At 46.7% G+C, this 143,705-nt stretch overlaps 4 protein-coding genes and 1 long non-coding RNA gene across 11 annotated transcripts; 2 read left to right on the top strand and 3 right to left on the bottom strand.

Moving 5' to 3' along the window:
- Window positions 1–38,474: 38,474 nt before the first annotated feature.
- LOC142498989 (uncharacterized) lies at window positions 38,475–50,532 on the bottom strand. Its single transcript, XR_012802598.1, has 3 exons — window positions 50,453–50,532; window positions 40,360–40,500; window positions 38,475–39,624 (listed from the first exon to the last, which is right to left on the bottom strand). It is a non-coding gene; the product is annotated as an uncharacterized LOC142498989 (long non-coding RNA).
- A 23-nt stretch (window positions 50,533–50,555) lies between these two features.
- Window positions 50,556–60,912, top strand: GPATCH4 (G-patch domain containing 4). Of its 2 annotated transcripts, none has more exons than XM_075607710.1 (8): window positions 50,556–50,709; window positions 50,989–51,120; window positions 55,496–55,569; window positions 56,083–56,175; window positions 57,552–57,659; window positions 58,919–59,031; window positions 59,621–59,671; window positions 60,202–60,912. In XM_075607710.1, the coding sequence occupies exons 2-8, from the start codon at window positions 51,042–51,044 to the stop codon at window positions 60,689–60,691; spliced, it is 1,008 nt and encodes a 335-aa protein (XP_075463825.1). In that variant the 5' UTR covers window positions 50,556–50,709; window positions 50,989–51,041; the 3' UTR covers window positions 60,692–60,912. The 2 variants fall into 2 exon arrangements, with proteins under 2 accessions (XP_075463825.1, XP_075463826.1); XM_075607711.1 differs by lacking the exon at window positions 50,556–50,709 and adding an exon at window positions 50,811–50,832.
- Window positions 60,913–64,312: 3,400 nt separating this feature from the next.
- Window positions 64,313–69,986, bottom strand: NAXE (NAD(P)HX epimerase). Of its 2 annotated transcripts, none has more exons than XM_075607709.1 (6): window positions 69,595–69,986; window positions 67,453–67,561; window positions 66,990–67,100; window positions 66,171–66,284; window positions 65,242–65,389; window positions 64,313–64,888 (listed from the first exon to the last, which is right to left on the bottom strand). In XM_075607709.1, exons 1-6 carry the CDS (start codon window positions 69,687–69,689, stop codon window positions 64,686–64,688), a joined length of 780 nt encoding a protein of 259 aa, XP_075463824.1. In that variant the 5' UTR covers window positions 69,690–69,986; the 3' UTR covers window positions 64,313–64,685. The 2 variants fall into 2 exon arrangements, with proteins under 2 accessions (XP_075463824.1, XP_075463823.1); XM_075607708.1 differs by lacking the exon at window positions 69,595–69,986 and adding an exon at window positions 67,873–68,105.
- A 1,222-nt stretch (window positions 69,987–71,208) lies between these two features.
- On the bottom strand, window positions 71,209–86,848 carry TTC24 (tetratricopeptide repeat domain 24). 4 transcript variants are annotated; one of them, XM_075607707.1, is made up of 12 exons: window positions 86,717–86,848; window positions 84,757–85,547; window positions 83,679–83,894; window positions 81,152–81,280; window positions 80,245–80,366; window positions 79,312–79,431; window positions 77,168–77,274; window positions 75,571–75,707; window positions 74,966–75,086; window positions 74,805–74,887; window positions 74,329–74,377; window positions 71,209–73,861 (listed from the first exon to the last, which is right to left on the bottom strand). In XM_075607707.1, the coding sequence occupies exons 2-12, from the start codon at window positions 85,514–85,516 to the stop codon at window positions 73,759–73,761; spliced, it is 1,947 nt and encodes a 648-aa protein (XP_075463822.1). In that variant the 5' UTR covers window positions 85,517–85,547; window positions 86,717–86,848; the 3' UTR covers window positions 71,209–73,758. The 4 variants fall into 4 exon arrangements, with proteins under 4 accessions (XP_075463822.1, XP_075463819.1, XP_075463820.1 ...); XM_075607704.1 differs by lacking the exon at window positions 86,717–86,848 and adding an exon at window positions 85,887–86,006; XM_075607705.1 differs by lacking the exon at window positions 86,717–86,848 and adding an exon at window positions 85,887–86,006 and having other exon boundaries at window positions 71,209–73,858.
- Window positions 86,849–88,735: 1,887 nt separating this feature from the next.
- On the top strand, window positions 88,736–121,234 carry IQGAP3 (IQ motif containing GTPase activating protein 3). 2 transcript variants are annotated; one of them, XM_075607701.1, is made up of 38 exons: window positions 88,738–88,928; window positions 90,019–90,106; window positions 90,670–90,826; window positions 90,986–91,063; window positions 92,048–92,124; window positions 93,165–93,232; window positions 93,739–93,852; window positions 94,243–94,421; window positions 95,016–95,103; window positions 96,384–96,547; window positions 96,996–97,083; window positions 97,453–97,616; window positions 98,065–98,225; window positions 99,254–99,378; window positions 100,441–100,604; window positions 101,364–101,454; window positions 104,258–104,428; window positions 104,774–104,916; window positions 105,076–105,246; window positions 105,974–106,057; window positions 106,926–106,997; window positions 107,459–107,528; window positions 108,198–108,406; window positions 108,674–108,826; window positions 109,860–110,023; window positions 110,129–110,353; window positions 111,459–111,599; window positions 112,044–112,128; window positions 112,265–112,491; window positions 113,112–113,244; window positions 113,457–113,559; window positions 114,345–114,492; window positions 115,095–115,182; window positions 116,103–116,315; window positions 116,895–117,061; window positions 117,441–117,542; window positions 117,708–117,816; window positions 118,389–121,234. In XM_075607701.1, exons 1-38 carry the CDS (start codon window positions 88,889–88,891, stop codon window positions 118,500–118,502), a joined length of 4,938 nt encoding a protein of 1,645 aa, XP_075463816.1. In that variant the 5' UTR covers window positions 88,738–88,888; the 3' UTR covers window positions 118,503–121,234. The 2 variants fall into 2 exon arrangements, with proteins under 2 accessions (XP_075463817.1, XP_075463816.1); XM_075607702.1 differs by lacking the exons at window positions 117,441–117,542; window positions 117,708–117,816; window positions 118,389–121,234 and having other exon boundaries at window positions 88,736–88,928; window positions 116,819–116,899.
- The last annotated feature ends 22,471 nt before the right edge of the window (window positions 121,235–143,705 follow it).

Genomic DNA, 143,705 nt, shown 5'->3' with positions numbered 1-143,705 from the left:
AAAGTAGTGGTACTTAGCATTTGACAATCATAACGGTCGTGACATGACATGCCCTGTAGCTACAGTAGTATCATCACATTTCCAACTCAGTTTGCGGCTCCAGGTGAGGCTATAGTGCGGCAGATTGGTTGGTTAAAGTTAAAAAAAAAACTTAATTAAGCAATTATTATTCCCACTCACCCACCTGTTGATGCAGAGTTCTAATAAATAGACAGGGAAACCCTTAGAGGGGAGGGGATGTACAGGGCTCAGTGAGTAAAGACACTGACTGATAAGCAACGACACTGAGTTTGCATCTGGGGGAACCTGGTTCAATTCCCGGTGTCGGCTCCTTGTGACTTTGGGCGAGTCACTTTATCTCCCTGTGCCTCAGGCCCCCAAAAACTGTGCCTGTAACATTCCTATGTGCTGCATACCGCACGCTATACTGTAATTGTGAGGCGCTGAGTCCCATTGGGAGAAAAGCACTATTTCTGAAATAAAGTTATTATTATAACTAATTAATTATTGACAGTGTTACTGTAAAATGATACACTTGTGGGACAGCTGAATATATAGATGGCTTTTTCTGGTGACTGAGTTTAGTAACAGGTGGCAATAGTGAAGCAGCTTGCATGGTCTCTAAGTAAAGACTTTGCAGAGGGGTCCATTGTCTTAACAGAAGCCCCCATATAATTTAAAAAGTGACTCCTGTGGTTAACACGAAAGTAGACATGGGGTATCTCTCATAGGTCAGTGAGATCGCGCCTGCAAAATCTGACATCTAACCCCCAGATCCATCAATCTCCGTCACCGGTTAATGCAGCCGAACAGGCGTCAACTGACATTGCCGTGACCGGGAGAGCGTACACCCGGTAACGGAGCTTGACGGATAACCCCCCGGGGCGAGTGAACAGGTGGAGAGCTGGTTACGTTGTACAGACTCCCGTGTGAGTGGGACGTTTAAAAGGTCCACCCCGGGAAACGCGCATCGAATCTGGCGTATCGAGTTTTTGTTACAGATTGTGCCACGAAGTAGCTGATGCCGGAATCCCACGCGGAAAAATGGCTGTACGGTACTCCGAAAAGAATCTGTCTTTTTATGATATGAAATGGCACGTGCCTTAACCCCATCAGTGCCAAAAGCAAGCATGTCAAAACCTTGGGAATGCTTAACAACCGCCCAAACGCACTCACCCTGTCTTATCAAGTCCCTGCTACATTCGCTCCTTCTGTTCTTATCTATTGCCATCAACTTAGATAGTCAGTTCTTTGGGTTATATGTCCTTCTGCATTTCACAAAGGCCTGTTGATGTGTTCTGTAGATCCCTATGTGTGAGGCATTTTATTAAACTATTAGCCCCTGTATTCCTTATCTAGAAACTAAAGTACATTATTGCATAGAATCAGCATAGTTCCTAAAAACAAAATGCAGCCAATAATTAGCTACTGTGCTTTTATTTTTGCAGTCCTTCCGTCTTCACAATATTTGGGGGTGTTTTTTAACACGTAACCCCCCCCCCCCCTCCTTTCCCTCACACACACAAAAGCAATACAAATGCAAAAAAAAGCACTTTAAACAAATATCACTATGCATTTCTTTCAGCCTGTATCCCTCCTTATTTTACAGTGCCTGCTTATTTATACGGTAAAGAACGGATTGCGAAAATCGGTCCGATAAAATAATAAGATAAAACAAAATATGTAAACGCGCTTCAAATAAGTCGATTTTTTCTGATCAGTCCCCCCTCCCCCTGTTTTTTCAGCTTCTGTTTAGGTTACATCAGCTCGATGTGTAAATGCCAAGAAACGATAAATCCATCTGCAAAAAAACACAGTGTGTAATGAACCCCGGAGACTCACCTTCTGCTTTTAAGAAGGGTAATATAATGCCCCCTCTCTGCGTCCTGCCTCTGCTCGTCGGGATGGAGCAAGCTGGAATATTCCGTCTGACTCGGAAAAACCCGTGCACCACCTACAATGCAGAAACACAGCGTCGCTCACCCCCCGCTTCTTTCTTGCCAACACCCTGCTACAGTGCAGTGCTTAGAGCTACAGAAGTGTGTATATGTATATATATATATATATATGTGTGTGTGTGTGTGTGTGTGTGCGTGAGCCACACACACGGGGGAATGTTACACCAAGGCTACAGTGATAATATGCTGGCCTTGGTGACAATTTGATTGGCAGCTTTGCAGAAGAGAGTGGTCTTAATCAGCAACGCACACATACAGGCTCCTGTCACACACGTGTGTGTGTGTGTGTGTGTGTGTGTGTGTGTGTGTGTGTGTCTGCGCTACTGATGTCATCTTTAGAAAAGGGATGGTGATTCCAGAATAAAAGTCGCTATGGTTTCCCTGGTTTTTAAGAGGAGGAGGGTGCAGGAGAAAGGGGGGAAGGGGGGTGTTTAACCTGTTAAATGCCGGAGTGGCTAGGCATGCATTGGGCTGCAATGGTTTTATATATTAGGGTTTATGTTCTATGGCAGGAGTGCCGAACTCTAGTCCTCAAGACCCCCCCCACCCCCCTAACAGGTCAGGTTTTCGGAATATCCGTGCTTCAGCACAGGTGGTCCAATCAGTGGCTCAGTCGAAGAAGCAGGGATATCCCGAAAACAAGACCAGTTGGGGGGGGGGCCTTGAGGAGTAGAGTTGAGTCTGAGCCACTGATTGTACCATCTGTGCTGAAGCAGGGATATCCTGAAAACCTGACCTGTTGGGGGTGTCTTTAGGACTGGAGTTGAGCCCCCCTGTTCTATGGCAATCTCAGCCATATAAAGTGAATGGGAAACCGTAGAGATTCATTGCAGGTGGGGATACCTTTACGAGTTTACGGGGATGTGTTTTATAGGGGAAATGGTGCTATGTCTACAATAACATAATACAGTAATTCAGCTTTAAAGAAAGAAATATGGCAGATCAAAGCATGGATTCACCCTACTCAGTATCTGGCCCCATTCCTAATCACTTCGTTAACACTATATGGAGTTTATTATAGATCAGTTTCCCATAGTCCTGGATAAAGTCCTAGTGTTTCAGCCCATTCTGTAGCTTCTGTCAGACAGACCGAGATCGTCCATTAGGGGAACTTTTACCAGGTGGAAAGTAGAGATACAGTAGCTAGGGAAGGAGGAGGGAGCCGTATCCGCTGAATAAGAATGGTTGGCTAAATGTGAAATCTTCTAATATTTAAAATTCTGCACGTTACACAGTGTGAATGTATATTGAAAGGAGCATATTAATACTAATACACACTGTGTAAGTACATTACGTGTATGTGCATTTTTATTTCCGATAGTTAGATACTTACACACATTATACATATATATTCATACATACAGTATATATATATATATATATATATATATATATATATATATATATACATACACACCCACACACACATGTATACACACAAATTTATACATGTATACACACAAATTTGCGCCGTTGTTTCCCCCCTTTCCCCATATACATATACATATACATATACATATATATATATATATATATTTATATATATATATATTTATATATATATATATATATATGTATATGTATATGGGGAAAGGGGGGAAACAACGGCGCAAATGACTGTTAACTGTATAATAAATTTGAGCATAATATATATATATATATATATATATATATATATATATATATATATGTGAAAGAGAAAAAAGAGAGCGCACGCCCCATAACGTAAAAAAGTACATTTAATTGAAAGGGAAGGGGGGAAACAGCTACACTCATAAAGGTAGATAAAAAGCAGGCTATTGGTGAAATAATATCACCGCCAACCAGGCACATCCGCGCCTGTAATCCACAATCACAATCCCACTCCGTGAGAGGGACAGCGCTCCGCTGGAAGACGGGAAAACGCAGAAGAAAGGTCTGCAGAGAACTCCGTATAGAGCCTCAGTGAAGCCTCCGGTAATTTCTGGCCTCAGAACTGCTCCGTGCGCGATCCGGCCTGATCATGCACCTGCATGATGGCTTCGTGTCATTGCGTAATGATGTACCCTGACGCGTTTCATCGCACACAGGCGACTTTTTCAAAGGGGATGATCCAGAGTTCTCGGGCAGTGTATTTAAGCCCTGAATATTGCCTAGCTACCCGTTACTGCTGCTATCATTGGCTAAATGGATCCCATAACTTGTCTTCATTTGGTACAGGACCCAAAACCAGGCACCTGGAATACAGGAGGTGAGCCCTGCGGTTAGATATCACATGCACATATCCTTCGAGGATACATATACATATACAGTATATGGGACAGGCAATCCGTTACAAAAGGTGAAGCCTTTTTATTCTCGACGTTTCAGGTCCCAATGAATGCTTGCTGTTGAGAATAAATCTTCCCCTTTTATAACTTGGAGTGCCTGTCCTGTTTTCTTCTCTCTGATGTGCTGCTTCTGCTGACACTCGGACCTTCTGCACCCTTGATCAACCTTTAAACGAGTTAAACGTGAGTGCCTTGTCTCTGGACTTTATATATGCACCAGGGAGAGCAAATACCTGTATACACACACATGCCCAGAGAGGTAATACCGGTATACACACACGCCCAGAGAGGTAATACCGGTATATACATAAACGCCCAGAGAGATAATACCGGTTTACACATACACGCCCAGAGAGGTAACACCGGTATACACATACACGCCCAGAGAGGTAATACCGCTATACACACACACGCCCAGAGAGGTAATACCGGTACACACATACATATACAGAGAGGTAATACCGGTATACACACACACACGCCCAGAGAGGTAATACCGGTATATACATAAACGGCCAGAGAGATAATACCGGTATACACATACACGCCCAGAGAGGTAATACCGGTATACACATACACGCCCAGAGAGGTAATACCGGTATACACATACACGCCCAGAGAGGTAATACCGGTATACACATACACGCCCAGAGAGGTAATACCGGTATACACATACACGCCCAGAGAGGTAATACCGCTATACACACACGCCCAGAGAGGTAATACCGGTATACACATACACGCCCAGAGAGGTAATACCGGTATATACATAAACGGCCAGAGAGATAATACCGGTATACACATACACGCCCAGAGAGGTAATACCGGTATACACATACACGCCCAGAGAGGTAATACCGGTATACACATACACGCCCAGAGAGTTAATACCGGTATACACATACACGCCCAGAGAGGTAATACCGGTATACACATACACGCCCAGAGAGGTAATACCGCTATACACACACGCCCAGAGAGGTAATACCGGTACACACATACATATACAGAGAGGTAATACCGGTATACACACACACACGCCCAGAGAGGTAATACCGGTATATACATAAACAGCCAGAGAGATAATACCGGTATACACATACACGCCCAGAGAGGTAATACCGGTATACACATACACGCCCAGAGAGGTAATACCGGTATACACATACACGCCCAGAGAGGTAATACCGGTATACACATACACGCCCAGAGAGGTAATACCGGTACACACACACACGCCCAGAGAGGTAATACAGGTATACACATACATGCCCAGAGAGTTAATACCATTATACACATACACGCCCAGAGAGGTAACACCGGTATACACATACACGCCCAGAAGTAATACTGGTATATACACATACATGTCCAGGGAGGTAATACCGGTATACACATACACGCCCAGAGAGGTAATACCGGTATACACATATACGCCCAGAGAGGTAATACCGGTATATACACATACACGTCCAGAGAGGTAATACCGGTATATACACATACACGTCCAGAGAGGTAATACCGGTATATACACATACACGCCCAGAGAGGTAATACCGGTATACACATACACGCCCAGAAGTAATACTGGTATATACACATACATGTCCAGGGAGGTAATACCGGTATACACATACACGCCCAGAGAGGTAATACCGGTATACACATACACGCCCAGAGAGGTAATACCGGTATACACATACACGCCCAGAGAGGTAATACCGGTATATACACATACACGTCCAGAGAGGTAATACCGGTATACACATACACGCCCAGAGAGGTAATACCGGTATACACATACACGCCCAGAGAGGTAATACCGGTATACACATACACGCCCAGAGAGGTAATACCGGTATACACATACACGCCCAGAGAGGTAATACCGGTATACACATACACGCCCAGAGAGGTAATACCGGTATACACATACACACCCAGAGAGGTAATACCGGTATACACATACACGCCCAGAGAGGTAATACCGGTATACACATACACACCCAGAGAGATAATACCAGTATACACATACACGCCCAGAGAGGTAATACCGGTATACACATACACGTCCAGAGAGGTAATACCGGTATACACATACACGCCCAGAGAGGTAATACCGGTATACACATACACGCCCAGAGAGGTAATACCGGTATCCACATACACGCCCAGAGAGGTAATACCGCTATACACACACACGCCCAGAGAGGTAATACCGGTACACACATACATATACAGAGAGGTAATACCGGTATACACACACACACGCCCAGAGAGGTAATACCGGTATATACATAAACGGCCAGAGAGATAATACCGGTATACACATACACGCCCAGAGAGGTAATACCGGTATACACATACACGCCCAGAGAGGTAATACCGGTATACACATACACGCCCAGAGAGGTAATACCGGTATACACATACACGCCCAGAGAGGTAATACCGGTATACACATACACGCCCAGAGAGGTAATACCGCTATACACACACGCCCAGAGAGGTAATACCGGTACACACATACATATACAGAGAGGTAATACCGGTATACACACACACACGCCCAGAGAGGTAATACCGGTATATACATAAACGGCCAGAGAGATAATACCGGTATACACATACACGCCCAGAGAGGTAATACCGGTATACACATACACGCCCAGAGAGGTAATACCGGTATACACATACACGCCCAGAGAGGTAATACCGGTATACACATACACGCCCAGAGAGGTAATACCGGTATACACACACACGCCCAGAGAGGTAATACAGGTATACACATACATGCCCAGAGAGTTAATACCATTATACACATACACGCCCAGAGAGGTAACACCGGTATACACATACACGCCCAGAAGTAATACTGGTATATACACATACATGTCCAGGGAGGTAATACCGGTATACACATACACGCCCAGAGAGGTAATACCGGTATACACATATACGCCCAGAGAGGTAATACCGGTATATACACATACACGTCCAGAGAGGTAATACCGGTATATACACATACACGTCCAGAGAGGTAATACCGGTATATACACATACACGCCCAGAGAGGTAATACCGGTATACACATACACGCCCAGAAGTAATACTGGTATATACACATACATGTCCAGGGAGGTAATACCGGTATACACATACACGCCCAGAGAGGTAATACCGTTATACACATACACGCCCAGAGAGGTAACACCGGTATATACACATACACGCCCAGAGAGGTAACACCGGTATATACACATACATGTCCAGTATTACCTTTAATTTTTTACTGGACAGTGTCCAAATAGCTGTCAGTCCAGTTCAATACTGGACACCTGGCAGCCCTACGTTGTAACAGACTCGTGTTCTGTATGACTGTATAATCAAAGGATGTGAAAAGCAAACTCGGACTGATTATCTTTACCAGACAACAAAAATCCAGCCCTTTGACTAACCTTCCACCGCGAACACTCCTGGTCCTGCATATTATGCGATCATTACTCGCTCAGGTTCACGGACTCTGTCTCCATGACACCAGGAGCAGTTACAACACTTGGCTCATAAGTGAAAAAATAAAAAAAATAAAAAAAAGCCCTAAAAATAATAATAATAATGATGATAATGAGCTGGCCTTATCTGGGAGCGTGCTGTCTGATTAAAGCTAAGAGGTCTCGTTTCCTGCTCGTAATGATGAAGATAAGGTTTCATGTGGAGAGAGATAATGGTCTGCAAAGCAGGTGAAGGGGGGCGGGGGGTGGGGGATAAAGATGCTGGACTTATTAGTGTGGAATTCTAATAAAAGAGCGGTACCAAGGACTCTTACAGTAACAATGTTATTGATGGCACATAAGGACCAATTAGTTCTCGTGTTCTGTAGGGCAAAGGTTGGCCAACTCCAGTCCTCAAGGGCCACCAAAAGGTCAGCTTTTAAGGATATCCCTGCTTCAGCACAGGATGATCGATCAATAAGCCACTGATTAGCTGATCTTTTTCAAGATCCCCACACCCCTAGAGATAGACACTGAAAGGGCCCTTTTTTTTATTTTTTGAAGTGATACAGCACACATGTAGAAGAGACCTGTAAGGTTTTGAAAGCTCAGTACATAATTTGAGGCAGGCGACTCTTGCTCAGCTTTGAATGCTCAGAATGGTGCAAACAGGAATTTACACATCACAATAAAGAAGAGAGAAGATCACTGTATGGTATTAATTATAGTCTTTAAATATGAAGTAAGTCAAAGCTCCGGATGAATATCTGCTACGGGTGAGAGAGCGTTCTGTGAGCCGTGGCACCCCACGGAACAGCCTCTCCTTCTGGTGGTCACAGGGTCAGCGTCGCTGGTTGAGTGATGTCAGCGAAGAGACCGGCGTGCATTTCGCAGCCTGTTCGGATCAGCGGCCGTTCCACTCTCCCCCCCCTCCTCCTGTCCACTATGTGTGTGTGTATGGGAGAGAGTGTCTGCGTGTGTGTGTGCGTGTGTCTGTGTGTATGGGAGAGAGTGTGTCTGTGTGTCTGTGTGTCTGTGTGTGTGTGTGTGTGTCTGTGTGTATGGGAGAGAGAGTGTGTCTGTGCGTGTCACTGTAGGGGGTGGACCGGAGCTGCACAGGGGGGGGGGGGGAGAACGGAGAAAGAGGGGGGGAGCGAATAAACAGACAGGGGGAGTGGAGAGAGAGGAGGGAGCGGGAAATTGTACTCCCGGGCAACGCCGGGTCTCTCAGCTAGTATATATATAGATGTAGCCAGGGTCCCCCTTCTGTTGTTGACCCCCCCCCCTTGGGCTCACAGCCGCCGCTCGCGAGGAGGTGAGGGGGCATGTGCGCGAGTAGCGCGCTACCTTAGGGATGCGTCCGGTTGCCTGGGACGCGCGCGGGCCGTTGATAAGGCCGCGGTCGCGTTGCGAGGGTCCCGGCGGCTCGCGGAGAAGGAAGCCGCCATTACGGGTAGCGTTGCACATGCGCAGGGGACAAGAGTACTGGGAGGCCCACAGACAGGTCGCGCATGCGCAGTGATAAGCGCGCGAACCCTATCCTACCAGGGAAGGCTCTTGGAAGGGACTACAAGTCCCATGAGCCTCAGCAGTGCCCCACGTGACGCCAGGGAGCCAATAGGGCTGGAGTATCTCCCTGCACAGAGGGGAAAAGATACATTTCGCGCGCTGAGAATGGCAGTTGGAGCTGGGAGCAAGAAGGGGGAGGAAGGGTGCAGTGAGCAAGTGGCTCCTGCACCAGGTAAGGTCCCCCAGGTCCCAGACAGGTCCCAACTCCCCACCAGATTAGTGGGTAAGTGATAAGGGACGGCCCCTAGGTTAGGGACTCTGCCCTTAGGTTCGTGGGTGCATTCTTGTCAGGTCACAGCGGTCAGTGCTGTGAGGGCTGACAAGAGAGCATCGTGTGAGGCTGCAGTGCGTTGCTGCAGCGATTGGAAGTGTTAGGTAGGAGTGAGTCAGAAGGGGACTCGGGTGGTACGGGAAAGGTAGTGTGGGTGCAGGGGGTCCGGGACCCACCTGCATAGGACAGGCTACCCCGTAGGCCCCTAGGAGTTTTCCCCTGAAGCCATTCAAGGTTGCTGTGCTGTAGGGACGGCCTATAGTACAGTGAGCATCACCGTAGTTCATAGAGTCAGTTAGGGACTCAGCAGACGCTGCGCAGCCGTTCAGAAGGTTGGGCGCAGATCTTCGTTTTGGCTGCAGAGGCCATCGTGGTGGGATCGCCCCGGACGGTGGATCCTGGATGTCGTGCAGGAACTCGTCTGATCCTTTGTGAAGCAGTTGCAGGCCCGAGCACTGGAGTGCTTGGCAGGTAACCCCGTATCAACAAGTGCACCAACGATCCTATTAGCTTCACTAGTGACTGCGCAGTCACACATATCCTCTCTCTGAAAGAGTGCGGGACATTGTGCGGGACATTGTGTGGGGATTATTGGACACGGGGTGGGATCACCCGGTGTAGGTGGGAGAGGCATACGAGTCACGTTATTTAGTGTCTCCTATTAGAGGGACACCTGTTATTCTGTGAATGTTATATGGATTATATGCTCCCGAGTAAAGGTATTGGTTATTATACATACGGTGTGCTGAGTATTTGTATGTGTCCTGTGAGGAACAATTCCCGCTTTGCTGGGAACCATTGCAGGTGGAGGCGCTGCACCGAGTACAGGGTTACTCATAATACACGTACCCCAGGTTCCCCGTGGCGGAAGCTCAGCTCTCCTGGTTGCCAAACAGGTACCGCACCACACAGAGGAGTAGTCAGAAACACCTACCCACCCCAATCCCACTTAGGGGGGGGAAGAGGGCTACATATATATATATATATATATATATATATAGCAAATGGAAATATTACTGTATGCTCATTTACATGTCTTAGATAGGTCTGCAACCCTGCCTTTCCCCATTATCACCCAGCACACAGTCCTTCCACTGCAGCAAGGGATTCTGGGAAATGACATGCAAATGAGCACGCAGTGCCACCTTTTGCTTCAAAACCATTTAACCTGGCCCCCTATAAGCTTAAGCTTGCTGCATTTCACAGCTTTTATATATAAAACACAATATCATCCATGACCCGTTTGTACTCTTATTCCTGTGCCCATATCTGCCGTGACCCACTTGGGATAATGGGCAAGATTAATTAGCCCACTCTGCATGGGGGGGAATCAATGTATTCCGTTTATCCTCTATCCCAGGTCTGCTCTTAGCTTATTAAAGGCAGTGTTTTCTGCCCTCCCCCATATTACCCCTCGAAGGTCTTCCAGAATACCCATCAAGCACCCCATGAATATAATTAACAAGATCAGAGCAGGTCTTGGCACTGCAGGGCTATATATATATATATATATATATATATATATATATATATATATATATATATATATATATATATTTGTGAAAGTGTCCTATGTGTCCGTGTCTGTATGTGTCTCCCTGTGTCCCTAGCGGCAATCTCATTGGACCTTGGGCCAGGCCAATGAGATTGCTCCCTTGGGCTACCCGCCTCCGCACACCTCTCATTGGCCTGAGGCGGAGTGACGGGCCAACACACACACACACACACACACACACACACACACACACACACACACACACACACACACACACCTCCCCGATGCTCCACTCTCCTCTCCCCCCCGATGCTCCACTCACCTCCCCCCCCCGATGCTCCACTCACCTCCCCCCCCGATGCACCACTCCCCCCCCCGATGCTCCACTCACCTCCCCCCCGATGCTCCACTCCCCTCCCCCCGATGCTCCACTCACCTCCCCCCCGATGCTCCACTCACCTCCCCCCCGATGCTCCACTCACCTCCCCCCCGATGCTCCACTCACCCCCCCCCGATGCTCCACTCACCTCCCCCCCGATGCTCCACTCACCTCCCCCCTGATGCTCCACTCACCTCCCCCCCGATGCTCCACTCACCTCCCCCCCGATGCTCCACTCACCTCCCCCCCCGATGCTCCACTCACGCCCCCCCCCGATGCTCCACTCACCTCCCCCCCAATGCTCCACTCACCTCCCCCCCCCGATGCTCCACTCACCTCCCCCCCCGATGCTCCACTCACCTCCCCCCCGATGCTCCACTCACCTCCCCCCCGATGCTCCACTCACCTCCCCCCCGATGCTCCACTCACCTCCCCCCCCGATGCTCCACTCACCTCCCCCCCCGATGCTCCACTCACCCCCCCCGATGCTGCACTCACCTCCCCCCCGATGCTCCACTCACCTCCCCCCCCGATGCTCCACTCACCACCCCCCCGATGCTCAACTCACCTCCACCCCCCCGATGCTCCACTCACCTCCCCACCTCCCCCCCTCCCCGGCGGGGGGACAGGCAGCTGACACGCGGCACCAAAGATGGCGGCGGCTGGAAGGACCCCCTTCCTCCCTCGCGGGTGTGACACTGTGTGTGTGTGTGTGTGTGACACTGTGTGTGTGTGTGTGTGGGACACTGTGTGTGTGTGTGTGTGTGTGTGTGTGTGTGTGTGTGTGTGTGTGTGTGTGTGTGTGTGTGTGTGTGTGTGTGTGTGTGTGTGTGTGTGTGTGTGTGTGTGTGTGTGTGTGTGTGTGACACTGTGTGTGTGTGACACTGTGTGGGACACTGTGTGTGTGTCAGACACTGTAGGGTGGGGACCGGAGCTACGGGGGGGGTCAGGAGCGTACAGAGAGGGGGGAGCCGAGAAACATACAGGGGGAGTGGAGAGGAGGGACCCGGAAATTTTAAGCAACCCACCCCCCATCCTGTCCACTGCCCCCCTCCTGTCGACTGTCCCCCCCCCCTCCTGTCCACTGTCCCCCCCCCCTCCTGTCCACTGTCACCCCCCCTCCTGTCCACTTTCACCCCCCCTCCTGTCCACTGTCCCCTCCCCTCCTGTCCACTGTCACCCCCCCTCCTGTCCACTGTCACCCCCCCCTCCTGTCCACTGTCCACTCCCCCTCCTGTCCACTGTCCCCCCTCCTGTCCACTGTCCCCCCCTCCTGTCCACTGTCACCCCCCCTCCTGTCCACTGTCCACCCCCTCCCGTCCACTGTCACCCCCCTCCTGTCCACTGTCACCCCCCCCTCCTGTCCACTGTCACCCCCCTCCTGTCCACTGTCACCCCCCCTCCTGTCCAATGTCACCACCCCTCCTGTCCACTGTCCCGTCCCCCCTCCTGTCCACTGTCCCGTCCCCCTCCTGTCCCGTCCCCCTCCTGTCCACTGTCGTCCCGTCCCCTCCTGTCCACTGTCGTCCCGTCCCCTCCTGTCCACTATCCACTCCTGTCCACTGTCGTCCCGTCCACTCCTGTCCACTGTCCTGTCCACTCCTGTCCACTGTCCCGTCCCCCTCCTGTCCACTGTCGTCCCGTCCCCTCCTGTCCATTGTCGTCCCCTCCCCCTCCTGTCCACTGTCGTCCCGTCCCCTCCTGTCCACTGTCCCGTCCCCCTCCTGTCCACTGTCCAGTCCCCCTCCTGTCCACTGTCCCGTCCCCCTCCTGTCCACTGTCCCGTCCCCCTCCTGTCCACTGTCCCGTCCCCCTCCTGTCCACTGTCCCGTCCCCCTCCTGTCCACTGTCCCATCCTCCTCCTGTCCACTGTCGTCTCGTCTCCCTCCTGTCCACTGTCATCCCGTCCCCCTCCTGTCCACGGTCGTCCCGTCCCCTCCTGTCCACTGTACCCGTCCCCTCCTGTCCACTGTCCCCGTCCCCTCCTGTCCACTGCCCCCCCTGCTGTCCCCTGTCCCCCCCTCCTGTCCACTGTCCCCCCTCCTGTCCACTGTCGTCCCCCTCCTGTCCACTGTCCCGTCCCCCTCCTGTCCACTGTCCCGTCCCCCTCCTGTCCACCTGTCCCGTCCCCCACCTGTCCACTGTCCCGTCCCCCACCTGTCCACTGTCCCATCCCCTCCTGTCCACTGTCCCGTCCCCCTCCTCTCCACTGTCCCATCCCCTCCTCTCCACTGTCCCGTCCCCCTCCTCTCCACTGTCCCGTCCCCTCCTGTCCACTGTCCGTCCCCTCCTGTCCACTGTCCCCGTCCCCTCCTGTCCACTGTCCCCGTCCCCTCCTGTCCATCGTCGTCCGTCCCCGCCTGTCCACTGTCCCGTCCCCTCCCGTCACTGTCCCCTCCTGTCCACTGTCTCCCCCCCCTCCTGTCCACTGTCTCTTCCCCCTCACCCCCCTCCCTGTCCACTGTCTCCCCCCCCCTCCTGTCCACTGTCTCCCCCCCCTCCTGTCCACTGTCCCCCCCCCCCTCCCCACCCCTCCCCCTCCTGTCCACTGTCCCCCCCCTACCCCCCCTCTCCCCCCCCCCTTTCCTAGCGGGAAATTTAACTCACGAGCAACGCCGGGTCTCTCAGCTAGTATATATATACAGTGGTCGACAAATCACCAAAAAATCTACTCGGCGAACATAAAATCTACTCGCCACCTAGTACCACACGTGTGCTGCCTGGGCCAATAGGAGCTCGCCATGATGTTAAATCCACTCGCCCGGGGCGTGCAAAATGTATAGGTTTGTCGAACACTACTTCATATATATATATATATACTATATATATATATACATATAAAAATAAACAGATGGCACACACATATGTGGTAAAAAGGTGCTTGTCCCATACAGGTAATGTATAGATAGGTTCCTTACCGAGTAGATCCAGGATCCCAAGATCACGAGGCAAGAAGGAGACAACACACTCAAAGGTACAAAAAGCAGCGTGTATTCAGTAGAAAAACCGGCACATAAACCGACGTTTCGGTCCTTGACACTCCTTGAGAAAGGTCCTGTGTCAAGGACCGAAACGTCGGGTTTATGTGCCGGTTTTTTCTACTGAATACACGCTGCTTTTTGTACCTTTGAGTGTGCTGTCTCCTTCTTGCCTCGTGATCTTGGGATCCTGGATCTACTCGGTAAGGAACCTACCTACCTATCTATCTATATCTATATATATCTATATAATACTATATATATATATATCTTATACTATATTAGTGAAAGCACTGTATGTTTGCCTGCCTGCCTGCATGCATGCCTGCCTGCTGGATGTCCGGTGTCCCTAGGGGAAATCTCATTGGTCCCTTGGGCCGCCCCCGCACACCTCTCATTGGCCTGAGGCGGAGTGACGGCCCAAAGGACACAGGGACACACACACACACACACAGGGACACACACACACACACACACGGACACACGGACACACGGACACACACACACACGGACACGGACACACGGACACACGGACACACACACACACGGACACACACACACACACACACACACAGGGACACACACACACAGTATGGGGGGGTGTGTACATTAGCAGCATGTATAACCCGGGGGGGGGGGGGGGCCTCACATACCCGCCGGAGCCTCCGCCTCTTCCTCCCCGAAATCAGCCTCCTCCTCTCCCCGTGTCTCCCGCGCTTTCAACCCCCCCCCCCGGCGCCGCTACAGTCAGCGAGCAGCGAGTGCCCGGGACACAGCGGGGGAGCGGCCACAACAAGCTGCCTCCCGCCTCAGTTCCACGTGGGAGCGGCCGGACGGGTGAGGGAGCTGCCGGACGGGTGAGGGAGCTGCCGGACGGGTGAGGGAGCTGCCGGACGGGTGAGTGAGCGCTTTCACCCACCCCCTCACCCCCCTTCAAATCACCTCCCCTCCACCCCCCCCCCCCCCCCGGCGCCGCTACAGTCAGCGGAGCGAGCGAGCGCCCGGGACACAGCGGGGGAGCGGCCACAACAAGCTGCCTCCCGCCTCAGACCACGTGGGACCTTCCGGACGGGTGAGTGAGCGGCCTTCACCTCCCGTTCACTCCCCCCTTCACCTCCCCCTCCACCCCCTGGCGCCGCTACAGTCAGCGGGGGAGCGAGCGCCCGGGACACAGCGGGGGAGCGGCCACAACAAGCTGCCTCCCGCCTCAGACCACGTGGGAGCGGCCGGACGGGTGAGGGAGCGGCTCGGACGGGTGAGGGAGCTGCCGGACGGGTGAGGGAGCGCCCTTCACCTCCCCTCACCCCCCTTCACCTCACCTCCCCTCACCCCCCCTTCACCTCACCTCCCCTCACCCACCCCTCACCTCCCCTCACTCCACTTCCCTTCCCTTCCACCTCCCTCCACCCCCCCCTTCCACCTCCCCTCCACCCCCCCTTCACCTCCCCTCCACCCCTCCCCCTCCACCCCCCCCTTCACCTCCCCTCCACCCCCCCCCCCCTTCCCCTCCCCTCCACCCCCACCTTCACCTCCCCTCCACCCCACCTTCACCCCCCCCTTCACCTTCCCTTCACTCCCCCCTTACAACCTCCCACCCACCTCCTCACCACCTCCACCCCCCAAAGCCAACCCCACCCCCCTTCCCAACTCCCCACCACCTCCCCCCCCTTCCCACCACCTCCCCCCCCACCCCCCCCCTTCCCACCACCTCCCCCCCCACCCCCCCCTTCCCACCACCTCCCCCCCACCCCCCCCTTCCCACCACCTCCCCCCCCACCCCCCCTTCCCACCACCTCCCCCCCACCTCCCCTTCCCCCCCCCTCCTTCCCACCACCTCCCCCCCACCCCCCCCCTTCCCTGAGGCGGAGTCACGGGCCAAAGGACACACAGGGACACAAACACACACAGGACACACACACACACACACGTAGACACACACACACCACACACACAGACGTAGACACACACACACACGTATACACACACACACGTATACACAAACACACACACGTAGACACAAACACACACAGTATACACAAACACACACACGTAGACACACACACACATAGGACACACACGTAGACACACACGTACACACGTACACACACGCACGTAGACACACACACACGTACACGTAGACACACACACACATGTACACGTAGACACGTACACACACACACACACATGTACACATACACACACACACACACACATGTACACGTAGACACGTACACACACACACATGTACACATATACTCACACACATGTACACGTACACACACACATGGACATACACACACACACATGGAGACATACACACACACACACATGGAGACATACACACACACACACACATGTACACATACACACACACGTATACACTCACACACGTATACACACAGGTATACATACACATAATGTATACACACACACACACACATGTATACACACACATGTATACACACACACACATGTATACACACACACACACACGTGTATACACACACACACACGTGTATACACACACACGTGTATACACACACACATGTGTATACACACACACACATGTGTATACACACACACACATGTGTGTACACACACACACATGTGTGTACACACACACACATGTGTACACACACACATGTATACACACACACACATGTGTATACACACACACATGTATACACACATACACATGTATACACACATACACATGTATACACACACACACACACACACATGTGTATACACACACAAACATGTGTACACACACACAAATGTACACACACATACACACACACTTATACACACACACACACACATACAATGTATACACACAAACATGTATACACACACACAAACATGTATACACATGTATACACAAATGTGTATACACACACACGTGTATACACACACACACGTGTATACACACACACGTGTATACACACACACGTGTATACACACACACGTGTATACACACATGTGTATACACACACATACGTGTATACACACACACACGTGTATACACATACACACACACGTACACATACACACACACACATGTATACACACACACACATACAATGTATACACACAAACATGTATACACACACACACCCCAGCACCACCACATCAGCACACCGGTATCCCATGCCCCCCCAGCACACTGGCATTCTCGGCTCCCCACCATTCCCAGCCCCCATCAACACCATCAGCACCCACACATCGCCACCTTTGCACCTCCCCCATCGGCACACCCACATCCGCACCCCCACATCAGCACCAAACCCTCCCAAATCAGCACACCAATACAATCACCATCAGTACAGCCACAGCAGCACTACCACCGCACATGGGCCGCGTGGACCACTCCCCACCCAAATGCCACACCCACACCACAAACATCCCGGGCAACGCCGGGGCTCTCAGCTAGTATATATATATATATATATATATATATATATACATATACTGTATATATACACACACAGGCGGGAGTCCACGTGGGGAAAGCAGAGCACAGCTGATCCAGAAATGAATGATCCGGGGCTAGGCAGGTACAATTGTAACTGCTTAGCCCCGGATCATTCATTTCTGGACCGGCTGTGCTCCGCTTTCCCCACGTGGACTCCCGCCTGCATTTACATTTCAGCTGGACGCACGCCTCTGAGACACTCTCCAGCAGCGCTCATGTGAGTAACTAACTTTATTGCTATACTATCAGAGGATCAAGTTATGCTCTAGGGTTGCTGCCAGTCACATTGGGACACGCTGAATTCACTGATGCTCACCTACACCGGTCGGCTCAGGCAGGGTTCCTTTTGATATACATCTGGCAGCAGGTAACCTCTCAATGAGCTCTACAATCAAGACTGTTTCAGCTGTTTGTTACCACTTACTCACTGCAGTGTCTGTTTTAAGATTTGTTATTCATCATTTGCTCAAGATCCCACACTCAGATGCACTGAAACGGGAGGACATTCCTCCATATCTCCTATATATACACACACACACACACACACACACACACACATATGCATATTTTATTAATCCCCTCAGTGCCAGAAGTGCCGGCGATGCATCGCAAAGCTTATGTCGGGAAGTATAAATGGCTGCCAGTAATATCATGTCAATGAATGGGCAGTGTTTCCACCATGTGCAGTGTTACCCCTCGTTGATTGGCTGGCACCATGTGTTTAAGGTAAGGACGGCCCTACTTACAGAGACCCCCTGCCCACCTTGTTCAGGCAAGTCTAAGCCCCCCATTGTTCTGGGGTTTGGGGCACTCTCCTCGATTTCTAAAAATCATACTCGGTACGCCGACAGTTCACCCTCTCCACGGATCCAAGTAGTGGAAACAAAAACAATCTAAGTTTTAGCACTCCTATTCTGTAGAAAATTCTTAAAACATCCCTTCTTCTTTCTAGAAGCATAATTAAAAGATGAAAAACATTATCAGCGTTCACAGCAAAAAAGTTACAACTCACAGATCCAGTGATAATATAGGGCAGTGTTTTTCAACAGTTGTTCCTAGGAAAGCTAGGGGTCTGTGAGCATCTGATCTCAGACTCGCTATTAGAGAGGGTTGGGGTTCCTTACAATGCATCTGATCTCAGATGCGCTATTAGAGAGGGTTGGGGTTCCTTACAATGCATCTGATCTCAGACGCGCTATTAGAGAGGGTTGGGGTTCCTTACAATGCATCTGATCACAGACACACTATTAGAGAGGGTTGGGGTTCCTTACAATGCATCTGATAGACGCACTATTAGAGAGGGTTGGGGTTCCTTACAATGCATCTGATCTCAGACGCGCTATTAGAGAGGGTTGGGGTTCCTTACAATGCATCTGATCTCAGACGCGCTATTAGAGAGGGTTGGGGTTCCTTACAATGCATCTGATCTCAGACGCGCTATTAGAGAGGGTTTGGGGTTCTTTACAATGCATCTGCTCTTCAAGAAGCATCAAAATAGAAAATGGACACGGAGTTGTCCCAATGGAATAAAGAAGGAAATTGACTCCATCCTAGCACAGTTTTGACAATAGGAGTGTTTCGTCAATTGGTTCACTGCAAACTACATCTAAATGCAAAGATGTACAAAAGAAAAATGATTAAATAAAAAGAATACAATCGACATAAAGAACCTTAAGAATGAGAGAGTTTCAACTAGAGTTGAGAAATCGCTTCAGCGTGCCTGAAATGCTTTGGGACACATAAAGGACACCTTCAACTATTATGAAGAAGAACTAATGACGATTGTTGTTGAAAGTGCAGAGAGAAACTGGAGGCGTTAGTAGCACAGAACAGGATAAGAAAATATCTGAGCGATGCAATATAAGTGTTACGCCGGTGTTGCCCGCAGACCAGACCCGTCCCCGGAGCTGAAGGGGGAAGTGGTAATACACGCACCCGCAGCAACGGGAGCGTGTCCGGAGTGTGGTATGAAGCGTTGCCAGGCCAGGTGTAGTAAGGTAGACAATACTTGCCGGTACCGGTTGTAGAGATAGAGTGAATGATGCCTCGCCGAGGTCAGGGAGTGGAGAGCGGAGATAGGTCCTAGTCCAAGCCGTGTTCAAGGGGTTACCAGAGTGAGCGTTGTCCAAGGAGTGCCGAGATCGAGAGCCAGAGGGGGTAGTCGTACAAGCCGCGTCAGAACCTGTGAAAACACTGAGAGAATCCAGAAGTACTTCCATACAGAGACTATGTCGAGCAAAGACTGAGAGCAGAGAGGAGCTAGATAAAGCAGGAAGGTCCAATTAGGAACGGAGGCGGGACAGGAAGAGCTACAGGGAGACACTGCAGATTGGTGCAGGCATAACAGGCCAGGTGAGTCTTGTTGGTAACCTGAGTATGCCCGTGCAGTGTGCGGGGGCGGAGCCTGAGGTCCGGGGGACGGGAAGAAGAGTGTGCAGAATGAGCGTGCTCCGTAACGCGTGTACGCGCGTGAACCGAGCTAGTGGATGGTGCAGGTGTGCGCGCGGGAGGGCGTGGGCGTGCCCGGCGCTGAGCAGAGGAATGGCCGAGGGGAGTGATCCCGCGACGGCGGCAGGGGCGGGGAGCCTCAGAGGTCGGTAAGGCAGGATTGTTTTGTGTGTCCAGGGACTCCGTGAGGGGAGAGAGTGCTCTGTGTGGGGAGCGCGGAGGACGCCGATTCCTGACAATAAGATACTGCATAGGGCCTATTGTGCTTTTAATAACAATTACAAGGTGATAGAGAAATCTAAAAATAAGTGCAGATTTAAAACACTGTTTGTGGAATTGTCTGGTTATTTCTGATTTTTGGGATAAAGTTCTGCAGTGTATACAAGAAGTTATTGGGGTAACTACAATAAAAGAGCCCTGAGCCTGGCTGTTTGGAAATATGGAAAGTTGGGAAGAGGTCAATGTAAGGAACAATGTCCCAAGGCTAGCAGAGAGTGTCTTGCTTGCAGCAAGGAAGACAGTGATGGTGAAATGGATAAAGCCTGAACCCCCCACTTTAGATATTTTAATCGATTATTTGAACAAATTGATGATGATGGACAAATCAGAAGAATTAAGAACCGGGAATTTAAAAAAAAAAAATGGTTAAAGTTTATTGATACTAAGGGGTCTAGGCACTAAGTGGCGAAAAAATGCATTAGCCAGTTTTGCAATTAGCCATGTTTTTGGCGTGTTAAACTCGCTGTATGCTGTAAGGGCCGAATCCCTGGCGAATAAATCCGCCACCACCATTTGATATAATGGCGAGTAACCGGTGGCGAGACGGCTGCCTGGCGAGAAGCTGCCGAGAAGCCGTCCCCTGCCGAGATGTGTTTGCAGCAGAGAGAGATCCGTTGCTCTATCGGCGCAAACATCTGCATATTACAAATTATTTTATATACAATTTTATTCATAGTGTACATGTGCAGGGGGTCTCCGGAACTGAACCGCATTGGTTTCAGGTCCGCCCCTGCTTCCCGAGATACAGACCCCTTTATGAGGTGCCGATATCCCTCTGCATTTAAAGGTCCCGATCACATGACCGTGGAATGTAAACAAAGCAGAGGGATACCGGCACCCCATAAAGGGGCCTGTATCTCGGGAAGCAGGGGGTCCCCGGACCTAAAACCAAAGCGGTTCAGCTCCGGAGACCCTCTGCACATCTACACTATGAATAAAACACCCATATCAATACACAATCATTCCTTACCTTTGCGGCTATCTGCTATGGTAACGAAGCAGCATGAATATATTTTTAATAATACTGTACAGTGAGCATGGGGTTCCCTGAGCTGAACCGTATTGCTTTGTGGACCAGGGACCCCCTGCTTCCCGAGTTACAGGCCCCGGTATGTGTGATCAGGTGGGCAGTGTCGCCGCCATGTTTATAGCGTCCCATACGCTACGTGCCCGCAATAAAGATGGCGTCGACACTGTAACCGATCCCCCAAACCGGGGCCTGTAACTCGGGAAGCAGGGGGTTTCTGAGACAGAAATCAATGCGGTTCAGCTGAGGGGACCCCCTGCTCCCGTACAATATTATTAAAATACATTAATGCTGCTTCATTACCATAGCGGATAGCCGCTTAGGCAATGAAGGGGTTAACGCATAATAGCATGTTTATTGGGGAAAATTGCCCCCAATAAACATTGGCCTCACATGGTACGGTAGCCAATCAGAGCGTGGGAACTCCATCCCAACTCTGATTGGCTCTAGTAGACCATGTGACAGAGGTTTGGAGGAGAATGGATATGACGTCACTGAAAGCCTGTCACATGGTATTAGAGCCAATCAGAGTAGGGATAGACTTCCCACGCTCTGATTGGCTACCGTACCATGTGAGGCCGGCCATGTTTCTTTTCATGACGTCATCTTAAAGGCAATTGAAGCAAAGCCATTCTGATTGGCTCTGCTTTCATTGCCTTTAAGTGACGTCATCATTTTTTTTTGTATCGGCCAAAACACATGGTTTTCAAGGCCCAATCAGGGCCGTGGAAACCATGACGAAAATGTGACGTCATAGGCCTTTAAAAGCCTATGTCGTCTCATTTTGAAGCCAGACGCCGAGGAGGAGGGACCTCCCGAAGAAGAAGAAGACTAGGGCGTGGCAGCAGATGGGAAGAAGACCCCGAAAGAGAGCCGCAGCTGAAAAAAAGAAGAATACAGATGAAGATGGATTACAAGTAGAAGACCCCTGGATTGTTTTGTTTTATTATTTTAATGTTTATTATTTTATGGGTTCCTGTTCGTGGATTGGTTCGTGAGTAAGCTGTTCAACGGGAGTCGGTGAGTGGGTCAAGTAATGGTAAGTGAACTAAAGAAATGTATTTTATGTTACTTTTTTTTTTGCTTTTTACATGTGTTTTTTTTATTGTACATCATTTCTTGCCACTGTATGTATTTATTTATGTATGTATGTCTAGAGAGATATATACATACAGGGTAAGAAATGATAGTGTTTGAAAAGCTTGCTTTGCACTATGTTAAATGATTTTGGCTATGCTGCTAAGCATAGATGTGTGTTCAATGTATTTTATAATTAGATAGATGTAATTTTTGGGCTTCTATGCTGTACTTTAGATCATGGTGAGGATAGCTTTTGTATATTTAAATTTTTGGTGTCCTATTTTGTATGATGGTACCTTGTTCTCTTTAACGGTTGCTATAGTTAATTGTGTAATTGGTATGGATGCTATTTTAATTGTTTTGGGATGTAATTAATGTATGCAAATTGATTGATGGTGAATTTAGTGGATTACATTGTATACTTCTTTTGATGTAATGGTATTTTCTTTGGAATATTGTATTGTTAACATTGATTTGCAGGGTCTACATGTTGCTTACATTTTATGCTGCATGTATACAATGTAAATGCAATGTTTTAAGTGGCATTTGAGGCTTTGGATTGGAATTTGATGCTTTAGATTGGATGATTACATTTGATTTGTTTAGGAAATAGCATTGTATTTCATTGAGGATGTTATGGATAAGTGGTATTTATATTGGAGCATGTTTTTGTTAACCCTGAGACATTTATTTGTATATTGGTTCATCATGTGTTGTCCTGAACTAGATTCCATATTCCTCTGTCTTCCCCTTCAGTTTATGGGATTCATTTCTCCCTTGTTCAGTTGCCTGTCATTTTCCCTTGTCCCAGCAGCTTGCTGTATCAGAAATGCAACATTATTGCTACATGTTGTGGTTTCCTTAGACATTTCAGTGAGTTGCTATAGCAACCCCAGCCTTTCTCCCAAATGGGCTTTCTCCCAAATGGGCTAATGGTCTGCTTTCTCCCCCTCTGCTCTGCCCACAGATGGTCTGTCCCCAGGCTATCTTCCTACCCAGCATACATTGGGACTTCCTTTCAACCATCATCACTGGCTGAGTGAGTACCCTCTGTAACTGCTCTAGTGGCAGGATTACCCTTTTCACCTGTCCTTAACTACAAACCAACCACAGAGAGACATTATCTAAACACCAACATCTCTTCACAAGTGCCTGTCTTTTATGCTGCTTTACCCAAATAAAGTGAAGAAAAGATACAGGACTTGTTGTGCTTTGAAAAGAGGGCCGAGTTGAACCTATCTGGGCTAATCATCCTACACATGACCCTGGCCTCCAGAATAGTGTGTATGTATATATATATATATTATTTTTTATTTTATTGTAATTTTTTATTTCATGATGAAACCACTGTACAAAGGAATGCGTGAAGGGTGGGTATGTGGCCATGATGGCTTAACCCCTTAATTACCTTTGCGGTTAGTATCCGATAAGGTGATTAAGGGGTTCATTGATATGTGAATGTCATTGCAAGGTATTGGCTATGTATTATTTTGGCAACGGACCACAAGGATGATGCTGGCGACGGGGCCTTCTTATTGATGAGGTCAATAGAATTTTCTTTATTTTACTATGCTAGTTAATGTGTTTAATAATGGCCAAATAATGTATTATCCCTATCTGGATAATAGTTGTTTGGCATATTATTGTACTGTATGTGTTGGGGTGGGGGGAGGGGGTATTGCCCCCAAGGGTATGTGGGTAGGCCTCCCTTGTGGGTAGTGGGTGAGGGTGGTTAGGCCTCACGGGGTGGGGGGGGGGGGGGTAGTGGGGTAGGGTATGTGGGTGATGGTGGGTTAACCCCTTAATGACTGTAGCGGTTAATAACCGCTACGGTGATTAAGGGGTTAGGGGACATTACATTGGATGTTTTTATTCTTGTTTCTGTTTTGCAGAAGTGGATGGGGCATTAGCAGGAAGAAGATGAGGATGGCCTTCATCGTGACAGCCGGACATGGGTGAGTGCTATATGTATTTAATGTATTTATTGTTCTTTATGTATTTTAAATGGGCACATTCACTATTATCCATTTGTGGATAATAGTAATTGTGCCCATTACTATACTGTATGTTATGGGGGTATAGGTGTTGTTGGTGTAATATATATATATATATATATATATATATATATATATATATATATATATATATATATATATATATATATATATATATATATATAAATATAATATATATATATTTATTTAGTTAGTGTGGGGCTGTTTTGTGTGTTTTATTTTTATTGTGGGTAGCAGGGGTGGGTGAAGGGGGTATTAGCCCCAACGGTGGTTTGTTTACGGCTTGCGGGTGGGTAGCGGGAGGGTTTAACCCCTTCATGACCGTAGCGGTATTAACCGCTACGGTCGTGAAGGGGTTAAGCACACCCGCAACCCCCCCGCAAGCCCTAAACAAACAACAAGGGCAAAATACCCCCTTCACCCACCCCCCGCTACCCACAATAAAGCTGGCACGGCGGCTTAACCCCTTCATTGCCTTAGCGGTTAGCCGCTAAGGTAATGAAGTGGCCTTTAAATGCATTTTGCCTGCCTCGGATGCATGCCGGGGGGGTCCGGTGCTGGTATTAATGGTATCAGCTCAGGAGACCCCCGGCATCAATTCCAGCCAGGGAAAACGCCAGATTTTTTTCTAAATGCCGATCCGCCGCTCATCAGTAGCCTCTCACCATCAAGTAGCCAACTTTTTTTGCCGTGGCTGATTCGGCATAAAAACACAATTCTAGAGTGGCGAATAGCGGCGCAAAGCTACTCGCCACTACTAGAATACAGGGTGGCGGAAAACATGTCTATTTTAGGCGAAAAGTGCCTTCTCGCCTCGCCAATGGCGGAAAAAAAAAAAACGCCACTAAAACTGGTGTTTTTTTTTATTCTGGCCACTTTCTCGCCCCTTACTGAATAGGGGTAGGCATTTTTGGCGGGAAACGGGCGAGAAGTGCCTTTTCGACACTTACTGCATGATGCCCTATGTCACAACAAGATAGGGATTCAATCATACAGACCTTTGCGCACACCTCTTGGGGTCTCCTCAGACTGATTGCGATGGGTTACAGATAATTTCGCCCTTGTGGAAATATGATAGTGCAGGGGTGGTGGGGGGGATAGTAAATGGGGAATTTAGGCCAGATTCGGTTAGGAGGCGGTGTGGTGATAGCTTTGATGTTAATCTTTGAAAATGCTATTATCTGTTTTTTCTTTTTATTATTTGTGTTAATGTGTTGAATTTTGAAATTACAAGTATGATGAGCAATACTACAAATAATTTTGTGTAAAAGTATGTTTTTCTGTGTTTCTTGCTGTTTTTTTCTCTGTATTGTAATGTTGTTGTTTAATGCTTGTAAACCCCATACAAAGAAAAAGAAAAAAAATAATTAAATATCAGATGAGACAAAATGGTTACCGAGGACACGACAAGAAATAAAGCCATCGTAAGACACAAGAAGAATTATTTAACATGTAGAACTGTGCTAGACGAGCTGCACAAATGTATAAATGAAGATGTAAGGCAGGGGTGCACAAACTGGGGTGCTAGATTTTCCGGGGGGGGGGGGGGGCGCGGCAGTTATAGAAGTCCCGTGCTCTCCCCCCAGGCATTTAAATTAAATGCCGGGGGCCGCGCAAGGCCTCTATAACACACTTCCCACCCAGCGACGCGTCGTCATGGTAACCTGGCGTCAAATGACGCTGCGGGGTCACGTGGTGTCACGTTACCATGGCAACGTGACATCACATGACCCCGCGTGTCGTTTGACGCTGGGGACGAACAGGGGGGGGTGAGTGGCACCAAGGAGAGCAGGCAGGGGTGCGCACGGGGAAAAGTTTGCGTCCCCCTGATGTAAGGAAACGTAACTGATTTGGGGAAGAAGACCATCGAAAAGAAAAAATAGTTCAAAGAAGATGAAGCAGCGACTTAGTATTGGGAAGAAACCAACTTCTCTGCATTGCAGCTCCCTCCGTCAGCAAAGCAATTGCCATATTGAAACAAGTGGGCACACTCAATACATTTCTTTCATTGCGTCTCTCTTCTCTCCAGCTTTAATAACCCTATTGAAAGGAAAGAGAAATGTGTCGTCTTTGTAGCCATCCTGGAAACGCTTCATTTCTCAAATGCACCACTGAAGGGAATGTCCCTGGCAGAAAGATATTATTAACCCCTTGAATTCCAGCAGTAGTGACCTTTCTGATAGGATCATTCTTTCCCATCTTTGGCCAATACCGTGAGTCCCATGTTAAGACCTCTAGTCCCTGCTCTTAAGATGCTGTGTGATCGGCAGGTTTTGTTGAACAGGAATGTCACAAAACAGAAGAAAAGATTGATCATTTAAACCAGGCGCGGCCAACTCCAGTCCTCAAGGGCCACCAACAGGTCAGGTTTTCAGTATATCCCAGCTTCAGCACAGGTGGCTCAATCAGTGGCTCAGTCGAGTGGCTGTGTTAGAAGGGGGGGATAAATGTGCAGTGTGTGTTGAGTAACAGGTGCGTATGTGTGAGGGTATAAGAAGACGGTGAGTGTGTGTGTGGGGAAGGAGGGGGAGAGGGATTGTGTGTTTGTGAAGAGCAGGATCAATGGGTTACGTAAGTGAGGGGGGGGGGGGGGGTGAGTTAGGCTCCGCTTATAGTGCCGGCGACGTCAGGCTACGGTTGCGGGAAAAATCAAATAGAGATGACTTCCAGCGATCGCGACCAATCCATCGCACCGCGCTTACTATAAGCGCACGCGAGGCCGGCACTATAAGCGCAGCCTTAGGTCTGAAGAGCAGGGGTGTCCCGTGATTTGAAAAATCCTTCCTGCGTGCCCTTGCTCAAAAAAGGTTGAGAACCCCTACTATAGCGTATATCGGACTAGCACCTCTGGCCTAGCCAGTTGGAAGGATCGTCTGCACTGGTCCGATAAAAAGTGTATTATCGATGGATCTGTGCGGTGTAACTTTTTTTGCTGGGAACTCTGAGACTGTTTTTGATTTGATTTTAACAATTTATCAATTTATAAGTGTGATAAAAAGAAAGATGCAATTTCCTGGAAAGAAACTATTTCACTTTATTGAAATCGTTATGTTTTCCTTTTGTCCGGGTCTGCTGCATTCCGTTCTGTTATTACGATGCAAACAATGGACAACACAAAAGCAACAATTTACGTGGATCATTAAAAGACATAGTCATGGCGACGGTCTCTTTCCTGTGCCTCCTGGAACCCCTCCCCAGGCGGCTCACTGGCGCAAACGCAGCAAAATTGATGCAAAACAACTCATTGGTAGAGAGTCAAATCATAACATTTGCACCATTTTCTGAGCAATGATCTGCTTTGAAAAACAATGGCAATATAAATTTGTTTTTTAATGCTTAGTGTTTAAGTCCTGTATTAGTATTTATGTCCTGTATTAGAATTTATGTCCTGTTTTAGTATGTAAGTCCTGGGTTAGTTTTTCAGTCATGTATTAGTATTTATGCCCTGGGTTATTCTTTAAGTCCTGTATTAGTATGTAAGTCCTGTATTAGTATTTATGCCCTGGGTTATTCTTCAAGTCCTGTATTAGTATGTAAGTCCTGTATTAGTATGTAAGTCCTGTATTAGTATTTAAGTCCTGTATTGGTATGTAAGTCCTGTATTAGTATTTCAGTTCTGCATTAATATTTAGGTTCTGGGTTAGTATTTCATTCCTGTATTAGTATTTATGTCCTGTATTAGTATGTAAGTCCTGTATTAGTATGTAAGTCCTGTATTAGTATGTAATTCCTGTATTAGTATTTAAGTCCTATATTAGTATGTAAGTCCTGTATTAGTATTTCAGTTCTGCATTAATATTTAGGTTCTGGGTTAGTATTTAATTCCTGTATTAGTATTTATGTCCTTTATTATTATACTAGCTGAGAGCCCCGGCGTTGCCCGGGATGTTTGTGGTGTGGGTGTGGCATTTGGGTGGGGAGTGGTCACGCGGCCCATGTGCGGTGGTAGTGCTGCTGTGGCTGTACTGATGGTGATTGTATTGGTGTGCTGATTTGGGAGGGTTTGGTGCTGATGTGGGGGTGCGGATGTGGGTGTGCCGATGGGGGAGGTGCAAAGGTGGCGATGTGTGGGTGCTGATGGTGTTGATGGGGGCTGGGAATGGTGGGGAGCCGAGAATGCCAGTGTGCTGGGGGGGCATGGGATACCGGTGTGCTGATGTGGTGGTGCCGGGGTGTGTGTGTGTATACATGTTTGTGTGTATACATTGTATGTGTGTGTGTGTATACATGTGTGTGTGTGTATGTGTACGTGTGTGTGTATGTGTATACACGTGTGTGTGTGTATACACGTATGTGTGTGTATACACATGTGTGTATACACGTGTGTGTATACACGTGTGTGTGTATACACGTGTGTGTGTATACACGTGTGTGTGTATACACGTGTGTGTGTGTATACACGTGTGTGTGTATACACATTTGTGTATACACGTGTATACATGTTTGTGTGTGTGTATACATGTTTGTGTGTATACATTGTATGTGTGTGTGTGTGTGTGTATAAGTGTGTGTGTGTGTGTGTGTACATTTGTGTGTGTGTACACATGTTTGTGTGTGTATACACATGTGTGTGTGTGTGTGTGTATACATGTGTATGTGTGTATACATGTGTATGTGTGTATACATGTGTGTGTGTATACACATGTGTGTGTGTGTATACATGTGTGTGTGTACACATGTGTGTGTGTACACATGTGTGTGTGTGTACACACATGTGTGTGTGTGTACACACATGTGTGTGTGTGTATACACGTGTGTGTGTGTATACACATGTGTGTGTGTATACACGTGTGTGTGTATACACGTGTGTGTGTGTATATACACGTGTGTGTGTGTGTGTATACATGTGTGTGTGTGTATACATGTGTGTGTATACATGTGTGTGTGTGTGTGTGTATACATTATGTGTATGTATACCTGTGTGTATACGTGTGTGAGTGTATACGTGTGTGTGTATGTGTACATGTGTGTGTGTGTGTATGTCTCCATGTGTGTGTGTGTATGTCTCCATGTGTGTGTGTGTATGTCTCCATGTGTGTGTGTACGTGTACATGTGTGTGAGTATATGTGTACATGTGTGTGTGTGTGTACGTGTCTACGTGTACATGTGTGTGTGTGTGTGTGTATGTGTACATGTGTGTGTGTGTGTGTGTACGTGTCTACGTGTACATGTGTGTGTGTGTCTACGTGTACGTGTGTGTGTGTCTACGTGCGTGTGTGTACGTGTGTACGTGTGTGTCTACGTGTGTGTCTATGTGTGTGTGTGTCTACGTGTGTGTGTTTGTGTATACGTGTGTGTGTTTGTGTCTACGTGTGTGTGTTTGTGTATACGTGTGTGTGTATACGTGTGTGTGTGTCTACGTCTGTGTGTGTGTGTGTGTGTCCCTGTGTGTGTTTGTGTCCCTGTGTGTCCTTTGGCCCGTGACTCCGCCTCAGGGAAGGGGGGGGTGGGGGGGAGGTGGTGGGAAGGAGGGGGGGGAAGGGGAGGTGGGGGGGAGGTGGTGGGAAGGGGGGGTGGGGGGGAGGTGGTGGGAAGGGGGGGTGGGGGGGAGGTGGTGGGAAGGGGGGGGGTGGGGGGGAGGTGGTGGGAAGGGGGGGGGGTGGGGGGGAGGTGGTGGGAAGGGGGGGGAGGTGGTGGGGAGTTGGGAAGGGGGGTGGGGTTGGCTTTGGGGGGTGGAGGTGGTGAGGAGGTGGTGGGAGGTTGTAAGGGGGGAGTGAAGGGAAGGTGAAGGGGGGGTGAAGGTGGGGGTGGAGGGGAGGTGAAGGTGGGGGTGGAGGGGAGGTGAAGGGGGGGGGGTGGAGGGGAGGTGAAGGGGGGGTGGAGGGGAGGGGGTGGAGGGGAGGTGAAGGGGGGTGGAGGGGAGGTGAAGGGGGGTGGAGGGGAGGTGAAGGGGGGGGTGGAGGGGAGGTGAAGGGGGGGGTGGAGGGAGGTGGAAGGGAAGGGAAGTGGAGTGAGGGGAGGTGAGGGGTGGGTGAGGGGAGGTGAGGTGAAGGGGGGTGAGGGGAGGTGAGGTGAAGGGGGGTGAGGGGAGGTGAAGGGCGCTCCCTCACCCGTCCGGCAGCTCCCTCACCCGTCCGGCCGCTCCCTCACCCGTCCGGCCGCTCCCACGTGGTCTGAGGCGGGTGGCAGCTTGTTGTGGCCGCTCCCCCGCTGTGTCCCGGGCGCTCACTCCCCCGCTGACTGTAGCGGCGCCAGGGGGTGGAGGGGAGGTGAAGGGGGGTGAACGGGAGGTGAAGGCCGCTCACTCACCCGTCCGGAAGGTCCCACGTGGTCTGAGGCGGGAGGCAGCTTGTTGTGGCCGCTCCCCCGCTGTGTCCCGGGCGCTCGCTCGCTCCGCTGACTGTAGCGGCGCCGGGGGGGGGGGGGGGGGTGGAGGGGAGGTGATTTGAAGGGGGGTGAGGGGTGGGTGAAAGCCGCTCACTCACCCGTCCGGCAGCTCCCTCACCCGTCCGGCAGCTCCCTCACCCGTCCGGCCGCTCCCACGTGGAACTGAGGCGGGAGGCAGCTTGTTGTGGCCGCTCCCCCGCTGTGTCCCGGGCACTCGCTGCTCTGCTGACTGTAGCGGCGCCGGGGGGGGGGGGGGGGTTGAAAGCGCGGGAGACACGGGGAGAGGAGGAGGCTGATTTCGGGGAGGAAGAGGCGGAGGCGGGTATGTGAGGCCCCCCCCCCCCGGGTTATACATGCTGCTAATGTACACACCCCCCCTACTGTGTGTGTGTGTCCCAGTGTGTGTGTGTGTGTGTGTGTCCGTGTGTGTGTGTGTCCGTGTGTCCGTGTGTCCGTGTCCGTGTGTGTGTGTGTCCGTGTGTCCGTGTGTCCGTGTGTGTGTGTGTGTGTCCCTGTGTGTTTGTGTGTGTGTCCCTGTGTGTCCTTTGGGCCGTCACTCCGCCTCAGGCCAATGAGAGGTGTGCGGGGGCGGCCCAAGGGACCAATGAGATTTCCCCTAGGGACACCGGACATCCAGCAGGCAGGCATGCATGCAGGCAGGCAGGCAAACATACAGTGCTTTCACTAATATAGTATAAGAAGATATGCCCTTGGTTATATTTTACGTCCTGTATTAATATTTATGTTCTGGGTTAGTATTTCAGTCCTGTATTAATATTTAGGTTCTGGGTTAGTATTTAAGTCCTGTATTAGTATTTATGTCCTGTATTAGTATTTAAGTCCTGTATTAGTATATATGCCCTGGGTTATTCTTTAAGTCCTGTATTAATATTTATGTTCTGGGTTAGTATTTAGTCCTGTATTCGTATTTCAGTCCTGTATTAATATTTATGTTTTGGGTTAGTTTTTAATTCCTGTATTAGTATTTAATTCCTGTATTAGTATTTAATTCCTGTATTAGTATGTAATTCCTGTATTAGTATGTAAGTTCTGTATTAGTATGTAATTCTGTATTAGTATATAAGTCCTGTATTAGTATGTAATTCCTGTATTCGTATGTAAGTCCTGTATTAGTATGTAAGTCCTGTGTTAGTATGTAAGTCCTGTGTTAGTATGTAAGTCCTGTATTAGTATGTAATTCCAGTATAAGTACAGTATGTAAGTCCTGTATTAGTATGTAAGTCCTGTATTAGTATTTCGGTCCTGTATTCGTATGCAAGTCCTGTATTAGTATGTAAGTCCTGTATTAGTATGTATTCCAGTATTAGTATTTAAGTCCTGTATTCGTATGTAATTCCTGTATTAGTATGTAAGTCCTGTATTAGTATGTAAGTCCTGTATTAGTGTGTAAGTCCTGTATTCGTGTGTAAGTCCTGTATTAGTATTTAAGTCCTGTATTAGTATTTAATTCCTGTATTAGTATGTAATTCCAGTATTAGTCCTGTATTCGTATGTAATTCCTGTATTAGTATTTAAGTCCTGTATTCGTATGTAATTCTGTATTAGTATGTAAGTCCTGTATTAGTGTGTAAGTCCTGTATTAGTGTGTAAGTCCCTGTATTAGTATTTAAGTCCTGTATTAGTATTTAAGTCCTGTATTAGTGTGTAAGTCCTGTATTAGTATGTAATTCCTGTATTAGTATGTAATTCCTGTATTAGTATGTAAGTCCTGGTATTCGTATGTAAGTCCTGTATTCGTATGTTAGTCCTGTATTAGTATGTAAGTCCTGTATTAGTATGTAATTCCTGTATTAGTATGTAATTCCTGTATTAGTATGTAAGTCCTGCATTAGTATGTAAGTCCTGTATTAGTATGTAATTCCTGTAGTAGTATGTAAGTCCTGTATTAGTATGTAAGTCCTGTATTAGTATGTAATTCCAGTATTAGTATGTAAGTCCTGTATTAGTATGTAAGTCCTGTATTAGTATTTAAGTCCTGTATTAGTATGTAATTCCTGTATTAGTATGTAATTCCTGTATTAGTATTTAAGTCCTGTATTAGTATGTAATTCCTGTATTAGTATTTAAGTCCTGTATTAGTGTGTAAGTCCTGTATTAGTGTGTAAGTCCTGTATTAGTGTGTAAGTCCTGTATTAGTATTTAAGTCCTGTATTACTATGCAAGTCCTGTATTCGTATGTAAGTCCTGTGTTAGTATGTAATTCCTGTATTAGTATGTAAGTCCTGTATTAGTATGTAAGTCCTGTATTAGTATGTAAGTCCTGTATTAGTATGTAAGTCCTGTATTAGTATGTAAGTCCTGTATTAGTATTTAAGTCCTGTATTAGTGTGTAAGTCCTGTATTAGTGTGTAAGTCCTGTATTAGTGTGTAAGTCCTGTATTAGTATTTAAGTCCTGTATTACTATGCAAGTCCTGTATTCGTATGTAAGTCCTGTGTTAGTATGTAATTCCAGTATTAGTATGTAAGTCCTGTATTAGTATGTAAGTCCTGTATTAGTATGTAAGTCCTGTATTAGTATTTCGGTCCTGTATTAGTATGTAAGTCCTGTATTAGTATGTAATTCCAGTATTAGTATGTAATTCCTGTATTAGTATGTAAGTCCTGTATTAGTATGTAAGTCCTGTATTCGTATGTAATTCCTGTATTAGTATTTAAGTCCTGTTTTAGTATGTAAGTCCTGTATTTGTATGTAAGTCCTGTATTAGTATGTAAGTCCTGTATTAGTATTTCGGTTCTGTATTAGTATGTAAGTCCTGTATTAGTATGTAAGTTCTGTATTCGTATGTAAGTCCTGTATTCGTATGTAAGTCCTGTATTAGTATGTAATTCCTGTATTAGTATGTAAGTTCTGTATTAGTATGTAAGTCCTGTATTAGTATGTAATTCCTGTAGTATTATGTAAGTCCTGTATTAGTATGTAAGTCCTGTATTAGTATGTAATTCCTGTATTAGTATGTAAGTCCTGTATTAGTATGTAAGTCCTGTATTAGTATTTAAGTCCTGTATTAGTATGTAATTCCTGTATTAGTATGTAATTCCTGTATTAGTATTTAAGTCCTGTATTCGTATTTAAGTCCTGTATTAGTATGTAATTCCTCTATTAGTATGTAATTCTTAGTATGTAAGTCCTGTATTAGTATGTAAGTCCTGTATTAGTATTTAAGTCCTGTATTAGTATTTAAGTCCTGTATTAGTATGTAATTCCTGTATTAGTATGTAATTCCTGTATTAGTATTTAAGTCTTGTATTAGTATTTAAGTCCTGTATTAGTATGTAATTCCTGTATTAGTATGTAATTCCTGTATTAGTATGTAATTCCTGTATTAGTATTTAATTCCTGTATTACTATGTAAGTCCTGTATTAGTATGTAATTCCTGTATTACTATGTAAGTCCTGTATTAGTATGTAATTCCTGTATTAGTATGTAATTCCTGTATTAGTATGTAATTCCTGTATTAGTATTTAAGTCCTGTATTAGTATGTAATTCCTGTATTAGTATGTAAGTCCTGTATTAGTATGTAAGTCTTGTATTAGTATGTTAGTCCTGTATTAGTATGTAAGTCCTGTATTAGTATGTAAGTCCTGGGTTAGTATGTAAGTCCTGGGTTAGTATGTAAGTCCTGGGTTAGTATGTAAGTCCTGGGTCTGTCAGTGTGCTGTGTGTGATTCAGTGTCTGTCAGTGTGCTGTATGTGCCTCAGTGTCTGTCAGTGTGCTGTGTGTGCTTCAGTTTGTGTCAGTGTGCTGTGTGTGCCTCAGTGTCTGTTAGTGTGCTCTGTGTGCCTCAGTGTCTGACAGTGTGCTGTATGTGCCTCAGTGTCTGTCAGTGTGCTGTGTGTGCTTCAGTTTGTGTCAGTGTGCTGTGTGTGCCCCAGTGTCTGTCAGTGTGCTGTGTGTGCCTCAGTGTCTGTTAGTGTGCTCTGTGTGCCTCAGTGTCTGACAGTGTGCTGTGTGTGCCTCAGTGTCTGTCAGTGTGCTGTGTGTGCTTCAGTTTGTGTCAGTGTGCTGTGTGTGCCCCAGTGTCTGTCAGTGTGCTGTATGTGCCTCAGTGTCTGTCAGTGTGCTGTGTGTGCTTCAGTTTGTGTCAGTGTGCTGTGTGTGCCCCAGTGTCTGTCAGTGTGCTGTGTGTGCCTCAGTGTCTGTTAGTGTGCTCTGTGTGCCTCAGTGTCTGACAGTGTGCTGTGTGTGCTTCAGTGTGTGTCAGTGTGCTGTATGTGCCTCAGTGTCTGTCAGTGTGCTGTGTGTGCCTCAGTGTCTGTTAGTGTGCTCTGTGTGCTTCAGTGTCTGACAGTGTGCTGTGTGTGCCTCAGTGTCTGTCAGTGTGCTGCTTGTGCCTCAGTGTCTGTTAGTGTGCTGCTTGTGCCTCGGTGTCTGTTAGTGTGCTCTGTGTGCCTCAGTGTCTGTTAGTGTGCTCTGTGTGCCTCAGTGTCTGACAGTGTGCTGTGTGTGCCTCAGTGTGTGTCAGTGTGCTGTGTGTGCCTCAGTGTCTGTCAGTGTGCTGTGTGTGCCTCAGTGTCTGTTAGTGTGCTGTGTGTGCTTCACTGTGTGTCAGTGTGCTGTGTGTGCTTCAGGGTCTGTCAGTGTGCTCTGTGTGCCTCGGTGTCTGTCAGTGTGCTGTGTGTGCCTCAGTGTCTGTCAGTGTGCTGTGTGTGCTTCAGTGTGTGTCAGTGTGCTGTGTGTGCCCCAGTGTCTGTCAGTGTGCTGTGTGCGCCTCAGTGTCTGTTAGTGTGCTCTGTGTGCCTCAGTGTCTGTTAGTGTGCTCTGTGTGCCTCAGTGTCTGACAGTGTGCTGTGTGTGCCTCAGTGTCTGTCAGTGTGCTGTGTGTGCCTCAGTGTCTGTCAGTGTGCTGTGTGTGATTCAGTGTGTGTCAGTGTGCTGTGTGTGCCTCAGTGTCTGTCAGTGTGCTGTGTGTGCCTCAGTGTCTGTCAGTGTGCTGTATGTGCCTCAGTGTCTGTCAGTGTGCTGTGTGTGCCTCAGTGTCTGTCAGTGTGCTGCTTGTGCCTCAGTGTCTGTTAGTGTGCTGCTTGTGCCTCGGTGTCTGTTAGTGTGCTCTGTGTGCCTCAGTGTCTGTTAGTGTGCTCTGTGTGCCTCAGTGTCTGACAGTGTGCTGTGTGTGCCTCAGTGTGTGTCAGTGTGCTGTGTGTGCCTCAGTGTCTGTCAGTGTGCTGTGTGTGCCTCAGTGTCTGTTAGTGTGCTGTGTGTGCTTCACTGTGTGTCAGTGTGCTGTGTGTGCTTCAGGGTCTGTCAGTGTGCTCTGTGTGCCTCGGTGTCTGTCAGTGTGCTGTGTGTGCCTCAGTGTCTGTCAGTGTGCTGTGTGTGCTTCAGTGTGTGTCAGTGTGCTGTGTGTGCCCCAGTGTCTGTCAGTGTGCTGTGTGCGCCTCAGTGTCTGTTAGTGTGCTCTGTGTGCCTCAGTGTCTGTTAGTGTGCTCTGTGTGCCTCAGTGTCTGACAGTGTGCTGTGTGTGCCTCAGTGTCTGTCAGTGTGCTGTGTGTGCCTCAGTGTGTGTCAGTGTGCTGTGTGTGCTTCAATGTGTGTCAGTGTGCTGTGTGTGCCCCAGTGTCTGTCAGTGTGCTGTGCGCTCCTCTGTGTGTTAGTGTGCTCTGTGTGCCTCAGTGTCTGTTAGTGTGCTCTGTGTGCCTCAGTGTCTGTCAGTGTGCTGTGTGTGCCTCAGTGTCTGTCAGTGTGCTGTGTGTGCTTCAGTGTGTGTCAGTGTGCTGTGTGTGCCCCAGTGTCTGTTAGTGTGCTCTGTGTGCCTCAGTGTCTGTTAGTGTGCTCTGTGTGCCTCAGTGTCTGTCAGTGTGCTGTGTGTGCCTCAGTGTCGGTCAGTGTGCTGTGTGTGCCTCAGTGTCTGTCAGTGTGCTGTGTGTGTCAGTGTGCTGTGTGCGCCTCAGTGTCTGTTAGTGTGCTCTGTGTGCCTCAGGGTCTGTCAGTGTGCTCTGTGTGCCTCAGTGTCTGTCAGTGTGCTGTGTGTGCCTCAGTGTGTGTCAGTGTGCTGTGTGTGCCCCAGTGTCTGTTAGTGTGCTCTGTGTGCCTCAGTGTCTGTTAGTGTGCTGTGTGTGCCTCAGTGTCTGTCAGTGTGCTGTGTGTGCCTCAGTGTCTGTCAGTGTGCTGTATGTGCCTCAGTGTCTGTCAGTGTGCTGTGTGTGCCTCAGTGTCTGTCAGTGTGCTGTGTGGGCTTCAGTGTGTGTCAGTGTGCTGTGTGTGCCCAGTGTCTGTTAGTGTGCTGTGTGCGCCTCAGTGTCTGTTAGTGTGCTCTGTGTGCCTCAGTGTCTCTTAGTGTGCTCTGTGTGCCTCAGTGTCTGTTAGTGTGCTCTGTGTGCCTCAGTGTCTGTCAGTGTGCTGTGTGTGCCTCAGTGTGTGTCAGTGTGCTGTGTGTGCTTCAGTATGTGTCAGTGTGCTGTGTGTGCCTCAGTGTCTGTCAGTGTGCTGTATGTGCCTCAGTGTCTGTTAGTGTGCTCTGTGTGCCTCAGTGTCTGTTAGTGTGCTCTGTGTGCCTCAGTGTCTGTTAGTGTGGCTCTGAGTGTGCTGTGTTTTTTTTTTATTGTTTTTTTTTATTTTTTTTTTTTTTTTTTGTTTTTTTTCTGTGTCTCAGTCTGTCAGTGTTCTGTGTGTGCCTCAGTGTGTGTCAGTGTGCTGTGTGTGCTTCAGTATGTGTCAGTGTGCTGTGTGTGCCTCAGTGTCTGTCAGTGTGCTGTATGTGCCTCAGTGTCTGTTAGTGTGCTCTGTGTGCCTCAGTGTCTGTTAGTGTGCTCTGTGTGCCTCAGTGTCTGTTAGTGTGCTCTGTGTGCCTCGGTGTCTGACAGTGTGCTGTGTGTGCTTCAGTGTCTGTCAGTGTGCTGTGTGTGATTCAGTGTGTGTTAGTGTGCTGTGTGTGCCTCGGTGTCTGTCAGTGTGTTCCTTGTGCCTCAGTGTCTGTTAGTGTGCTGCTTGTGCCTCAGTGTCTGTTAGTGTGCTGTGTGTGCTTCAGTGTGTGTCAGTGTGCTGTGTGTGCCCCAGGGTCTGTCAGTGTGCTGTGTGTGCCTCAGTGTCTGTTAGTATGCTGTGTGCACCTCAGTGTCTGTTAGTGTGCTCTGTGTGCCTCAGTGTCTGTTAGTGTGCTCTGTGTGCCTCAGTGTCTGTTAGTGTGCTCTGTGTGCCTCAGTGTCTGTCAGTGTGCCTCAGTGTGTGTCAGTGTGCTGTGTGTGCTTCAGTATGTGTCAGTGTGCTGTGTGTGCCTCAGTGTCTGTCAGTGTGCTGTATGTGCCTCAGTGTCTGTTAGTGTGCTCTGTGTGCCTCAGTGTCTGTTAGTGTGCTCTGTGTGCCTCAGTGTCTGTTAGTGTGCTCCTTGTGCCTCAGTGTCTGTTAGTGTGCTGCTTGTGACTCAGTGTCTGTTAGTGTGCTGTGTGTGCTTCAGTGTGTGTCAGTGTGCTGTGTGTGCCCCAGGGTCTGTCAGTGTGCTGTGTGTGCCTCAGTGTCTGTTAGTATGCTGTGTGTGCCTCAGTGTCTGTCAGTGTGCTGTGTGTGCTTATTGTCTGGTGGACTGAACTTGTGTACGTGCCTAAATGGTTAACTGAATGAAGAAACTGCTATTAGTGATTCAGTGCAGTTACAACTGACAGAAGCCACAAACAATAAAACATATTATGCTTTTAGTGTAGGTTAGTAGGTTACCTGCTACAGTGGAGTTTACCTTGTGGGGTTAGCAGGCTTAAATAATTGTTTACTCAAAAGATGCAACTAAATGATTCCTTTTACTAATGAATTGCCAGGCCGTTTGGAAGACGCGCTGCTTTAGTGAGATGCGGCCTGGTTTGCCGCAGTGGATTTCCAGACTCATATAAAGTCATTTCCGCTCTGAAGATCAACCGGCTTCTTTTTCATGTGAGCTGTTTGTAGTTTGCTGCCTGCGAGAGCTGGGCAGATCAAATACCCTTGAGATATTAGCGGACGTGAGCAGAACAAGTGGGTTCCGTGAGTTGCAGTCACAACACGACAGAGGGGAGCGATATCTTCACATGTTCGGAATGGAAAATCCAGGCTCATTTAAAAACGCTTTGTGCAATCCCAACGAAAATGAACTGTGAGCCACCCGATAAAGAAGAGCAGCTAATTACAGGCGTGACCCGAACTGGTATCCAAGAATCTACTGACTTCTAAACGATTTTAGATGGAAGGATTGCCACTGTGGTTAAGATTCCCTCCCCCAGAATAACCTGCCTGTCCCGCCCTCCATGTTTAATGGTTCTTTAGTCTGAGTGAGGGCAGTGACATCATCGGACTACAATGAACGCTTCATCTGATGCTATGTACCATGTTCTTCGATCCCCGCAGGCAGCAGGGATTGTCAGAGGCACGTTCTCGTACCTGAGACAGACCCAGGAAGGTTTAGGAGGGGGCCTGCACACTGAATGGGACATTTTGTTGTAGCTGTTTTGCCGCGACCAAATAACCGCTGGCGTTCTGCCGCACACATACCCTCCACCACAGCCGATCCACCGCTGGAACCGTCACCTGCTTCTAAGGTAAATTTTAGGTTAGGGTAAGGACTTAGGGTAGGGTGTTAGGTTAGGACCTAGGGTAAGGGCTTAGGGTAGGGGGTTAGGGTAGGACTTAGGGTAGGGGGTTAAGGTAAGGGCTTAGGGTAGAGGTTAGGGTAGGACTTAGGGTAGGGGGTTAAGGTAAGGGCTTAGGGTAGAGGTTAGGGTAGGACTTAGGGTAGGGGGTAAGGGCTTAGGGTAGGGGGTTTGGGTAGGACTTAGGATAAGGGGTTTAAGGTAAGGGCTTAGGGTAGGGGGTTTAGGGTAAAGGGTTAGGGTAGGGAGTTTAGGGTAAAGGGTTAGGGTAGGGTGTTGAGGGAACGGGCTTAGGGTAGGGGGTTTAGGGAAGGGCTTAGGGTAAGGAGTTTTAGGGTAAGGGGTTAGAGTAGGGGGCTTTAGGGTAAAAGCTTATGGTAGGGGGTATTAGGGTAAGGGCTTAGGGTAGGGGGTTAGGGTAGAGTGTTAGGGTAAGGCTTAGGGTAGGGGGTATTAGGGTAAGGGCTTAGGGTAGGGGGTATTAGGGTAAAGGATTAGGATAGGGGGTATTAGGGTAAAGGCTTAGGGTAGGGGGTATTAGGGTAAAGGCTTAGGGTAGGGGGTATTAGGGTAGGGGGTTAGGGTAAGCACCTAGGGTAGGGGGTTAGGCTTAGGGTAAGGGATTAGGGTAGGAGGTTTTAGGGTAAGCGCTTGGGGTAGGGCGTTTTTACCCACTTACCTTGGCGGTGAAGCAGCTGGCAGCGACAGGTACCGGCAACGGGATGAGTCGTGGCAAAGCGTCGGCGGCCATTTGTTTGCAGCGAAACGACCGTGACCAAATGTCACCGACCGGCCTCCAGATACCGCCCGTGCGAAGATCCTGTTACAGAACAGAGGGGGGGGGGTACACATTTCAAATAAGGGGCAGTTAAGGAGTCACCGCCCCGGGGCGTTAGAAACCTCAGCGTAAAGCTCAACACATAGGCAATGAAAACCATACAGAAAAGATAACGCTGGCACCGCGCGACGTGAAACACGCAGGTTTGGGGTCGTGCGGGGCTCCTATCTCTATGGAGACAGAAAGCCTTCTCTCTGGCTCTCCAGGAGATGTGCTCAGGCTTATCGTACACACAAAAACAACATGTTTTGTCTTTGTGATAATGGGGAGATCACATGGGAGCCCGAGAGACATGTTTTGCCTTTTAATTGGTAGACGTGGGATGCTGCCGTCCGTCCGCTCCCACTGTTACTTTTATACAACAGCATTAGAAGTATCTTCTAAGGCAGAGGAGGCAACTCCAGTCCTCTAAGGCCACCAACAGGGTTTCAGGTTATCCCTGCTTCAGCACAAGTGGCTCAATCAGTGGCTCAGTCGAAGACGTTCTGACGTCACATTGCCATGGCAACGCGTCTCCAGAAACTGTGTGAGCCAAGGTAAGTGAAGTTACAGAGGCCTTCGCTGCTCCCCTGGTATTTCATTTAAATGCCTTCGGGAAGCGCGCGGGGGGGGGGGGGGGGCTGTAACCCCCTGCGCCCCCCGCAGAGAACCTCGCTCCCCCCCCTGCTCTAAGGGAAAGTGGCTACAATGCAAACAGATATGCTACATTGTGTAATGATACCCGGTCGAAGACTGAGCCACTGATTGAGCCACCTGTGCTGAAGCAGGGATATCCTGAAAACCTGACCTGTTGGTGGCCCTGGAGAACTGAAGTTGCCCACCCATGCTCTAAGGCAGGGGTGCGTAATCTTTTCCCCCTGCGCCCCCTGCCTTCTCTCCCCCCCCACCCTTACCTTGGCTCCGGCATTCTGACATCACGACGTCACATTGCCATGGCAACGCGTCTCCAGAAGCCGCCTGAGCCAAGGTAAGTGAAGTTACAGAGGCCTTCACCGCTCCCCCGGTATTTAATTTAAATGCCTTCGGGAAGCGCGCGGGGGGGGGGGCCTGTAACCCCCGCGCCCCCCGCAGAGAACCTCGCTCCCCCCCCCTGCTCTAAGGGAAAGTGGCTACAATGCAAACAGATATGCTGCATTGTATAATGATACCCGGTATCTCTGCACATGTCCAGCTCCCTAAATATCCTTCTAATGAAGAAAATGACAATGCCGGGAGCGGTCCCACTTAGCAAATGCTCTTGGAGTTGCAAGGGAGGGAAATAACTCCCCCATGTAACGTCTTCTCTGTCACTTTTGGGGGGGCCGGGCGGGGGGGGGGGGATTGTGACAATACAGCAAATAAGAATCAAAGCGTTGACTCGGAACATATGACCAAATATACTAAGGGGGAACCCGGACAAGACAAAAAACCAATACACCAAAAATATGGGTAAAAAGAGGGACTTCCCTGTCATTTGTAATAGTGATTTTTGTTTTATTTCGGACTAATCTATTTATTATTAAGACTATTTGATCGGTTTAAAAATAAAAAAAAATAACTTCACTCCGTTCATCATTTCCCAATAACACTACTAATAATCATGATGGCGATGTGCTCTGCCCTACTGTTCCAACGGGACTGCTTGGTGGGGCTGTTCCGTCCAGCACTCAACGGGGTTAAATAAAGAAACGCAGAAATCAATAAGCAGAGAGATAACTGGGTCACGCTCAGGCACTAGATACTAATAAAAGCAATTGCGATGATTATTATAATTAAAATGACCCTTTTTTTATACAGCGGCATAGATTCGGCCTAATGAAGTGTGCTATTAAGTAACCGGCAGAACGCGCATTTTGATGGCGCTTTTAAAATCCCTTCGGAGTGTGACAGCTCGTCCTATTGATTAGGTGCATTTAAACAGTTTATCATGACAAAGGCTCGGGCAGAAAATGATAATGTTGATGCAGAAGTGATGTGTGAAGGTGCTTTCTCGTGTGGGACTGATGGCAGTGACATGTTCAATGGGGGATATGGTTATTGGCTGAAATAATAATGCAAGGTCTATGGTGTAAACCGCTCACACAACGCTGGTTTAGACCCCTTATTGTAATGTGTCCATGTGTCTGTTACCTTCTCCTGTAACCATTCGTATGCCCTAGATCAGCAGGTGGCACCCACATGGAAAAGCAGGGGAATTATCTCAATATACATCGGGCTAGGACATTTGGCCACGGCCGTTTTGCCACTACTCACCTCGCCGCCGAGTCATCTCTCCGCCAGGTGTTTTGCCGCCAAAGTTAGCCCCTCGCCGTACCCTAAAAATCTCCTAATCTTAACCCCTTATACTAACGCTACACTAAAAACCTTATGCCCTTAACCTAATTCCCTACCCTAAAAAAACGTATCCCCTTACCCTAATTCTCTATCCTAAAAACCTTGTCCCCTTACCCTAAGTCCTTTTCCAAAAACCTTATCCCCTTATCCTAATTTCCTACCCTAAAAACCTTGTCCCCTTACCCTAATTCCCTACCCTAAAAACCTTATCCCCTTACCCTAATTTCCTACCCTAAAAAACGTATCCCCTTATCCTAATTCCCTACCCTAAAAACCTTATCCCCTTACCCTAATTCCCTACCCTAAAAACCTTATCCCCTTCCCTAATTCCCTACCCTAAAAACCTTATCCCCTTACCCTAATTCCCTACCCTAAAAACCTTATCCCCTTACCCTAAGTCCTTATCCTAAAAACCTTGTCCCCTTACCCTAATTCCCTACCCCCTTACCCTAATTCCCTACCCTAAAAACCCTATCCCCTTACCCTAAGTCCCTACCCTAAAAACCTTATCCCCTTCCCTAATTCCCTACCTGAAAAACCTGATCCCCATACCCTAAAACCCCTATCCTTAACCCCCTAACCTAACCGCTAAATTAACTAACCTTATTGGCGAAATCGGCAGAGGTGACTGGTCCCTGGCACCAACTTGGTCGGCGAAAAACGTCCGATTCCAATACACGTGCCCGTCGTGAAGCTAATTCCCCGTGCTGGAGAACAGAAGCACTCCCCTCCGATACATGGGGCCAGAGTCTTGTTTAGGATTCCCAGCAAAATGATTGAGGGTTTCGGAAGATTAGAGACGTACAATATGTTTCTGGAAGCAACATTTCCACGTTAACAGGATCCATCACGTCCCTTTGCAAATATAAGACTTTCGAAATATAAATTCTAATAATCAAAAACAGAAAGGCCCAGCGCCTACACCTCAGTGCTAATCTGCTCATGAGTTAGGGTCATTTAGTTAAACCCTTTGGCCAAAGCGTTATAAGCCTGCAGCCACGTCACGGCATGACCAGTATGCAGCCACGTCACGGCATGACCAGTATGCAGCCACGTCACGGCATGACCAGTATGCAGCCACGTCACGGCATGACCAGTATGCAGCCACGTCACGGCATGACCAGTATGCAGCCACGTCACGGCATGACCAGTATGCAGCCACGTCACGGCATGACCAGTATGCAGCCACGTCACGGCATGACCAGTATGCAGCCACGTCACGGCATGACCGGTATGCAGCCACGTCACGGCATGACCAGTATGCAGCCACGTCGCGGCATGACCGGTATGCAGCCACGTCACGGCATGACCAGTATGCAGCCACGTCACGGCATGACCAGTATGCAGCCACGTCACGGCATGACCAGTATGCAGCCACGTCACGGCATGACCAGTATGCAGCCACGTCACGGCATGACCAGTATGCAGCCACGTCACGGCATGACCAGTATGCAGTTCCTAACACTACCTGGTACAATTCTCATGCACCTCTCTTTTTTGCTGGAGGGAGTAAGACCGTACTGGGTCTGTGATACACAGGAACATGATAAAAATTCAAATAACATACTGTAAATACTTTTAAATGTAAAAAAAAATGGGGGGAGGGGGTGTGTAAGTACCAAAAATGAATATTAAATGAAGGGGGCCCCCTCTTTTTGAGTGTGTGTTCCCTTATTTTATGTTTTGGTCATATATATGAAGGGATTTAGGGGTCTCTTTGGGTCTCCTGCTATTTATATTATGCGTGCTGATCCCCACCACTGTATAAATAATTAGTGCTGTTTGGAAAAACTATTGCAATTGTGAACAACAACCCTATTAGTCTTTACTCATGCGTTTCCAAACTGACTGGGAACATGGTATATGATATGGTCGACATAGCTGTCTGTGGGTGGGTTTACTGGCTATGCATCTTAACCCAGGCTGTGCTGAAAAGCTGTGCAATGCAGCAAGCATAAGCTTATAGGGGTCCATGTCAAAATGGATTTCAAGCAAAAGGTGGCACTGTGTGCTCATTTGCATGTAATTTCCCAGAATCCCTTGCTGCAGTTAAGTACTGTGTGCTGGGTGATAATGGTGAGTGAAAGGCGGGGCTGCAAACCTGTCACACAGTAATATTTCCATTTGCTATGTATATATATATATATATATATATATATATATATATATATATATATATATACAGCTCAACCCCCTTATAACGCTGTGCTTGGGGTCCAAAGAATAACATCGCGCTATAAGCGAATCGCGTTAGGCATAATGTACAATTGTATGCATTGTACAATAAAGTATTTAAGATACCAATAATCGTGTTGTAAAGTATTCATAAATACGAAAATCGGGAGGCACGCTTGCATCGCGTTATAGGCGGATTCGCGTTGTAACGGATCGCGTTATAACGGGGTTGAGCTGTATATATATATATATATATATATATATATATATACATACATGATACGAACCAATCCAAAGACCAGTAAAGAGACAGCAGACCGCTCGGGGTTAATCCAAAAGTCTATATTCACAACATGAAATACACGTAAGCCAACGTTTCGGTCCCACAGAGAGACCTTCCTCAGGGCCCTGAGGAAGGTCTCTCTGTGGGACCGAAACGTTGGCTTACGTGTATTTCATGTTGTGAATATAGACTTTTGGATTAACCCCGAGCGGTCTGCTGTCTCTTTACTGGTCTTTGGATTGGTTCGTATCATATTTACTCTCTATGGGACTAGCATCTGCTATTACTACATCTTCAATTACAGTGTGCTGACTGAATTTCATGTGTATATATACATACATATATATAAAACGTATGGGACGTGCTGTAAGGGGAGAGCGTTCCCTGACTCGCTGACATTACTGCTCTGTGCTTGGAATCTATCACCATGGTAATGATTTCACTGGTGTGTGTTGTCGTTTAGATCACGTCTCCTTCCTGCTGTGACGCCGCAGTTTGGCCACTGTCCTCAGAGTACCTAATTATCTCATTAAGATCAAATGCTGCTATTTATTGAAAGGGCGACTTAATTAGATCACGTAGGTGGCCTGCTAAATATTTGTTATTCATTTCAATTAAAACTATACATCGTAACCCCTTCTCTGCCAGGGGGGACTGCAAAGTCCTGCATTTCTGCCCTCGGTGGTTAACCGAATATAATAAAACAGTGTTACAATAAAAAAATGTAGGGAGGTTGAAGTAATAACTTGTAGGTATTGGTGCTTTGTATTATGCTGTAACAGTATAAAAATTACAGTGTTTACGTATCATGTCAACGCAAAGTAAGATATACAGCAGTGAGGCCAACTCCAGTCCTCAAGGGCCAGCAACAGGTCAGGTTTTCAGAATTTCTCTGCTTCAGCACGGGTGGCTCAATCAGTTTCTGCTTCAGCACTGGTGGCTCAAACAATGGCTCAGACAAAAGACTGCACCTACTGTGCTGAAGCAGGGATGTCCTGAAAACCTGACCTGTTGGTGGCCCTTGAGGACTGAAGTTGCCCCCATCCCTGCAATATATATATATATCATCGCAATCGGACTGGAGAGAGGTGCCTTGCAAATCCGTGCAGCTGCAGCCGGCTGAATCCCTCGCTACTGGGGCTCTACTACACACACAAGAAGTGCCAGTGAAGCACTGAGAGGAGCTGGGGCGCTTGAGGCATTAGCTGTATGCTGCATCCATTTGATGTCCAGGTGCAATACCCCCACTGTAGATCTCTCCGTCCATGCCGTTTGACTCCCACAGAGATTTCTCTCCCACACATGTGTTTTTAAAGGATCCTGTAAGTGCATTTCCTTGGGATCATTGTTTTAATAAATTTGACATATTTTTTATACAGTTACACGCTGTGGAGTTTGCGCTTCTTTTTGTTATATATATATGTGTGTATGTATGTAACTATGTATATATGTATATATATATATATATATATATATATATATATATATGTATGTATATATATATATATATATATATATATATATATATATATATGGCACAGGCAGAGAAGATGTTGCACCGGTAGGTAGAAGCGTCAGTCAATTGCTTAATGCCGGCGCTCTGGTGAACACTGTCCCACTCCTCTTCTTACAAATGGAACTAGTGATTAGCGCAGGAGAGGTGCAGCATTTATCAGCACACTGTCATTAAGCAGCTGAGGGGGTGGGAAGAAGCTACAATTTGGGGCAAGAGAGGGAGAGCCGGCTACTAGCGCTATCTGTTGCTCACCAAGGGGTTAAACTAGGGATGCCAGGTGGCTTCTCCATGGTGTTTCCTCCTCTCCTTGGCCCCACCCCCAGGCTCCTGACACCTCCTCCTGATTGGCTGCATTGCCCAGCAGCAGCCAATCAGGAGGGAGGAAGCTGCCCGGCCCCATAGCAACAGCCCTGCTCGGGGAAATCCCACGGCCCCAAAGCCGGTCAGATCACTATGTCCAGAGAGGTAATACCAGTATACACATACACGCCCAGAGAGGTAATACCGGTATACACATACACGCCCAGAGAGGTAATACCGGTATACACATACACGCCCAGAGAGGTAATACCGGTATATACATACACGCCCAGAGAGGTAATACCGGTATATACATACACACCCAGAGAGGTAATACCGGTATATACATACACACCCAGAGAGGTAATACCGGTATACACATACACGCCCAGAGATGTAATACCGGTATATACATACACACCCAGAGAGGTAATACCGGTATATACATACACACCCAGAGAGGTAATACCGGTATATACATACACACCCAGAGAGGTAATACCAGTATTTACATACATGCCCAGAGAGGTAATACAGGTATACACATACACGCCCAGAGAGGTAATACAGGTATACACATACACGCCCAGAGAGGTAATACCGGTATACACATACACGCCCAGAGAGGTAATACCGGTATACACATACACGCCCAGAGAGGTAATACCGGTATACACATACACGCCCAGAGAGGTAATACCGGTATACACATACACGCCCAGAGAGGTAATACCGGTATACACATACACGCCCAGAGAGGTAATACCGGTATATACATACACGCCCAGAGAGGTAATACCGGTATACACGTACACGCCCAGAGAGGTAATACCGGTATACACATACACGCCCAGAGAGGTAATACCGGTATATACATACACGCCCAGAGAGGTAATACCGGTATACACATACACACCCAGAGAGGTAATACTGGTATACACATACACGCCAAGAGAAGTAATACCGGTATACACATACACACCCAGAGAGGTAATACCGGTATACACACACACACCCAGAGAGGTAACACCGGTATACACATACACGCCCAGAGAGGTAATACCGGTATACACATACACGCCCAGAGAGGTAATACCGGTATACACAGACACGCCCAGAGAGGTAATACCGGTATACACAGACACGCCCAGAGAGGTAATACCAGTATTTACATACATGCCCAGAGAGGTAATACCGGTATACACATACACGCCCAGAGAGGTAATACCGGTATACACATACACGCCCAGAGAGGTAATACCGGTATACACATACACGCCCAGAGAGGTAATACCGGTATATACATACACGCCCAGAGAGGTAATACCGGTATATACATACACGCCCAGAGAGGTAATACCGGTATACACATACACGCCCAGAGAGGTAATACCGGTATACACATACACGCCCAGAGAGGTAATACCGGTATATACATACACGCCCCGAGAGGTAATACCGGTATACACATACACGCCCAGAGAGGTAATACCGGTATACACATACACGCCCAGAGAGGTAATACCGGTATACACATACACGCCCAGAGAGGTAATACCGGTATACACATACACGCCCAGAGAGGTAATACCGGTATACACATACATGCCCAGAGAGGTAATACCGGTATACACATACACGCCCAGAGAGGTAATACCGGTATACACACACACACCCAGAGAGGTAACACCGGTATACACATACACGCCCAGAGAGGTAATACCGGTATACACATACACGCCCAGAGAGGTAATACCGGTATACACAGACACGCCCAGAGAGGTAATACCGGTATACACAGACACGCCCAGAGAGGTAATACCAGTATTTACATACATGCCCAGAGAGGTAATACCGGTATACACATACACGCCCAGAGAGGTAATACCGGTATACACATACACGCCCAGAGAGGTAATACCGGTATATACATACACGCCCAGAGAGGTAATACCGGTATACACATACACGCCCAGAGAGGTAATACCGGTATACACATACACGCCCAGAGAGGTAATACCGGTATACACATACACGCCCAGAGAGGTAATACCGGTATATACATACACGCCCCGAGAGGTAATACCGGTATACACATACACGCCCAGAGAGGTAATACCGGTATACACATACACGCCCAGAGAGGTAATACCGCTATACACACACGCCCAGAGAGGTAATACCGGTATACACATACACGCCCCGAGAGGTAATACCGGTATACACATACACGCCCAGAGAGGTAATACCGGTATACACATACACGCCCAGAGAGGTAATACCGGTATACACATACACGCCCAGAGAGGTAATACCGGTATACACATACACGCTCAGAGAGGTAATACCGGTATACACATACACGCCCAGAGAGGTAATACCGGTATACACATACACGCCCAGAGAGGTAATACCGGTATACACACACATGTCCAGTATTAGCTCTAAGATTTTACTGGACAGAGTGTCCAAATACAGGACAGTCTAGTTCAATACTTGGCACCCCTAGATCAGGGGTGGACAATTCCAGTCCTCAAGAAACACTACAAGGTGAGGTTTTCAGGATATGCCTGCTTCAACACAGGTGGCTCAGTCGAAGACTGATTGAGCCACCTGTGCTGAAGCAGAAATATCCTGAAAATCTCACCTGTTGCTGGCCTTTGCAGATTGCCACCACCCCCTCCCCCCAAGGGTTAAACAGAATTTTAGCTCACTGTGAGATGCCAACATTTGTCTGTTTTCAAATAAAAACTGCATTCCCCTTCCTAATTTTCAGTGCCAGGGAGGTTGGAAATCATTACCCGCGATTCAAATGAATCACATCGCCATTAAAGTGTAGCAATGATACCACCAAACTGTGAGATGCAGAATGCACGAGGGACCTGGAATCCATACACTGTCCCACCCAGTGGAAGCGGTAATACTCTGTACTGCCATTGCACGGTGCATGTATGCCTATTTGTATAACGCCCAGCAGATGCACAGCGCTTTGCTATTTTTTCGCAAACATTGCAATAGAATTACAGACCCGCCTACATTTTGTGAATATACAGTAGGTACCACTGTTGATGCTCTAGTTGTGCTGGACTGAGGTACTGCAAAGCAACCCCTATGGCAGGAGTCCTCAAGACCCCCCAATAGGTCCGGTTTCAGGATATCCCTGCTTCAGCACAGGTGGCTCAATCAGTTGCTCAGTCTTCGATATCCTAAAATCCTGACCTGTTGGTAGCCCTTGAGGACTGGTCTTCGTCTGAGCCACCTGTGCTGAAGCAGGGACATCCTGAAAACCTGACCTGTTGGGGGGCCATGAGGACTGGAGTTGAGAACCCCCCGCCCTATGGAAATACCTTAATCGATGCAGCATATCACACATAAAACTGTGTGTAATTATTCTGTTGTAAACTACTGATACATTGTAACACCTCCTGCTACCACAGAGAGGCTGCTCCAGTCTATCTAGAGTGTCTCGCCCCAACTTCCCCTTTTACTTTATGGTAGCAATAGTTTGACTTTGCTTCTGGTAAGATGGCGCTGCCCATGGAGCTGTGCATGCTTTGGGTTATCAGCTGCTGATCAAAGGATTATTCCGATTTTGAATAACAAGGTGATGACATGAATCTATATTATTTAATGCCCAGGAGTAACATATTTCATAATTGTGCTTTCAAAGACTTACTACATTCATTGCATGATATAATTAATACTGTACCTTACATTGCTAACTATGGTTTGTACTTTTTTGATTACATATGTATATATTTTTTTATTTATATATTTTATAGTATATATATATATATATATATATATATACATATATATATATATTTATTTTTGCATATGTGCATGTAATGTGTGTGCTTTTTTTATTTTGGTTGCCTTTCAGGAAGGATTGGGTCATCAAGATAAAACACTGCGTAAAGTACACAAGGCTCTATCATGAGTGATTCGCCCCAGACGAAGAATCGAGGAATGACTTTTGCAGAAGAGCACCTGCAGAAACATGGCTGGACAGAAGGTGAGCCCTGTGTTGCAGAGCCCTCTCTGGCAGTGAAGTAGTTAATTCTGTCTGATAGAATAATAACAGAATACAGTTCAGGAGACATCTCTGCTGCCTTATTGGAATAATTCTTTGCATAGGAATCTTTCCCGGCCTGGGTTAGTTTTTAAGTCGAGTTAGTATTAAGTCATTAACAAAACCTTTGGGACTTGTCATTAGATCGTGTGAGGTTACTAGATTGCTTTGCAGTCAAACCCAAATGTGTTAATAAAGCCCATTTCCCCTACCTTCAAATGTAACATGTATGTAGTTTACCCACATGTACGTTCTTAGATATAATAATACTTTGTTCTTATATAGCAGAAGGCCGTGTATGTGGTGCTGTACATAGAATGTTTGAAGGCAAAATAAGTGTCTGACCTGAAGAGATCACAATATTGTTGGTGCCTGAGGTACTGGAAGATGAAGTTACTTTCTTATAAAAGAGCTGACACAGGGATTTAAACTGGATTAAACCACTTCAAAGACAGCTTTATTAACACATGGCTTAATGCATATTCTAGGAGTTGCCTATACATAGAGCAGGCCTGCACAACTCGTAACGTGAGAAGGGCCGAACTGCTCCAAGGAAAAAAAAATTGGGCCGCACGGGTAAAATCATCATCATCTCTCCTCCAGCATCTCATCATCAGCATCTCTCCTCCAGCACCTCATCATCAGCATCCTCATATCTCCCCCAGCACCCCTCATCATTATCCTCATATCTCCCCCAGCACCCCTCATCATTATCCTCATATCTCCCCCAGCACCCCTCATCATCATCCCCATATCTCCCCCAGCACCCTTCATCATCATCCTCATATCTCCCCCAGAACCCCTCACTATCAACCTTTGAGATACTCCCTATCTCTCGTACCCCCATCTCTCCCCCTCACCCACACACATAATACTCCCCCTCCACATCAAACACACAATACCCCCGTGCATACCACACACATCCCACCCCCCCTGCACCTCACATCCCACCCCCCTGCACCTCACATCCCACCCCCCTGCACCTCACATCCCACCCCCCTGCACCTCACATCCCACCCCCCTGCACCTCACATCCCACCCCCCTGCACCTCACATCCCACCCCCTGCACCTCACATCCCACCCCCCTGCACCTCACATCCCACCCCCCTGCACCTCACATCCCACCCCCCTGCACCTCACATCCCACCCCCCTGCACCTCACATCCCACCCCCCCTGCACCTCACATCCCACCCCCCCTGCACCTCACATCCCACCCCCCCTGCACCTCACATCCCACCCCCCCTGCACCTCCCATCATTCTGCCCCCTGCACCTCCCATCACTCTCCCCCCTGCACCGCCCATCACTCTCTCCCCTGCACCGCCCATCACTCTCCCCCCTGCACCGCCCATCACTCTCCCCCCTGCACCGCCCATCACTCTCCCCCCTGCACCGCCCATCACTCTCCCCCCTGCACCGCCCATCACTCTCCCCCCTGCACCGCCCATCACTCTCCCCCCTGCACCGCCCATCACTCTCCCCCCTGCACCGCCCATCACTCTCCCCCCTGCACCTCCCATCACTCTCCCCCCTGCACCTCCCATCACTCTCCCCCCCTGCACCTCCCATCACTCTCCCCCCCTGCACCTCCCATCACTCTCCCCCCCTGCACCTCCCATCACTCTCCCCCCCTGCACCTCCCATCACTCTCCCCCCCTGCACCTCCCATCACTCTCCCCCCCTGCACCTCCCATCACTCTCCCCCCCTGCACCTCCCATCACTCTCCCCCCCTGCACCGCCCATCACTCTCCCCCCCTGCACCGCCCATCACTCTCCCCCCCTGCACCGCCCATCACTCTCCCCCCCTGCACCGCCCATCACTCTCCCCCCCTGCACCGCCCATCACTCTCCCCCCCTGCACCGCCCATCACTCTCCCCCCCTGCACCGCCCATCACTCTCCCCCCCTGCACCGCCCATCACTCTCCCCCCCTGCACCGCCCATCACTCTCCCCCCCTGCACCGCCCATCACTCTCCCCCCCTGCACCGCCCATCACTCTCCCCCCCTGCACCGCCCATCACTCTCCCCCCCTGCACCGCCCATCACTCTCCCCCCCTGCACCGCCCATCACTCTCCCCCCCTGCACCGCCCATCACTCTCCCCCCCTGCACCGCCCATCACTCTCCCCCCCTGCACCGCCCATCACTCTCCCCCCCTGCACCGCCCATCACTCTCCCCCCCTGCACCGCCCATCACTCTCCCCCCCTGCACCGCCCATCACTCTCCCCCCCTGCACCGCCCATCACTCTCCCCCCCTGCACCGCCCATCACTCTCCCCCCCTGCACCGCCCATCACTCTCCCCCCCTGCACCGCCCATCACTCTCCCCCCCTGCACCGCCCATCACTCTCCCCCCCTGCACCGCCCATCACTCTCCCCCCCTGCACCGCCCATCACTCTCCCCCCCTGCACCTCCCATCACTCTCCCCCCCTGCACCTCCCATCACTCTCCCCCCCTGCACCTCCCATCACTCTCCCTCCCTGCTCCTCCCAGCCCTCTCCCCCCCTGCACCTCCCAGCCCTCTCCCCCCCTGCACTTCCCAGCCCTCTCCCCCCCTGCACTTCCCAGCCCTCTCCCCCCCTGCACTTCCCAGCCCTCTCCCCCCCTGCACCTCTCAGCCCTCTCCCCCCTGCACCTCCCAGCCCTCTCCCCCCCCTGCACCTCCCAGCCCTCTCCCCCCCCTGCACCTCCCAGCCCTCTCCCCCCCTGCACCTCCCAGCCCTCTCCCCCCCCTGCACCTCTCAGCCCTCTCCCCCCCTGCACCTCTCAGCCCTCTCCCCCCTGCACCTCTCAGCCCTCTCCCCCCTGCACCTCTCAGCCCTCTCCCCCCCTGCACCTCCCAGCCCTCTCCCCCCCTGCACCTCCCAGCCCTCTCCCCCCCTGCACCTCCCAGCCCTCTCCCCCCCTGCACCTCACAGCCCTCTCCCCCCCTGCACCTCACAGCCCTCTCCCCCCCTGCACCTCACAGCCCTCTCCCCCCCTGCACCTCACAGCCCTCTCCCCCCCTGCACCTCACAGCCCTCTCCCCCCCTGCACCTCACAGCCCTCTCCCCCCCTGCACCTCACAGCCCTCTCCCCCCCTGCACCTCCCAGCCCTCTTCCCCCCCCTGCACCTCCCAGCCCTCTCCCCCCCCTGCACCTCCCAGCCCTCTCCCCCCCCTGCACCTCACAGCCCTCTCCCCCCCCCTGCACCTCCCAGCCCTCTCCCCCCCCTGCACCTCCCAGCCCTCTCCCCCCCCCCTGCACCTCCCAGCCCTCTCCCCCCCCTGCACCTCACAGCCCTCTCCCCCCCCTGCACCTCCCAGCCCTCTCCCCCCCCTGCACCTCCCAGCCCTCTCCCCCCCCTGCACCTCCCAGCCCTCTCCCCCCCTGCACTTCAAATCGGCCCCCCCATGACCCCTCCCCCCTTCCCTACCCTACCTTGGTTTGCGGTGGAGGAGGCGGCGGCAGAGCAGGCAGGACTGCATGCACGCTCTTGCAAGCAGCAGGCAGGAAGTGCCTCAATGCTAGAGCGTGCTGCTACCCTGCGAGGGGGAGAGCGGGCTCGCGGGGGATGGTGACAGCGGGCTCGCGGGGGATGGTGACAGCGGGCTCGCGGGGGATGGTGACAGCGGGCTCGCGGGGGATGGTGACAGCGGGCTCGCGGGGGATGGTGACAGCGGGCTCGCGGGGGATGGTGACAGCGGGCTCGCGGGGGATGGTTACAGCGGGCTCGCGGGGGATGGTGACAGCGGGCTCGCGGGGGATGGTGACAGCGGGCTCGCGGGGGATGGTGACAGCGGACTCGCGGGGGATGGTGACAGCGGACTCGCGGGGGATGGTGATAGCGGACTCGGGGTAGAGCAGAAAGTTGCCGCGGGCCGCACAGTGAGTGCAGACGGGCCGCGTGTTGTGCAGGCCTGACATAGAGGGTAGCACAATACAGGCAGAATGATTCTGCTCTTTCAGGTGTATATGGTTACTAATGTTCGGGGCTTCCGTGTCCACCCTAACTGGACCGGATTTTGAACAAAGGTCTCACTCTTCAAATACTCAAAGCTATTAGACACTTTAATATAGGGCTAGTAAACTCCAGTCCTCGAGGGCCACCAGGAGGTCAGGTTTTCAGGATATCCCTGCTTCAGCACAGGTGGCTCAATCAGTATCTTCAACTTGCCCACCTGTGCTGAAGCAGGGATATCCTGAAAACCTGACCTGTTGGTAGACGTTGAGGACTGGAGTTGGCTACCTCTGCTTTAATATATTAACAGCAGTAACTTTGTATACATAAGATTATTGTTACACTTCAAGCAGTGCTTTGTTGTTCTTCATTTAAGGAAAAGGCCTTGGGAAAAGGGAAAATGGCATTTCAGAAGCCATCAAAGTGAAAGTGAAATGTGACAAAACTGGGGTAAGTAACAGTCTTTTCTGTCAAAACGTGTTTCATTTTGTTGTCTTTTATTTCCCAAGCTCAGTTTGAAGCGGTGTAAAATACAGTATACAGGCATACCCCAGTTTAAGGACACTCACTTTAAGTACTTTCGCGAGTAAGGACATATCGCCCAATAGGCAAACGGCAGCTCGCGCATGCGCCTGTCAGCACGTCATGAACAGCAATATCGGCTCCCTACCTGTACCGAAGCTGTGCGCAAGCAGGGATACTATAGAGCCTGTTACAAATGCGTTATTTACATCAGTTATGCACGTATATGACTATTGCAGTACAGAACATGCATCGATAAGTGGAATAAAGGTAGGGCTTCACTTTAAGTACATATTCGCATACATACATGCTCTGGACCCATTGTGTACGTTAATGCGGGGTATGCCTGTACTTTGTCACTCCGCGCTAGCCACTTTCTCTCAAGCATTTATCTTTCTCCCGTTGCGTTTTCTTTTCTTATTCTACACCATGTTCCTGTAGATCGGACATAATTCTGCAGAGCAGTTCACATTTCACTGGTGGGATCACGTCTTTAATAAAACTGCCTCCAACATCAGCGTTGAAGCCGATCAGGTGAGAACGACTCGGGAGGAGTGAAAGTTATCTGTGTGTTGATTCCGTGCTGTCAGTGTATACTTCTCCCGAGCTACATAGTGAAATCTCTGACGTACTGTTAACATGAAATTGGTGTTTTATTATAACATTGCTCACGGACACAGCACAAAACTCACCCATTAAAGCTGCAGACCAAGTAATATCCTACGTGTTTTTAGTTTTTTTTAATAAATCAGTTCTGTACTATGAGAATATACTTTATCATTAAAAAAACAACAACTCTGAATTACATTTTTAATGTAATATAATGTAACAAACATTTTTTTTCTATAGCAACCACTTACAAAGTCACATCCCCTTCCTCTTCTGAAACAGGCTCCGGTAAACCCCCTTTTGAGTCCTTCCCTCTCTCTAGCAGTGCACCAATTGTATCTAGGAACTGCCTGGTCACATGATCTTCCCCACAGAACTTTGCATCTTTATTCCTCTTCTGCTGCACTGACAGCCATTTAGTGAACCCCCAAGCCGAATCTTCGCCGATTGATCACAGGAGAATGGATCGATCGGCAACTTAGCTAATTACTTATCATCATGTGAACAAAAACAAGAAAGGCCCAGCGCAACATACAAAGTGACACAACATATAATACAATACTTCAGTGCTAATCTGCTCATGAGTAAGGGTCATTTAGTTAAACCCTTTGGCCAAAGCGTTATGTCTGCAGCCAACATAAAGGCATGACCAATTTGCAGGTCCTAACACTACGCGGTAAAATTCTCATGTACCGCTCTTTTCTGCTGGAGGGAGAAAGACCATACCATTATCAGTGTGGGTTGTATTGATGCACATATTAAAAGGGGGGGGGGGGGGGGGGGGAAGGTTGACAGCTTGAACTGCTTCTTTAAAGCACTTTTTTCGTAATAGACCAAATTCATTTTTGGTCCATGCTTCGATGAACATGAATGACAATAAAATAGTATTAAGTATGTATTCACTGTCCCTTCTTACCTGTAACACACAGCACAATTATTACCAGCGGGAGAGTTATTCAGGGGGTTTGCAGAGGATTTGAGGGTTGGATAGAAACAGTCTTGTTTCTATTATCCAGGTTTTAGTTGTATTTTATAGTGCAATCCATTCATTTTTAAGGAGCATCCTGATATCTCTGTAACATACAACATACCACAGTGAGGTAATGCATCAAACCTGTACTACTTTGTAAGATGGCGAAGGGCTTCAGGGAAGGTTCTTTTTTTTATTTTTTATTTTGTGTGTCCCTCCCCACTTGTGCACTGTTGAAAAGCCATCAACAAATGAAAATGGCTATTGTACTCCTAGACAATGTTACAGCATCAAAAGCAGGATTGAGCCTCTTCTCTTTTCATCTCGTCAGGATGGAGTTCAGGTGAAGAGGCTCACAGAGGAGGGAGGTGCAGTAACAAACAAGAAGCCTAGAAAAGGGCTCGCCAACCCCAATATGTTATACGGACGTTTTATTAAGGTACTTCAACATAATCACTATGTGTCCATTGAGAGGTTTTGTTTCGGGGTATAGAGGTAAAGACTAAATGTGGGATGCTAGTCTCATAGAAACACAAGGTTGGGCAATTAGGCAGCTTTATTAGTATTTATTTATAAAGAAAGATTACCAAGAAGTAATACATTGTGTAATACCTCTCATTTTCAAGTATGTCCTGGATATATTATGTCCCACGGGGTCAGTGTATCCTGGCTATTAAACTACTGCAATAAAAAAAAACGGCACCAGATTTTAGTAAAAGAAGGAATCCTAATGCAACCAATACCTTTTTGTTTATTTTTGCCCCAGTCTTCCAGCGTTTATAAATAAAGCCATAAACGAACAAGCGCCAGTGCACATCCAATATGACGCATTATTTAATTTCTACGTTTTTCTTCTCATAAGTATGGGTCATTTTAGTTCAAGCGTCTGGCCGAGGCACATCAAGGTAGCGCTATTAGCAGGTTTTTACACTACCAATTCTACACGGTGCCTTTTTGTATTTCCTCCACTGGATGGAGAAACGCGGAAACCAAATATTGTTATAGTCCAGAAGTTTCCAACTGCCGTCCTCAAGGACCACTGGCCGTGCAGGTTTTAAGGATACCCCCTGCTTGAGCACAGGTAATTCAGCCATAATGACAGCCTCATACAGTTCGAGAGGCCCCCTCTCTGTAAACCTATAATAACAGGCTCAGGACCTACCTGTTTCCCCAGGCATTTAATTAATGAGCCACAACCTGCCCGGCATTTAATAGCTACAGCACTGACCCATCCTGTATTGTATCTTTCCTTGTTTGGTCTCGTTTATAACCTTAAATGTTTTCTTCTTCCTTTTTGTAACTGTGAAGCTTTGAGTCCCTATTAATAAGAGGATAGCCTTAAAAACGGCACTGTTCCTGGTCCTTGAGAACTGGAGTTGGGAAGTAGTCAATAGCACGGGATGCGTGATATGTATAAGGTGTCTAACGGGTTACAATTTAGGAGCGTTACAGTGGTTAAAAAACAGAAGTGTCCTGATATAGTAGAGAAAAAAAAATATATATATATATATACTTCCCACGCTTATTGTTGAAATCTCTCAATGGACGACTTACTTCCACGTGTGCTTGGACATGTTGATTAAATAGATGTGGGATGAGTGAGCTTAAACTAAGGGGAAGGTTCACAGACCTCCCGTATTAGAAATAAACCCAAAGAGACGGCATGTGCCATAGAATCTCTTTTCTTCTGCTATTCAGTCGGCAACGCTGCTGTCTGGGGGAGAGAAGCCCGTGGTGGAAGCTTCCTCCTCGGAAAGCAGTGATAGCAGTGACGATGAGGACGAGAAGCTGGATTTATCTTCTGCTACAAAGTAAGTGGGAGAGGTAACGGGTGTGCACGGGCTTCACGTGTTGGCTGTGCGCTGCAGCACTGGCTCTGATTTATCCTGGATACAAACTTGCCAGCCGGTGTTTTGTGAACACTGCACTTGCTCTACATTTCTTCACAGACTTAGTGATTACGTTCTGTATTCTCTTTCCACTGGGCAGTGTTAAAGTGCTGCTGGCTCACTCTGACCTCATCACTGACATGTTGTTGCCTTTTCATTTATTATTAAGATGCTTTATAAAGTGTAACATAAAATGTATGAAATGTGCTGCTCTACATCAATATTCCTGATCAAAATCCTGCATCTGCGCTTCCCATTGTGATGTAGGTATTGTGGTTGAGGGATAGATTGACAATTTACATTTTTACTAAACAACATAGACAAGACTGTGATATGGGGGTGGGGTGAGGGGGTGATTGGATTGATATTTATATTATAGGAATTAGTATTTTATGAAATACCCAGTGATATTTGGATTATATTGCAATGCTGTCAATCTTAGAAGCGAGTAACATCGCTATATCATGCAACACGTTGCATTGTAATAAGATTTTTTTTTATATCCTTGCAGGCTGACAGACAAGGACTTGATTAAAGTTTGCGGAGGCCGCACTGCTCACAAGTAAGTTTGCTCTGTTCAGAAGCGATCGGTTTTGGAAATTCTTGTATTGCCAGTTTGAAAAATATGTACCATACAAATTGACCATTTGCTGACGGTATGTATAGCCCAAGCCTTGTGTTCTGTAATTGCCTGTCATATTTTGTTCACAAACGTCACTGCCAAATAGACCCGCAATGCATACATGTGAAGCAAATTAGTGAAAACAGCAGACTATGTAACCTGTTACCGTGAAGTTACTTTATACAATAACTAAACATCAATAAGTCCTTTTTTATTTGTTGTACAATGTTACTTTGGTTCTCTTTTCCCCCCCCCAAGGTTTTGAGGTTGTGCTGTTAGCTACAACTCTCCAATTTAAAATCTGTGATACAAAAATAGCATTTGAAGATGCGGTGCCAGCAGCAGGAATCGCATGCAATTCCAATAACCAGCAGTGACACTCAGACTTTGTGTTAACCCAAATAATTACAATAGGACACTAGTATGAAGTGAACTTCTTTCTGCCTCTTATGCTTCAACTGTCTTTGCAGGGGGGCTCGGCATGGTTTCACCATGAGTGCTAAGCTTGCCAGGCTTGAAGAACAAGAGAGAGTGTTCCTGGCGAAATATGTAAAGAAAGAACAAAAAAGTGAAAGTTGCAAACAGAAAGAGGGTGAGGATGAACCATCCGTTGCCGATTTGGGAGCTGGGAAGAAGCAGAAAAAGAAGACGCAAGAAAGTGATCACTTGGAAAGCATAGAAATAAAGGACATTTCTCAGGAGACACTACGGTCGAGGAGGAAGAAGAAAAAGAGCAAAACGACAGACAATGACGAGATGGAAAATGAAGGTAATGTGGAGGAGCAGGATCCAAATGGAGATCAGGAGGAAGTTACCGTGAAAAAGAAAAGTAAAAACAAGAGAAAGCACAGGGGCAGTTCACCAGGAGAGCAGGTGGAAAGCACTGTACGGAGCACAGACGTCTGTGTGAAGTCCAAGAAAAAGAAGGAAAGGAAACATCCCGCAGAATTAACGGTCTAATGGGTTGTCTGCGATTGCTTTACTTCACTTATCTGCATTGTTCATCTAGTCTCCAAACCACCATGATTTTATTCTGTTATCTAGCTAGGGAAAGATTTTGCACCTGTGATTAGCACCAAAGAAACAACTACAGTGACTGGATTTACATTAGGAACAGCTTTGATTGTGGTGTAAACTAGGACATACATGTATATAAAATAAACAAGATACTTAAATACAAATTTATCATTGGCTTTGTTTTGTTGACACTTCTACGATGTGGTCTGAATTATGTAATAATAATAATCTTTAGCAGCTCAAACTACAGGTGACACCTATCTGGCATTTGGTCAGGAAACTACAAACTTCAGAGTTTAATAAAACGTGATTGAAAGTCTTGCCAGCAGTTTGCAATACAGGGTATTTAGATTTGCATACACGGTGGACTAACAAAGGGAGATGGAAGAGAGAACTCCAATATAAACTTATTTTATTTCGCCGAAGCTAAAAGACTACCTCCATGTTTCGCCCTGCTGGTGCCTTGATAAAACACGTAGGTCTCTTCGCTTCCTTTTACCATGGCGCAGTAACTTATTGGAATTCACTTTTTTTTCTGGTAGTCATCCTGTTTACAAATCTAATAACTTGTTACTGTGTTAAACAGATTCTGCACACCGCGGCACCTCTGATAATTGATGGAATGCTCATTCGCAAGTGAGTGCATTATTGTGAATGCTCCGTCTTGGACTGTTCTGTTAAAATAAAAGTTGCACCTATTGTGACGGGGAGCAAGGGGTTAATACCTAATTTGCCATGCATTACTGTTGTTGCCCTGTCCCCGCCATTTTTATTCCCCATGTGCAGGCCATTCCGTCTGCGAGGGTAAAAGACAAGATGCCTTGCTTGCCATACCCTCTAACCAACACATGATAGCAGATCTTAAATGTAAGGCAGGAGGTATTTTTTTGTAAGTCCAAGCAGGAATTACTTGGACCCCCAGCTGTGATATGGGTGAATGAGCTTCAGTATTTTTATGACCAAGCCTGTAAGGGCTGTAATTATTTTTATGATGGAGCCTCAAAAGGCTTCCACAGATTTAGAGTCCCCCTGTCTAAAAGAGTGTCAATTATGACAAGACCCAGAGGCCCATAATGTATACAGTACTGGCATACTGATGCACAGCAGATGTCAGGCTAGTTACACCTTTAAGACAGAGCCCAGACACAGTGGCCCCAAGAAATGGGTGTAGCCCAGGTATGCTAAGTGGCATGGGCGTCAACCTGACCCATGCGCCCTGCGCACCGGACAGCCCTTTTGACCGGTCTTATGAATTGTGGGTCACTTGGCAATTCGTGTTTTTTTTTGTTCCCATGAGGGGATTGGATCCACATGTTAAAGATAGCTTTGGCCAGTCTATAACTGTGGCTTCCCCGGTATTTCCCAGTGTGATTCCTGAATTTTAATCCATGATGTAAAGATGCAAGACTTTGTTCCAGTACAGCAGCAACCAGTCCAGGAGTGAAGGGGTTAACAACTACATAACCACAGGACTTTTAAAACCAAGGCTGCATTTCTTGCACTGGCAAGCAAAGGATCATTTCTTTCGTTCCAAGGACAATTTATTTCGTTTCCTGATCCCAGTGAGAGTGGTTTTAAGTGTATTCTGCAGATGTCGTGTGTTTGTCTATTAAGGAAATAAATCACAATTTATTTTGCAACTTGTTCTGTTCAATCAAGTACCCAGAAATATAAATGTGTTGATAAAAGTTTGTCATCGTGACACCTATATATTATGGCGGCATGAATTGAAGAAAGACTCTGGAGCTTCTGGTTACTATGTAAAAGTATTGACAAAGAGCTACGACGTGTGAAACGCATTAGAGGTTGCCCATTGTCTGTTTTTACTTATGTGATCGGTGGAGCAATAAATATTTTTCATAGCGATCCAGTTTGCCATCCTTCTATGCTGTGCACCGTGTCATCCCTCCCCCATGGGAGGACTTGTATGTATGTCTTTATTTATATAGCGCTTCACAGTCATACATGACAATCATATAAATAACAGGTCATGGGAATAAGTGCTTCAGACATAAAAGTAACATTAAGGAAGAGGAGTCCCTGCTCCGAAGAGCTTACAATTTAATTGGTAGGTAGGAAGAACATACAGAGGCAGTAGGAGGGCATTCTGGTAAGTGCGTTTGCAGGGGGCCAAGCTATGTGTATAGTATTGGCCACGGTGCTACTCATATGCTTCTTTAAGCAAGTGTGTCTTTAAGGTGGATAGAGAAGGTGCTAGTAGGGGATTGAGGGGAAGGGCATTCCAGAGGTGTGGGGCAGTCAGTGAGGTTTAAAGCGGGAGAGGTCTTTAGATACAAAGGGGGTAGAGACATCTTTGAGCAGAACGCAAGAGTCAGGATGGTGCATACCGAGAAATTAGGGCTGAGATGTAAGGAGGGGCAGAAGAGTGTAAAGCTTTAGGCCGAGGCCCTGCTGCCTCAGTCAGCACATCCGCACTGCATGCAGGTGGCGCGCTGAGAGGCAATTGACCGCTACCTGCGGTCTGTAAGGAGCTGGAGTGGGAGGGGCATGGTTGACCAGAGGGTCCTTTTGTCTGCGCCCGCCCCCCCCCCCCCCTCCATCTCTCTCCCCTACCCCCCCCCCCCACCCACACACACACAGATTCATACACTTCCCCCCCGTAGCTCCTTACCCCCCCATTGGCTCACTCGTGCACCACATGACACGTCAACGCTTCAGAACACCACCTTCTGGTAGCACTTGCCAGCTGACGCGTCACAGTACGTAGTGAGCCACGGAGGGAGGAGGCAGCAGCCACCAACAGATTTGCAGGTAAGGGGCTGGTGGCGCACGCGTCGCCGACCGCAGCGGGTCCTCATCCTTAAAAGTGAGGAGGAGAATTGAGTGCGAGATGTGGGATTTGATAGGAAGCCAGGAGAGGGATTTCAGTAGGGGAGACACTGAGAAAGATTTAGGAAAGAGTAGAGTGATTCTGGCAGCAGCATTTAGGATAGATTGTAGGGGAGACAGGTGAGAGGCAGGAAGGCCGGACAGCAGGTTACAGTAATCGAGTTCCGATACATTTGAAGGTCCCAGATAAGCATACGTCTATTAAAAAGACTGATGAGAGATCTATAAACAATTAAGGGAAGCTGCTCAAACTTACATTTTATATGAGAAGCTATGATTTAAACTTATCCATGCCTTTAATACTGCCGATCACCAGAAGCCTCCCAATGCTATATAAACAATACTGGGTAGAAATTTAGTAAGACTCCGAATGAGTGGCTTTTACTAAAGCGCTTATTTAGTGAAATCAGAGGATGCCCACTGTACAGCTCTGTTTCCAGCAAATGGTGGAATAGATACGATACGCTATATAAAGGCAGATCTGATTTTCATCTCTACTTTATTTTGCTTAAATGGGTCATTAAAAAAAAAGTTATTCATAAAAATCAGTTTCATAAATGGCTCCGTTTTAGCTATGCAAACAATGGAAGAAATAGCTGATTACCACTCTGACAGAGAAAAATACAATTCTGTTACAAAAATACAGCAACTGTCAGATGTCATTGGTTCTAGACACCATTTTCTAAATGTTATTTATGGCACTGAGAAAGGAAAGCCTGAAAATAAGTAATTTATTGAACAGAATCAGATGAAAGTAATATTGCATACTTACACCCACTGCTAGCCAGAGAAAAGGTTAGTGACTAAAATTAAGGCATTTAAAGGCTATGCACGGTACTGCCCCAGCAAACAGTGCTTAACAAGTTGAGTGATCAGACATTCTTAGAACAGTTACATGGAAAGGGCATCATTAGAATTTTAACCAGGAAATTCATGCCTGTCTGTTTACTTAAAAAGGTGAGCATAAAGTTCAATTGGATGTGTTACCGCTTCATTAATGGGTAGTAATACTATCCATTATGTGGGCAAAATTACTTTAGAGATACTGTGTCCCTCTTTAAAAAGGACTACGTGCTATGGTTCTTCTTCAAGGCAGCTTCCGGACGCATTCGGTCTCTGGATATTGTGGCAGGTTGAGATTGTACTTTTTCTGCAGAGCCATAGGGACAAATCGCCCACCCAGGAAGTGGTAACGACCCGAGAAGTGGAGGGCGGACTTCTTGGGAGCGGTCAGAGAGATGAGCATGTCTGGTTGTATGCCTTCTGGATTCCCGTTCTCCACATCCCAACCTGAATACAGAAAAACCAAATTAAAAGTATCATTCATCTTGGGAGTACTTAAATGTATGCTGCACTATTCTTGTGTTTTTCAAACAGCCAGTGAGTAGACCACATGGTATTAATGGGCTAAATCTCCCTATCTGCCAATTGTGATGGGGGGGGGGGGGGAGGGAAGAGAGAGAAAGAGAGATCTATAGATTGTCACTTAGGGCTGGAAATGTTGATCTTGAACGATGTACTCAATAAATATCTAATATTTATATAAAAGATTGAGGGCCTGGAATTCTTTCTTTTCACCTAAGACAGTATTCACACTTCTTGTTTGAGAAACACATGATTTTAAAGTGGTTAAGTTGTTGTACCTGATGGGATGTCCACACTTGCGATGGGTATGGTAACACGTTTTAAGGTGCTGAGTATGTTTCCAAAGGGCTCTCGCACTGCCCCTTTAAAGCTGAATCCAAAAATGGCATCAACCACCAAGTTATAGGTTCCATCAATCACCTCTGCCTGAAATCAAAACGGGTTGAGATACCAGTGTGTGCAGTAAGAACTTCCTCCTGCTATCTTAGGCCTCGGACACGCTTACCGCTGGCGTGCTGAGGCGCGCTGAAGCTCAGGGAAAGCGGATGCTTTCCCTGGCCTTGCGGTTGCTTACCGCACGCGCTCTCAGCAGGCCGTCAGGGGGCGGGCGCGTCACTGGCCGGGGGTGGGCCAGTGACGTCACGGAGCTGGTTCGCCCTCATTGGGCGAACCGCTCACGTGACCGGCCTGTCTCGCCGGCAAGCGGGGGAATTTTAAATTCCCCTAAGACCTGCGCTTCCGCAAGCGTGCGGAAGCGCAGGTGAGCCCCTACTAAAGCCGCTCTAATTGCGGCTGTAGGGGCTCAGTGCTGAGCGGGAGCGCGCGTCAGCATGCTTCCGCAAGCACGCAGGCAACATGGACGAGGCCTTATCCCTGACATTGTACCTCAAGGCGAGTTAAGTAGTTACTTATGTATTAAGGAAATTTGTTGTATAATACTTGAAAATTAGGGATTTCAGCTACTTCAGACCGCACTGCGAAATGTGTAGACTGAAATATTTAATATAAAAATATGAAACTTCTGTAAATAAAAGGTAGATACTGCACAGACTTCTTAGCACTGAGGTTGTCAATCACATGTGTAGGGTCTCTACTGCTTAGTTGTTCCCAACAATAGCTCATGTTGACTTCATTGTATCCCTAATACAGGAAATGTCCCAAACAATATTGCACCACCAAGGAAACCATCTTTAAATACACAACATACCTCTTGTGGAAATTCTGAGAGGAAGGGGATGTCCATTTTCTTGCATTGTGTGGTTAGGTTTTCAAACAGTGTCTTGTTGGGACGCTTTGGGTAAAATATGACTGGTTCATATCCCTTTTAAGGAAAAGTTAGAAGTCATTTTAATTAAGGATAATCTTTTAAAATCTGCACTATTCTTGGGAGTGCCAGTTCACTACCAAACATGTCTTTCTGAAAAATTATGAACCTTAAACAAAAAGGTGAAAACTAATACAAACACCTTTGTGATTGGCATCAGAAGCAGACATTTGTTACCAGTAAAGACAATTTGGTCACTGCGTCCATTATTAGACGGTCTTGGACATTTGGTCGCGACAAATAACAACCAGCGCTTGGCCAGGACACTCAGCCGCTAAGGTAAGTGACTAACCTTAACACTTATCCTAAGCCCCCTAATGTTAACCCCTACCCTAATGACCTTAACCCATTCCCCTAAAATCCCTTCAATTAACCCGCTACCCTAACCAGTAAATCTTAAAAGTGGCCGGTGACGGAGATTCCCTCGGCGGATCGTCTGCGACAGAGGGTCCGTCTGCGGCCAAACACAGGCGGTTATTTGGTTGCGGTGAAACGGCAGCGACCAAATGTCCCATTCACATTAATAGATGCATTATATAAGGGGACCAGAAAACTATCCAGATTTGCCACAGAGGTTACAAATGACTAAATGGAAACCAAGTTGTGTTTAAGCTTTACTCCAATGCAATACAGACTTTAGGAACACCTGTAATCATGATAACGTATACGTGTTGGTTAACCGATATGAACAATATGACTTACAAACATCTTCAAGTGTCTGGCACAGACAAGGCCGTCCCCACCATTGTTTCCAGGGCCGCATACCACCAGCAATGTGGGCAAGGTAGAAGTGAATGCGCTGATTGGATAGGCCTGGAGGGCAGAGAACAGAGAAGCTGCAATTATTGTTTTACAGCAGGTGGTGCATCTGACGTATGCAAGTTTCAAATACCCATTTATAAAAGCACTTATCTGCTGCATTTAACACCACCTCTGACATGAAATTCCAGGAGGAGGAGTGACATAGTAATTAGGATAGAGGTGTTGTGGGTTCAACTCCTATCTCAGCCATTTCAACTCTGTGTGAGCTTGTGTATCTATCTCCCTTTGCTGGCTCTGTTTACATACTTGAATTTAAATGATCACATCCCAGAAACTGCTGCATAAACCACCGTGTTAATGCCAAAGTGAGTTGTGATAGATTAGTTATAAAGAAGTTATGCACCTTAGCTACGGCGGTGGCGCAGCTGAGCCCAGCTAGTTCCATCAGCTGATCCACACTGAACTTGTATTCATTGAAAAGTTCTTCATCCACTGCCTGAGCTTGGTCCTGACTGATAGCACGTGAGAGAAGGATATCAGCCCAGTCCCTCCCCGTTACCTCAGCCCCCTCCCCGTTACCTCAGCCCCCTCCCCGTCACTTCAGCCCCCTCCCCGTCACTTCAGCCCCCTCCCCGTCACTTCAGCCCCCTCCCCAGTCCCTCCCCGTCACCTCAGCCCCCTCCCCAGTCCCTCCCCGTCACCTCAGCCCCCTCCCCAGTCCCTCCCCGTCACCTCAACCCCCTCCCGAGTCCCTCCCCGTCACATCAGCTCCCTCCCCGTCACCTCAGCCCCCTCCCCTTTACCTCAGCCCCCTCCCCGTTACCTGAGGTAGGTCAGCCCCCCCTCCATGGCCGCCGCTCGGTAACCCCGGCACTGCGCTCTCGGGTCTTGGCCTCCCGGCACGCGTGGGCACGTGTCCTCGCGCACCAGCTGTGACCCCCTCGCGGACAGCCGCGTGCCACCGACCAAGAGGCCCAGGCTGAAGAGCGCGCGGATCCCGTGCATCCGGGCTGGATGTCTGTGCGCGCGCCTGGGTAGACGCGCAAGGGTATATGCAGCGTAGATGCGCACGCGCATGAACTACTGATGCGCATGCTCAGGATCGCCTCAGTGGTTGCTTAGCAACGTGAGCTTTGCATTCAATTCAAGGGAATAATTGTAATAATAAACTTTATTTTCTATAGCTTCATATTAAGGTTTTATTTTACACACAATGCATCAAAAGCAGAATACCATCCTTATGTAGCGCACTTTCCCCTACCCAGTTGGAGGATGTGTGGCTACGGTGTGTGTGGTTTAATACCTGTGGCTATGAAAACCAAAGTTACACGCTGCACACCTCTATAAACAGAAAAAATGGGTTGATACAATTACCGGTGCTCCATGCGAGAAGATGATGGCCTGCAACATACCCAGGAACATATAAAAGGAAGAAATCGCAGAGCACTGACGGATTTACTAATTCTAATCAGAATTAGAAAACCCGTCAGTGCTCTGCGATTTCTTCCTTTAATTAATACCTGTGGCTCACAGGAGGTCTGCGCCTCTGCTGCAGGGAGCCTGGGGTGTATAGTGGTACGGTGTTCTTCAGCGCCTCCACCTGTAACGGATTCTACTGTGTGGAATTACCCGTTACAGGACATATATATATATATATATATAACACGAAAAAGAAAACAGCGCTAACACATGAATCTAATGATAAATGATCAAAAATGTACCACAAAATGAACAAAGTCCAGTCTGATATCAGACACAAAGTGCCATCAAAATCCTTTTCATAGGAGTGTAGAGTCAAAAGCCAGTTGAATAAATGATGGGGGGGATTCCCTGACGAAGTCGGCTTAGACCGACATAACGCGTAGGACTGACGTCACCACGTTGATCACGTGGTGTCTTGAGATCACCGTGGACACTATTATTTTGGATGTTTACTAAGGTGGTACGCCGGGGTTAATAGATCCATTGGACCCTAAGCATTACCCTGGAAGATCGGGACATCGTTTCCTGCTGTCATTAGTCAACTACTGCTACTTACAGTATCTGGCGGTGTTCCACGGGGTTGCAGTGGTAGTGAGTATCGGCGGTTGCCTCTCCTCTCCGTCACCCGGCTAACCACACAGTTATACCAAAGATACCTTTATATGAATTGATTCTTTATCCATCTTGTAAGTGTGCACTTCTATCACACATCTATTATATTAAAATAATCTTATTCGATGTCTTGGAGGTTATTGCACTAGGGGGTGCGCTTTTTTATATATATATATACTTCTACAATAACCACACACACTGGGTAAAACATAAAATAACAGCTTTACTGCAGGACGAAAGTATGGGTACTGGTTACAGCCTACCTGCCAGGCCTCGCACGGCCGTAACCACACGCCTAGTGTCCCACACTCCTGTCCACAGTCCCCACAGTACCTGACGAGGCCCTCGGGCACCCAACCACCCTGGTGTCCACAAGGATATAACCACTCGCCCTTATATGTGGTCAGCGCTGCCACTATAATGTGGGTTGGTGCACTAGTGCGTGGGGTACCTGCCGGGTGTGTCCACACCAGGGCGCGCTGCGTCCTGCGGTGGGGTACACGGACCCAATGATGATCCGCGACTCCGGCGCTTCTGCCTCCGCATGGGGTGGTCCCCGCGTGGGGTGTCCACCTCAAGGATAGTCTCTTCCGTGGGATGGTCTGGTCCCAGACCACCAAGGGCCAGGATGCCGCTGTGTCCTGGCTGTGTCCCTCACTACAAGTTACAGGGGCCGTATCCCTATCTATGGGCCTGTCCCTGTAGCAGCCACAAACTGAGGGGAGTTGGGCCTATCAGGGGTCTCTGGTCTAGTGCAGATGCCACAGGCACCTGCACACTCACACCCTACCCCTTCAGTGTCCAGCTTCCAACTCAGTAACTACCCTAACAGTCAGCTCAACTAATGTTCCAATCTCCCCTCAGGAGATCCTAGCAGCTCTATTGGTTGCCTGGCAACATGTGGTCTGAAGCTAAGAGGGAGACACTTACATTTGTGTTTGCAAAGGATTAACACTTATCCTTTCTGTTACAATAGAAATATTGCAATATATATGTAACAATAGCAGTAAATCATGGTATAATTAATACAAATCATGTGTTGTTTTTGCTGTCAATTCTAATAAGTACTTCTCTTTCTTTATATTTCTTAGGCTTGTTATATAGTTGGCGCTGATGCGTGCGCATGGAGTGCGTGTTTAATTGTTAGGGTGCTAGTGGTGACGCGCGCGGTTAGGGGGCTTGACTCTGACGTCACAGCGTTAGGCCGCGCTGTGATTGGTGCGCGGCAGCAGAGGGAAAATACAATTTTATCGTAATTTCCCTGGTCTACCACGCCACCGCTCACGGCTGTGCGTGCGCGCGTCCCTAGTATAGAAATATCTGGCTAACCACAGCCAATTCTAATTGACGCGCGCGTGCACTACATTACAGGCATTACTCCTAATACAGGTAACACTCATCACAGGAGACAGCTTTAAAAAAAAATACCTTTTTAGGAAAAATAATGATATATTTTTAGATTACATAAATGTAAAAAAAAAATTGGATGAAAACTGTGCTAAATGAAATCCACCTATCAGAACTGGCTTCAAATAACAAGAGACACGCATTGTAAAGCAAAATATATATTTTAATATCAATTTACAGTCTAAAATGACTTTTGGGACCCGTGACGCATTGCGAACAGCAAATTGTGTTTTTAAATCTGACTTCATAAAAATAATAGAGATGAAATAATCAAATGTAAGTATTTACATTGGGAAAGCTATCTACTTTCCACAGAAATGCAAAGTTGCCCCAACAATATAATAATTAAAAAAAAAAATATATATATATATATATATAGTACACTGATTTAAGACTTGCAGAGCAGTGCAAAAACATATATATTATACATATTATTCTTGCAATTTATTTTTAGCCATCATAGTTTTAAAGATTGCATAGAAAACAGCACAGAAATGGTGTTTGTTGAACACACAGGGTGAAAAGAGAAGTACCACGGGTCATTGTGACCCTTGGGAACGGGCCTGAGGAAGGGGTTATTCCCTGAAACTTGACCCCCCCCCCACCCCACCCCCCCTTGTTCCCCAGTTTCTTTGTTTTACCCTCCCCCCTACCCTTTGGTTTTTCCTTGTCTACCCCTCCCTCCCCTGTGTTTCTCTCTCTCCCTCGCCTCCCAATACCCTATACACTGTGGGATACTTATTAGCTTTTTGGTGCATTTGTTGCTTTACATTACCACAGTGCCTATTGGGACTTTTTGTTTCTTATTTACATTTATACATTACATTGAATTGGCTTATTCCCGTTTCTTTCCATTTATTTGAGTGCTGGGAAGCCCTCCTGTTGTTAGCACAGAAATTATGTATCAGTGTGTATGTCGCATTCCAATGACCAAAGATTAATGGGCTAACGGGGTGATTCACTAAGGTCTGTGACAGGGTAATACCACATCTGGCATTAACTGCTATTGACATCGATGGCAGTTAACGCCGGAACAAGTGCATTTACCCACAAGAGACCTCCGTGAAACTCCCCCTATGTAGTGTTGTAATGTAGGACTTCAGATAACCCCATGGTAACCCTATGGCCAGAATTCAATAAGTTCCCATATGGAGCAACTGGAGCTTGATCCTGCGTTAACTGCCATCTAAATCCATGGCAATGCTTAATCAGGCTCCGATTCCCCTGGGAACTTAAGTCAATCTGTCCCTCTTATCAGATGCCCCAGGGCATTGTAGAAAGCACTGGACTGATAGTGACACGTACAGCGATCTACTACCCCTTCTATCTGCAAACCCCTTTTCCGGCATCTCCGATGCACCCCCTTAAGTGCCAGTTTGGGGGGAGAAATAGCAGCTTTGATAAAAGTAAACACTGATTATTATTTTTTGTTCTGGAAAAGTTACTTGTTTTCCTTCTGCTTATCCAGAAAAAAAGAGAGGCCTCTTTTGTCACATCTAATGCTCTTTTCATATCTTCCTTTCTCTAAATATCTAGGCATTTTCTGCATCTCTGATTGAAATAAAAACTGCAATCAGCAATGACACAAGACATAGAAATGGCAGAAAAAGTAAATTGCTTGGATGGATGAATGTCCATCTTTTCAATTTTGCCACCATCATTAATACCAGGCCTTGAAAGTACTTGTTTTAAAATTATTCCTTTTCTGGCTCTGAAAATCACCCTAATTTTCTAAATAGACCAATCACCCAGCTTTCCCTGGCTCTGAGCGCCTTTATAATACAGCGATAATGTTAAATAAAAAAATGTCCCAAAGGTTTCAATAGGCCTGGCGGTATGTAATCGTAAGTGGTGCAATGATGAGTCGTGAATTATGGAATATTTAATGTGACCAAAAAAATGAATCCTTTTAAGATACAGGGAGAGGGGCTTGAAGAGCTATATTAGTGACTCATAGTATTTTTTTTGGGGGGGGGGGGGGGACAGGACAGCCCTAAGGGATTGGACATTGATGGTTTAATTAGCAGAGTTTCTGCAGTAACTGCATAATCTTTAAAGCCAACACTATACACCAGTGGTATCAAACCTCTCCTTGGAAACCCCCAAGCAGGTCATGTTTTAGGATAAAAAAAAAAAGCACTAATCTGTTAAAGCTGCAGACCAGGCAATATCCTACGTGTGTTTTTTTTGTTTTTTTTATATATATATATATATATATATATATATATATATATATATATATATATATATATAACTTAGTTCTGTTCTATGAGAAAATACTTGTAGCATAAAAAATAAAAAAACTCTGACAATTTTAATGTATTATAATGTAACAAGCATTTTTTGTTTCTATAGCAACCATTTACAAAGTCACATCCCCTACCTCTTCTGAAATAGACTCTGGCACACCCCTTTTTGAGCCCTGCCCTCTCTCTAGCAGTGCACCAATTGTATCTAGTGACTGCCTGGTCAGATGATCTTCCCCAAAGAACTTTGTCATGTAAATATGCAAATACATTCCACTGACTGCAGAATACTCCTCTGCAGACATTTAGTGAACCCCCGAGCCGAATCTTCGCCGATCGATCACAGGAGAACGGATCGATCGGCAATTTAGCTAATTAGTTATCATTGTGTGGATTGTATTGATGCACATATTAAAGGGGGGTGGGGGGACTGTCAGCTTGGACTGCAGCTTTAATATGCAGTCAACGGGGGATATGTATCAGAAATGGTGCAATTTGCTCCAAGCATGGAGCAAGTATTTTCATCTGCGTCAATTTGCGAGCAGCAGCAGGTGTGCGAAATCTTTAAAATCCCGCTTCTTACATTTGGCGCAAATCTCTTTGGAGCAGAGGTGTGCGCCACCTAAACCAGGTGGAGATATTTAGTGCAGAGTTACACATCTCGTTATAATATTGCGCCGACTCTCTCCTCTCCTAAATCGTGTGGAGTAATGTGGGGCCAAACAAATGGAGCAAAGCGCCTTTGATACATTGATGCAGTTATGACACCGGAGCAATGTTTGTGACCTTATGTGAATTCTCTTTGTTGCTAATTCCGTGGTCCTTCCTACGATCTGGTGTGTGTGGTTGCCTCTAGGGAAGGCTGAAACCCCCCTGTGATAAAGGTCACTGCAAAGCAGACCTGCTCCTTCACATGCTGGGTCCGTGGTCAGCGTGGATCCACCCGGAGTTCAGTGTAAAATTCACATGACGCTGCACATTCTGGACACGAGATGTTTTTTCCCTGGTTTTTGGGAAGGCTCCGTTCTAGGTATATGAAGGCCTCCTGAGGGTTCCCCTACGCTGCTGGAAGTGAAGATTGAATGGTTTGTTAAGCAGCTACATTTCACTCTGATATCTAAATGAAGTGTCCTGCACACTTGGGTATTTCTCAACTAAAGCATATTTATGATGTCAGGACAGACGTTCTGGTAACCAATGGGATCTTTATCTTGACCGAAACATTGTTATTATCAGTAACCGCAGCACCTTGGTAGTGACCACATAGGAGTTCGTTCGTTCTCTCTCTCTCTCTCGTTCTCTCTCATTATATTATATTGCGCTCTGGCGACGCCCCGGTTCCTGAGATACTCATTAGTAGAGGTACCGGCTGCCAATGACTCCGAATGAGTCATACCATAAAGGCACATAGACTCCCACAAGGCTGCCGTAAGGACCGCTGAGTGGTAGCACTTGGGGTCTAATCACTATGTAATTGGATACCTGGTACAAAGCAGTGCTATTTCCCTGGAATATTCCCAGTGTCTCCGTACCTTTCCATTATCATAGTCTTCAGTTTGAGGGTTTCGTAGTCATGATTGCCTGGAAGAGTAGGTAATGGTGCTGGTTTTATAATGTGATATTAACACAATACCCAAAAACCTAAGTCTTGCTTTTTACTTGCCATTTACCTGCAGCTACACAATGTCCACACGTTTATAATGAATAATCTGCAATATATGACAATACTGTGTATGACCGTACATTTACATGCAGGTGCATCCCCACTGTTTGGAAGTCGGTATCATAAACATTAATGGAGTCTCACTGATAAAAGCAGAGATTTCCCCTTAAAACGCCATTTTCTCTGGTTCCAGGTACCTCACTGATTTTGGTGCTTGGAAGTTGGTATCACGGCATGTATTACCCCTCACTGTGACACTGTTTAATTAAAACCTCAGCCTATGCTCCATTAGCAGAAACATACACAATAGCCAGTGTCCCCTCTTGGTAAGAGACAGCTACTCACTTTCCTGTGTGTTCTGTAACATCCCGCCCTGGATGCAGTTCTGGTAGAACGGGTCTGGATGCAGGTACGTGTTGTTCAGGTTGCTAGGATATGAATGGAGTCAGTGTTCAGTAGATACCTCAGACCTCAGAACGTTGTGTTTGATTGGGGATAGCATGTACCTGTTGGCCTCTGGGTAGTTTTTGTGGGAGGCGGCATCCGAGTACGGTTGGTCAAAGTCTTCAGAGTACGCGTTGGTTACAACGGTCAGGCTATCTGAATCTCCTTCCTCTCCTGCTGCATCTACCAGGAAGGACAATAGACACCATTACAACTGTATTGTCTTGATAGGATTAGTAGCAGCTGCTTGTGTGGCAAGAGAGATACTCAACCAAAGGGAGTTAGCAGCTCCACCGACCTCGAAGGATCTTAGAAGTGGGAAACCCTATTATCATATAACAGGGAAGCGGCAGTTAAACCATTACCATTTTTTGTATAAACTGAAGGATACCATGTGCATGTTTGAGTCGGCTCAGGAGAAGAGGAACACACTGAACGTGTCACAGTGCATCGTGTATTAAAGCTGTACCTAAAGCACTATAGTGAACAAGGAGGATGTCTATGCAAAGCAAAATGGAGCTTGGTTGGTGTCACAATCCTTCAGGGTTAATGAAATTGTGACACAAAGATGTGTCTGTTGTGAAGCTGCCCTATGGTCCTCCTGTCCTTTGCAGTTAATCAGTGACTTCTGCTGGTCAACCTATTCTCAGAAGTGAAACGCTCCTACCTGACTGCCTGGTCTCTTGTATCAGCTGGTTATTATCCTCCAATGTCCTGTTCTCTGCTCCTGCAGAAGGGCGTTCTTTCATAGACACGTACAGTTCCTCAGTAGGCTGGGGTGGAGGGTCGGACCTCATCAATGGCCTGTGTGGTCCACAGAACAGACAGCAATGTATATAATTCAGTAGAATCACAGAGAAGGGCTGTTCCAGTGATAACTGCCCTGGCCCTGGAGTGGGACGAGCTAGTTAGAATAGCCATGTCCATTTGTGAATTTGGACAAATCGCTTTATCCCCCTGGTACCAAAACATCTTTTTTTATTTATTTATATAATGTGTTACCAGGAAGTAATACATTGAGAGTTACCTCTCGTTTTCAAGTATGTCCTGGACATAGTTAATATGACAAATAAATTATCTCCCTGTTACCATACGTTTGTGACTCAGTGTACCTATATCTTTAACTCTTTGTGTTCCTTCTGTCTGTCCCTCAACGCCCTCCTAATTTTTGTCTCCCTGAAGCCCCCTTTGTTAGTTTTGGGAAGCCCACCTGTTGGAAAACACTGGTAGCAAGAACTTTCACAGCGCAAGGGACACTCCATGTAACATAAAAAAAGAAAAAGCAGAAAATATACATGGTGCAAACGTGCTAAAAGCAAAGATTTGAATGTGATCAAAAAACTTTCAAATGCCCACTCACGTGGTGGTGGATTAAATCAGGCATATAGCATATAACCAATTGTGGTGACCATACCGCTCAGCCTAATACCAATATCAATAATAACATGTAACAGGGTATATATCATATAATACTGATCTGGAACTGGATGTGGCAGAGTAAGACTGGACTTCCCAATAATATAAAAAGAGAAAAATATAATAATAATACAATAGTACAGATACATTTTACATTTAAAATACATAGACAGTGAGCAGTATTATCTGATATATGCCTGATTTAATCCACTACCACGTGAGTGGGCATTTGGAAGTTTTTTTGATCACATTCAAATCTTTGCTTTTAGCACGTTTGCACTATGTCCATTTTCTGCTTTTTTCCCACGATACACGGAGAGTCCCGTGCGCTGTGAAAGCTCTTGCTATCTGTTCTATGTGATGTTGGGAAACATCTCCCGAATCAGCTGCATCTCTCATACATGGTGATCTTTTTGTTCACTTCTAATTTCTCACTTTTGAATTTGAGTCACTTATTCTCTGTAAATCACAAGTTTTTTTTTAAAGTGACACTGCCTACACTTTATCTTTATTTCTTTGTATTTTGTTTTATGTTGTTTTAATTATTTGAAATAAATGCAAATAGGCACAAAGGGCAGACGAAGAGCATAAAGACTGCTTTATATAATGTTATGAATACTGTTTGTAATAATTTCCAATGAAAAATTCAATAAAAAAATATTTGTACGAAAAAAAAGTGACACTTAAGGTGATACCTTGTGTGCACTTAAGATTTTTTTTTGTTGGAAAACACTGGTGTAAGATTCCCCTTGAAGTTTCCCACCACGACCACCGACTACTGCCCACGCTTTGTTTCTTTTAGTGCAGTGGAGGTAAAAGCACCTGGCCGTTTTCCCATCGCTACTTACGGGCAGATTTCTTGCAGGGAAGTCTGAGCTATGTTCACGTATGCGGGATTCAGAGCTGCAGTGTATCGAATTAGACTCGTGCCTTGCAGATTTCCAGGGAAAGGTTTCTAGAGTGTAAATATTTGAAATGTTACCATATATCACCCATTTCCAAACTGTACAGCCTCAGCCACACTTCACTGCCTGGTGCTCCAAATTTACATTTCAGAGAAGTATTGATGTACCATTACTTCTGCAGGGTCTCGGAAAACTGAAGCTACCAAACATTGGGTCACATGCGTCAATCACCGGTACGGGTTCTAGGGTTGCCAGGCGGCTTCTCCAAAAATACTGGACACAATGGTGAAAGGTTTCACGTGTTCAAAATACACACACCCCTCTCTGCTCCATGCTGTTTCCTCCTCTCATTGGCCCCACCCCCAGGGCTCCTGAAACCTCCTCCTGATTGGCTGCATTACCTAGCAGCAGCCAATCAGGATGGAGGAAGCATCCCAGCCCAGTAGCAACAACCCTGCTCTCTCCCGCGGCGCCCAAGCTGGTCAGGTCACTACGTCCAGAGAGGTAATACCGATATACACATACATGTGCAGTATTACCTCTCATTTTTTACTGGACAGTGTCCAAATACAGGACAGTCCGTTTCAATACTGGACACCTGGCAACCCTAGTTTATTGCACACGTTCCGGCATTCACTCCCATTGACTTGAATGGGAGTGAACGTCGGAACGGAACTGGTAACCCATACAGGCACTTGAAGCATATGGCCCATTGTGCTGTGCTGGATTGCACAGGTTTGTTGAGAAGCACAAGTGGATCAGGAATCATTTGAAACACTTTAGAAATCTTCTTATAAACACCCAGTGTGAACTGATCCAGTTTGAGGCTTTTAAGAGAATTGGCAGCTCTATCTTACAGGGTTATTAGACAAAAGTGACCTAAGGACAGTGGCATGTTTAATAGGTTGACGAAATAGTAACCGAAAGATTTAAATAAGCAAGACAGATATTTTAAAGGTGATTCAATCGTTCTGAGGAATCTAATCACACGACGTGTTTACAAACATTTAGCTAGAACCTAAGAGAAGTAGCAATTATTTGACATCTTGTATATCCTAAATAATGTACCAAGGTTATGTGGTATATTGGTGCATCACCACAGTAAGCTCACAGCAAGCATAAGTCCTTTTAAAATGAATCCAATATCCAGGAACAATTGTATTATAACAGGAGTGATCTTCCCAGGGTAGAATGGGGACCTAGTGGTGCCCACACAGCTACCACAACGAGTGGTCCCCAGTATGAAATCACTGACCCATGGGGTATAATATATGAACAATCCAGCAATAGAAAGGTAATAACAGGGGGGCTACTGCCCTTTACCTGACTGTATGTTCCAGATGAGTTGAATTCTTCAGCGTGCAGTCCGCAGAAGTGAGAGTCCAGGTAAGTAGAAGAGAGAAGGAGCACAGCCATCTACATCCAGGATGCAAAAAATGAATAAGGGCAACTCCAAACGAAAATAAAAATATGTTCCTTTATTAGATCAGCTTTGCAATGGAATAGGACAACGCACCAATGCGTTTCGTCCCGCAGGACTTTCTCAAGGTGTCTTATTCCATTGCAAAGCTGATCTAATAAAGGAAAATATTTTTACTTTCGTTTGGAGTTGCCCTTATTCACTTTTTGCACCCTGGATGTAGATAGCTGTGCTCCTTCTCTCTTCTACTTACCTAAATAATGTACCAGTCTGATCTCCGTTACTCACTGGGGTCCGGAGATCAGTTTCCTGATAAAATGGACTATTTTGGAACAAGCATTGAGCTTTCCAGAGAATGCTCTCTGCAGAGTATAAATATAAACGGGTGAGGAATGTAACACCCGGAGCTTGTCCTTGTTCACCCAGCAGTTCTGTTATGCTCAGGGACGCTGGTTTCCAGTGATTAGGGTGTAATCAGGATGAGGTTATTATCACAGTTTGTAGCTTCAGGGTCATGTGTAGAATCCAGGGACACGTGAAAGGAATGTCTGATATGTGCCTCTGATAAACCGCAAGGTTCCCTGCCTCAGCACAGCACATGCTATTTACCCAGCATTCTGCAATCAAGCTCAATATCTCTACTGCCACCCATGCATCTGTTACGTACCAGCGGTGCAGCTGGGGTTATGCCTCCGCCATGGGAGAAGCGGCTGTTCAGGGATAGCTTGTACTGTAGGGCGTCTGTCAGCTTATTCACAATCCGCTCCTGCGCTGTTTCAGACGTCTCCTATGTGACACACACACTGCGGTCTGTAAAGTTGTTAGTGGTGTTCCCCCTTTAAAATATGCTTTAGGCAGCTCTCTGTTAACATGGCTTAGTAAATATATGGACCAGACTCTTCTGTCATATCAGTCAATCCTCTCTACTGGGGACCTGTTCACCTAGTGATGGGAAACTTGATCCAACAGCATTATTGCGGGAATAAGTCCTCATAAAGGTTCAGCATACTGTCCCCATGGTGGTACATTAAGGCACTTAAGGGGTTAAAAGGGGCATGCAAACACATGGTAGATTAAAAAAACCCTCAAATAACTAGAACAGGGGTTCTCAACTCCAGTCCTCAAAACCCCCAACAGGTCAGGTTTTAAGGATATCACAGCTTCAACATGTGGCTCAGTAAAGGACTGAGCCACTGATTGAGCCACCTATACTGAAGCAGGGATATCCTGCCCTGTTAGTAGCTCTTGAGGACTGGAGTTGGCTACCTCTGAACTAGAATATCAAGAGAAAAGGAAAAGTAAGAACAAGGGTTTGTGCTGGGCAGATGGGGGAAGTTAGAGTTAAGTATTTCTTGGCTAACTAAGTGGATACAAAGGTCACAGCGGCAAATATAGGAAAGGAACCCAAAAATGTTTGAAAGGAACCCAAGGTTGGGCCCATATTTACTAAGCATTGCTATGCCATAAGACGCCTTCCTCTGCGAGGTGTGATGTCCTAATCCAACTAGTTCTTCTGTGCTACGTCTTTCTAAGAATCGTAAGCACTGAACAATATGTGCGTTGGTGACCCTGTGATACGTGTCTCCTTGTGGCGTCTGACCTTCGCTTTGGAGAGTAGGGACAGAGCCTGCTTGTAATAGAGAACGGCCTTCTCAGGATCTCCAAGACGGAATCGTGCTGCTCCGAGGCCCTCGCAGGCCTGCCACTGCCCGTGGACATCACCTGTTGAGCAGAAGGACATCAGGAGGACATCCTCACAGCGGTGAATGAATAGTACACAGCAGAGTTTGGGGACTCCCTGATAACTATCGTGTTGAAGCCCCTTGATGATTAATAAGTACTGTGCAGCCCCTGCGCATTCCTACAGCTTTCTAGGATAGGAATCTCCCGGTGGGTTTTCGTATTTATTTATGTATACAATGTTTTACCACGAAGTAATACACTGAGAGTTACCTCAATGGGTTGAGGGACAGCAGAATAAACGCATCAGACCAGGCAGCAATTTAACATGTTACAATGCAGACCGAATACGTCAGGGGCGGCGAACTCCAGTCCTCAAGAGCCACCAACAGGTCATGTTTTCAGGATATCCCTGCTTCATCACAGATGGCTCAATCAGTCCCAGCTTCAGCACAGGCCGTTCAATCAGTCCCAACTTCAGCACACGTGGCTCAATCAGTCTGCTTCAGTACAGGTGCACAATCAGTGGCACAGTCTTTGACTGAGCCACTGATTGAGCCACCTGTGTTGAAGCAGTGATATCCTGAAAACCCGACCTGCCGGTGGCCCTTGTGGACTGGGGTTGGCCACTCCTAGAGTACACAAACGGCAAGTTCTCACAATATGATGCACCTTGTGCAGTTAATCATCCCATTTTGGCCAGACAGCGGGGACTAGACCACCTCCCCTTTTTAAATCCAACAAGACTATTTGAGAACCCTCGCTGTATATGATCTGTGGGACATTCAGTGCGCTCTGCACTGTGTTGCCCACTGGGATAAGTGTACCTGAATCCTTGAAGGCCTGTAGAGAGTGCAGGTAATACTCTCCTGCTGCTTCGTGGTCCCCGCGCTGGCTCAGGGCATAAGCCAGGTTTCCGAAGCACTGACCCTGACCTCTGCGGTTCCCCAAAAGGCCTGAAAAACACAACAGCTCATATTGGACGACTCTTGTATGGTCAAATGTTGTACAGCCCTGTCTAGTCTTATTAAGGGGCTCGTTCATTTTTATCACCAGAAACCCTCTTTGTGAGGCATCTTAGAGACAGGGTTGGCAGGTGTCCTGTATTGAACTGGACTGTCCTGTATTTGGACACTCTGTCCAGTAAAAATGAGAGGTAACACTGGACATGTATGTGTATACCGGTATTACCTCTCTGGGCATGTATGTGTATACCGGTATTACCTCTCTGGGCGTGTGTATGTGTATACCAGTATTACCTCTCTGCACATGTATGTGTATACCAGTATTACCTCTCTGGGCGTGTGTGTGTATACCGGTATTACCTCTCTAGGCGTGTATGTGTATACCGGTATTACCTCTCTGGGCGTGTATGTGTATACCAGTATTACCTCTCTGGGTGTGATGTGTATACCGGTATTACCTCTCTGGGCGTGTATGTGTATACCAGTATTACCTCTCTGGGTGTGTGTGTGTATACCGGTATTACCTCTCTTTGCGTGTATGTGTATACCGGTATTACCTCTCTGGACATAGTGACCTGACCGGCTTTGGGGGCCGCCAGATTTCCCATAGGAGGGAGAGCGCAGGGCTGCTGTTTGAGGGCTGGGCAGCTTCCTCCATCCTGATTGGCTGCTGCTGGGTAATGCAGCCAATCAGGAGGTGTCAGGAGCCTGAGGGTGGGGTCAAGGAGAAGAGGAAACAGCATGGAGCGGAGAGAAGTGTGTGTGTGTTGCCACCTGGCAACGCTACTTAGAGAGACTGGGGAGGATTTTAATTCGATAAATGGCTAAAATCCTAGATGAAACAATTGTCACTGGACTGTGGAGAGGCCTGAACATGGACTTTAAAACTCTTCTCCCCTGCCCGCCATATACAGAGAGGAGGAAGCCGGGCCCGAGAGTAACTGACCTCCACACTGTTCCTGTAATTGTTGTTGGAACGAGGCCTGGCCCCCCAGCTTATAGGTACGGTGTGGTGTGGTGTGGTGAAGTCAGCACTCCCAAGAGGAGTTAGGCCTGTTTTGTGGTGTTTCTTTAACCCTGTCTGTGCTGCGCACACGCTGTTGTTTTATGTTAAAGGATTGGCTAATAAAAAGCCTCTATTTTATACGTCTCCCTGTTTGAACCTCTGCACACATCTCCTACAATGTGCATCTGATTACTTCTCCCTAGTCCCTTCTGTAACCCCTCCTCGAATCAAAAGCTGACCTTGATACATTACCGCTAACAAATGTCTGCGGAATTGCTGCAGACCCCCCAAAGTTTATTCAGGTCATAAAATATGCAGCCCCCCTTCCTCCTGTATCACAGACGTGAGCACCATGGATTCATTATTGTGAATATGGCACCCTCTACTGGATTTATTCTATCTCTGTTATTAATTAATGCGTTTAGCTCAAGGGTGAGCAACTCCAGCCCTCTAACGGCCACCAACAGGGCAGGTTTTCAGGATATTTAGTCTTTGACTGAGCCACTGATTGAGCCACCTACGCTAAAGCAGGGATATCCTGAAAACCTGACCTGTTGGTGGCCCTTGAGTTGCCCACTCCTGTTTTAGCGGATACTTTTTTTTTTAAAACACACAAAACCATGTCCTGAACTGAGATTTGTTTTAAATCTCTTGTCTGGTCTTAAAAACAAAACAGTGCTGACCTGTGTAGGTGATTTTGAGCCAAGAGGCTTCTTGTTTGAAGCCTTATCAGCAGTGTAAGGGTTAAGTGTAAAGCTACCCAGCAATTCATGGCCAGGTACCCCTAGGTCAGCAATGTAATCCAGTTCGGTCTTTATAACTTATTCTGTTGTACTGGATCAACATTGGTGACAGACCAGCACATGAGCTTTCAATACCAGGACTGGATCATTAATACACCAGGTGTGATTTTATAGGGGAAAATTCCACTGAGGAGTAATGGCGTTATCCCGTTTCCACCACTGGTTAAATCACTTGCTTTGTAAGTCGATGATGGAAGAAATCCAGAGCATAAAAACATATACTGTATTGTATTATTATTATCTAGGTCACAGAGACAAATTTCGCCAGTCCTGTTATTATAATTCTCAGAGCTACATATCCCAGATGCTTTAGGTCCACAAGGGCGGCCAACTCCAGTTGTCAAGGGCCACCAACAGGTCAGGTATTAAGGATATCCCTGCTTCAGCACAGTGGTTCAGTCATTCAGTTTGAGCCTACTGTGCTGATGCAAGGATATCCTTAAGACCTGACCTGTGGTGGCCCCTGAGGACTGGAGTTGGGCGCCCTTGCTAGGAGAAGCGAGAATAAAACCAGTGCTAGCTGAACCTGTCCCATTATCACAGAGGCATTGGTGAGCCTCAGTTTCCACGTGGAACCCACTGTGCAGTGAAGCCGCCTTCCTGTGGAACTCCAAGCCTGCGTCAAACTGCTCCAGAGTGTTGAATGCGGCTCCCAGGTTCTGCAAGACCACCGCTTCCTTCCGCCTGTCCGCTCCGTCCTCCTGGCAGAAGGGGAGAGCTTCCTGGAAGCACTCGACGGCCAGCGAGAACACCTTGAGCTGCGCATAACTCAGGCCGATATCATTGTACAGCTTGCCTACAGAGAAAGAGGATTGTTGGGTGAGCCAATGTGTAGTATTAACATACTGTATATCGTCGCTCTGCAGCCAAGGGCCAGATCACAAAGACACTTATAAGCAGACTTAGCTGCCTGAGTAAGACCGCGATTATAGTGGTGTCGCGTATGCAGTACAAATGAATGTAGGGCAAAGAAGGCACACATAGTGCACGCAACCAAGCGCTACGGAGCGACAGACAGCAGGGGAGACAAATGAAATTGATATTGCAGGGCGACCGCCGGGTCACGTGCGTGGTTCAGCCAATGAGGGCGAACCGCTCATGTGACGTCACAGCCATGCCTCCACCACGCCTCCCTGTCGCCTCCCGATCACCGCCAGCCTCAGTGCATGTTTCGCGAGTGACGTCACGCGCAGGCACTATAATCGCGGCGATGAAACGAGCTGGAGCAGGCAGTCCAAGGGCCCCTTCAATCCTAGCCCACAGGCTGCGGGTTAAAAGCTTTTCCTCAAATGATCATTTTAAACCAGTGATATTCAGCCTTTCCAGCACAGACAGACCCATTAAACTTGTCTTCCGAATCCATGGAATCTCCACAGCTTTCTCTCCCAATGTGCATAAAAAAGGCTGCAGGAGAGGCTTAGAGGTAGGAACACTGCGTACGAATGGGTGAACCTGGTTCGAATGCCAGTTGGGCAAGTCGCTTTATCTACCTGCACCAAAATTAGATTGTAAGCTCTTCGGGGGAAGGGTGCATTGTACGTGCAAGATTTCTATACACACTGTAAATGCTACATACGAAAAATATATTATCATCATCATCATCATCATCATCATCATCATCATCATCATCATCATTCATTAACTGATAATCCCCATACCCAGCAGGTCCTTTTTACGGATGTGCTCGCACAGCAGGCGACTCTCGTTAAGAACTTGGAGAACATGTCCTGTGTCATAGCATTGGCTCTGCAGCATGTAATTAGCTGCCTCGTTAAGGGCAAGTGCTGCCGAATCCATCTTCTGAGCCTCTATGTAGGACTCTCCAGCCTCCTGGAAGCACTGAGCCGCCCGCGCCGGGTCTTTCATGCCCAGGTAGCAGTATCCCATCTTCATGTCCGTGTCCGCCTTGTTCCCTAGTTGGGATGACCTGTAGTGGTTGGACGCTCTCCTAAAATATTCCAGAGCTTTGGGGAAGTCCTGCATGCCCTCGCATGCCGTGCCGAGGTTAAAATGAAGATCTCCTGTGTGCTCTCCAACTTCTCCGTCCTTTGGATGCGACTTCAGCAGGAACTCCAGTCCTTTCTCCGGCTTTCCCGTTTCGACATAAGCAGCTCCCAGGTTAAAAGCACAGGCCCTCTGGACCGTCTTCATTTCGGTACCCAAAGAAAGCAGAAAGGCCCTCTTGAAGCTGGACAAGGCGTCCTGGAAATCACCAGCTAGTAGGGCTTTGTGTCCTGCTTTGGTGAGGTTCTCAATTTCAGCCTGTGACTGCACAGGGCCGTCTTGTCTCCTGTCAGCTTCAGCAGAAGTGTCCACTGTCTCTTTCCATTTCTTCTTCTTCTTTCTGACGGTGCAAGGCTCGGGAGATCCGGTGTCTTCAGGCGGAGGCTCCGTCTTGTGCGAGTCTCCAGAAGCCATCACCAGGTTGGGGCAAAGCAACGTCAAAAACCTGTGGGAGCAAAAAAAAGGAGTAAGGTTGGTCACCTGCAGAAGCCTCTGACCTCTTGATGGCCTCTTTGGTGGAACTGAAATATCAGCGCTTGCCCATTAAAATGTCATTTTCTGACCCAGTATCTTAAAGCTCACTGATTTCTGTCCTTGGAGATTGACCGCTCTGTATAAGAAAAAAAGGGGGAGGGGGAACCAATGCAGAAATAAAATAAAAGATCATTCTGTTTTTTAACCCCTTCCCTGCCAAAACAATGAATACCCATGTAAGTGACAACAAGAAGAGGCAATTCCGCGGGTCATGCAATTTAAACTATATTAAAAATTAAACAGGTATTACCCACTATTGTTGCACAGTGTCATCTGGACTATCCCAGCTATTTTATGATGGGAAGGAGGTTAAACGAATTAAAAGTGGGTTTGAAGTGTGAGCTGTAAGATTGGGACCCTCCAATATAAAATATATGCACAGTTTCATTCCTCTGTCAGTGTGAAATACAGGAGCTTACAAATAAGTCAGCACCTTCTGTGGAGGGACCGTAACACATGCAGTGCATCACGTACAAAGATCATTTTACCAATAAAACACTTTATGTGTATGTACTGAGATATATATGTGTATGTGTGTATAGATAGATAGATAGATAGATAGATAGATAGATAGATAGATAGATAGATAGATAGATAGATAGATAGATAGATAGATAGATAGATAGATAGATAGATAGATAGATAGATAGATAGATAGAGGTCCCAACTGGTACTGAAACATCAACTGAATAAAAATCACTTTTTTGCATAAAGGGGGGTGCTTGCTTATTTTTTTATTTGTATATACCTACAACCTTTGTTGTGGCTAGCGGTTGCACCCCGATATTGACTTTTGCACTCCAGCTGTGTGGGCCTTCATCCAGGTATATACATGTGTATATATATAATATACAAATAAATGGGAGTTTCTGTGCAACAGTGCCAAGATCTCTTGCAGTTGAATGATTTTCAAGCTGCTGTCATTAGCTGAAGGTTCCGAGGTCCAGCCAATAGAGCTTGCCACATGCAGGCAGATATAGGTTCATTAGATACACCTGGGGTTGATAGGTACAGGGCATAGTGTGTGATTATAGATATGAGCAGAGTTACTATGTAGCACACAGGTAGGGGAGGACGTACCTGTGGAGTGTGAGCTTCCCCGGCCTGGCATTAGGTTGTGCGGTGCTCTCTCTCTCTCTCTTGGATGGCTTCTTTCAATGGCTCTGTGTGGTGTCTGCTTTCCTAACCCAGCTCTCATTGCTTTGTCACTGTCTCCTATGGCAACTCACATCAACAGTGCACCAATAGCACCCGCTCCCTCTTCTCTATCAGCAGAGCCTGCATAGAGAGAGAGGGGTGGGGGGTGGAGAGATCATCTATACTATAGAGACACAAACACACACACACACACGTATGTAGAGGTATCTGTACCGTGTTATCCGAGCTTAATAATCAAAATCAAATAGACGATACCGTTCTGTGGCTAACGAAATGCTTTTATTTGTGCGAGCTTTTGAGATACACCGATCTCTTCTTCCGACGGTGTTACAATTTTTATATATATACAGGTAAACCTCGTTATAACGCGCCTCGTTATACCGCGATTCGGTTATAACGCGGTTTTCCCGTGGCACACTGCACACACACTGCACTCACACTGACACACTGCACACACACTGCTCATTGCTCACACTGCACACACTGACACACTGCTCATTGCTCACACTGCACACTGCACACTGCACACACACTGCACACTGCACACTGCACACTGCACACTGCACACACACTGCACACACACACACGCACACACACCCCTCCCAATACACATATACATAAATCAGCCTTACCTTGGGGATGATTGGTGAGGCATGTGGCTGCAGGGGGGGGGGGGCGTGCCGGTGGGGATGGTGCTGCGGTGGAGGGGGATGATGGCTGCGGGGGCCCCCGATGCTGCGGGGGCTGGTGGGATGGCCCGGTGCAGCGCGAGGGGCATGGGGGGGGGGTGGCAGGACGACCCTGCGCTACGGCGGGGCCAGAGGGCCCTGTATGGCGGCGCGAGGGCCCTGTGCTGCGGCGGGGGGAAGCCGGACCGGAGGGGAATCCCCCCTCCCATCTCCTGTCCCGCGGTGACAGGGGAAGCTGAAGCCGGAGGGACATCCCCCCTCCCATCTCCTATCACGCGGTGACAGGGGAAGCCGGGACCGCGGGGTGAATATGCGCTGATGCGGCGGCCATTTTTTTTTTTAAATTAGTGCGACCCCGTTACTAACGCGGTGGTCTCGGGGTGGACCCCGAGGACCGCGTTATAACGGGGTTTACCTGTATATATATACACATACATACAGCACACACATACATGGAGTGTTATATGTTGGATTAACCCCTTCACTGAGATATCTCTCTCTCTCTCTATGGAGATGTATGTCTATATGTGTATATGTGTATATGTGTGTATATGTATATGTATGTATGTATATATATATATACACACAGTTAGAAAGGGAAGTTGGCACTCCTGTAGGCATAGGTAGATTAAATGTGTATGTCCCATATAGATAATATAGAGATACAATAACGGTCAGGCAATCAAGAGGCAGCACTCAAGTATAGTGTGGTAACACAAGTGTATTAAGGGAAAACAGGTTACATCTAAACCAACGTTTCGGTCCCCAACAAGCGGGACCTTCCTCAGGGAGATGCATCCTTCGTGGTAAGATATCTCTCTCTTTTACTATGTAAAAAATATAATATGTGGTTTATATTCCATTAACCCCTCAGCTAACAATCTAGGTGTTTTACAATAATCTTACAATATCTTTCTCTCTCTATATACATTATATATTGTTTTTGTTATATCATACAGTTATATGTTTCCATCACCCTGCTGCCAGAGATTGCAGAAATGCATTGCAGTGGAGATGTTACTTTGTAGCATTCAGATCATTTGGCAGTGAAAGTGTTAATGAAACATATGACAGAGAAATCGGTAATAGCACATTTATTATCATTACATTATTATTATTACATTATTATTATCACATTATTATATTAATGTAGTAGAATTGGAGATGCCAAGAAAAGATGCTCACTGAAAAAATAAGGTAAATGTAAAAGAGAGTGAATTCATATATCTGCATGTGAGAGACTACAACTCCCAGCAGCCCCGCTGCACGTGACGTCATCAGCAGGCGCCCAGAGAGTGACAGTTACTCCGGAAACTGCTGTCGGCGGGACTTTCAAATTCAGTCAAAGTGTAAACACACAGAGAGAAGGAACCGAAGCTGAATCGAAACCGGGGAGCTGTGCAGCATGGGATCCAGAGGGGGGCCAGGCCCTGCCGGCTCAGGGTGTGAGTACAGGCCCAGGAGCGCTCTCTTATTACATACGGGGCTTATTAAATGCGGGGCTCACTCAGTGAGGGGCTGGGCTCGCTTATTAAATGCGGGGCTGGGCTCGCTTATTAAATGCGGGGCTCACTCAGTGAGGGACTTGGCTCAATTTATTAAATGTGGGACTCACTCAGTGAGGTGCTGGGCTCACTTATTAAATACAGGGCTCGCTCAGTGAGGGCCAGGGCTCGCTTATTAAATGCAGGGCTCGCTCATTGAGGGCCTGGGCTCACTTATTAAATGCAGGGCTCGCTCAGTAAGGGCCTGGGCTCACTTATTAAATGCAGGGCTCACTTATTAAATGCAGGGCTCGCTCAGTGAGGGGCTGGGCTCACTTATTAAATGCAGGGCTCGCTCAGTAAGGGGCTGGGCTCACTTATTAAATGCAGGGCTCGCTCAGTGAGGGGCTGGGCTCACTTATTAAATGCAGGGCTCGCTCAGTGAGGGCCTGGGCTCACTTATTAAATGCAGGGCTCGCTCAGTGAGGGCCTGGGCTCACTTATTAAATGCAGGGCTCGCTCAGTGAGGGCCTGGGCTCACTTATTAAATGCAGGGCTCGCTCAGTGAAGGGCTGGGCTCACTTATTAAATGCAGGGCTCGCTCAGTGAGGGGCTGGGCTCACTTATTAAATGCAGGGCTCGCTCAGTGAGGGGCTGGGCTCACTTATTAAATGCAGGGCTCGCTCAGTGAGGGGCTGGGCTCACTTATTAAATGCAGGGCTCGCTCAGTGAGGGGCTGGGCTCACTTATTAAATGCAGGGCTCGCTCAGTGAGGGGCTGGGCTCACTTATTAAATGCAGGGCTCGCTCAGTGAGGGGCTGGGCTCACTTATTAAATGCAGGGCTCGCTCAGTGAGGGGCTGGGCTCACTAATTAAATGCAGGGCTCGCTCAGTGAGGGGCTGGGCTCACTTACTACAAGCGGGGCTCGCTATTACTTGTGGCGTTTACTCAGAGGGGTGGTGATCGCTCCAGTGAGGGATGGGGCTCACTTCTGCATGCGTTTGTTGCCTTTGTTGGAACACCGTCTCAGCTGCAGATCTTTCACTTTAGATGAGCGACTTACAGCTGATGAGATGGATGAACAGCGACGCGAAAACATTGCTTATCAGTATCTGTGTCACCTGGAGGAAGCCAAGCGGTGAGGGACTTTCCTACTGTACCTCTTATATTAGAAGCTGCTGTGCAGCATAAATGCTTTATATTTCTAAATGACCTTGTAGCACTCTGTTGCCTTTTGAGCACTTACATACTTATTTTTGCTGAATATATCGTAACAGTGTTGCTAAGATGAATTTGTCCTGGCAAAGCGTCTGGTAACGTGTGACTTGCACAGCTCACCACTTGCCATGAGAATCATATGGCAACATTTTGTAAATGCTGAGAAACAAGGAGTAAATGACATTTTGTAAATGACAGACTTAATGAGGCATATACATCACAACCAAAAACATTGTGCTTCTCAGCCATTTCTACAAGAATCCTCAGCTAGTCCAGACTTTGGGAACTAATGTCTTACAAAACACTTATGTCGCATGTGACTGTGTGATGACTTGGTTATATCCCCAGAACATGGCCCGCCTGGGATGCCCATTGGCATGGGTTTGGGTATCACTGCAGTAACAGTAGTGATGTGACGGATTGTGACATTAGCTTTCTCACTATGAAATATTTCACTTGCTTATATTTCTTCGTGTGCATTAGTTGGATGGAGTCTTGTTTAAATGAGGAGCTACCTCCACCCATTGAATTAGAGGAGAGTTTGCGCAATGGTGTCTTTCTTGCCAAGCTGGGAAACTTCTTTGCCCCGGAACTTGTGCCACTGAAGAAAATCTATGATTTCGAGCAGATGCGCTACAAGGTAAGGAAAACAACATTGCGGGTTTGTAACGGGACAGGGAACGACCCTTCTTTAGGATTCTGTAATCCTTTAGCAAAGTTAAGATTGTGCAAATAGTGAATGGTTGGTGATTCATATCCATATTTGGTTCCGGCTTTAAACAAGCTCTTTCTATTGTAGGCTACTGGGCTTCATTTCCGTCACACGGATAACATAAACCATTGGCGACAAGCGATGAGCCACATTGGACTTCCTACAGTAAGCACAGGATTTATGCACTAAGTGAAATCCGTATTAGTTCTTTTTTTATGTATATGACGATCACTTAAAGTCAGATCACTTATTACTGCACGCATGAACATAAGTAGATTTTGGCAAAAAAAGCAAGTTATAAAAAATTAATCAACATCATACTTTATAAAGCAACTGATCTTTTGTTTTTTGGGAAACGTAACCTAATTAACACACAGATACTACTTTAAAGCAGCAATCCCGGCTGCCGGAGTTTTTTCTTCTTCACCGGATGGGAACTGGGGTGTTTGTTACCGGTGAAGGTGTTGCGTGTAACTTCCCTACAGGATTCAGCTCTGGGGACTCCCTGCTTCCCATCCTGACATTTTGATCCCCATTTTATTTATTTTTTACAGATTTGCTGTTTTTAAAGCGCACGTTATTTACTTCTTCCCAAACAAATTGGCATACTGCGTTTTTATTTATTTTAACCAAAAACCAAAATTAGATTTCCAATACAAATGCCCTTAGACTTATTCTGTCTTTGTATTGGGTGGATGGAACATGATTACGTCTTTAGCAAAGTTATGCACGTCTAGAGCTGGTTGCTTGTATACGTTGCATATTTGGTTTTAATGCTATTAGGCCCTCTTATCTCAATGGATGTTTGCTTTAAAGCAGGCTAGCATTAATCTTATATCTAATTTTAAAAAGGAGTTTTATAGTTACCTCATCTTTAATTTAAATGTCACTCCCGCACACAGCCAATATATAACGCTAATCCATGGGTCACCTTAAGTCCCATTCAAATGAGTGGTGACGAGCTAAGGTTTAGTGCCTTGGACCATAGTGGTGAGATGCATGAATGTTTATGTACTTACCCGGCTCTACCCAGGTTAGAGGTACCAGCTTTACACCGCATGGCCAGCTCCTCTGGCATTGAATGTCCGGCTGAACCAGCTCCCTGTAGGAACTGTGCACAGATTACCAACACGCCTACTCTTATTTCAGATGTTCCAGCCCGAGACAACAGATATATACGACAAGAAGAATATGCCACGAGTTGTTTACTGTGTCCATGCTCTGAGGTGATGTCTTTTTAGCACATATTAACACACATTCACAGCTAGCTCAAACTCCCACACCCACCACATCATGAATATATATTTATGTCAAAAAAAGAGTGCTACGGAGCGTGGCAAATGTATACAACAAAGACAGGGGTGCCCAATGCTACATCCAATTGACAAAACATATATGGTAATAAGTATAAAGTTTAAATACTTCAATAATAATAATTACTTGTTTATTTAGTTAAACCCTTTGGCCAAAGCGTCGTACGCCTGCATACCAAAAGTCAAGGTATAACCACAAATGCAGGTCCTACACCTCACTGGGAACCCTTCCCTTTACCTCTGAATGAGGGGAAAGAACCATAGTAGGTCCTGTTCTTGCAGCAAAGTGAAAAGACCTCCCAAGTTAAAAAGGTGAGCTCTGGGGGGAGGTGCCACCTACCTCCATTACAACTGTTACCAGTCAGAAATTGATTAACACACATTCCCAGCTAGTGTAGTGTAGGACCTGCATTTGTGGTTATACCTTGACGTTTGGTATGCAGGCTTACGACGCTTTGGCCAAAGGGTTTAACTAAATAACCAAGTAATTACTATTATTATTGAAGTATTTCAGCTTTATACTTATTACCATTATATGTTTTGTCAATTGGATGTAGCATTGGGCACCCCTGTCTTTTGTTGTATATTTTTAGCACATACTCTGAATTATAGTCTAAGTATCACATGTTCAGGGTATACAATAAGATGGAGAACTGATGTATATATTACATTAAGAACCCCAATACCTTTTTGCAATAACCCACTGCTTCTAATGGTGCATGTGACACATTGTGGTGCTAAACACGCATTCAGCACACTCCAATTTAACATCTTTAGGATTGGGAAGTTGGGTGGTTTTCCAAGCAGTACTAGTACTCTTGAGCACTGAGTGCTTCTACCCCACAGTTGAGTACTTGTTACTGCAGTACTTGCTGTGACCGCCAGCTGGTGAGTTTGGTAGGAGCCTTTATTGGTGCACACAGGCTGACTCCTCTCCATTCTGCTCCATATAGTTTATACTTATTCAAGCTTGGGCTGGCTCCACAAATCCAGGATCTATACGGAAAAGTGAACTTCACTGGTAAGGAGGCAAAGAGGCACCAACCATCCTAACGGAGGGGGGGAAGGAGGAGGGTGTATGTAACATTTCGAACTTGGACAACAATGTCCTTGGATTTATCAGTAACTTTAGTACATTGAGAGTTTAAAATGAACAAAGCAAAATTGTAGAGATCCCCCAACACTGGGACAATCTGTGGAAATCTTGGGACCAAAAACGAAGAGAGTTGGTCTCTTCTGGGATGCATTAAATATCACACTAATATATATATATATCTATCACACACACACACACACACTTCTCTGGGGATTATACGGCGGCTAGAACTTTGCATAGGATTAAATGATGGTCCTGTCCACCTACTTTTACCATGTTTACAGACATATAGACTTCAGTGCATCATCATCATCATCATCATCATCATTAATAATATTATAATAGGGGAGGGTTACTAGGTAGCCCCGGCCGTATGGGTAGCTGGAAAAGATTGTAAAGAAAGTAACCAATGTGTGAATTTCTTCTTGTAGAAGAGGAAATCAATAACATGAAATGTGAGCTGGACAAGTATGGGCTGCAGATGCCAGCATTCAGCAAGATTGGGGGGATTCTGGCTAATGAGCTCTCTGTGGATGAAGCAGCAGGTGAGGAACAGACTGCACGAGGCTGCCTGTTGTAAAACCTCAAACTCTATTCAATGCTTTGGGTTCCTTCATATTTAGGATAGCCTCGTGTGTACCCCAAACATATTTAATTACCTTGCAATAATCGCCTCTACTACCTTTTTTTTTGTTGTTGTTGGTAGGTTGTTTCACGAATGTAACACCCTTTCCGTTAACGAGTACTTTTCATTTCCCGTGGGACTGCGGCCTCCTAGTTCTAGCACTTCTTTCTCTCTGAAATATGCTTCCCTCCTGTTCTGGACTGTACATGTTCAGGTCCTTTTTAGTCTTTCTTGATGCGTTTGTGGTGCAGACCACACACTGTTTTTAGTAGCTCTTCCTTGCACAATCTCTGAAGTTCCTGTCTTGCAGTGCACGCTGCCGTCATCGCCATCAATGAAGCGGTGGAGAGAGGGGTCGTGGGGGATACCATAGCCACTCTCCGTAACCCCAACGCCATGCTTGTCAACCTGAAAGAGAACCTGGCAGCTGTGTACCAGGAGCTTCTTTACCAAGCCAAGGCCATGAAGGCTGTGAACGCCCAGAATAAGGTGAGAGGTGCCTGGGTACTGAGATACGGACAAAACGCAGCAAGTACTAGGAAGAAACCGCAACCTTTTTATTGGCTATATAATGGATGCAAAAGCAGCTTTCAGGACCACCCTGCTGCCTTCTGCAACAGTTTGGTGTATAGGTATAAATCTTTGGTATGGCCACAAAAAGCAACTTCCTCCCTTCTACACTACCTCTGTGCATAAAATAATTGTTCGGAGCAGTATCACTCCGTATCTGAGTGATGTAGCTTGGTGTGCGGTGTAATTGACAAGGTGTTTGTCTTGGTACGGCACGTTTGTGCGTTCAATTCAAGCTTCAGCCATTGCTACAACTTCGCGCTGGTCAAGTCACTGAGCTATGTTTACTAAGTGGTGCTTTGCCGCGTTTCAGATGCATGGACCATAAGGTGCCTCGGCCTGGCACTCATTCGTAAACATGGTCTGTGCGTCTGACCTTGGGATTGAATTGGAAGGTCAAGGGGATAGGTCTTTATTATTCCCTTATGTTCAGAGCCTGTAGGACTTTGCAACAATAAACCCTTGCCTGTTTTGTTGAGGGTGTTTGATTATTCCTGTTCTATTTCTTTTCAGGGTCTCCAGAGTGCCCCAGAGAGCCAGGATATTTATGACCATTGCCTGACACAAGCTGAAATACAGGGAAACATCAACAAAGTCAATGGTAATCCGGTGACTGGTATATTTGCGTCTTATCAGCGTTAATCGCCTGCCGTATAATTAGTGCAGAATGCCTAGCGCATCCTGGATAGGAAGGGTGGGAACTCTCTTGCATCTTGCTTCTAAAAGTTTTAATTAAAAATTTTTTTCATGTTTTATCTCTTTTTTTTTTTTTTTTTTTTTTTTGTGGGAGTAAAAAATCAAATTTTTATTTTAAAGTTTGATATTTGAACTTTTTCTTAAATTGTGATTTTTCCCGTTTTGCAAACTCAAAACATCTGCCCCACTATGGCGTTGATGTGGCAGATACACTGGCTTTGGTTCATTTCAAGGAATACATTGAATGCTTCCAAATGTTGCAGTGGTGTGTTGTTTTTTTTTGGGACACGATGTTGCCTGGTGTACCCATTTGTCAGTTTTATTACCCATATAGCTGCCAGTGGAGCATGCAGTGCATTTTGTTAACAAACGTGTTGTAGGTTCCTTTGGCAGTGTTGTGGAAAAAAACTCGGTCCCACACGTATTCTTTTTAGGCAAAAACAATCTGTTGAAAAACTTTATTGCAGCAGCCGCTTGCAAGAGTGCATTTAATTAACACAAAGGCCCTGCATTATAGGCTCTAAACAAGCTATCTTATACCAGGAGAAGGGGCAGGCATACATAATTTTGCAATGTCTGCCCATATGACTTCATCAGGCATCCTACGTTTCTTTATCATGTTTTTCTTGCAGTTACTTGGTTATACATTTTACAATATATTTTAGCAAATTAAGCAAAATAGAAAACTTGTGCTGAGCTACCTCATCTTTCTCAAGGCCGACAGCTGGTATATCTCTGACTCTACAAGGGGGGGTTAATAGATAAGACGGGGGGGCCAGCTAAACAAAGAACTTGGTTTCAGCATTAAAGAAAGTTCGAAAGAAAAATTTGTTACGCACACTTTTAACCCATAACGCAATGAAACACAAAACATGACTCTTATAGCTATGAAAACCAAAAACCTAGTTATAGCTATGCATAGGAATAATGTGAAAATATTATTCTCCCATAGCAGCAAAAGGCTTCTGACTATTGCAAAACCATTTTGCTTTAACTGTAATCTAAGGCTGTTCTGAACTGTATACTTGCCTCAGAGGTAAATAAAGTCAAACCTATATCCAACGGTTCATTTCCAAACCGTATACACAAGGAGGAGTTTAAAATCTTACTTGAGGTAGTTTAATTCCTGTCTGCCCCCTCTGATGTCATTAAAGCCCATCATCGTGTTCTCTTCACTCTGCTCAGTACATGGCGGCTTGGAGTATGTGGATGAAGCCTTGGAAAGGAAGGATTCTCAGGCTCTCTACACTGCTCTGCAGGACTCTGTGCTCATGCTGCGCAGGGTCCAGCGCGAGAATGCGGACTGGTACCTGGAACAGCTCACCACAGACCGAGAGCAGAAAGCCCTGGTGAGTCCCCCAGAGAACAGCTTGATCACAAGGCGGTGTCCACTAAACAAGAGTACTCTTTGCAAAGCCATGCTCAGCTTTGTGTAACTGGCGGTAGCCTGGGGATTGCATTTGCTCACTGATGTTTCCAATGAGTAAATGCCATTAGCAGATGGGAGGGCTTCTTCTATTCAGCCAATCTTTGTGTCAGATGACCAGATGGGGAGCGGCATACTTTGCCCACACTGTAGCCGCAGACCCGCACCTTTTTGCCAGTATATGCAACACAGTCAGCCACGCACAGAGGAAGGCTGTGCTCTGCAAGGCTTATCCGTGTTGCTTTGTCCAAGACTTTGCCTATGGAAGCTCACTAGTCCAATATGAAGGTGCATTGTAGTGAAAAGGTGAATGAACAGATTGATAAACACTTGCTGCAAGCTTCATCGTCTGACTGCTTGTCGTGTTTTAGGAGCTGGGCTATGAGGATCTGCTGGAGAAGGAGGAAATCCAAGCAGGGGTGGACGCAGCCAACCAAAGTGCAAGCAGAGAGCATGCCAGTAAGTGGGGGGGGGGGGGATGCTGGCTGTGCCAGTAAGTGGGGGGCTGCTGGCTGGGCTGTACCTGGTAGATTACCAGGTGTGATGGTATTCTGACTATTTGCGGAGTGCCCCAAACATCGCGTGTTTTGAAGAAAAAAAAAATAGTTTTATGTTTTCCCATCAGTGGTAACTGAGCTACCGATGGGTACATATGAAGTCGGCTTCATTGTTCCCTTTGGTGTGTTATGGTGGGACATTCTGTGCCAACACTGCCACTGAATCCTTTGGAAACGGGATATAGGGAATCCTGTCATGCGATACATCTGTAGTTTTCGGTAAGTGGTCTGAGGTGAACGTCTGTCATCCTCTCTCCCCACCCCCCTCCAGTGGACCAGGCGGTCGCACGCATAAATGACGCAATTCGGAAAGGAGACCCTGCGCAGACCGTTAAGGAGCTGTCCAGTCCTGACGCCCAGCTCCCGGGCGTGTATCCATTCGCCGCCGAGCTGTACCAACAGGAGCTGTCTGTGCTGCACGGACAAAACCCTCAGGTGAGGAAGACGCCACAGGAGCAGGTGTTGGGCTGTGTACTAACCATAGGTGTTGAGAATTAGTAGCCTGCAATGCTTCAAAAGGGTTAAGCGTTCTTGAAGTACAGTGCTGCATCAAGGAATTGCTATCCTGCCAAGTTCAGCAGTGGGTGGCGTATTTACTACAATCAAAGATAAGGACATTCAAATCCACCTCATTAAAATGCCTTTCTGCTCCTCTAAGCAGGGCCGCACACATATTTCCCAGAGCCGCTGGGCCCGCGACACTTACCCTGGCTCTCTCCTCCTGTCGTCGGCCCTGCCTCTAAGTATTGAGGGTTAATAATGAAACCGTGCTAATCGGGGCCCTAACGCACAGACTCCCATTGATTGCATTATGATGGTGGCGGTTTTATAAATAACCCCCTCCTCCCAGTGACCTCACCTTATAAATATCTTGTCCAAACAGGGGTCCCTTGTGCAAGAGGAGCTCTTTGTGGCCGTAGAGATGCTGTCTGCTGTGGCTCTCATCAATCAAGCCATCGAAGCCGGAGATCTGAATGGGTTTTGGACCAATCTAGTCAGCTCGGCACTGGGCTTGTCGGACGTGGGTGAGGAAAACGTACAGAGGTGAGTGAAGAGTCCCCCCTCGCAAAGGGAGCACATCCCAGGGAAACGAGCCATTTACAATACTTTCTGTGTAAAGTTAATGGGGTTGGTGACGCTTCCAACTTTTCATGCACTGACTGTCCCACGCTGATCACAAACTCTGTGAAAGCCGCGCAGCGAGTTTCTCATGTGGAGAAATACTGGTGCTAACGTGTTTCTGTGGGGACTCTTACAGGAGCAATCCAAGCGATATCCTATGTGTAGTGGGGGTTTTTCTTGTTTTTGTTTTTGTTTTTTAATATACTGAGGATCCTTTGATTTCTGTAACAGGTTTTTAGCACACCTCCCCAGTAGTGCAGGATCTATGACTCTTTCCTGTTGTGATCACTTGTTGCCAATATTCCCAGCCGCGTGAGCTGCAAACTGTAACAATAGATAATGTTACCTTAGTAATAGAAGAATGCATTGTAGCTGCGGAGTTACACTGACTGAAGGATTGACTTTTAACTGAAAAGCAGCCATTTAATGAACCCTGGGAAGCAGGATTTCGCTGATCGATCACGTGAGACTTAATCGGTCGGTAGGTTAGGTAATTAGTTTTCAATAAAGGTAATCAAAGGCTGCATGTAATAAACATTTTTTTAATGATGCTTGGATTGCCTCTTTTCACATGGCAGCGATCTCAAACTCCTCACTGACACATCTAAGTGGTGCATCTATTTTATAATGGAGAATGCAGGCAATCCCAAGGTGGGCATTTATAACTCCACGTGTTATAAATGTGACTCCAGGCATTAACTAAAACCCCGCCACTCTGAACCCTTTCACTGCTGAAATAACCAGAGGCCCACTTTGTTTGAAAACCCTGCTAGCTGCAAATTGATTGTAACACTTTAAAAGTCGTCTCAGCATATCTACTTTAAGGAACCGTATGATTTTTTTTTTTTTTGCTTAACAGAACCTTACCCAAAGTAGTTTTTCATGGTGTTTATTTGCAGACCTCCAATAAATGCAGCATAGTTACCTACGTGTGTGCTCTATTTTAAAAGGTATTTTAACAAACTGTCGAAACGGAAGCTTCAGTGCCAGAAAGAGAGGATTCCGTTTCTGAGCTGGAACGATCTGCAGAGCTGTGTGAATAACACAAACCTGTCTGTCCAAGACGAGCATGACAGTGAGTATTTTCTTCTCGCAATCTTTAAGATGCGGTCACACCATAGGGATTGCAACGTGTCTGGGTCATTGTGACGGAGCGGCCTATAGGCAAGGGCAGTTAGACGCATAGACAGAGGGTTCCGCTTAACTGGATTTGTTTATTAACCACAAAACGGCAACCAAACAATAGGGCTACTGCCCCTTTAAGGCAAAACACAAAATAATCAAACACCTACTCCTTTCAGAAGACCAACTACACTTTGTTGTGGCCCTTTCTAATGGCGCTGGCCAACTAACCTGGTTCCCAGCCTAAAACATATGAAACAGTATTTAGGAAGACAGGGAACAATAATGAAAGTCTTATCTGACATTGTTGCTGGTTCGGCGTCTCCGATTTCTCCAGCGCAGGCTTTGAGGTCCTGCTGCTTCCAGGAAGTCTTTTTGCCCTTCTCTGCTACAGGCTTCTCTGCTGGGTGAGCCTGTGGGTTCCTCACGGTTGCCAGGCAAAATCTTCTGGTCAACCAGCCTGGATCCCTGCGGGCGGGAGCTCTCTGTGATCCCCCAAACAGGGACACTAACAGCAGCTACTTCCTGCTTTTTAGAATTGTTCAAACAGGAGTTTCCCTCACCCCCTGCATGAAACCTGACACCAGTGCAGTCTCCTGATGCTTTCAAAAGGCGTTTAACCCCTGGACTCCCTTAGTCATCCATCATACCATGGGTTCATATAAAAGTTTGAGCCCACATAGTAGGACAATGAACTGTAGGGGTGGCCAACGCCAGAACGCCAGTCCTCAAGGGCAGTCTTCGATTGAGCCACCTGTGCTGAAGCAGGGATATCCTAAAAGACTAACCTGTTGGTGACCCTTGAGAACTGGGGTTGGCCACCCCTGAACTAATGCTATAGCTCGGTCTAATGGGTTGAAACAAACTAATTCAGAAACCTTGTTTGCTGCACCCCACTAATTGCCTAATCAGATTTATGGCTGCTCCCTGTTTTGGGACCATGACATGGGAGAAGTAAGGCAGAGAGTGTTGGATCATCCCTGAGTTTGGTGACCGTGTCCTCGTTTCTTCTTAGAAATCTTGGCGATCAGTCTCATTAACGATGCTCTCGGGCAGGACGACCCACAGAAAACTTTCACTGCTTTACTGATGCCCGCGGCCGAACTCGCAGATGTCGCCCTTCCCGTTACCAGTCTGTATCACCAGGTCCTGACCAGTGCTCTACAGCACAAGAAACAGGTACAGCAACCGTACCCGGTGACCTGACCTGCAGGCGGAGCGATGTAGAATGCCTATGCTGGGACTCCATACTATGTACAGTTGTACGTCGTACGGGGAAATACTTTGCACTGCGTACAGAATATGCAAGGTTAATGTTACAAGTTCAAAGCACCTGATTGCACATAACAATTGAGAATAGTTTCAGGGAATCAAATACTATGTTCAACTTTATTCATGAGGTCGTCGTGGGTTTGCGGTTTAACACTATATATACTTCATTTTTTTTAACTTAAACTGTCAGATTCTTGCATTGCATTTTGTGTTTGCTCCGTACAAGAAAGATGTTGGGGTTTCCCTATTGCAAATCCGCTTGCTTAGCCATTTCACGCACCGACCACACAATAAGTAATGTTCCCTGCATATGAATTTCACTCGTTTTGACTATGAAGACCTAGGAACGCTACAGCAACTGAATACCCAGTGCTGCCGTCTGGGAACCTAGAACACATTGGCAAACCTTTCATGGCTGGGTTTGTTCAGCAGTGCACATGCGGAGGTACAAATACTAACATGAGCCGGCAAAGTGCTCACTGCCGTCGTTTCTTCACCCGGCGAGTACAATGTGTCAAAAGGGTGGTGGGTGATGGGAAAATTAACTCCTTGGTGCTTGTGCATCAGGAAGTAAACATTATCTTGTTTTGATCCATCAGTTTGTTCAGTATGACACACAGGCGTACGATGACGATCTCTGTAATCTAGCATTGTTTCCTCACTCAGGGGACTCGAGATGACGCAGCGGTGCTTTGGTTAGAAGAAATTCAGCAAGGAGTGACACTGGCCAATCACGAGAACACGAGAGCCCGCAAAAGTGAGTGTCACAAGTAACTAGAATGCAGATGTGGTCTGTGATATTAGCTGCAATGATATTATTATTATTATTATTATCCTCATCGCTTATTTGTAACGTGCCAACATTCCGCAGCCCGGTATAATGGTGGTACAAAAAATAAAATAGCCACATAAGGACAAAACAGGTACAGAAGATAACGAGAGCCCTGCTCCTGAGAGCTTACACTAGAGGGAATAAGGGACATTGTTGAAACACAATTGTGTGATGGAGTACGTCTCAGGATGGGGTGTGGTTCAGCCGCACAGCTGGTCCCATTTAAGGTTTGGGGGTGTTTGATAGCATGGAGTTTGATCCAGATGCACAACTAGTACCAATAAGGTTGGGGAGTTGGATGTTAGGCGAATGGCAGATGGGCTTCCTTTAAAAAGGTGCATTTGCATGGAGGTTTTTAAACTTCTGAAAGCTGGGGGAGAGTCTGATGGAACGCGATTTGGAATTCCAGAGAGAAGGGGCAGCACGGGAGAAGGCTTGTAAGCGGAAGTGACAGGAGGAGAGGGGGTGTTTAGGGGTAAATCTCGGGAGGGGGGCAGCATCATTGAGTTGTGTGTGTTTTTTTTTTTTTTATTTAAATCGGAACTAAGGTTTTACATTTTGATTCTAGAGGATAAGGAATTTATGGATTTGCATAGGGAGCATTGAGTGAGGTAGACGAGTCTGGCAGCAACGTTTTGGATGGATTGAAGTTGGGAGAGGCGGACTGGGGAAATGCCAACTAGAAGGTTGCAGTAATCGAGGCGGGACAGGATAAGTGAGTGAATTAGGACGAGTGAGAAATGGGCGTATCCTAGTTATATTTTGCAGGCGACGGATTGAATGAAGGAGAGGACAGTCAAAGATGACCCCTAGGCAGCGGGTTTCGGTTGTTGATGAGATATTGGTATTATTGACAGTGAGGGAGAGTTTGGATGTAGGGGTGGCAGTGGAAGGGTTAAAGATTTAATACTGTTTTGGACATTTTTAAGCTTTGGGTAACGGTGGGACATCCAGGAGTAGATTGCGGAGAGACACTTGGGGGGGGGGGGGGGGGGGGGCGGGAGGACAGGGGGAGGAGGTGCAACGAGGAAAGGATGTCATCAGCATAGAGATGAGAGAAAGTCACCAAGAGAAGTATTGAATGAGAATTGCAGAGGGCCGAGCCTTGTGGGGCCCCGACAGAAAGAGGGAGCGATGAGGAGACAGAGTATTGCTATGTATATATGTCTTTATATAGCGCCATTAATGTACATAGCGCTTCACAGCAGTAATATACATGACAATCATATAAATAATAATATAAACAACACAAAGGGGAGAAGTGCTTCAGACAGAAAAAAAACATTTAGGAAAAAAAGTCCCTGCTCCCAAGAGCTTACTATCTAATTGGTAGGTAGGAAGAATGTACAGAGACAGTAGGAGGGTGTTCTGGTAAGTACGTCTGCAAGAGGCCAAGGTTAATGTATGAGGTGTTAATTATCAGCCATGGAGCTACTCATATGCTTCCTTTAAGCAGGTGTGTTTTGAGGTGGGTCTTAAAGGTGGGTAGAGGGGGTGTGAGTCAGATATTGAGGGGAAGGGCATTCCAGAGGTGTGGGGCAGTCAGTGAGAAGGGTTTAAGGCAGGAGAGGGCTTTAGATTCAAAAGGGGTAGAGAGAAGACATCCTTGAGTGGAACGCAAGAGTCGGGATGGTGTATAGCGAGAAATTAGGGCTGAGATGTAAGGAGGGGCAGAAGAGTGTAAAGCTTTAAAAGTTAGGAGGAGAATTGAGTGCGAGATGTGGGATTTGATGGGAAGCCAGGAAAGTGATTTCAGCAGGAGAGACGCTGAGACAGATTTAGGAGAGAGTAGTGTGATTCTGGCAGCAGCATTTAGGATAGATTGTAGGGGAGACAGGTGAGGCAGGAAGGCCGGACAGCAGGAGGTTACAGTAATCGAGACGGGAGAAAATGAGGGTCTGGGTCGGAGTCTTTGCAGTGGAACAACAGAGGAAAAGGCGTATCTTGGTAATATTGCGGAGGAAAAAACAATAGTTTTTTTTTTTTGCTTCGTTTTGAATGTGAGAAGAGAACGAGAGAGAGAGAGAGAGAGGAGTTGAGTGTGACCCCTAGGCAGCGTGCTTGGGCTACTGAGTGAATGATGGTACTTCCAACAGTAATGTGGAAGGAGGTAGTAGGGCCAGGTTTGGGAGGAAGTATATATAGAGTTTCCATATGGTTCAATGCTAATGCTAGCACAAAACTGCATATCGTCTATTTTGCATTGGATTTAGTATAAATGCTTTCACATTGCCATATACCATGTGGTTTCTCTTGTATTTTGTTTTGATGCTTGCACGGTTAATGATTAAGGCCATGTATGTGGTGCTTGTTGTGTTCAGCACATGCTCTGCTTTCCTGTAGACCGTAATTATCCTGATGAGAATATTATAATAATTTGCAAAAAAAGACCAGGCTTTCAACACATTGCAAAGCAGGGTGTCTCTGGCCATCCAGTGGGCAAGGGTGAATGAAAAGGGCTTGGTTGGTAATTACTTAAGAAAAATGCTTGCCTTCGTCTTCACCGTATCCAATCTGTATACCTCTTGCTTGTGTATATAAGGTTGCTGGTCTAGTATGTTACTGATCAAACAAAATGTTTGGCAAAATCATTGGAAGTTTGTTAGACACAGGTTCTATTTAATTGCTGCAAAATTTATTTTCAAGTTTCTATGGTCAGAGCAGCCTCCATCAGAACCGTACTGATGGTTGGTATCGCCATATTGGGCTATTTTGCTCTTCCTTATAGTGGCTCTCGGCATAGCGGCAATCAATCAATCCATAAAAGAAGGGGATGCCGCTCAGACCGCGCGTGTCCTGCGTAATCCTGATGCGTCGCTGTGCTGTGTGGTGGCAGACTGTGCGGAGGCGTATCAGTCCAAGCTGGGCGCCATGATGAATGCTAAACAAAAACACAAGGGTAAGAGGGACCTGACGCACCATCTCTCCCACCTGGGAAACGGGACTGGTGCGATGGGGGGAGGCTCATAGAATATGCAGTAATATCACAAGTAATAATAAAATTATATAAACATGTAAAATAAAGTGCCCCACAGTCATTAGCTCCTCCACAGCATGTTACTTGGTAAATAAATTGAATATGGTACAGAAATCGCCTTGAATCAATCACTGCATAGTGATTTTACTTGGCTGCGACAAGCACATGTTGCTAATTGCTCTGCAGTTTTGACGATCCGATTTCTGGCAATGAATGGATATGACCTCTTCTCCCTGCCACTCTCCCTTGTTTCATGGCGGCATCCAGGTGACGTCACAAACTATTGGGTGAAACACAAGATGAAGGCGCGGGGAGATTACTACTTCCACCTGTGCACGTTTGAGGGCACCTGGGATCGGCCGTCTGGTTTCAGCTCAAACACTGCACACCTGTCCCGAGAGGAGATCCAGGTGAGCACATTAAGAGTTATACTGTCTAGTGGAGCAGTAACTCTCTGTCTGTGTGTTCCATAGTTAGTTCTGGAACGCTTCTGTTTTTGGACTGCAGAACGTAGCACTCGGCGCTCTCTCAGTATCGCCGCCTCTGTTGATTCTCCTAATCCCTTGCAGTCTGCCATCACCGGTGTGACCAGCGGCTTTAAGCGGGAGCGTCAGTGGGAAGCCAACACAGACATGGTGATTCGGCTGCAGGCTCACATGAGAGGTTACCTTGTCCGCAAGGCCTTCTCTAATCGGGTCCACCTGCTGCGCACAGAAGTGCCGGCGGTTACACTCATCCAGGTACCACACACTTTATTTTACATTTTTATATAGACTTATTTTTTTACTGTTGGTATTCCTATATTTATTTTGTGTAATTCTATTAATGCTTCATGACATTTTTAGCATTATTTGATCTTTTTCTATGTAATTTGTTTATGAATATTTAGTTTCATTTACTTGTGCCTGCAACATATTGCTCAAACGTCTGGCGACCGGGTGCGCACAGATCCGCTTACAGCATAAAATATAGAGGGGCGTGGCAGTACCGTGCTGGTAACGGTACCGCTTCTGAAGCGGGTGAATCCACTTCCGATCCTAATGTCAACTTTTAGGGACATCTGGCAAGTCTCTTTATCTCCCTGCGCTTCAGGTATCACAACTAGATTGTAAGCTCTTCAGTGCAAGGTTGCATTGAACCGCAGCGTTTTATGTAAAGCACAGTGTGCTGGCAGCTCTGCAAGAAATGTGAATATTGGTAACACGTCATTGGCTTTGATCCCATATGCTGTTATAATTCTGTTCTACTGATGTCTGTTGTAGAAAGAACTGATTGCATATTTGTTTAGATTATTAATAACAAAGCAGTGTTACTGTTGCTAGCAGTTTGAGAATCAATCCCTTCTTATAAATAATGTAGTCCTTTTTCAGAGCAGTTTTACCCTTTTCAGAGCGACCCAGTGTATGCTAGAGTCTTGGTTTCTGTATATAAACGTCGGCAATGACTTGGTTTTTGGGGTGTTTTCAGGCACACTGGCGGGGTTACAAGCAGCGGAGAGCTTACATGGAGCGGCTATGTTACTTGCACAACAATATCAACTCGGTCATTAAGGTACAATATTCAATATAGGTATTTAACAGTCACTTTAGGACAGGGGTGCTCAACTCAGTCCTCAAGCCTCCTCCCCCCCCCCCATAAACAGGTCAGGTTTTCAGGATATCCCAGCTTCAGCACAGGTGGCTCAGAGGCTTAGTGGAAGACTGAGTCTCTGATTGAGCCACCAGTGCGGAAACAGGAATATCCTGAAAGTCGGGGGTGATGGGGTTTAGAACTGCCGTTGAGTACCCCTGCTTTAGGATACCACTGTGGCTGCAGAAAGTACTCTGATATTGATATTTCTATTTTATTAACATTGCTTAACTTTAACAAGACTGTGATCTGTTTCAAACACTTTGCTGACACACAGGTTATTGTTAATGTGCCTTGTAACCTCTTCTGACAGATCAATGAGTCTCAATAGCGCGTTACATTTTAGTGAAGTTGAGCGATATTTAGTATATTGTGGTGGAATAGGCATATCATTTAATAACCCACTGGCTATAATCCATATTTAAGATTTGTATTCAAGTTGCACAGCTACAGTTTATCAACTTGGGAAAAGATACGTTATCAGGATTTGGATGTCTGGTTTGCACAATTGTTCCGGTTGACCGCAGAGCTAGCGATCACTCAACATTGTACAACCCAACACACACTGAATCTAAGCAAACTCATCTATTTCCTAAAGCAAGTAAATCATCACTAAAACCAAAGCACTCGGTCAAATTGCAGAAATGCCGCAGCGACGTCATTTCAATAACACGCCATCCCCTTGGTTACATTAGAGCCGCGTCATATCTGGAAACATCACAGCAGCTTTGACGTGACGGAGTAATATCGTTGGGCACATCTGTAAGACATGTTGTTATTTTGATGTTAGATCCAGTCTCTGGTGAGAATGTATCTCGCTCGGAAGAAGTATCGGGAGCGGCTCCGGTTTTTCAGGAGACATGTAAGTTTTGGCCACTTTCGGTGGTTGATGAGTGAAATGCGTTGACTTGCGGCAGTAGACGGACAGCGCCGTGAGATTTCAAAACGTAATTTTGTTTATTTTGTAGTAGCTAAATTTGTCTTGGCGACACTTACATTATTTTGAAAGTAGGGATATCCTTGAATGGACCAACCTCTTCGTATTTGCATTCACTTTTCAGACCTATGTTCTCACAAGCTGACTTACAAATAGCATTCATGGAAACTGGTTTTGGTCTCTTTTTATATTAAAAAGCTAACGTGCATCCTGGCAGGGCTAACTCTAGGCGAAAGACCCCTACCTACCCCTGTCCCTGTCCATCGCTCAGAAACAGGTTGTTGGGGAATACTAAATCATACTTTCTGTCGCTGCCTTGTGTTCTCTTTAGTCTGCCACACATGAGGCGTGCAGTCATGTCTTTTTCCCCATCCTTGCCATTGCAGATTGCTTCTGTGATTAAAATCCAGGCTTTCTTCCGGGCAAACAAAGCCAGAGGAGACTACAGGATGCTGGGTGAGTGTTCCCTGCCACATTTCTGCCATGTAAGTGTACGCTTTATCCGTGGAAAACCTAAGTGGAAACAGAAATCCTCAAAAGGGGATAAAAAGTAGCGCTCTACACACGGTATTCTTAATGCAGTAACTTCCATTTATTTGAAGGAACAGTGGACAGTGCGACAATTCTGGTCCCATATGGATCTTTCAGCACCTGCTCCACAGACATCTCATTTGCCAGCTTTATTGAGGCATAACCGCAACATAAAAGAGGGAGGAACGCTGTAATAGGTAGCACTAATTCAGGGACAGGTAAATGATATAAACTTTACCAGGAGATGGGGGACATGACAGTTCCTGAAGGCTGCTGGTTGAAAAGAGGAAGAGGATATGACCTGACATGCAGGAAAAGGGTCAGGGAGGGACCAGCAGCCAGAGGTCCTGGATCATACCACTCAGCCGGTGGAAAGGTTGTCAGGTAACAGGCTGAGAGCAACAAAGGAGCAGTGACGGGTATCACAGGACAGGGAGAAATGAACTGGCTCCAGGACAGTTACTATGAAGCCGTCCTATAATATTATGTATATTATACATCTAATATATCACGTATAAGCTAGGGCTGGGGGATGGAGGCACCTGCAAAATTGAAGAAGGAAGCGGGAGATTATAATGTTGTCTCCCGTGCCAGTCCACGCCAGGAACCCGCCTCTGAGCACACTGCGGAAGTTCGCCCACCTCCTGGAGCAGAGTGAACGGGACTTCTGGGAGGAGCGGGAAGTGATGAAGCTACACGAGGAGGTGGTGAAGAAAATCCGCTCCAACCAACAGCTGGAGAATGACCTGAACCTGATGGACATCAAGATCGGGCTGCTGGTGAAGAACCGGATCACCTTGCAGGTATGGAAGCCGCCGATCACTGGGAGGTGATATACCGAGCAAATTATAACTGAATACCATTCAACCTGGTAATTGCATAGAAGGGTCATTCAAAATGTTAGCTACGGTGTTCAATGGGTGAATGCTTTCACCGTACTGCCGTTCATGTCTGTTTTCGTAGAGATCAAGCAGGGGTTTGTCCCCCTGCGAGAGGGATCCTACCTGGTAAAGGAGATCATGTTCTAAGATGTCATTGTTAACCCCTCCGGTGCTGGTCTGTTTGTGCAGGAAGTGGTGTCGCACTGTAAGAAGCTCACCAAGAAGAACAAGGAGCATCTGTCTGACCTCATGGCCATCGATAAACAGAAAGGGTTAAAGTCCCTGAGCAAAGAGAAACGGCAGAAGCTGGAAGCCTATCAGCATCTCTTTTACCTGTTACAGGTGAGATGTCACGCCAGAACATGGGGGTTGCAGCTTGCGCACATGTCTTTAAATCTGCTGTTTAAAAAAAAAAAAAAAAAAATCCCCATTAAATATGTGCATCAATACAATCTGCACACTGACAAGTGATTAGCTAAATTCGATCGATTCGTTCTTCTGTATTCGATCGCTTTGCTCATGGTTATTTCATTCAGTTATTGCTGGACTACATTACCCATAATGCAAAGTTCTGTGGGGAAGATCATGCGACAGGCAGTTATTAGCTACAATTGGTGCACTGCTAGAGAGAGGGCAGGGCCACAGCCTGTCAAAAGGGGAAGGGGGTGGGACTTTATAAATGGTTTCTATAGAAACAAAAATGCCTGTTACATTAGAATGCATTAAAAAATGCTACAAGTATTTTCTCGTAGTACAGAACTGATTTATTAAAAAAATAACACATGTAGGATATTGCTTCAACTGCAGCTTTAAAGCTTTATTTTCTGCAGTGAGGACCGCCTTATCCAACTAGGATGAATATAGTCACTTTATTCTTAACGTTTTTTGTCTCTTTATCAATTTTATGAAGCTTTAAATATTTATTTTTACTCACTTTCCATTTTACTATTGCGTGCTAGAAATCCGCCGTTCAGATTTGAAAGTGTAATATATAACGTGGTTTTTTTTTTTTCATGATGAAATCCCTGATATTTTAGGAAGCAAACTCGTTGTTTTTTGTTTTAACCCACCTTGTCATCTCCGCTGCGCTTCTCCCCTTTCTTTTTACTCCTGAGATCAGTACTTGTGATTTTTAATCTTGGTCCAGAGAAAAATGGATCCTCTTTCATCCATATAAAATAATACTTTCTACCCCATGTGTAGAATCGCAGGAAATAAAAGAAAACGTCGCCGTCGTCTCCTAGTTATCAGATAACGGTTTGGGGGAGGCGGGCACCTTTTTATTTTTACTTCATTTCCGTAGCCTGCGTCGTTGCTAGAATGAAGCACTGTTGGTGGTGAGCGTGGCCGCAAATGATTAGTCTTCCTTCCTCAGACAAACCCGGAGTACATGGCCAAGCTGATCTTCCAGATGCCTCAGAACAAGTCCACCAAGTTCATGGAGTCTGTAACGTTTACATTGTACAACTACGCGTCCAATCGCAGAGAGGCCTATCTGCTGCTCAAACTGTTTCGAACCGCTCTGCAAGAGGAAATAAAGTACGTTCTGCCGCAGCGTTGGGGCAATTCTGTACCCTGGTTCATCTTCTATACCCCCGATTTTATTCCCGATTTTTGTAAATTCTGTCTTTTTTTTTTTTGTAGCTCCAAAGTTGACATCGTGCAAGACATTATAACCGGGAACCCGACGGTCATACGCCTGGTGGTAAGCTTTTACCGCAGCGCCCGTGGGCAGAACGCCTTGCGCCAGATCCTGAGCAATGTGGTGAAGGAGGTTCTGCAGGACAAAACGCTGAACATCCGGATCAACCCAGTGGAGATCTACAAGAGCTGGATCAATCAAGTGGAGACGCAGACAGGCAAGAAGAGGTGAGTTGGGTTATAACGACTGTGACATTTATTACACTTCACTTCCCACGGGTGTTTTTAGCTACCTTCCCTTCGGGAGGGTTGAGGGTGGGGCAGGGGGCAGAGTTTAGCGGCCTTAGGCTAAGGCCCCGCTCCCAGAGTCAGCGCACCCGCACTGCAGACAGGCGGTGCGCTGAGATACACAGACCGCGATATGCGGTCTGTAGGGAGGTGGGCGGGAGTGGGAGGCTTGACAGGGAGGGGGGGCGTGGCTTGAGTGGAGGGACCCGCTACTCTCCTCCCTCCACGGACTCGGGCTGGAGCTGGAGCTGCTGAGGGTAACTTTAAACACACACACGCAGGCACTCATATACACACACACACGCAGGCACTCACGCACTCGGGCACACACATACACACACAGACAGGCACGCACGCACTCAGGCACACACACAGACAGGCACTCACCTGCTTTCACTCCACACTCCTCCCCGCTCCCCGAAGCCTCCCCTCCCCATTGGCTCACAGCCACACCACGTGACGCGTCAACGCTAGGAAACACCATTCTCTTGTGTCTCCTAGCGGCTGACGCGCCACAGCGTGTAGTCAGCTGTGCCGCCAGGGGGGACCGGGACCGGCTCGCGAGGATTCCCCTGCTGGTGGGGAACTCGCGACATGGCCGCCCGCGCCAACGAGCGCAGCGGGACCGAGGCCTTACCTAGAAACTGTTAACATCCAAAGGGAATGTGCGACGTCCACGGTACATTCTCAGCATGTACATTTTTGCGATTGGGTTCCTTGTTTGTTACAGAAGTCCTATTTATTGGGCACTACCGAATTGCCTTGTTCAAAACTCCGTTGATGTTGTAATAAATGTTCTGGATGTTGGCGTTGCTCTGGTCGCCACACTCCCATTGTACTGCACTATTGTGTGTGTGTTATATAAAGGTATATAAGAAATATGTTTTTGTTTACAAAGCTGCTTTCCACAGATCAATGTTTTAATCTTTTAATAATAAACATGATGTTGGGGGCCTATATTAGGTCGCCCTCCCCCACCCCACCTCTCAGGCTTCTGATCTCACAGTGGGGTTGGTCCCCATTTCTCTGTCTTGTTGTCCAACAGCAAACTTCCCTACGACGTCACTCCCGAACAGGCTCTCGGCCACCCGGAAGTTCAGCGACGGTTGGACATCTCTGTGCGTAATCTGATTGCAGTGACTGATAAATTCTTCTCCACCATCACGGCCAACGTGGATCAGATCCCGTGAGTACCACGTGTGCAGTGAAAACAGTTTAACAATCTTAAATGTACAGTGAATGATTCCTGTGTGTACGCATGTGTGTTAGGCATTCTAATTTTGCACCACTATCTAAAAATCACACTTCTTCCCTAAAAACGCATCAACTTGATTTTTTTTTTTTTTTTTTTTTAATACATGGCTGAGTCAAATCAAATCTCACATACACCATCACGATGGGGCGTATTGAATTTGTCTAGGGACTGTACATGAGACGATCCTTCTAATCTAATTTGAGAACAAGACTAAGGGCTATGATTTGCCCGTTGTCACATGGACCTGGAACTCTATTCAATGTGGTTTAACTGCCATGTAACTCTATCCTCCCCACCTAAATCACCTTTAATGCAACTTTAATTATTTTCGGTGCTCTCGCCTGATCGAGCCCTGTCTATGGTTGTTCCTCTTAGTTACGGGATGCGTTACGTTGCCAAAGTGCTGAGCAATTCCCTAAGTGAGAAGTTCCCCAAGGCCAAAGAAGATGAAATCCACAAGGTAAGCCGAATCTTCTGTTTAACTTTCAGGCTCCCTGAATCCGACCATAGGATTCATTTTTAAAAGACCCAGTTCACACGGGTGCCGGATATTCTGCACTGTAAGAACGCCGTGTGCCTCGGTCGTTGTCCTGCAGATTGTGGGGAACCTGCTGTATTACCGCTTCATGAACCCAGCCGTGGTGGCACCCGATGCCTTCGATATCGTGGACATCTCTGCTGGTGGGACGCTTCACCCAGACCAGAGACGCACACTGGGTTCCATCGCAAAGGTCCTACAGCACGCAGCTGCTAACAAGATGTTTGAGGATACTCACCTGGGCCTCGTCAACCAGTATCTAGCAGAGACGCACTGGAAGTTCAGGTCTCTCTCTTTCCTCCTTTTAGTTTACTTTTATCCATCAAATGTAATCCTGTCTATCCGAGTTCTGCTCTACAGACCAGTGGTTTTGGATCTAGTGTGAAAACCACGCCTTGTGCATCTAGCTATTAAGATGTGTAACCTCAATGCTTCCCCTTCATTGGGATTCTCTGCAAAGTTGCAGAGGTCAGCCAGTTAAAAATGTTTTATTTAATAAGTGAAGGTTATTAGGGTTATCCAGCGTGCAGTAGTTAAATTCCTATGTGGCAGGGCTTTAAGATTGAATCCCATATCTGTGTAATTAAAGTGTCATACACTAAGCAATCAATCATTTCTATACACCCCCAGACATGTAGAAACGCTGCTGCTTCTTGCTTTGAACTAAATCAGTATAGTCTCATAAAATATGATGCAGTTGTGTTTTTGTGTGGGTTATATATTGTTCTGTGGATGCTGTGCAGATGCAGTGACTCCGTACTGATAGCCTAGAAACCCTATCATTAGACACGGACAATGAGGTCAATCTGCCCAAGAGCACGCCGTGGTGACGGAAACATTCGCACGCACAATCCTGTGAAACAACGCCCTTGGTGTATTTAGATGACCCCTTCCTCTTGTTACAGGAAGTTTATCCGCACTGCCTGCACTGTGCCGGAGCCAGAGGATCGCTTCAATGTAGATGAGTACTCTGAAATGGTGAATATGGTCAAACCGGTCATCTACATCACTGTTGGGGAGCTCATTGATACACACAAGGTGAGCGAGCAGGCTGCAAAGCTCCCATTCATCAGGTCTGATTGCTATGTACTATGAGTGAAGAGGAAATTAGGAGAGTGAAGTATAATACCGTATATTATTCATTAGCTAATATAGTAGCTAATGATGTTTTGTGGGTGTTCAGCTTGACCAGTATGTTGGTTCTCGTGGAGAGTTTAACCTGTTGTTCATGAGTCTCTCTTTGGCCTCAGCTGCTGCTGGAGCACGAGGACTCCATCGCTCCTGATCACAGGGACGCCATACATGAGTTACTGGAGGACCTGGGAGAGTTGCCCACCGTCCAGTCTCTGATAGGTATGGGGGGGGGGGGCATGATAAACAATGCAATTCTACTAGTTGTAATTTATTGTGTTATTCATTGGGTGATGGATGCAGGGATTAATCCCCGCTAAGATTCAGTGAGCATGGTCACATACCCATGGCTGATCTTCCATCCTAATTTTAGGGTCCGACAGGAGGTTTTCATTCCTATTCGGAACGGTGTTGGGGTGTGCACGTGTCTTAGACGTACACAATCCTAGCGATCACGTTTCTGCCATAACTGGTTACATTGCATTTCAAGATTCGTGGTCTGAAAATGTGTTAAAACGTAAGGAAATCTCAAGGGCTGGGAAAGAGGTTTATGTTACAAAATCCAACATTGTGTCAAGTAATTGGGTAATCTATCCCTCTGTAGTTACCATGGATGCTGCTTTTGTATACATTGTGGCAGGGATGCTCAACTCCGGTCCTCAAGGCCCTCCTGCACCCAACAGGTCAGGCTTTCAGGATATCCCTGTTTCAGCACAAGTTGCTCAATCACAGGCTGTCAAAGACTGAGTCTCTGATTTAGCCACCTGTGCTAAAGCCGGGACTGATTGAGACACCTGTGCTGAAGCAGGGATATCCTGTGAACCTGACCTGTTTGGGGGGAGGAGGGAGAGAGGCGGCTTGAGGACTGGAGTTGAGCTCTCCCTGCTCCCAGACCATTCCTTTATTCATCCTGTTGGGGTTAGGAGTGTAAGATTCCCCCCCTTTGCACACAGCTGTGTGTGTTGAGTTTGCTGCAAGTGAGTAACGGTTCCCTCTCCTTGTCGCAGGCGAGAGCACATCCAATCTCGGCGATGGCGGCTCTGAGCACGCCCTGGCACAGCTGAGGAAGCTGGAGATGTCCCTCACTCTCACCAACAAGTTCGACATGGCGGAGAGTAACGCAGAGGCGATGGACGCACACAGCTTGTTACTGAGGTGAGAATCTGCACATCGCAAAGGTGGTGACCATGAAGAGCGATTGGGGAGGGGTGGGTGGGGATGCATTGTCAACCAATGCAAAATAGAATGATGTACACCCTGGGCGTAGCAGGGGGCCCATAAAGGATGATCGCCTAGAAGTCCCGATTTGCTGACCTCCACTGGCCACTCCTTGTGTCCCTTTGAGGACATCTCAACAGCTGTGTGGGGGAAATCCCTCTGCTGGTGTGAAGGGATCTTCTATTGGGTCATATTGAGTTGGAGATCAGGGAGGGCACATACACTACGTCTCGGGCATGGAGGTGTCTCGCCGAATACTGCTGTTGTGGAATGTATGTTCTGCAGGGTGAAGCTGTGAGGAGCTGCAGGTGTACAGAGACCGTGCCTTAATACAGGAGTGCTCCGCGCCTCTGCTTTGCTAGTAGGCAATGCCACAGAGAGGGTTGATATGACTCCTCCCCCCCCCCCCCCTCCCTGTTTTAAACCCTTCCCTAGTCTGCAATGCATTGATTTGGGGCAGATTTACATGTGGGTGACACTGACCTGGTGGAGTTTGCAGTTCAGTTAAATCACCAACATATCCATCCCATCCCCCTCAGCACGAAGCACATGCTTGTAGACGTCATTCAGTCACAACCTGGAGATTCCCTGGCAGAACTTCTCCAAACATCGGCTTCAACAGAGCAGGTGGGTTTTTGGCACATATAACGGTTCTTTACCTGTTCATCTCTGGTACTGTATAACTCCGGGGTGGCCAACTCCAGTCCTCAAGGGCCGCCAACAGGCCCATCCCTGCTTCAGCACAGGTGGCTGTCATTGACTGAGCCACGTGTGATGAAACGGATATCTTGAAAACCTGACCTGTTGATGGCCCTTGAGGACTGGAGTGGGCCACCCTCGTTATAACTAAAGGTCAATGGATTTCGGTAACCTGGTCATCGTTTTGCAACTGGTGAAATATTTGCTTTGCCATTTTAAATGTCATTTGCAGGGTGTAGAACCTACTGTGTATCCCTTCCCAACATCTGTCCCTCTTTTGTAGAATAAAAGGGTCTTCCGTGTAAAGTAACGACTAAAATACATTTAATCGTAACCAAGGCCGCGCTTATAGTGCCGACGTCGCGGCAAAAAAAAAAAAAGTATTGCCACTGTTGCGTGCGCTTATTGTAGAAGCGACGCGACCGCTTGATCGCTGGAAGTAAAGTCAATTAGATTTTTCCAGCGACGGCAGAGTGACAGCGACGGCACTATAAGCGCAGCCCAAGGCAACACCGTTTTAAATATCATAACTGAATTTAAAAACGAATTGTTTTCAATAAAGAAGGTAATACTTGACTGTGCCCCACTAAACAACCCAACTCTATACAAACTACAACGAAATAGGCGATAAGTTTTTCTGTCCCAAAGAGCTCACAATCTAATCTGGGAACCGGGGTGCAGAGATATAAATGGAACCATTTACTAAGCTGCAATAATGTGCCCTGCTGCCAACTCTCACAATAACCACTTCTTCAGTCTGGCAATGGGGTTATACTGTAGCTGCAATGGATAAGTGCTGTTTAGTAGCAGTGACCTGAACACCACCTCTCCCGTGTGTGTGTGCGTAGGAAGCTTCACATTATCACCTGATGCACCAGCGCGCCCTGCTCGAAGCCAGGACCCCCGAGAAGATGAGACGTCACCGTTCACTTCTAGGGAACAGCCAGCTGTCCATGGAGGAGAAGAAACGGAAGATCGTTCGCAACCTGCGCAGGCTGGAGTGTCAGGGACTGGTGTCTTCTGATAACCAGTACCAGGAGATCATTAATCAGATCGCAAAGGTACCAAGGCACTGCAAGCCCCAAACAGGGAACTCTAAGGGCAGGTTCTAATGGGCCCCACATCAAAAGCCATTACGATCATCTCAATATCCATCTTCTACATTTTGTTTGGGTTGTGCCTTGATGGGTTACCCTATCCTAGAATAATGTTTTGGGGTTCACTTGGTATTATCCCTGGGGTTCCACACCAAGAGCTTCAATAAAAAAATCATTTGGTAATGTCAACATTTTTACTCTAGAAACCATTTGTATTTTTTACTATTATAGATATTTTTAGTTGAATGATTTTAAAGGTTATTAAATGTTTTGTAATGTTATAATATAGAATGATTGTTTATTTAGAACGGAGAGGAACTAGGGCAATGGTTGCAATGTTGGGTAGAAAGTGAGAGCCACAATTCTTTCTCAAAAGGTTCTGCCGTACTTAAAAGGTTAAAAAGGACACTAGTATCCAATCTGTGTGCAAATTAAGCAATGTATTGGGATTTCCCAATTGCTGTTAGGGACGTGGTAACCCGAGAGAATGAGCCACGATACACGTTCCAGAAGAATGGTCTAAGACCTTTCTGACACAATTAGGACATTCGGAACCAGAGGCGATACCGGCAGCACCGGAAATCCGAACTGGTGAAACTCCGGCAGACGATGCAAAGGCTGCACTGCAAAACCGGCTTCTACGAAGAACAGATAGACTTCTACAGCCAGTACATCAAGACCTGTCTCGATAACCTGGCCGCTAATAACAAGTAAGTGACGTTACCGGAGAAACACAATGTTCTTCACCCTCCCTGGTCTGTGACCCTGTAGGTCCGGTTTTGGTGCTTTGCCACGGATTGTCCGCTTGGCCTTTCTGGCCGTGAAAGGGTTTAATAGTAATTAATTTAAAAGATCGCCGACATTATAGGATATGCAGCCTAACACAATCTCGCCACCAGCTAGGTTTGCGGCTCTGTGCATGGACATGACCATTAGGGGAGGACTGGGGTAGCTTCATAGACCTTGGTCATTGATGCAGCTCTGCGGTATGGGATTCCTGATGGAGAAAGCACTCTTCCGTCGCCATCATTTTGTTTATACTATTCGGTTTGTTTGGGGAAATAACATTTGTTTGTTTTTCTCCATAAGGGTTACAGGTAAAAATAAAAAGCAAGCTTCCCTGCATTATACCGGAGCCAGACTGCATGAGAAGGGTGTCCTGCTGGAAATAGAAGACCTACCTATGACCCAGTGAGTATCCTTTTATTCCCCCCGTCATGTCTGTGTCTGCTTTTTCTTACACGTGATTACAGGGTTCGGATATTGGCTACATAAAGTTTTGCTGCTGGAGATGCTATTTTTGTGTTGCTCTTTACTTAAATAAGCCCTCCTCTTCTCCCCCCCTCCCCCCCACAGGTTTCGCAATGTTATTTTCGACATCACCCCTTGCGATGAAGCCGGCAAGTTCCAGGTGAAGACGAAGTTCTTGGGAGTCGATATGGAAAACTTCCAGCTTCACTATCAGGTTAGTAACACCGGGGGAGGATCTAACGTGGTTCTAGGGACTGGAAAGGGAACGTGTATTACGGTTATAGGAGCTTAACTGCGCCTCGAACTTCCAGAAGACGCTAAAGTACCTTATCAGACCATTTCAGTTGAAGCTGTATACAGCCTCGGACATTTAGTAAGCTCTAGGACAGGGGTGGGCAACTCCAGTTCTCAAGGGCCACCAACAGGTTAGGTTTTCACGATATCCCAGCTTCAGCACACGTGACTCAGTGGAAGATTAAGCCACCTGTGCTGTAGCAGGGATACCCTGAAAACCTGACCTGTTGGTGGCCCTTGAGGACTGCAGTTGACCACCCCTTTTTGTAGGAGATCCAATCTATAAGAGCACAGTTCCATCACTGAAATCTAGATGCTAGGCTTAATTCTAATTTGTGTATCCTTCAGAAGTGTTGCCTTGTTCATATAGATATTTGTAACGCTCCAGGGATTATAAACCACTTGGGTGAGAACTGCTGCTCTGTAATAGGTCAGTCTCTCTTACCTGCACGTCTCTAATGTAATATCCTTCCCTCTGCTCTGTTAATGCAGGATCTCCTACAGCTGCAGTATGAGGGAGTGGCTGTAATGAAGATGTTCGATAAAGCTAAAGTGAATGTAAACCTGCTCATATTCCTCCTAAACAAGAAGTTTTTCCGGATGTAAAAGGACAAAGCATTGCTCCAAAGACGCATCTCCACCTCCTTCCCTTTGGAAATTCTGCTTTACACTTCCTGTAGGGTACCCTGCTTCAGCTTCACTGTGTGACGACCTCCCTCTAGTGGGACAAGAGATGAACTGCACCCCAAGCTGTCACTGCTACACTATAAATGCACTTGGTTAGAATAGGACTAGGCTTTTATCCTGAAATCATGATCTCATTTGGAGGTCCCGTGTTGGGACCGATTCGTCTTGGTTTATGGGTGGTTATCTTGGCTACGTGGGTTATTGCACTTCAGACCTGGCATGGATGCTCTGGTACTGTGTGTTTGCACAATGCCCTACAAAAAGGTGATCACCTGTAGCTCTGGCTGCTGTATTTATATGTAGACTAGTTGGAGAAAAAAAATTGTATTATCCAAGCAAGTTCCCTACACTACAGCATTGAATGCGCCTCGTCGAACTTCTTAAGGAACCTGCAGTGCATTAGGGAACATGTTATCGGTTTTGGCACTTTACACAAGTGGTCAAGTAGGAAGCACCATAATAGCCGTGAGATTGGAGAGACTAGCTCCTCCAATCTCTAGTTGGGCCTTACATTGTCTCTGAATGGGACGTTGGGAAGCAGAAAAGGTTCAGTGTTACTCACACACTGACACCATATGACACATTGCTGCATCCCTTGCTGCTGCTTGTTGCTGGTGGTTCGGACCGCATCTGGTTCTCAGAATGAAGGCAGGAGGCGTTCACAGGACGGCCTCCAATATAATCCTTTTTGATTTATTTTTGGCAAAATGTGTGTATTTAAGTCATATTTGTAACAGTTGCCATTGTTATTCTTCTATTAGCTTTTTAAAAACAAAAACAAATTTAATACCTCATCTTTACTGCTCTAAAATGAAGTTGCACGTTAAACCGCATCCATTTGAGGCACTTAAAAGGTTGTGTTCTTTCTGACGTGTGCTATACTCCAGCCCTCGAAGACGGCTATACTCCATGGATTAATGATCAAATAGATTGACAGAATACTGCAGATTAGCTGGTCAGCACATTCAAGTAGCCCCTTAAATCATGTTTTCTTTGAAAGGGGCCTGCCAGCTCTGAGTGACGTAGTATAAGTCACTTAGTTGCGATGCCTTGTGATGCGTGTGCCCAGCTGTAGGAGTATGGATTGCAGCTGGGTTCCTCTTAACTAAACCAAATCCTTCTACAAACGAGTGCTAACATCACTTTTTGCATACATGAGAATAGAGGAAGCTAACCCACTAAAATCCTATTTATAACGCCATATGGGACTTACCCCAAAATCCCACAAGTGGGTGTGCGGCAGGAATAGCATTAACATATGGTCTTTTCTTGCAATATCAACCGTATCTTTTTCAGCGATGCATTGCAAAATCCGTGCAAAAGAACTGCCCCCGATTTTATCACTGGGGAAACTGCCTTTTCTTTCCATGGAATTCCTGTCCTTGATTAAATCTGATGCTGGTTTTGCTCCTTATTAAATAGACCCCAATATGTTTGAAATTAGTGGGGTAGACCTTCCCCCGGGAATAGTAGATGGGGTAAATGAGTACCGGTATATAGATGTTCCCAGTGCTCCATAGCGAAAATAGTGATGCTGGTATAGTAAAAAGATTCTTAACTATACCAGTGTATGCATTGCACTATTTGTTTTCTCTCTGGAGCTCTGGGAACATCTTATATACTCTGATTATTTGGGGGAATAGGGGTCCCCTATATTTTCTGTGACGGCCATTGACAATTTCTTTAGAATCACATTTGTTGTGTTGTGGTGCTGTCTGATCCATGTATTAGACAACATAGATAAAGTAAATGTTACAAAGAAGTTGTAACAATCAACGTTCGCGCATCATCTGGCACTCCATACTTCTGTAGCTAGTGGTGCTCTTGTGTAAAAGCGAAGGGCAGAACCCCTGATTTTTAATGCATTATGTAGGGGTGCTCAGCTCCAGTCCTCTAGACAACCCTCCCCCCCCACCTCAAAAAAAAAACCGGTTAGGTTTTAAGGATATCCCAGCTTCAGCACAGGTGGCTCAGTCTTCAATTGAGACAGCTGTGCTGAAGCAGGGATATCCTTAAAGCCTGACCTGTTGGGGAGGACTGGAGTTGAGCACCCCTGCATTATATGCAGCCCAGGACCCTTTTTAGAAATAGGACAGTTCTATAGTGCTTCGGTATAGCTTGATAACTATATGCATTATTTGTGTAATATTTTTTAGAAGACGTGGGCTGCCTGCAGTGTCGTGAGAAATCACAAGGTTGTGCACACTTGTTCAGAATCGGGGCAATCACCTTGGCTTTGTGCTGCTTCTAAATATTAACCCATTCTCTGCTCAGACCTATCTGGTTAAGTTGGAATTTTCATCATGCCGCTGACATGTTCTTTTGAAGAGATGCATCAAGACATTTGCTAAAAACATTACGAGGTCTTTGTCTTTCCTGGCAACAGAAGGTCCCTACTCAAACCGGTCACTATATGAACTTCCAGTACAGTATCCTATAGCTGGGCTCACTCCACTCGTATATTTAACTCGCACACAAGCCAATGAGATGCTGCATTACGGTTATCGCAGTCTGATAAACCTCTCTGTGTGTATACATTTTGATCGTTCCTACAAGTCTGTCTCTCACTGTCTGCCTCTGTTTTATTTTCTGTTTTGTTTTTAATATTCTTCCCATCAGGTATTTTAATAAAGTCTCGACATATCTAAAAACAGTTTGTACTGTCCTGATTGTCATCCAGCACGGCGCAAAAGTTGTCATGGTGTGCTCATTTGCATGTGTTTTCCCAGAATCCCTTGCTGCAGTGGAAGCACTATGCTAAGAGATAATGGGGAGAGCAGGGTTGCAGACCTGTCTGAGATGTGAATGCTCACAAGTGGGATTTTCATTTGCCATTAAAAGCGGAAACTGGGGATTTTAACGGATGCTCCTCAACTTTAATAAAAATAAGTAGTTTTAACATGAAGGGTACAGAAAAGAGAGAGAGTACGTTCGTACTGATATGTATAACGAATATTATTTCAGTGTGTTTACACACATGGTAAACTTGTCGCAGTTGCCTGCGTGCTCGGATGAGCGATTTTAAATAAAAGTGCAGGAAAATAACGGGCACTCGCAGGTCTTCTTAAAGTGATGAAGTATTTAATGATGTTCAAAGTTTCCGTCTGCAACAGGAACCTTTATCAAGATGACTAAGCTCCCTGTTGCAGATCGAAACTTCGATCAGCATTAAATACTTCATTGTTTGTGTGTGTGTCTATTTGAACTCTACAATGTTCAAAATTTGAATAAAAATACGAAAACTGTCCGTTTTGGCCAGCAAGCATCAATGGATTAGGAACCTAGCGAATGAAATCGATGGGATGGAGCCCATTTGGAAGAAACAAGGGGACCGTCCACTGTGCCTTGAGATGTGTTGGACCAGTGTATCCTGCCTGTGGTCACGTATGGATGTAAAACTAGGGCCCTAAATGCAAAGACCATTCGGAAGCTTCAGACAACTTGAAGTATGGAGAGATGTATGCTGGGTATTATCCAAAGAGACCGGAACAATTTAATGGGTTCGAAAGCAAACCCAAAGCCTGTAACATCACATGAGTGAATACATTTCAATGGTAGTGAGCCAGTCATGTCTCAAGAAGTGATGGCCAACGCTGGACAAAGGTGGTACTCGACTGGGTTCCAAGTGACATCAAAAGACCAAGACGACCAAAAGGAACATAGAAGGATGAAAACAGAAAATGTGTGTTGTGCAACGTGGCTTGCAACTGCAGTACCTGATATCATTGCAGAGGCCTTCGCTACAAGTGAGATCAATAGAAATGTGTGCTTATGTATATACGTGTGCGCACAAGCTGGTTTGACTACTGTGTCGATTAAGTCTAGAAGTCAAAAGTGTGTGTGTGTGTGTGAGATATTACAATAATGATTTACAGGTCGTTTTTTTTGTTTTTGTTTTGAAAGCCTAATATTTTTTGATCCCTGTATTAGATCACGCTGAACTTCGCAGAACATTACTACTTGCGCTTCCTATGACCTCCTTCATCCTGCGTTTTGCAGAAGGCGCTCTGCAGGAGGGCAGCTTCAGCAGCAGAGTCTACGCAGTAGGTAATGTTCATTTGCCATCACTGCATACACATCTTAGTGTTGTTGCCGGCAGTCCATTGGTTGAAGAAGGCCTCGAGATACTCAGCGATTTAAGCTTCCCCATTTATAGGCCCTAGTAAATCTTCTGTCTGCTATTCAGTTATTAGTTTGATCCATTTTGAAGGACCCCAGTTATGTCTTATGTCTGTGTTCATGGCGAGTAGCCGGTCTTCTTAACCCTTGCACGGCTGTGCAGACCGCAGCAGAGGAGGGATTTGAGTGGTGTCCGTAGAAAAGGTTCTCAGTAATGAGGTAACCTCACATTCTCCCAGGAAGCCACGCTCTCTGCTTGATGCACAATTACACTTTTTAAAGAGACACCGCTCTCCAGAGGAGTGTTAACCACAAGGCGTTGCAGGCGCAAGGTTCTAGGGGTTAGGTTCCTGGAAGGCTGAGAGTGGAGGAGCCTCAGTGTTTGTATATTGTCAAGTATGTTCCTGAGTATATAGGAAGGATCAGTCCCTGTTTGTTATGTTTTAAGTTGGGGACAGTGCCGCTTCAGATAAGGTGCGGAGATATGGCCAAGGTGGTTCACAGAAGATGACGCACAGTTCAGAGACAGGAGTGTAGGGTGACCATATTTGTCCCGGGACAAATGTTACCGGGACATCTGGTCACCCTACAGCAGCGTGATGTAGACCCATTATCCATATTGAGTCGCCAGGACCCTGGAAGGGGCGTCTACTGACAGTGTAATGGACATTGCATAGAATGGGAACAGAACAATTAGTCAGAAACCAGACAAGTGTCCGCACCTCTCCCAGTGTGTTAAGTGCGGGCACCCGGGGATGCAAAAGTCAAGAGTACAAGCAAACCAAATGGAACTGATCACATCCATGTACTGCGTATGGATGAAAAGAGCCCTAGTAACATGGTCCATAGTGCAGACGCACGCATGTGACATAGCGTATGGCGTCGCGCGCCTGTCACCTGAGCGATCTGTGGACTCTGATCGCTCGCGACGGGGAGTGGTGGCCATGACATGAGGCTGGTTTTCCCTCGTTGGCTGAACTACTCACGCGCACTATGGTCGGCCTGATAGAGCAGCTGCATTTTGTTGCCGTCGCTCGCGCTATGGACGCAGCCCAAGAGAGTAATTGGAGTTTGTACTACAAACCTTCCTGGCGCCCATCATTTCTACCTTTGCTACATCATTGCCCAGTCGAACGACGCCTGCGTTAGGTAATGCATACTGGATAGCTACTATAAGAGACACTGATGTAGACTCCCTCTGAGCCGTGCAGGGAGAGTTACAGGTCTACAGATCTCCATGTATAAAACTGAAAGTTCCCATCTATAAACCCGCAATGCAGTCAATCGAGCAGCATGTACCAATGTCCTGTAGTCTATCAATTATTTACTTTTACTAAAGCAGAAATCCCCCCCCCCCCAACTTTTTTATAGCCTGGGAAATAAGGGGTACACCAGGGGTGAACCCTGCTTTTGTCAGCTCCAGGCACCCTCTGGTTCCTGAGAAGCCTTGTAGTGCATTTACAAAAACGCCGCCCTTGAGCATTTAACTGGTGCCTCGCTCTTTCGTGCCAAACTCCTCCCATCTCGTTGCCATGGCAAGGCAATACCATGTGATGTCACAGCGTCACTTGACGCCGAGGGGGGAGGAGGAGCGCAGCACCAAGGAGAATGTAAGAACTGTACAGAGGCCCCATGCTCTCCCCCAGCAATCAGTGGGAACTCTGTTTGTTTATGAGGGAAATTTGCCATCCAAGACCGGGCCTAATGAGAAATCCGCCACTGGCGATAACCTTCTGCAGGGCACAAAAAGGAATAGTGCTGGGACTCCTCTAATGACACCCCACCTCATCAGGGTCCAATCCACGCCGGAAATTCAGCCCACGCGAAAGTCGGGCCAACTTCGCATTTGGCTATCGACGCGCGGCCCGATCTCTGCTGTGGGGGCCCTCACTGACTACCCTTCCCCAGTGTCCGCACCACCCCACCCCCCACGCTCAGCAACCCGGTACCCAGGTCCAGCTCTGTCCTTGGCCCCGGAAAAGCTGTAGGTGGGCCTGCCCCTCCAGGGGAAACAAAAAGGCTATCCCATGGGCCAGTAGGAAGCTGCAATGTCATCCGTAGTGGCTTCCTATTGGACGGCCAATTAAATCCCCCTTAGAAAACAGGAAGTAATATTGGTAAGTATCTTGAGAGCCGACGGGAGCTGAGAATGGCACAGTTCCGCTCCGGCATTCCCTGGTTGCTGTGCTATTAAAAAGAGGGAATAAAGATGGTCGGATTATTTCTTTAACCCCTCTTATCTAGTTGGTGTCTTAAGGATGTGCATTAGATTAAGGATGTGCATTAGATTAAGGATGTGCATTAGATTCTCGATCCGCAACAGAAAGTTCTCTGTTCCCTGCTGCGATTTTGTGTAATCAGACTCCTGCCAGCTCTCCATCCTGCATGATTAATTATTCTCAACCGCTGCCTCCATGGTGTGAATCCTTTTATAAACCAAAGCACCATGACTGTGATTTAAGTAATTAGACTCTCACTACTCTAGCGGGTATCTAATAGAACAAGCAGGCACTCGGCATCCAAACTTGTGAAAATCAGCAGAAAACACAGCACCCATGCACATCCCTTTTCTCCCACACTTTCTTAATTGTCCTTTTCTATTTACTGCCTTGCGTTGCAGGCCTCTCTCTGGCACTGAATTGGTTAAAATAGGTGACTGCCATGCTGTTTGCTGGTTGACCAGTAGTCCTGGGCCATCTGATTATGGATCTTTTCACTTGGCATAATTAGCATGTGCAGTTAATTGACGCTGTTGTAAAAAATGTAAATGGCATTGATTAGGACCTATTGCCATTACGTTTCTGTCAAAGTTTTCACATGATCTTCCCCACAGAACTTTGCATCTTTGGTCCTCTTCTGCTGCACTGACCGACATTTAGTGAACCCCCGAGCCGAATCTTCACCGATCGATCACAGGAGAACGGATCGATCTGCAACTTAGCTAATTACTTCTCATTGTGAGGATTGTATTCATGCGCATATTAAAGGGGGAGGGAAATAAAATAAAAGCCTTTCAGGAATTTGGTAGCTTTAAATACTGCCTCCAATTTATAAACCACTGTTCCATATTACTTTATACGGCAGTTATGTTCAATTTCAGGGGGCGTCCCTCGCGGGTTTTCACACCCCTCCGACAATACCTGTGTAACAGTATCCTGCGCACATTCCCTTCACATTCTGCGTATTCACGACCCTAAAATAGCCATATTGTTTTCATAGGGCAGTAACTGCAGACCTATTGATAACCCCTCTTCTGTATGCAGTCATTTCCTCTGCAAGTCTTTATGAAAGAACTTTGTTCTCTAAAACATAGAGCGAAACAAACTTTTTTCCACTCCAAAACTCCTACTGTGCATATGAGATCTATAAATATCTCCAGGCTATAAATAGCCTGAGGTCTAGACAAGGCACCCTGCTTATTTCCTTTTTTTTCTTTCTGTTTTTGGATGACGCGGCTTCCTGCATGTTGTAAAACCACCACACGGGGGTGGAGGGCTCCAGAGAATCAAGGGGAAGAGGAATTTTTATATCCAACGGCTCCGTTGACTTTTGAAAGCCTCACCCCCCCCCCTTCCGCGCTCCTCTCCTCACCCCCCCCTCTCACCTCTTCCCCTCCCTGTCCCCCCTCTAACCTTCCGCTAACCTCCCTCCGCTAACCTCCCTCCGCTAACCTCCCTCCGCTAACCTCCCTCCGCTAACCTCCCTCCGCTAACCTCCCTCCCTCCGCTAACCTCCCTCCGCTTCCCTTCCCCCCCTCCCTCTGCTAACCTCCCTCCGCTAACCTCCCTCCACTTCCCTTCCCCCCCTCCCTCCGCTAACCTCCCTCCGCTAACCTTCCCCCCTCCCTCCGCTAACTGAGTACCAATCATTTTTTTAAAAAAATAAGCCTACATTTACATTTGTATTTATTTTTTAAACTTGCTTTAAAGTCCTCACAAAAATATTCTTAACGTTAAGATCGTATTTTGCTGCAGATTTGTTCCCAAAGCAGGAATCCTTTTTTTTTTTTTGGTGATAATTCCTAAAGACAAAGGGGTTAGGGCAGAAATGGCCAACTTCAGTCCTCAATGTCTACCAACAGGTCAAGTTCTAAGGATATTCCTGCTTCAGCACAGGTGACTCAATCATAATGACCTGTGCTGAAGCAGAGATATCCCTAATACTTGACCTCTTGTTGGCTCTTGAGGACAGGAGTTGGCCACCCCTGGGTTGAGGATATGTAACTTTTTATCAGTCTCAGTGATCCTCTGTGAATTAATCTCTATGGCCCTGCTTTTCCGGCTCAGTATTTCAGGAAAGCAAAACCGCTTTTAAATTGTGATCTAGAGATTGTATTTGAGGGGACAATCAGACTAGTACATCCATATTTGTGTGTGTGTGTGTGTGTGTGTGTGTGTGTCTGCCAGCCACATGTTGTAACCAGGAAACCATGTACGTTGCTTCAGTTTGCAAACTTCTCTCCCAAAAAGGCAGCGAGTCTGCTTGTGAGGTGCAAAGGATGCATCTGGTGGTTAACCTAATTGAAACCCAAGAGTGGGTTGATGCGAGTGTCCTTTAGACAGCACCAAAGTGATTCATTGTTTCACCCAACCACTTGCACAGCACTTCATGCCACAAAAGGAAACCTGAAAGCATTAGTGTGGTTTCTGTGTCATTACAATGTGACTTTTCAGTGGAGGGTCAGGTGAGCCGTCAGAACAGCCAGCTTCTGAAGTGGGTTGGTACCCTGAAATGTAGAGGGTTTGCCACTCTGGTTAGTTAGATTTTTGGTGGGTTTTTCTGTAGCTAGAGCACAACAGAGGATCTTTCCCCTCTTTTGGGATTACCACTATGGTAGCACGAAGCATATCCCTAGGAGGGGGAAGGCCTAGTAGCATCTCATTAAATACTTTGGTAAGAAATGGGAGGAGCGTTGTGGAATATTTCTTATAATAAAGATTAGAAAATCCATCCGGACCAGGGGCCTTCCCAATTTTCAGGGATTTTATTGCTTCCATCATTTCCAGGGGCTCTATAGTTTTTTCAAGGTCTATGATGTCATTCGGATCTAGAGTGGGGAGTCGGCATTCAGCTAGATAATTTCTAATCTTTGTTGCTCTTTTGTTTTTAGCCGAGTCTCCCACTGGGCCTGGTAGATTGTAAAGGGATGTGTAATAGTCCTTAAATGCGTCACTTATAATTTTGGGGCTGTGGGATACTGAGCCATTTTTAGTGTAGATGTTATGCATTTTAGCTTTACCTTGTTTTTGCTTTAATTTGCGTGCCAGCATTCAATCTGCTTTATTACTTTTTTCATAGTATTTCTGTTGGGTTCATCTTGTAGCTTTTTTCTGCGTTTGACACCAACAAAAGATTTAGTTCGCCCCTCACTGAGATTATCTGCCTGTAATTTTTCCGAGATGGGTTTGACTTGTGAATAAATTCTAGTTCTGATAGTTTTTGTGTTAGTATTTCAATTTTTTTTTTTTTTTTTTCTGAGAAGCCAGGGCAATCAATTTGCCTCTTATCACTGGTTTGTGGGCCTCCCCAAGGGTAAAAGAGGAAACCTCTGGGGTATTGTTTAATTCAAAATATTGGGCAAGTTCTTTTTCTATTAATTGGAGATTTTGTGTGTTCAATAGTATGGATTCATTCAAGGACACGACCTTGTTTTATTTTTGGTAGTGAGGCCAACCAATTTGGTTGTAAGTGTAGAGTGGTCTGACCAAGCAGAGGGGGCAATCACTGCTGAGGAAATATTATCGCTAATTTGTTGGTCTATTAGGATATAGTCAATTCGGGAATAGCTATTATGGGGGTGAGAAAAAAAGGAGAAAACCTTTACTTTATTAACCTCCAGGAGTCTACCAACAACAAACAGCTCCTTGGTCATAGATACAAGTCCTCGAGTAGAGGGAACTATTTTTTTGTGGCGGAGGGAGACTGGGAGATTTATCTAGATTTGGGTCCTTAATTGCATTTAGATCTGCTAAAATTAAAAGGCCGTTCTGGACAGAGAATTAAATTTGTTAGTTCCTGGAAAAAAGATTCTTGATTTTCGTTAGGGGCGTAAGTATTGACTATTGTTATCAATAGAGTCCAATGACCCTGTAATAATTAGAATTCTCCCAGCGAGATCACTTTTAATTTTGTCTACTTTGAAGTTTAAATTTTTATGGAAAAGTGTAGCTACGCCATTTTTTTTCCGTGGGAGCTGATGAGTGGTAGATTAGAGGGTAATCATTGCTGAACAGCAGCGATTGACCCTCCTTTTTCAGATGAGTTTCTTGTAGCAAAATTATATGTCCTGCCAGTCTTTTGGCTTCCGAGAGGGCAATACGTCTCTTTGGGGGTTGTTTAAGCCCTTGGTGTTTTGGGATATTATATTAATCGGCATGGTGGTGGTTCAAGGTTCTATAATACAAATGAACAGAGTAATAACTTACATATAGTTGAAGAGTCGGTACATCCGTCTTCGGAAACAATCTGGTATGGGAACATATACAACGAGAGATATACATATTATTACATAATAGTGACAAATGCTTGCAAAACTGAGGGGAGGGAGGGGTAAACCGAGGACCCCGGCTTCCAAACATTGTTTGGGGGGACCAGCCATAGTGGAACCCGTGGTGCGAGTCTCTTGCACTCACAGGTTAAATGAACATGAGGGGGGCGGGCAGTGGCCCAGCGGCTCAGCGCCGCAGTGCTCCTTTGTTTAGGAGCTAAGCCTTTCGAAAAGGGAAAACAAAATCACCCCAAAGAGTACGGGGTGGGTTGTGTGTGTGATCTTACACATCAGGGGAATAAAAGCAAGAATGGGGGGCATTGAACGTTATAACTGTTTACATCAACATATCCTTTCTTGATTTTAAAAGCATTAAGTAGGGTTGGCTGGCAGCTATAGTTTGGCAGGTTCTGCACTAGTAGTCTATAGGGGGAGAGGGATACAAAACATGGAAAAAATTACCTAAAACGTAACCTTTAATATTTTAGTCTCTAATAAAGAATTAGTAGCTGAACTTTGGGAGACCAATTCTATTATAGACAACATATCGGTCTAAAACTTATATTGCAAATACACTTCTATCTAGAAAACAGTTCTAAACAAACATTGTATATCAGTCCCTTTAAGTGTTCAGATTAGTTCAAACTGACTGTCAAACTTTAGATGTCTCGAACTTGTGGGTAGCTTGGGAGAACAGTTCCACAGTGAACAAAGAAATAACCTGAGTTTTGGAACTTGCACGCTTTAGAAACTTAGAAGCTAAATTCGGTAACTTCTTGATGTGCAGGTTGTCGTGGTCGTTGTGGCTTGATCGAGTTGGTCGATGTGTTCCAGGTACCGCGACCGTTGGTTAGTTTTTAGGTGGGTTGCTGGAGTGGACCACGTCTCGATTAGTACCTTTATGTCAAGACCACGTTTTGGTTTGCCTGCCATCTTAAATGGGTGTTAAGTATCCAGCTCTAGTTTTTCAAGTGGGTTGGGTCTTTGCTCGCCTAGAGGTTGGAGTTTTCACCCATGCCTGGCGTTGGGCCTTAGGTGAATGACAAGGCCTTTGAGAGGCCTCCGGATCCTCTAGTTCGAGTAGACCCAATTGTCATGGGAGAGGGGGTTTGGCCCGGTATTTAAGGGGTTACACCCCATTTGGCCACCCCCTGCTCTCACCTGAGAGGCGAGGGGTTAACTGGAATGATGTCCAGTACTGTAGTTATGCCCCTGCTTCAGCACCAACTGTGTATCCCCCTGTGAATATGTATTGTTCCCATTCCAGTGTCTGCACCAACACTTACACTGGGATCTATGCGGGAGGGAAAGGGTTAATGTTAATTTTGTGTTTATGGCCCTTTGTCCCTTTTCCTGCCTTTGCAGGCTCCCTTTTGCAGTCTCTCCATAGGTCGCTATTACAGCCCATGTAACCCCTATGGAGATTTGGGCCCATTCTCAGAGAGGACCTGCAGGTGGCGCCCGAGAGGAGGTGCGGCTGCACCTGCAGGCGGTTCCCCATTGTAGGTCAATGGAGCCATTCATTTCAATGGGGATTCCTCAAAGCCGACCAACAGGAACTGGTTCGCAGCCATCCAAACCGCAGACCGCAGAAGCGGATACAATATCTAAAAAAGAGCTTTTGATTACACTAGGTCAAGTTCAAATACAATTGGCGTGGGAAACTTAGGTTAAACTTATAGGGCACCCAGGAATAAAGTTCTATTTGCCCCTGGACCCTAGGAACCCCCACACTCGACCACCACCGAGTCCGAGAATTAAGGACCCCGATAAAGGGTTGTGCTCGCCACGAGGCTCGCACCATTGACTCTAATGGGAGTGGAGGTCCCATTGAATCCTATGGAGGCGCCAGCCATATTGATTCTAATGGAGAAAAACTGCGTGGCTTTGAAACGGTTAAGTCCGAAAGTGTGTAAAGGTAAAACCTATATCTCCGGTTCTGTGAGTACCAGAGAGCTGGGATTTTGGTCGCATGTAGTCACTGCTCCGGCATGACTGCATGGCCATTTCCAGCCCTCTCCAATCAACCAGCCGGAGTATGGGTAAATGTGAAAAATAATGTTTTCCCATTGACTTAAATGGCGGAGTTGCTTCATTGAAAGCCTATAGCGGCGGATCCCATTGATTTCATTGGGAGAGTGAAACACAGTGATTTCTTTTAGCTTATAGCGGAGAATCCTGCATTAAAGTTAATAGGGGCTTTTAACTTATTTTTGGTATCTCCGGTTCTGTGGGTCGTGGAAGGCTGATATATGGCCACTATGGCAAGGGTCCTCCGGCATGAGGACCTGGCAAATTTCAGCCCGCTCAGACCCACAGAACGGATTATTTTAATATGTGTAAATATTAAAGAATATACTGTTTTGCAAGGCTGGTCTAAAAGCCCGGGAAAGTTACTGGCTCTGCTTTATGTTAATGTTAAGGAGGGCGACTCTTTGTCTACAACAGCCCCCCTGATCAAAGACTTGACCACTCTGATTGTGTACAATAGGGCGGAGAAACGCAGAGCCTGAGTGGTCTGTAAGTGCCATAATTCACACTTACAGACAAAAGGGTTTCCAGACCAGATGAAGTCTGGTAGACTTTCAGGCGCCCAAGGTTAGGGTATGGGGCTGAAACTCCATATAAACGAGTGTAAGCCCTATACCCAGAGTCTTTCGTGATGTCTTCATTTGAACCTGTATTGCTGAATGAATTGCCAATCCTGTACCTGATTGCTTCATTGTTCAACCCTTTAGTAAGTGCTATTACTTGTCTGTTATTTGTATCATCTTGTGTGTTCTCCTTCTTTAAGGAATAAACTATATTTATTATATCAAAGTCGTGTTCAATTCAACCCAGATATTTGGTGTATATTATAACCTATCACAAGTTACCGTGACACCAATGATCGTAGTTTTTCCTCGACTTCTTCTGGTGAGAGTAGAATGTACATCGTTTCTTGGGAAGTGAACAGTAGTTTGCACGGGAAACCCCAGCGATAGCGGATTTTATTGTTCCGCAGCGAGTTGGATGATCTGCGCGAACATTCTCCGCTTATTCAGCGTGATTTGAGCCAAGTCCGGAAAGATGAGTGGAACGTTATCTTGCTCTATCTTTGGGGTGGTTCTAGTGGCTCTCAATATTTCCGCTTTAATACGGAAATAGTGTTGGTGTGTGATCACGTCCCGTGGCTTCGTTGGATCTAGGCCTTTCGGTCTAGGAAGCCTATGTGCTCTGTCCATCTGAAGTTTTTCATCCGATGTTTCGGGTAACAGGGACATGAAAAGCCGAGTGAGATATGCGTCCAATTGGGTGTTGTCCACTTCTTCCGGGACGCCTCTGATCCGCAAGTTATTGCGCCGTGACTGGTTCTCCATGTCGTCCAGTTTTTCGAAAATTGTTTTGACTTGGGTTTTTAATTCCTCGATTTCTTGCGCTTGGGTCTCTTGTGCCAGGGTGGTATTATCCACCTTCTCCTCCAAGTCCACGATGTGGTCTCCTATGGAGGCAATCTCCGCTCTGATGCTGTGGCGGAAGCTCTGCATCTCGGAGTGGAAAGAGCTTTTTATTTCTTGTAGAAACACCATCATTTCTTTGCGGGTAAGCAGAACACCCGTCTCTTCTCCAGAGTCTGGATCTGAATCCGCGTCTCCGCCTGCGGTGGACGCTTCTTGGTCTTTTGAGCTTTGTTTTTTGAAGAAGAGGGAAGCCTCGCGTTGGACCGCTGTTTTTTTTGGTTGTTTAGTGGACGGCACATTAGTTGTTAGTCAGTCAATTTTTGCTGAAAGTAAAGCTGGGTGTGTTTAAATGATGTAAACAGAAAGATTATAAATTTAGATGAGCCCCCTCATTCTTAAAATGTCCCGATCTCACACACATTATTTAAATTTCTTTATTTGATTTTGGTTGAGCCTTTATACCTTGGTAGTTTGGACCCCTCTGTCTCATCTGGACTGACCATGCACTGGGCCCAGTGGTCAATTTTAAAGAAGATAGTGGGGCTCAAGTTAGAGTTTACTTGGAGGTTACGGAGAGGGGGAGTTCTTTATTTGTGTTCTTTTGCAGGTTTTTAATGGCAGCCTGTGTCTGTTTCCTTTCAGATCTGCAAATGTGAGCAGATAGGGTGAACCAAGGTGGCCGCCAGCCTCCTTGCATAAGGGCCACACTTACTGGCCACCTCCTTCCCCCGGGATGGGTCTCCCTCTTCCCTCCGGAGCTCGCGGGTCCCCATGCCACGAGGGGAGTCCCCTACGCTGGCTCCGCTGCGGCTGTAAATTTGTGAGTCTCTCAGCCCCTCACACACCGGCCGGCGCCATCTTGGGACTCCGGCTCGGTGCGGGTGCGTTGTGATCGTCGGGATAGGGGTGGGCGGTCACCGCTCAGTCTCTAATTGTATGTAACTATGCTGCGCCGCAACGTGGGGATCTGCCTTACCTCTGCTTGCCTTGAGGGTTCGGGGATCAGGAGTTACCTCCGCCGCACGGTCCCGGCGGCCATCTTAGGTTTTTAGGAGGTGAAGGATGGGAGCCCACAGACGGCCACAGATTACTCGTTTTCCTTGTCCACCAAGGGTAAAGTCGCTCAATTCCCTCTCCCTCTGTGTCTTGGTTCCGTTGGTGACTTTGATTTGTATTTTTCCCCAGGTTTAGGGTGTTTTTTCCCGGTTTAACAGGGGGTTGTTTGGGGAGCTAGGTCTTCTGCTGCTGGCTCGCTCGGCTTCCTGGCCACGCCCCCTTTGGTGGGTTTTTCTGATTTGCTCATTAGTTTATTGTATTAATCCTGATTCAATGTAATTAATTTAAGATATAATTTGAGTCCAGCATCTTTCTTTGTTTTTTCTTCTGGTTTATAGTAATAACAGAGATCCGTAACTGGTGTGGAGTCTGTCCAAGCCTATCAAATATCTGAGGAGTTACAGATGTCTTACACTAATGGGGTAGTTCTTTATACTGTGCTTTGTACGGCCGCATCTCGATGTATACAATTACCCCATTAGTCTCTTCCAAACCAGACCACTGAATGTTGTAGTTGCAAAGGTTAATATAGTGGGTAATAAAGCAGATTATACTATTTATGTAGAGGTGTAAGTATGGAGGACGATGAATCCAGCCTCCATGACGAGTCCATAACAAGCTAGTTATTCTCCATAGATTGTAGGTAGAAGACTTGTGGGAAGCGCAGGTGTCGCCGTATGTGGAGAAAAAATATATATATAGTGTAGTCTATTCAACAAGAAAAAACAATTGGAAAAAATAGCAAATGGGGACTCACATTTTCACAAAAAAATGCCAGCAATATGAAAATGATGTGGAAGACTTGCTAGATGAGAGATGCCAAACTTCAACAGGATATACCCTCAATGAAAGAGATGACACTCTTAGTGCAACATTGCATGTTTCACCATAAATAACATTTATAAGGCAATATGATTTGCACTCACATTTTGCACAATGTGCATAGACACATAAAATAAAGATGCGCAGCTTCTGGGTCACTTTCAGCTCCACTCTCGAAATCGCGAGATCGCGTCGCGTCACTTCCGGTTTCGGCCGTCGCGTCACTTCCGGTTTTCGAGTGATCGATTTGGATGTAAAACACGATTCAGAGGGGGTTCAGGAGACACACCAATGCTGCTGCTGTTCACTCAATGCGTTTCGCCTGTCACCAAGCTTCGTCAGGAGTATAATCCATAGATTCTCCATAGATGCCTGATCTCTACTGCCCAAGGAAACCTCCATTGCTACTACTGTTGGAGAGAAGACCTTGGGGTCGAAAGACAATTTGCTCTGTTCCTGTGTTGACATTCCTTATGGTCACATCTGGGGTGTAATTTGGTAGCATCGAGACCATGGGAAAAGTTCTGTTTTTGACCATGAATAGCTTTTGTCTAAAGAATAAAAATAAGAAAACTGAAAGTCTAGGTTTATCTAAAAATAAAAAATACTAATGAAGTAATGGTACTACTAAGCTACATCTAATTTTGACCACTGATACTGTCTGACCTCCCACATTTTCATTCTCGTGTGGTTGAGATTTTGCTGATCTCTTTTGCCTGAAAATCCCCTCTATTCAATCCTCTTCATCTAACTTCTCCAAAACTCTCCCTTGTCTTCTTTTCCCGTCACACAGACAGAAGTCTAATCTATTCGTCAGATTTCCTTCTTCCTCTCCTCTTATAGCCACAAACTCTCACCCACCTCTTTAACCTCTCTCTATCAGCCTTCAAGAAGGGCTGCCTTCTATTTGTATCACGTTGGGTCTTCTAGAAGACAAAGTCCTAAGTGGCATGCTGTAAGTCTACATCAATCAGCAACTCATAGACTGTATCTGTAGAGCGTCTTCCAGTTCTACTTTGCGTTTAGAATCGAGAGACCTGTATGCAGCCACCAGTCGGTATTGGGGTGGGAATCATGACAAAACACCTTCTTGCTCGGGGTTGGATGTTCCGATGACCAAATTACAGGTGCTTGACCTGAGAAGGAAGTGATCATGCAGATGGAGTGTATATGGCTGAGGTTAGAATAATCCTGAATCGGAATCGCCAACACCTTAACCACTACACCAGCTATCGCCAATATGTGCAGCATAGTGTTCAAGGAGGAACATTGCAAGTACAGCTTGTGATCTAACTTTTTTTTTTTTTTTTGTTTGGTTTTTTTACTCGTTGCCCAAAGGTCACCCAGTCTTGAGTTTTAGTCATGTTCTAGTTTAGCGATTTGGTTATTAATAGAGGTTTCTCCAACAAAAGGGGTTAGCACGAGCCTCTCCACTTATTCTTTTCAGCTCACAGGCTTGTTCAGCACACGCAAGACTGATGTGTATTTTAGCCATCACTGAGCTGTGCGGAGTCTGGATAAAGGCTGTCTGTGGTTCGCACACTGGGTGGAGATTGGCATGCTGCCGACCTGCACAGGTAGTGACCCCTAACCCACCCTCGATAAGGCCGTTCCTTGCGTGTTCATCCCATTCAGCCTTTCACGCTGTGTAAAGAACTCTGTATACTGCAGCTTTTCCAATTGCTTTTGGTTATCTCTGTACCCCTCCCCAGTGTGTGTGTGTGTGTGTGTGTGTTCACGCCAAGGAGAGGCCATGTGTTTGATTACCGGAGGTTTAGCTTCAACTAGTTTTTTGCAATTGTTGTTAACCTCTTCACTGCCAGAAGGGCATGCAACGCTTTGCGGAACAATGGCAGCGAAGGAGTTGAGACTTTTTTTTTAGTTTATAGAAATTTACATACCTTGCCACTTGCCTTAAGAATTACCCTAACCATGTCGCGTAGCGGTTACCGGTGCCCTCATTCAGCTCTGAACAGGTTAAAAAAATTAATGTACAAAAATACGACCTTGGGATCATGTACCTTTTAGGTTTTAGGATGCCGACCATGCTCATGCTTCCTATCTGCTGTGCACTAGGTTGCCATGGGCAACGGGTATTAATAACCTGGAAATGCATGTTGCCCGTAGCAACCTCTGATTTGTAGAATTAAGTTTTTAAAGATGCTCTTATTTTTAACTTTTTTACACAAGTATGATTTGGGAAAGTCCTATACATGTAGATATTGTACTGTTAACTACTATTGTTATGAGAATTCACTTAAAATGAGATTTATCCATTTTATTTTTATATGGCCTCGACGTGTGTGTGTGTGTGTGTGTGTGTGTGTGTGTGTGTCTCTTTGTAAGGTGTCAGGTAATTTTAGACCTGTAACCCTCTCGCTGCCATACAATCACTTTGGTCCTCAGTGGCTCAGCTCCTAGGCAGTAAAGGGGTGTGGAGTTATCGGCTGCGGTGTTCAGCCATTGGGCACCTTGGGTTCTGCCGCCATGTGTTTTTACCGAGCGCGAAAACACGGAGAGAACCTGCGCATGACGATTAGCGGCGGAAACAATTTTTTTTTCTGACGTTGCCGTGGCGACAGATGGCAAGATGGCAGAGTACGAGGCTTTCCTTGCAGTACAGTGTGCGCGTGAGGAGGGTGCTGGCATCTTCTAGCAACCGAGGAATTAACACTTGAATTATCCGTTGCGCATTGTAGTGGCGTGCGTTGCACAGCGCTCTATTACACCGCAATGGCGTGTGTGTTTGCACAGCTATTACGGTTCAAGCGCCAGAATGAGGGCGATTCGGTGTTTCTGTTCTGAATTTACGCTTGACTGAAACGAGTTGAGGCTCTGTCCGGGAACCTCTGCATATTTCCCCAGTTCTGAGGCAGCCTTCACTCCTCTGTGTAATGTTGCAACATTGTAACTTCTTTGTTGACTGCTCAGCCTGTTGCCTAACAACCTTTCCACCGGCTGAGTGGTGTGATCCAGGACCCCTGGCTGCTGGTCCCTCCCTGACCCTTTTCCTGCATGTCAGGTCATATCCTCTTCCTCTTTTCAACCAGCAGCCTTCAGGAACAGTCATGTCCCCCATCTCCTGGTAAAGTTTAATATCATTTACCTGTCCCTGAATTGTTGCTACCTATTACAGCCCCTCCTCCCCCCCTTTTTATGTTGCTGTTGTACTTCAATAAAGCTTACAGAAGAAAGGAAGGACTTGGTGTGAATTAAAGGGGAGGGAGTTAAACTACCTGTCTCTACCACTTGCCACAGTGTGCAGGAGTCAGAATAGGCTCCATTAACCTTTTTTGAGTGACCCATGACGTAGCTATGTAAAAAGAAAACAAAACAAGATAATGTGTCCTCGGGGGAGATTGCGCCTGGTAATACTCCTCCCCTTCCGTCATACGTGACGGAGCGATCACGTGACCGCTTCGCAGCGACCGTGAGTGTCGGAGGGCCCGCGGCACTCTGGGTCGTCGTCCCGTTCCCACCCCGGCACTCAAAGGGTTTTTAATATAGGAGACCACCACCTAATAAAGTGTCTTCCAATGAGTGAGCGTTCTTTTAAATGATGTCACTTGGCGGCCTGGCATCGTTGCGTCTCACAGGACAGGCTTTGCGTTTAAATAAAGGCTCGTTGCATAATACAAATATAGGATGTTTAAGTACTGCTGTGATAAGATTTTCTGGAGTATTGTCTCTTTAAAGCGGCTATCATTAGGATAGTGTGTGTGAGGTGTGAGGTGTGTGGTGTGTGTGTGTGCACTTTATTGCATGTGAACATAATATAATCTTCACAATATTAATGCTTCAATGCTATATGTAATCCCCAATAAAGTAATGGATGGCACTTCAAAATGACAAGTACAGAATGAATGTCACATTAACATAACAGCTATCATTATAAATCCACAAGTTCTAGCTTGGCCATGAAGCACCCTGGTTCACTCTTTAAAAGAAAATATATATATATTTTTTTCTATAACGGCTGTAAATGAGGAAAAATAAAATGTTTGAAAAAATAAAATTATATATATATAACTTTTCTAAATGTATTAAATCTAATAAAATTCAGTAGAAAACCTTCCAGTTCTGCCTCCTCTGCTGCCTGTGTCTAGGGGGTTACAACTGGGTGGTGCCCCTTCTCTCCCCGCCCTCCCCCCCAAATAAGTATTTTTTCAATCCTTCTGTAAAGTTTAGTTTGTGAGCTGGTTTTTTTTATTTCCTCTGGCTGTTCCCTTGTCACTGTCACTGTGTTCCTCAGTTGTATCCAAAGATAAAGGCCCCTTTCCCTACCGACTCTCTGATAAGGTCACAGGGCTGGCTAACGCTAAACGTTAAAGAAAACGCTTGATTGACATACACCCCATCATTCTAAGAAATTACATTGGTCGTTAAAAGCAGAAAAAATTGTTTTTAACACGGTTAGATTTGTTTAAGGATTTGATTTTTTTTATTTATTTAGGGATTGCATCGTTGAATAAGTGAACTAAACTCCAAGCTTTAGCTTCTGCACTTTTTAAACCTTCTCCGTCCAGAGGGAGCCCACAACGCACCGCGTTGCCGGCAACAGGAGGGTTAATGCATAGAGCAGCGTTCATGTTGCCTCCTGTAATTGTAGTGCTTTTGTTTTTCTTGTCTGCCTCGCGAGTGACACAAGCCAGTTCCGCGGTGACCACTCTGACCACAGCGACTTTTTTTATTCTTGAAACTGCATCCGGCTCCGTGTATCGCGCTCTGAGGTTTGAGGCGCTGCTGCCTCACTTCAAATGCTCTCTGCGGCGACGCTCTGCAGGCCGGGAGGAGGTTTAACGGCCTCTCGCATCTGTCACCGCAGGAACCAGCTGCGCACAGACCCTGCAGAGGGATGTGTCATCGACGCTCCGCGAGCGGATACACACAAGTGTCCTGGGCTATTGGCTGAAAACAACGCGCTGGGGGTTATGTTGAAAGCAAAAAGAAAGGTAAACTGATGTAGCCACTTAGATTGTAAGCTCTCCGGGGCAGGGATTTCCTTTGTGACTTTGTTGCACTTATTGTATTCTCTGTACTGTGTTCTCTCTTGCAAAGCTGGAGTGCACTGCGGGCGCTATATAAATGAAGATGTACATATCTGTGATTGGCTTGTGAATGACCCGCCTGTTGAGACGTCTTGCCCCATTGGAGAACATTTGCAGATAGTGTTAGGACTTGCAAAAGAGGTAATACCTGGGCGTGGTCTGCAAGCCTATGATGTTTTGGCCAAAGAATTGAACTAGATGACCCTCGCCCTCAGATGGTCAGGGCTGGGGACGGGGGAAGGAAGAGCCGGAGGGGAGGGGGGCATGGTCTGGGCTGCTGACGGGGGAGGGGGTGGATGGTTAGGGCTGCCGAGGCGGGGGGGAGAGGGGAAGGAAGAGAGAGAAGAGCCAGGACAAGAGTCCCAGGCCCGGTAGCTGTTGGTTGGGGTGTCTGGCCAGCTGGTGCTAGAAGTTGGGCCCGGCCAGAGGTTGGACCCAAGTGTCTGGCTGCTGGGCCTCTGGCTTTTCCCATATACGGGCCTTCCACACTCTCCCACCGGAAGCTGGGCCCAGTTTCTGGTGAGGGGGCTCAGCAGCAACCAGAGGCCCAGCAGCCAGACAGTTGGGCCCCAACTCTGGCCGGGCCTAACTTCCAGCTTCGGCCAGGCCCCCTGCATTAACTGGCACGAGAGGGTGGGGGGGTGTGTGTCGAAATTCTAGTCCTAGGCCCCGGGAAATCTGTCGCCGGCCCTCCAGATAGTATTTAACTATATAATTTGTCATATTGGATGTAGAATTGGGGATTCTCGTCATGTATGTGTATATATGTATAATGCAGCAAATGACACGGGATACGTCTCCAGCCACGAGAAGCAGCATCAATGTCATTTTGAAGCATAAATAAGGCGTGAGAAGCATTTTCTTGTGGGCTGTGTATGGTTTCATTTGGGTGGTGCCAACAATGCGCTCTGCGGAATGGACATTAGCATACAGGGAAATACAAGAGGTGCATCAAGGCTCAGAATCGGAAAAGTCACCCCGGCCCCTTCAGAGCTTACAATCCTAGTATGTTGGGAGACTTTAGGGGTTATTCCTTAAGCGGCCAGGGCGCCGTCTTCAATGGGAGTTAGTGCCGATCAGGGCACTATCAGGCACAATCACAGTTTAAAGAATAACAAGCGTATTGAACCTGTAGGGGAAAACACCTTTTGTGGGTGTGGAGAGACGTGGTCATGAGTGCAGTCTATTGAAATGCTTCATTCAGAAGGTCGGTCTTTAGATTTGACTTACGGGTGGGGGACAAAAGGTGCATGGCGTGTGTCGAAGGTTCCACAGGTAAGGGGGGGGTGAGGGAGGAAGGTTTCAAGGTTGAGTACAACACCAAACCATGCATCATATGGTATCTCGGGCAATGGCGGAATCGAAGTGTAGCTACACGTCAAACAGCTGCGTTCGTAATCCCACCGCTCCCCCTTTTCTTGCGCTGCTGTTTTCTATCATATGCGCAGCGACGCTGGCCCCGTGTGGCAGTGACGGGGTAAAAAAAAGTTGTTGGCAGACACGGGCGGGCAGAGAAGTGGGGCTTTTTCGCTGCGTAGGAAATTGGGGTTGCCGGATGCCAGTTCTTTGAATAAACGGGTCTCGTTTGCAGTGAAGCGGTAAAGATTTATAGCAGGGGGTGGCCAACTCTAGTCCTCAAGGGCCACCAACAGGTCAGGATATCCTGCTTCAGCACAGGTGGCTCAGTCAAAGACTTGGTGATTGAGCCACCTATGCTGAAGCAGGGATATCTGGAAAACCTGACCTGTTGGTTTCCCTATAGGACTGGTTGGCCACCCCCTCCCTAATAGCGACCTCTTGCAGAGCCTCCTGGCAGTGAAGGGGTTCACCATTTTGCACCCTTTCCCACCCCCAGCAGATGAGGGGTTAAGCCGTAGTGGGGGTTCCTAAGTAAAGGAGCCCTTGTGTGGGCGTACTTCCCCCCCTCTTCCCCCCCCCCCCACCTTCCACGTTCGCTAATGTGACCCCTTATTACACTCCGCAGGCGCTGCATCGCTTTGGGTTCCCTAGCAACGACCCGTTGCCATGGCAGCTACTGACAACCTGATGTTCATTAATTTAAAAAAAAGAAATGTGGTTCCCAGTATAACAAACGAGATGGTTATAATCTTGTCACGGTGTTAAGGAGAGGAGCAGCGGCGCGGAGACCGGGGACTAATCGCCTGTCACCCGGGCAGACAATAAGGGTGTTTTTAATATGATGTAGTTCCGTAGACCTGATGAGGTTTACCACACGGGGGTATATTATTACCCCTTACAGAACTTGCTTATTTAGCACGAGCGTCTCCGAGCAGCAGAGTTGCAAACTTTGAAAGTGCTTTGGCTCTCTCTGCCAGGCCCCCCGTGTACAGAACGGACAGCATGGTCTTGGGGTGAGTCCCCGGTTGGTCACTGCGGCGTGTGCGCCACACACCACAACCCTCACTGGGGCCTGCCCCATAGGCTGTGTGGGCGCGCAAAGCGCTGTGACTCGTACGCTGGCAGGGACTACAATTTTGTCTTCCCGTGCCGCGACGCGGTCAGGACAGATATGCCCTGTCATGGCGCCCCCCCACGCGCTCCCCTACAGACACCGATCGTGGCTGTAGTCTCTGCACGCGTGCTGCAGGGAGGACTGGGGACGTAGCCTTATGGAGCGTTGACAGTATACGCAGCGCTGTACATAGACATTTTGGGGCACATTAGGTCCCTTCCCCATAGAGCAGTGGTGGCCAACTCCAGTCCTCAAGGGCCACCGCCAGTTGTTGGGGATATCCCTGCTTTAATCTGAGCCACCTGTGCAGAAGCAGCGATATCCTTAAAACCTGACCTGTTGCTGGTCCTTGAGGACTGGAGTTGGCCACCCCTGCCATAGAGCTTACAATCCATTTCGGGGCCTGAGGAATCGGGATAAAAGTGACTTGCCCAAGGTCGCAAGGAGCTGACACCAAGACTTGAATCAGGCTCCCCTGCTTCAAATTCCATGTAATTGTTTTCAGAGTCCGTGCCTCTGCTCACTGAGCCCCTCCTGTAACCCCACATTAGCTTACTAAATCAAAAGCAAAGACCTAGAAGCTATCAGTGGCATGGCAAAAGCAGTCAAATGCCGTACAGCTGTTAAACTGCTGAAAAGGATTCTGGGAAATGACATGAATGCACCATATAATGTTTTGAGGGAGATAATGTGTGTGTGTGTTCACCAACGCCCTATTTTACTTAAATACAAATCAGAACCTGGAATCCCTTTGCAGGGTGATCTGAACCTCTAAACTCAAAAGTGGGCACAGGCCCCATCAGCGAATCCATGGCTCCGGCTGCCATGTTCTTCTATCCCATGTACAGAGGTCCAGAGACAGTAAGAAGGGGATGTGGAGGGATAAGAATATTAAGTAGGACTGGTTGCCCTTTTAAGTTCTCAAACTTGGCTAGGAAACCGAGGATAAAAGAGAGTGGCGGGGCTTTGTGTAAGAGGCCCCAATTGTCTTAATAAATGTGCTCCTTTTTTATTTCAGCTCACCCAGTATCACATGGACCGAAACTGTGAAAAATCTGGAAATGAGATGAAACTTTATATATTCAATTACCGGTAGGTTTTCATTTTCCTTTTTTTCATCCCTGAAATCATGACGGTTTTTTTTCTCCCGACATCAAAGATGACAAGGGCTGCTGAGCCGCGTCTTTTTATCTCTGCCAGATTCAGGCCGTGTCCCACATTCGAAAGGGCACCCCTGTTTCTCTTGATCATTTTACAGAGGCGGCGGGTTCAAACATCTAACAAGCAATTCTCTCTCCCTGCAATTCTGTGCTGCAGAAGGATTTGTGTACCTGTGGGGACTGCGTGCGGGGCAGTGTCTCTCTTTCGTGCTATATTCAAGCATTTAACAGTATTTAACCCTGGTCCTGAGCAGGGAAACTCGAGCCGGGATGCCCAGCGAGGCAACTAATGGTTGAACTGTGATGGTTCGTAAAATGACTTGTTTCCAGGAGCGCACTTTTTTTTTTAAACCCCCTCTCATGCCTGAAGGCCGAATGTCCCTCTCTTAATCTTTGCCGAGTTGTTGACCTCTCTCTGGTTAACCACTTAATGGCAAGAAGGGTCCCAGTCCTCGAGGGCCACTAATGTAGGGGTGCCAGGCGGCTTGTCTGAAAATACTGGACACAATGGTGAAAG

This window comes from Ascaphus truei, chromosome 7, assembly GCF_040206685.1.
Source record: "Ascaphus truei isolate aAscTru1 chromosome 7, aAscTru1.hap1, whole genome shotgun sequence".
In the NCBI taxonomy this organism is placed as follows: Eukaryota; Metazoa; Chordata; class Amphibia; order Anura; family Ascaphidae; genus Ascaphus; species Ascaphus truei.
The sequence above is the reverse complement of the archived record's forward strand: the minus strand, read 5'-3'. Positions and strand labels throughout refer to the sequence as shown.

Bases quoted from the DNA above. Each gene is read 5' to 3' on its own strand.
- NAXE (XM_075607708.1), bottom strand. From the start codon at position 68,054: ATGCACGGGATCCGCGCGCTCTTCAGCCTGGGCCTCTTGGTCGGTGGC. The intron at 67,562-67,872 runs GTAACGGGGAGG...ACGTGCTATCAG, and splicing joins GGGGGGCTGACCTACCTCAG to TCAGGACCAAGCTCAGGCAG. The intron at 64,889-65,241 runs GTACAACAACTT...TTCTGTATTCAG, and splicing joins AAGTGTGGACATCCCATCAG to GTTGGGATGTGGAGAACGGG.
- GPATCH4 (XM_075607710.1), top strand. From the start codon at position 51,042: ATGAGTGATTCGCCCCAGACGAAGAATCGAGGAATGACTTTTGCAGAA. The intron at 55,570-56,082 runs GTAAGTAACAGT...ATGTTCCTGTAG, and splicing joins TGAAATGTGACAAAACTGGG to ATCGGACATAATTCTGCAGA. The intron at 56,176-57,551 runs GTGAGAACGACT...TCATCTCGTCAG, and splicing joins TCAGCGTTGAAGCCGATCAG to GATGGAGTTCAGGTGAAGAG.
- IQGAP3 (XM_075607701.1), top strand. From the start codon at position 88,889: ATGGGATCCAGAGGGGGGCCAGGCCCTGCCGGCTCAGGGT. The intron at 113,560-114,344 runs GTATGGGGGGGG...TCCTTGTCGCAG, and splicing joins CACCGTCCAGTCTCTGATAG to GCGAGAGCACATCCAATCTC. The intron at 117,817-118,388 runs GTTAGTAACACC...CTGTTAATGCAG, and splicing joins ACTTCCAGCTTCACTATCAG to GATCTCCTACAGCTGCAGTA.
- TTC24 (XM_075607704.1), bottom strand. From the start codon at position 85,909: ATGACACTGTGCAACAATAGTGG. The intron at 81,281-83,678 runs GTGGGTTCCACG...TGTGTTTTTCAG, and splicing joins GAAGGCGGCTTCACTGCACA to GCCTTTTGGGGAACCGCAGA. The intron at 75,087-75,570 runs GTAGGAGCGTTT...CCTTCCTGGTAG, and splicing joins ACAAGAGACCAGGCAGTCAG to ATGCAGCAGGAGAGGAAGGA.